At 41.3% G+C, this 127,354-nt stretch overlaps 4 protein-coding genes and 11 non-coding genes across 22 annotated transcripts; 11 read left to right on the top strand and 4 right to left on the bottom strand.

Annotated features, from left to right (window-relative positions):
- Positions 1 to 28,325: 28,325 nt before the first annotated feature.
- Positions 28,326 to 48,016, bottom strand: flvcr2b (FLVCR choline and putative heme transporter 2b). 4 transcript variants are annotated; one of them, XR_011038923.1, is made up of 11 exons: positions 42,009 to 42,951; positions 41,063 to 41,204; positions 37,846 to 37,986; positions 36,995 to 37,062; positions 36,297 to 36,400; positions 34,669 to 34,779; positions 33,158 to 33,263; positions 32,603 to 32,714; positions 31,371 to 31,426; positions 29,644 to 29,794; positions 28,326 to 28,880 (listed from the first exon to the last, which is right to left on the bottom strand). XR_011038923.1 is itself a non-coding variant. In XM_068342188.1 (10 exons), exons 1-10 carry the CDS (start codon positions 47,305 to 47,307, stop codon positions 29,708 to 29,710), a joined length of 1,515 nt encoding a protein of 504 aa, XP_068198289.1. In that variant the 5' UTR covers positions 47,308 to 48,016; the 3' UTR covers positions 28,326 to 29,707. The 4 variants fall into 4 exon arrangements, 3 of the variants coding, with proteins under 3 accessions (XP_068198289.1, XP_068198287.1, XP_068198288.1); XM_068342188.1 differs by lacking the exon at positions 42,009 to 42,951 and adding an exon at positions 46,720 to 48,016 and having other exon boundaries at positions 28,326 to 29,794; XM_068342186.1 differs by having other exon boundaries at positions 28,326 to 29,794; positions 42,009 to 42,953.
- A 310-nt stretch (positions 48,017 to 48,326) lies between these two features.
- batf (basic leucine zipper transcription factor, ATF-like) lies at positions 48,327 to 52,444 on the bottom strand. 2 transcript variants are annotated; one of them, XM_068342189.1, is made up of 3 exons: positions 52,207 to 52,444; positions 51,345 to 51,449; positions 48,327 to 49,080 (listed from the first exon to the last, which is right to left on the bottom strand). In XM_068342189.1, exons 1-3 carry the CDS (start codon positions 52,387 to 52,389, stop codon positions 48,874 to 48,876), a joined length of 495 nt encoding a protein of 164 aa, XP_068198290.1. In that variant the 5' UTR covers positions 52,390 to 52,444; the 3' UTR covers positions 48,327 to 48,873. The 2 variants fall into 2 exon arrangements, with proteins under 2 accessions (XP_068198290.1, XP_068198291.1); XM_068342190.1 differs by having other exon boundaries at positions 52,211 to 52,444.
- Positions 52,445 to 60,657: 8,213 nt separating this feature from the next.
- trnae-cuc (transfer RNA glutamic acid (anticodon CUC)) lies at positions 60,658 to 60,729 on the top strand. The gene has a single exon. It is a non-coding gene; the product is annotated as a tRNA-Glu (tRNA).
- Positions 60,730 to 64,241: 3,512 nt separating this feature from the next.
- On the top strand, positions 64,242 to 64,313 carry trnae-cuc (transfer RNA glutamic acid (anticodon CUC)). The gene has a single exon. It is a non-coding gene; the product is annotated as a tRNA-Glu (tRNA).
- A 6,463-nt stretch (positions 64,314 to 70,776) lies between these two features.
- Positions 70,777 to 70,848, top strand: trnae-cuc (transfer RNA glutamic acid (anticodon CUC)). The gene has a single exon. It is a non-coding gene; the product is annotated as a tRNA-Glu (tRNA).
- A 3,520-nt stretch (positions 70,849 to 74,368) lies between these two features.
- Positions 74,369 to 74,440, top strand: trnae-cuc (transfer RNA glutamic acid (anticodon CUC)). Its single transcript has one exon. It is a non-coding gene; the product is annotated as a tRNA-Glu (tRNA).
- A 3,953-nt stretch (positions 74,441 to 78,393) lies between these two features.
- Positions 78,394 to 78,465, top strand: trnae-cuc (transfer RNA glutamic acid (anticodon CUC)). Its single transcript has one exon. It is a non-coding gene; the product is annotated as a tRNA-Glu (tRNA).
- A 2,328-nt stretch (positions 78,466 to 80,793) lies between these two features.
- trnae-cuc (transfer RNA glutamic acid (anticodon CUC)) lies at positions 80,794 to 80,865 on the top strand. The gene has a single exon. It is a non-coding gene; the product is annotated as a tRNA-Glu (tRNA).
- A 2,341-nt stretch (positions 80,866 to 83,206) lies between these two features.
- On the top strand, positions 83,207 to 83,278 carry trnae-cuc (transfer RNA glutamic acid (anticodon CUC)). The gene has a single exon. It is a non-coding gene; the product is annotated as a tRNA-Glu (tRNA).
- Positions 83,279 to 86,335: 3,057 nt separating this feature from the next.
- On the top strand, positions 86,336 to 86,407 carry trnae-cuc (transfer RNA glutamic acid (anticodon CUC)). Its single transcript has one exon. It is a non-coding gene; the product is annotated as a tRNA-Glu (tRNA).
- Positions 86,408 to 89,972: 3,565 nt separating this feature from the next.
- trnae-cuc (transfer RNA glutamic acid (anticodon CUC)) lies at positions 89,973 to 90,044 on the top strand. The gene has a single exon. It is a non-coding gene; the product is annotated as a tRNA-Glu (tRNA).
- Positions 90,045 to 92,924: 2,880 nt separating this feature from the next.
- On the top strand, positions 92,925 to 92,996 carry trnae-cuc (transfer RNA glutamic acid (anticodon CUC)). Its single transcript has one exon. It is a non-coding gene; the product is annotated as a tRNA-Glu (tRNA).
- Positions 92,997 to 96,656: 3,660 nt separating this feature from the next.
- trnae-cuc (transfer RNA glutamic acid (anticodon CUC)) lies at positions 96,657 to 96,728 on the top strand. The gene has a single exon. It is a non-coding gene; the product is annotated as a tRNA-Glu (tRNA).
- Positions 96,729 to 98,804: 2,076 nt separating this feature from the next.
- LOC137613872 (fibrous sheath CABYR-binding protein-like) lies at positions 98,805 to 101,575 on the bottom strand. The gene is made up of 6 exons (XM_068343329.1): positions 101,430 to 101,575; positions 101,266 to 101,338; positions 100,881 to 100,950; positions 100,325 to 100,719; positions 98,917 to 98,985; positions 98,805 to 98,810 (listed from the first exon to the last, which is right to left on the bottom strand). The coding sequence occupies exons 1-6, from the start codon at positions 101,573 to 101,575 to the stop codon at positions 98,805 to 98,807; spliced, it is 759 nt and encodes a 252-aa protein (XP_068199430.1).
- Positions 101,576 to 103,821: 2,246 nt separating this feature from the next.
- Positions 103,822 to 110,253, bottom strand: zc3h14 (zinc finger CCCH-type containing 14). Of its 4 annotated transcripts, none has more exons than XM_068342084.1 (17): positions 110,114 to 110,253; positions 109,727 to 109,769; positions 109,522 to 109,636; positions 109,378 to 109,418; positions 107,969 to 108,131; positions 107,552 to 107,873; positions 107,278 to 107,441; positions 106,939 to 107,039; positions 106,702 to 106,860; positions 105,822 to 105,893; positions 105,505 to 105,661; positions 105,205 to 105,404; positions 104,775 to 104,916; positions 104,556 to 104,695; positions 104,388 to 104,470; positions 104,178 to 104,284; positions 103,822 to 104,027 (listed from the first exon to the last, which is right to left on the bottom strand). In XM_068342084.1, exons 1-17 carry the CDS (start codon positions 110,147 to 110,149, stop codon positions 104,024 to 104,026), a joined length of 2,049 nt encoding a protein of 682 aa, XP_068198185.1. In that variant the 5' UTR covers positions 110,150 to 110,253; the 3' UTR covers positions 103,822 to 104,023. The 4 variants fall into 4 exon arrangements, with proteins under 4 accessions (XP_068198185.1, XP_068198184.1, XP_068198187.1 ...); XM_068342083.1 differs by having other exon boundaries at positions 103,823 to 104,027; positions 104,775 to 104,913; positions 105,199 to 105,404; XM_068342086.1 differs by lacking the exon at positions 105,822 to 105,893 and having other exon boundaries at positions 103,823 to 104,027; positions 104,775 to 104,913; positions 105,199 to 105,404.
- Between the last annotated feature and the right edge of the window lie 17,101 nt (positions 110,254 to 127,354).

Here is a 127,354-nt window from a genome sequence, read left to right as displayed (position 1 = left end):
GGATAAAAACTTCCATCCTTAAAAGAGTCTATTGTTGGTCACAAAGACGAATCAGTGATTGTCTCACAGCTACCAGAGGTTTTTCCAAAGTCCACAGTTTTCCCGAATGACAAGATGTCCTTTATGTCTAGATTGCAGCCTTAATTTTAATGACATTAACAGGTGACTGGTTCTGGGGGAGTTGTTGGAGACATTTTCTGGACAGGTGAGGCGTGACTTCACTGCTGAAAGCTCTGTCCGTCTGTCTGTCTGTCCATCCATCCGTCCATCCATCCATCCATTGCTGGGTTCACTAAGAGCAGGTCTTTTCCTGATCTACATGGAAAGTGCATTGAGATAACTTTGTGTTTTGATCTATACATTGAAATGAAATGGATTGAAATGAATTGAGTTAATCTAATTCTGTCTAACTAGACCTCATGGCCATAGGAGACTGTTGGAACATGATCAACTGGTAAAATGAGAGATGGACTCTAAGGCCTTGTTCAGACTAAAAATCAGATATGGAAGGAAATCCGATATGCCTGCAGTCTGAACGGGGCCTAAAGGTCCTACATAATACTTCTTTTAATCAATTAGCTGCCAGCTCATTGTATTACATGTATTACATACACTACATTGTATTTGAAATGTCTTGTCCCAAATTGAACAGTGGTTATGAATGTCAACTATCATAAAGTTGCTGAAATGAACAGTCTTGAAAACGCTCTTTATCTGGGCTGAACATTAAATGTTAATGATGCACATAAGTGCGCGTGTGCTGCCCCAACTCTGGTCGCTTTTACTTTTTTAAACTTTGTGACTACTTATTTCTCTCTTATATTTCATTATAAGAGAACAGAGATACCATTTAAAGCTCCCAAAAGTGGACATTCTCACCACCTCGATTTGTAGGACCAACAACAAGAAACATTTACCCATGATGGAATGAACCTTTGGCACCCCATGTAGGATTTAGCATCTGTAAGTATTATACTTAAACAAACATTGCATAGTTTTCGAGAAACATTCTGCCATCACTGTCAACAAATACTAATGGGCAGACCCCTCTCACATTCCCTCTGCATGCTCCAATACATCACAATAAGATGTGGACTTGGCAAGCTGCCCTTTACAGTCACTGACGTCCTAGTGGAAACTATAACCCTTGTTCTGTCTTAGGAGGTGTTTCCAATGACAAACACATCTAAATACACTGTTGTTCCTTCAGTTCCTCTGTTGTTTAATGCCCAGCTAATTGAATTTGACCAGATTGTTAAATCGGATCAGTACTAAGATGCTTACTTCCCTTGTCACCGCCATTCACCCCTCATCTCTCGACCCCAAACCGATGTCCCTTTGTATCCACGTCCAAATATAATAGTGGTTTTGTTGTAAACTGAGCTGATCAGCTGTGTTTAGTTATATTTGCAAAAGGAAAATAACAAACGTCCTTGTAGTCAAGCTGCAGGCCGTCCAGCGGTCCACTTCTTCTGCCCGGTGACAAACATGTTTCTTTTATTACACGGAATAAAATGTACATTCAGTTTTATCTTTTCAGCACCACAAACATAATCAGTGTAATTGAAACCAGAAACACTCTCAGCATTAAAGACATCATTTTTGTTATAACATTTCCAACAATAAAAGAACGGATCATATTTAAGGGCCTGAAGAGCTTGAGTCTTAAATCAGTGGATTTATTGATTTCTAAAATTTAATTATTTAATAAATTTATTTCTTCACTAAAACACGGGCACATTCTCATAGCATCAATTACCCTCAAGGTCACACATCTGCACAATGTACACTATAAAAAACAAAGCTAAGTTCAATGTGACTTGTTTTAGCAGTAATACCAATAAATTGATCTGTGATGATAATGCAACTGGTCACAAACACACTGTAATTCCACAAATCCATTCTCCAAGGACATCCATCAGGTCACATACTAATGGATCTACTATCTGAATATTGTACATGCAAAGAAGTCTTATTTTTCAACAATATTATTTTATAGCTTTAGCTACTTTCTCATATGTGCATTTTATTTACAGTCACATTTTTATAAAACTTTTAACAACGTGTAAAACATGTGAACAAATCACAGCCATTTGCATAGCAGCTGTGTTTACTGACGACCGTCAGAGTCCTCCTGAGCCAACATAGTGACGTCCTTTATCATGTGTTGCACCAACCATTGAACCTCATCACCATCCTCGCACATGAACAACTGAAAAAATGACCTTGCAATGCAAATGGATTAGTCAGACCCATCTGGTGTATGATGTTACTGTATTACTACTGTACATCACTGTAAACGCAGGTAGCCCAGCAGTGAGAAAACAGAGCAGAAACCTGTCAGCTGTCATTGATACACTGCATGGAAAGAAAAAAAAAGGAAAAATAAGAAAACACAAACAACAAGAACCAGGAAGAAACTGCAAAGATCTTTTTGGGATGCTGCTGCTGCTTTTACACCACAGCATCTACCTGAAGAACAACAACTCGGGCTGTCGGTACAAACAGTCCTCCAGCTGCTAACCACAGTTACCGCAGAAGCTCATTGTGAAGGATTTGATGACAGATTTGCAGAGGATCTCAGTGACTGGGAACGCACTGTAGACAAGGACCGAGTACCTCAACTGAATGGGGGTCATTGTATGAAGAACAAACCACAACAATCTGGAAAATGATCATTATTGAAAGAATGCCTTGGCCATAAAAAGGATGCTGATGTACCAAAATTTGGTTGATATTGAGGAGCGTGTGAGGCTACACACACATCAGATACTGACAGCATGAGCAGTTCTTTCAAACACCATTTAAAATCAGCAAGCTTGGATGCATGCAATCCCTCTGAATTAATTTAATAATAATCAAATAGTAGTAGTTGAATTATGTATGCAATAATTCAGTATGTATAGAACAATTACATCATATTTTAATCCATCAAATACAGCACACACTTGCAAGTATAAAAAAAATACAGCCACTAAAATATGCAAGGCCCACGCAATTATGAAGTGGTTTCTCTGTGGTTTCCAAAAACGTCATGAAGTGTTCTGCGTGAGGGGATTCTGAAGATTGAACAGTAGTTTGATGTGTGAAAAAAAGAATGAAGTGAGCATTAGAGCATATTTCATCCACTTCACCAATCCACACAGTAGGTAGTTGGGATTAAATCAAGATAGGCTACAGTTAGAGGTTACAATAGAGTTCAAGCTCATTCCCAAACTCCATCCTCCACACCCCCACATACAAGAGACACACAAACACATGTACACACACACATTCATGGCAAACCCTATGGGAACTGATCCCCAGTAGAATTGTTACCCCATAAGAACCCCACCTGTTGGTAATTGTCAAAATCCTTTCAATGCAACTTTCTCACAGCTCTGGTGTAGGAATCCTTACTGAGGCTTTGTTGGCAGTTTGTTCTGTAGTCATCTCGAGGGCCAGCAGCCACTGGATCACATCTCTGACAACAACACTGATGAAGAGGAGAGACGCCAGGAAATTGACACTGAAGACACTTTAGTGAGAGAATGTTGAGGGAAACTGTATGATCCAGATGAAATAAAAGGATACAGATGAGGAATCCAGCGTTGACGAACAAACCTCCGCTGGTGTTACATAAGCAGGATCAAAAGTAAGATCCAAAGCCACCGGAAGAGGAAGAAACATGAGGAAGAGGAAGCAACCTGTGTGTTAAAACGAGAATGTCACAAATCCAATACGTGTTTTTGCTATGACCACATCACATTTTCCAAGATATGCAAGAGAACACACAAACAAACACTACACGACTGTCTGTCTTGTCTGTCTGTCTACCTATCTGTCTATCCAAGTTCATTGGGTTTTGCAGAGTGAGAAAATATATGTGACTCTACATAATTAATAACAAGACTTTGTGATGGTATGTCACACAGCAGATGGAGGATGTCTGCAATGAATTTAACTTTCAAGGAGTCCAAATATCCATATGCAGAAGCGACCCTGTTCCTGAATGTTTGCACACTTTGTGTTAATCCCAGTAATTATTTATTAAAATGTTCCAAGTACACTCAAATTTCTTCTGGATTTATGCTTCCATATGATAAATGTTCATTCAAGATGATCTCTAAGCTTCTTTAAGAACCCTGCACGACCTGCCGTTAACCCACCAAGACCTCACTACTTTTGTTCACTTGTTTCCTACCATTATGTCTAGCTAGTAGGAATTAGTGAATATACAATTTAACTACATCTAATAGTATTCTTTTGACAGTCTTGATATCTTCAGCTGCGACCAGGAAACATTTCTCTGAATGCACAGTTCAACTTTCATTCTCCAGCAGCCTTTGAGTGAAGAAACATTGCTCACACCAGACCAGAATGTTCTATTCAGTCCTGACAATTACACTTTGTCCCCCTTGATTACATCAAATCAGTCGTACAACTTTGGCCCTTTCATCAGTGCTGTAAATGTAGGCAGAAACCCCAGGAGTCTGACAATTTTAACCTCTCATAATCTCTACTCCTGGCTTAGATTTCACTCCATCTATTACAATCTGATAAGAATTCAGAGCTACTAAACAAAAGATGGAGATCTAAGAGCAATCCTCCCTTTTTCAGGAGATAAATCTACCCAGAGATACACTTAACAGGGACTTTATGGTGAAATGTTTCGGGGAAATTCCAGGAAATAATCCCACCACCCTTTAGTTTGTCCTTAAATAATTTGACCTTGACCAACAAATGCTTTTCTGCTAAGGTTTTTATTTATTTAAAAGGTCTTGCAATTGAACCATGTTGTTTCTTAGAATAACTTTTACATGATCAATGTCTGACTTTGAGCTGTTTGACAAGACTGTGTGCGTGCGTGCATGCATGTGTGTGTGTGTGTGTGTGTGTGTGTGTGTGTGTGTGTCAGCAAGGGGGCTGAACATCTGTTATCATTTTCTACTTTAAATGACATAATGTTATAATGTGGGCTTCAGGCTTCATCCATACCTCCACTCAGGAACAGTCACACTGCTCCAATTCACCGGCTCTGATGTAGGGAGCAGGTCGACCACCAAACACCAAGAAAATTATAAACCTACTGTAAGAAACTGGACCCTCTGAGCTCACTGCTGATCTTAAATCATTCTGTAGTTTCATGAATAGATCCCAGCTCCTGAAAGAAAACCAGTACATCTATAGATACCAAGCTGTGCCGTGAAGCTGAGGCAGCACCCGACCTCACACTCTGTGAGTCAGAAGGTAAACAGTATCTCCCATGAATTTCCCAGCAGCGGTAGGTGTCATACATGCTGGGTGGCTCATTCAGGCGTCTGCTGCTTCGCTGATAGTTTACTTATTGCTATCAAACAACATTTATCAGAATGGTTTGATGAATTAGTCCCAATGCACGACTCCTGTTCCAAAACGTTGGGCCTCACACAGAGAATTGCTGTGCTTGGAGGCAAGCAAATGCAAACATGATGTGGTTTTTGCTGAAGTGTTTGAGTCAAAAATGTGTCATCATGCTATTTCTAGCTAAAATATCAAAGAAAATAAAACGGCTAACTTACATAATCAGAGCTCTTCAGCATTGATCAATGACAGCTATTCAAACGCACTGGGACTGCGCCCTGAACAAAGTTTGTACAGATTTGAGGTATTTGAACATTTTCTTCTCTCAACACTTTCTACTCGCACTCCACTAAAACTCATAAGGTTCTTCCATAACATTTATGTGACATGTTTAGGCAACAGATAGAGCTTTTTAGATAAATGTACAAGTACAGCTGTCACCATTGACAATCACATCAACTGATGAGAAACAACCGCCAACTATTTGATGTTTTTACTTACAGATTTTTTTTCTTCAGTCAAAACAGTTCTTAGTTACTGCTTCAGAAACCTGAGGTTTTGCTTTTTGAATTGTTTTTATAAATCTAATTTATTTGTAATAGGTTTGGGGTTTGGACTGGACTTATAGCCGGACAAAACAAGCATTGTGAAAGTGTCACTTTTGGCTCTTGGTACCATGACAACATTTCTCTATCAGAACATTAATGAAAATAATCATTAGTTACAGTCCTATAAAAAAACAGTTAAAATTAACCTGTGCAATAAACTGATTTAACAATATCGTATGAATAAATGAATAATAAAAAAACAAAATAATAATAATAATCATGTAATGCAATATGGTGAAACAGGCAAGAAAGACAAATTTCTGCTTTGAGTACTTTGACTTTTAGTATTTTAAGAACATTTTCCTGATCTGAGTGACACATTTTTGCCTTAATGAAGTATTTTCACAGTATGGCATGAAGGTTTCCACACAGCTTCTATCTGCGAGCAGAGCTGTCTTACTTCATGGGTGCACAGCTCGTCATCTGGCTCTGGTTTACCAAGAATGAAGGTGGGAAAGTGTTTTATTTCATTTCGACACTCTTTCTCATTTCAGCGTCTCAATTAGCTTTTTTAGGCTGTCAGCGTTTTGGATGCTTTCACTTAAAAAGAGGTTGCATGAACTCAAGCATGCTATTGCCAATTTAATCACCGTGCCCTGCCAAGAATGTACAACAAAGAAAAGGGAAAAGAATTGGATTTCATGTGTCGCTTTCTTCTTCAAAAAAGATCTATTGCTGTATATAAAAGTAAACTGTACAGGATTACGTGACAGGACACAAGATTAATGCTTTGCTTAGGGGAACTGAGAATAACCCTTTGAGAAATTGCCCACTTTTTCTCCCTGTTTCTAGTTTTCATCATAATTTGAACTCATCACTCAGTATCTCATTCTTTAGAGATACTTATTTTTTCCTGTCTGAACACTGGACAAATAGTTGGAGCGTAAAGTTAGGAGTAAAATGTAATATTTTACTGTGACCATAGCCAAATTTCCTTTTGCAGTCCAATTTTAAAACTGGTGTTATGATCTCAAATGTAAATTGTACCATATGCTCCAAAAATTACTTTTTAAAAAAGCACATTCACAAACTTATAAATAGACACCAGGGACATTTGGAGGTTGTTCAGGTATGTTGTTGGTTAGCTCCACATGGCAAATCCATTGAAGTCTCTCTATTATGATCAAGTATATCTACAGATGTGGTTGGAGAACATACTTAAGACTTGTGCTGTGATTCTTTGCCTGAGATCAGATGAGATGTTCATCTTCAACTCAGCCTCTACAGCTAGAACTGCTCGTGCTCTCAAAAAAGTTTTGGTTTTTTTTAAATTGAAGATTGTGATCAGCTTCTTGAATCGAGGCCTGACATGACAAGTCAGAGAGGTTTTGTAAAGTTTTGGTAAAGTTTTAAATTCACATGGACAGTATATACTGGTGTTGGAATGAAGTAACAAATGAAATGACTTAATATTTTAAGAAAAGATCATTTAATTGGATTAACTATGAAGCTGTATTTGCTTGTCCTAACATAAAGTGAGCGCTGGCGTCCTTGGCTCTGTCTAAAAATGACCTTAAAATATCTCTACAAATATTTTATGTGTCATTCGAAATCTGCACGTAAATAGAAACATGAACAGTTTAAGAGATGTTGGGAAGGTGGATTTTTTTTAAAATGTGTCTTTAGCCAAGCAACACAATAAAAGCATACAGCTGAAAAAATAATCTGGCAAAGCATTTACCTCATTTTATATGAACATCAAGAAAAACTGCGTCCTTCCAGTTTTGACACACTGATATTTCACAACTGATATTACAACTACAAGTTCTTTTTTGACTTGTTTTAGTTTTTAAGTTAAATTCTGCTGGACCCATTTCTTTGAGTTATTTTAGTTGACATTTTATATTGGATTTACTGTATTATTGGATCTATCCTAATCCTGAGCAACTGATATCGTAATGCTGGTACTGACTTAATATTACCCACAAATACCAACCAAGGTCACATCTCATTTTTATTCTCGAAGCGAGTATCTGTTTTACATCTATTATGGGCACTATGATTTTAACGCATTACACTGCATGCTTTTTATTGCATGTAATGTGTTCCAATCTATAATTTTAAGCTTATTTTGCTCACTACAAACTGTGGCAGATAGAATAACCAGATAAATACCTCAGATTCTAACGTAAATATGGGTTCAGCGTCCAGATATTAAAGAAAAAAAAAAACTTTAGAGGGAAAGCTCATGAAAAATAACAAAACCAAGAAGCCTTGCAACATTTTAAAAACTTTCCATTTCCAATGAATATATAATTTTTTCCGCCCGCTAAAGACCCCTTTGAGACTATTACACTTACCTTTAAATTTTACTCACTGTGACCCAATATCATAAAGTAAGTGCCCGTAAAAATGCCACAGAAATTAAATAGGAGGAAAGTCAATCATCCCATTGTTAATTTTCAAGTTAAATGTTGCCGTCCCTGAGGGAGTATAGAGATCTCAGAAAAAGCTCACTGGGAGAGGTCATTATTGTAGCTGCGTCTATAAAGATACAGTTTCAAGCCAGGAAGCTACGGGGTTACGGCCATAACCACAAACACGCAGAGAAAACACACCAGTTCAACATTGTTCCACATGTAGGAGATAAAAGATGGAGACGCTTCCAGCTTTGATGTTCAGTCTGTCTCTTCTCAAGAATGAGTGCTGTTAAAGGACATAGAGATGCCTTCTGGTGTTTGACTACATTATTATTGGGTGAAGAGCAATTCCAGGTGATAAAGGTAACACTGACAACATTGGTGTGCACGTTTGTTGAATCCTATCTTATCACGGATGTTAGGCCAAGGACGGTTTTCATTTTGCAGTACAAGAGGAGCCTTTACTGCCACCACAGGACAGAAAAACAGATGACTTCAGTCCTAAAATACTGCTGTAGGTTGTAAGTCTGCTTTTCACATAGTTGGTTTTGGACCAACAGAATATCTTCATAGCTCATGAATGAATCCAAACAGGACATATAGCACTTTAAGAATGGCTGGATATTGTCGACTGAGAGAATAGGATTAGGAGACATGGTTCTTAAAACGTCTTACTACAGGCAGTCCTCCCTGACCAGCCATAAAATCGTCTTTGCATCTCTTTCTCTCTCTCTCTCTCTCTCTCTCTCTCTCTCTCTCTCTAACCCGATCTTCCCCATTGGCGACCACATTGAGTTTCCATGAGATCGCAGTGCCTTACTTGCTCTCAAGAGCCTCCAAGATACCACACAGTAAATGTAAAGCAATAATTCACTGGGGGAAAAAATGACTGCATGGCTAACTGGTAAAGACATGGTTGGCCTGGAGGACAATGAGAGGTAGATGACAGATTGATAATAGAAGAGACGGAGCATGTACTTCTGTTCTCTCCATTATCGTTTTACAGCGAATACACGCTGTAGTATATCTGAAGCCGTGCAGTATTTTGATAGGCATTAAATCGTCATCTTACTCCGAAGCTGTAGGACTTCAGCATCTCATTTGGATTTGTGGCACCACTGAGAATAAACAGCTCATAGTCAAGATGCGCTGAGAAAATATCAACAAAGACAATCATGCAGGTGGAATACGTAAACACTGTTTTGTGCAGATATTATTGTGGAAATGTACAGTAATTACTTTCACAGCATTGTCATGTCTGTCAGTGTTTAAAACAACACAGAAATCTTTCTCATCTCAGTTGGAAGTTGACTCTGATGCTCTCCAAGAATCTGACACCACAAGCTGCAAATAAAGAGGCAGCATTAAAAGTAAATACTGCTGCTGTTTTCAGCATCTGTCAGCAGTCACTATGATGGCAGGAAACTTTAATTTCTAACTTTGAAAAAATCCGTAGTCAGTTTCTTTTGTTGTTTTTTAACAATGTAGGGGGGAAAATGTAATGTACAATTTCGGTCTGAACTTAAAGATGCATCAAAGTTGTAACAGGATGCATGGCACAACTTTTCTTGGCTTGTAGCACGGTGACTGTAGTAAACGAAGCAAGAATGAAATCATTTTATATGATAAAAACCATTCCATTGAAGTGTACCACATGTACAAACGCCTGTCAGATTGTCACCTTGGAAATGAAGAAATCAAAATTTGTGTTACAGATTTTATGGGGATGCTACTGAGAAGTTTTTATGTAAGCATTGTTGGCATTATTCCTGCTGTTAGAAGCAACAATCTTAACTATCCTGATCCCACAATGAAAAAACAATGATGATAATCTGGATTACCACCAAAATCTAATGGACTGTTCATTGTGCCATACTTTACCTCACCAAGGAATTTCATAAAAAGGTGTTAACTTTTTACCTAACCCTGTTAAACAGAACACAAAGTAAACAGTGGCAAACCACAGCTCCACAGTGGAGGAAAAATAAATCCAAATAGAAATAATTATAGGTCACATCCAGAAATCCTCAACTTTTTTTCAAAGAACTGATACATATTGAAAAATCTCTTTCCTGATAAATCGGCTCCTCGGCCTGTGAAAGGGTGAATGGTGGGCGTCTCACAGGTGCAAGCAGTCATGTGGGAGGTGTCAGAGTAAAGGAATGCAAGGGAGGACACCAGCATGGCTCTCAGATGTGAAGGAACTAATGCTTCGAAATGAAACCCAATGTTAGTGAATCCTGTTTAATCCTCTGCTTTATATACCAGGATGTGAAGTAAGGTACCCTGTAACACCACGACAACTACCCAATGTTGATTTTTCTGGGGGTTTTTAGCAATTAATGCAAAATTTGCTTATTAATGTATGAATTTTAAACTGTAAAATTGGCCCTCATAGATCACAGACCCTCTGCTGACTCCCACATTCACTACTCCTACATAACAAACACCATCGGTCACTGCTGCGGCTGTAATGCTTCATTTCCTTCCAATGATTAAAGTTTTAAGTGAATTTTAACAAAAGTGGTGCATACATTATATTACAGGAAGAGCATTGTGGATCAAGTACATATTTTAAAATAAAAAGAAAATAGATGATTTCATAAGGGGTATACTTCTTTTCAGTCTCTGAAACCCTTGAAAAACAAGCGCATCCCAGCAAAGCGTTCACATGTAACAAGAGGAAGAGACGCAAACACAAAGTGGCACATCACCAGTGGAAGCTCACAAACATTGTGTCCATAGCTGCTGTGATGGAAACAAACACTCTTTGTGCATGTGTCTTCTGTCCAAAAAACAGTTCTTGCCATTTTTCAGCTTCAGTAGCTTGTTTTCCTCCTCATCCAATCAGAGCTCATCACGTGTTCTTATAGCCAATCATTTGTAAGCTGTCAAACTTGTACTTTCTTCTGTATAAGTTCCGGGACCTGAAACCAGCTTCCACTTCCTCTCACCTCATACTCATTCTTATATGTTCCTCTTGTGAGCATTTCCTTCTTGAAATACAAATCAATGACTGCAGCACACAAAAACACATTACAATTTAGAGCATGAGGAGCACCTAATCGTCTAAAAAAAAAAAAGAATAAAAAAAAAAAAAGGATAGGACACCATGAGAGACTCTCAAAATGAGAGGAGACAGATTTCCATTCTCTCAAAAAAAATAATCCTTTTAGCTGTAATCATACAAAACATTAAAGCCAGCTGGCTCTCATATGGCACCGTTTCAACGGTTTATAATCTGCATACTTGGAAGACGGATCCCTCCTCTGGTGCTCTCTCTGAGGTTTTTTTTCCATTTCATCCCCATTCATTTTTTTTTTTTTTTTTTTGGGAGGACTTTTTCCTCATCCCAATCGAGTGACAGTGGAAAACAGATTGTCACACGTTTTACATGCTGTAACATTTTTACCCTGTAACAGTATCGACGAATGCACCGGCAGCTCAGAGGAAAACACAGAGTTTCCTCAGTACGCTAGAGCTGAAATGTTTGAAAATGGTTAAAAACAGTTTAAAAAATAAAATAAAATAAATCAAACTTTTTGGAATACACTTATTAAAATCATCCAAAAGAAAATTCAACAGTAGCTCCCACATTTCATGTCCAACATGTTTGTGAAGGTATAACTCTTCCTATGAAAAAGACGTAGGCCTTGGAGAAGGTTATAACAGCAGGTCACATGACCCCCCCCCCCTTTTTTTGAGGGTAGTTATCCATAGCTAAACTTTTTGGTTAATTCAAGCATCTAGTCTTCAGACATAATTATGATCGTCATCCATAAACTGTATAACAGTTTGAAAGGTTAACCACCACTTCACTGGGATTCATTATCAGACATGCTTGCCAAGACATCTGTCAAACAGATCCCTATATGATCTGTTGGAGACGTGTCTGTTTACACTCCTGTCTTTCTGTTGGGGTGTCATTAACCAGCGGGGGTGTGTGTGTGTGTGTGTGTGTGTGTGTGACTGCTATAAGCTATATTCCACACCCCATCTATGCATCATGAGTTTCCCACCACCTTATCTATGACTGAAACTGAATAAACACAAAATGTGTGCCCCTCTGGACTGAGAGAGTCAGTGATTGTGTTATTTGGCATCACTAGCAGTAGCTAGGGAGCTATTATTGTGCTGACATTTTGCAGCGAGGGGACAATTATCAGGGCTTTTTAGCCTGTGAGTATGTTGTGATTAACTGGGGTTTTATCCTTGTTCAGGCTCTGCAGAAGTCTGCTGAAGCATTTGCGCTGTGGATCAGGGATGCATTGTGTATAAAGGCAAAGGGCACTTTAAAAAAAATCTTGGAAATAAAAAGGTAATTTTCGACAGATTACATGACCTTGAAAATTAAGAAGATACAGCCTCCCTGATGGTTGTGTTAAAGCAGAATTTATTCGTCAACTCTAAGGAAACAACACGTAAATCTTTGACAGAGATTGGATCAGAACTTGGTGTCTCAGTTGCGTACTTATGAAACTTGAAAAAACATTTTTAAAAAATCTGATGATAATTCACGACATTATATTCAAGCACAATTATTTTCAACAAGAAAATGAAGAATCTATGTTCAAATTTATAAAAAAAATTTTAAAAAAAGGAAAAGATTTACCTCAAAAAATGGTGTGGGTCTGAAAGTAATAGAAAAGAATACAAGTTTATCTTTTCCTCTATAAACTGCAGCAAATTAACAGTAAAACGCGTCTTCAAATTACATCCCGACCACTCTAAAATAAGGCTGTCACCGAGAACAACATCAACAGAAATAAACTCACGAGATTCCACTGCAGGTTGTCTTACGTAAAAAGAGCGAGTTGCTCGACTGATGTCCTACTCAGTAATTCATTATTTTTCTTGTGCCTGCGGCTCCAGTATTCAGCTGTCATCCCCAATATCTACAAAGATAAATTGTGCTTTGCAAACATGAACACCTGACAATGCGGGATCAAATAAAACAGCCTTCGCTGCAATCATCCAGCTGTTCTCTATTCTGAGGTTGGAATGCGGTGCCATGTGAAGCTCCAGAAGAAAAGATTCATTAAAGGATTTAGAACCCACACTTTGTGCTGACACAAGAGTGAGGGCAGCTGAAAGGAGATGAATGAATTGATCAAAATGATATTCAAGCACCATTTTGTGCATGAGAGGAGATGATGGTGGTGTAAGTAGCGACAATCAAAACAAAATGCAAAGATCCTGTGATTTCTGAAGCGGTACCATGCTGGCAAAGATGACGGCTGAGGTGGAATCTTACCGTAGCGAAGCCCTCTTAACGCACGTTTTCACGCCGCGTTCTGAGGTGTCAAAGAGGCTGACATCAAAGCAGGCGTGACTACTTTAGCAGTTCTTCAAAATGACCAGCAATCAACAGTTTCTTAGTTCGGTGTACCTCAAATCAGATTTCTTTCCTCATCCTGGACAGTTTGACTGAAGTTCATCTTTTTAACCCAAGGTGAATGCTACTCATTATTTGCCCTTAAAAACAGAATTAGGAGGAATAGTGTCTAAAGTCATTCATCTAGGAAATGGAATACCATCAGTTATGTCATCAGTAGATAAGTTACACTATAGTTTAAATAATTTTCACAGACAAAAGAAGATAACAGTCAGCTCAGTCAATCGCACAGGACTTTGGCAGAAGATTTCTTTTCTGTGAACTGAAGGAACTGATTTGTGAGTGGACTATTGGGACACAAATAACACGGTAAAGGACGTCTGCTACATGAGATGGAGCATTGGTTTCTTTTTCATGCACAGCAACAGCGAGACATTAAACGATGGATTCATGAAGTAATTTGGTTAGAGAGCAATTGAGTCAGATGCTGAGACTCTTTTAGGGCCTTCCAGTAAGAAAGCATATTTTTCAATTTTAATTTTCAAATGACTGCCCCACTTTGCTAAAATACTTGCATTGTCTGGTATCCTAAAAAAATGGTTTTAACGCATTTCAGCTGCAGTTCCAAACCGAATAAAGGCATCACATTTCTTTGCTTGTTTATGCAGAGTTTCAATAATAGGCAATTTGGCAGTGACAGTAGGAATCCTCTGCTGAAAACTATAAAATGGCAGTATGTGTGGTCTGGTGCTGCCATTGCAGTGAACTCCAAGGAAGCAGGAGGACCACAGCCAGTGTATTTCATGTAGCATAACGCGTGCCAACAGCAGGCAGACATGGCAAACTGGACTCTCCTTGTTCTCACACTCTGTGCCAAATTGGAGGAAATTCTTCCAGTGGCAAGTAGGCCTATCAATTACTGACTTTAAACAAACACCCGGGGCCTTTGAATATCAACATGGTGCATGCACGTCTCCCTATAGAACATCTGATACAGGGGGACCACACACGTGTTCACCTTTCAGTTTTCTTGTTGGGCTGGACCTTTTCCTGATTTTTTATGCTCCATACAGACCAAGTCTTTATCAACATGAATCAAGGAAGGAAAGAATATATCCTCTACTATCCTCTGAAAGCTAAGTGTTATAAAAATCGGGCCTGTAGAAAAGTCAAGAGTCTTCATGACGCTGTGGGGCTGAATGTCTTTTTTATTTTTTTTTATTTTTTTTTTCAAACAGTTGTGTCAAATTAAACATCCATGGGGAAAACACATCCATCATTTTTAGTCTTAAATGTCTCACTTGCAAATTGCATGTAAGCAAATTCGACAGCCACCGAGTCTCCATCGCCTGGCTCAGCCGCATCTGGTACAGATATATAGCCAACTTCAAATGGTCAGCGTCTGCCTTAACACATATCACGCAGCAACCACGCAGCCATGTGGTCTTTGTGAAGAGTTATACATATTGCATATTAAAGTGTGTAGTAGTTGCGGGTAGATCATGGTAAAGAAATTTCAACTCGGTATTGGACACGTACTGTAAAATCTGCTCAGGAAAGAGCAACTTGTGGCTACTGCAAAACCGCAAAATGACTATGTTTTATTGCATCATTGTGTGTGTGCGTGTGTGTGTGTGTGTGTGTGTGTGTGTGTGTGTGTGTGTGTGTGTGTGTGTGTGTGTGTGTGTGTGTGTGTGTGTTTGTGTGTGTGCGCATTCTATTGGATGACGGCATCCTGAAGTGCGTTACGTTCTGTGAGTCTTGGACTTTCATGAGACACAAAAGTGTTTTAAACAGTCTATCAGAGTGTGGGAAAAGGTAATACAGATAAGAAGAAGGTTAATAAACTTTTAAATTACCCTAAATAATAAGATAAATAGTTTGTCACTATATCGCGGAATTTGTTATTTGCGTGTGGTTCCTGAAACGCATTAACCGTGAGGAACGAGGGCACACTGTAAATCATATGTATAATGTTTTTAACTCTCAGACTCTATAGTCTGCATCAACACACAATAACCCTTCAGAAAGTCATTAATTACAACAATAAGATGTCAATCTTTTATTTATGCGTGTAGCCTAACATGCTGCCATGCATTTAGCATCTCTGCAGATGTCGACCCGGTTTCTGCAGCTGTTCACAAACGAGTTTTCTGTTTCTTTAGATCACATTTACGTCCTTAAAAATCCATTAAATATATCAGATAATAATGTGCATAGGTGCAGAACAATGACGCAAACAGGAAGATTACTCTTCTCAAAAATCACCTGCTATGCCTAAACTCAAACTAGAACAACTCAGCCATAACCTTAACATTTCACAAGGTCAGATTTTGCCCCATCTGACCTTGTCAGATGGGGCAAAAGCTTCAGTTCTTACTTCACACATATATTTCTATGAGTATGCATTTACATACACAATTATACAGCATGAGATTTGGTGACTCACTTGATGTGGACACTAAATTATTAGTTAATCATTTGTTGCTCTGACCTGTTAGTATTTTTGTGGACTGTCTAGAATTCTCAATAGGTAAGTTAGTGATTACAGTGGACAGACTAATGATTACTGTGGGCCATAAACTACTTATCCTTTAATAAGTATGGTAATCACTTTTCTTTACTTGCATAACTTGCATAGAATAAAACAGGGCTGTTCTCGATTATTTGTCTTTAATTGCAGGCGGATAACATACCACAGACATGTTCACCACAATGGTTGTTCACTCCTGTTTCTAAATAATCCCCAGTGATGCCAAGATGACGTCAGCTGTGTAAGCTAACAGGTTTTAAGGCACAGGCTTTAACACAGCTACATTAATTTCTTTTAGTGTCAAAACAGTCATAAGTCCGCCACTTGCAGGGATATTGAAAGTATGAGGGCGTTTTAAAACAGGAAGATATGAGGAGTGTTTGACTGGAGGTGTTGACAGGGAAGGACGCCCCATCCAAAAACCTCCCTCCCAGAGACTTTGGAAGAACTGCAGGTCATTCAGTTTAACGGAGGAACTATGAGAAATATTAGGTGATGGTATTCTGTAATTTAATTGAAAGTGGATTTTACGGTTGCTATCATAAACAAAACTATAACACATTTCACACTACACATTTTAACAGGATTTATCTAAATACCAGCAGTTATGCAGAAACACCCTATTGTAGATAAAAGAATAAAAGTCCTTTAGTGAAGCAACAAAGCAGTCAGAGACTGCAAACATCCCGCGACACCCCTGAATTTAAAATTTTACCCTGACCTACACATTTTTGTGCCTCTGGCTTCCTGAAAATGTTGCTTTTTGTTTTGTGATTATAACTCATCAGGATTCAGAGATGTGTACCTGAAAAGGTATAAAAGTGAAGATTTGACCTTGACCTAGTTTTTCAAGGTCAAGGTTGTGATCTAATTTTCATCCCCTTGCCTCCTTGAATGTGATGCCTTTTGTTTCGTCTTTCTATCTTATCCGGTTCCTGAGATATGTGCAAAAAAATGTGCAAAAATTAAAATTACTACAGATGGGAGGTTGAGAATTTACTTACGACTCTTGACCATTAGAATAAAGATGAAGCTATGTTTCATGGTTTCATATCAAACTAATAAGAGACATATGGAGAGGGGAAAAAAGGCACCAGTAGTCCACAGTGGGGATTGATGTGGTGAGCAGAGCGAGAGATTATGACAGTCTACTGTTTTCCTTCTGCTGTTGCAAAAACAGACACCAGGGCGAAGCAAGTAGCAGCCGTGGTTTCAGAGGCAAAAGAGAAATATAACCACTGGTGACTTTGAACACTGACACCACATAACAACTTATACCACAACAATCTGCTCTATATAAAAATATACGAGAGGCGGAAAGATGATTGGAGCCGCCATCAGATCAGTTTCCACTTAATAGGAATAGCTAGCCCAAAGACCCGGTAGGCTTCAAGCAAAACCCTAATTTCCTTGCAAATTCCCTTCAACAATATTAGTTTTAAACCAGCAAAGCATCATCTCGAGAGAGCAATGGTGGCCAAGACTATCGGAAATAAAGTCACGTAATGGATTTAATGCTCGTGGCATGGGACTGTGTGGACTATGTGAATTTAATTTTGCTCATATGACATGCAAAAAAAACATGAGTGAAAAAAGTGTTTGTTGTGAAATAACATGCTTGAAATTGTGACGTGCTGCTATCTTAAATATCTAAATATCTGACATCAAAAATATACAATAGCCCCATTATTCGTTATACTCTGACCCGATAAAATAATATTGCTCAGTATAATATTTGTTGTTTTTATTTTATAATTGTAAGGGTTGGTACATGTGAATCAATATGTTGTAAAAAAAAAAAATTCTCCTTATGCAACGTTTTTGACATCCTATATATATATATTTTTTTTTTCATTTAAATTATATATTTTCTAATTCAAACATAGTTTCTCTAAATCTACACACTGGGAGTAGTTAAACTGTACATCTATTAAAGTTTAATTTTTAATTGTAGCTGAGGAGCCTCCAACTCAACCTGTGCAAGACAATGACACTGACGTAGCCTTGACCTGATACAAAAGCGCCACTGAAGTTCACATGAACTTTTTCACTATCATACTCAATCGCTATTTGCTGATAAAGGAACTGAATTTCCCCTCATGTATCATTAAAGCTTCATGTGTGATTAACTATAGTTTTGCCTCCATCCATCTCAGCAGTGAGTTAGGGGAAAACCCCAATGGCCAACTACTGTATACGTGACGCATCGTCAGCCTGTGTTTCTCTGAGCAGGATATCTGTTGCATCATTCACATTTTTGTGTGGTGACTGATTCCTGGGGAAAAAATCCAAGTCAAAGCAAGGGCCACTTTCTCAGTGGGATTAAACTAATAACTTCACTAACTTCCACTCTGCTGATGTAAAGAGTAAACAAAGCTTAAAGACTCTAAAATGCATCTAACTGCTGGGATGCTTTTGTTAGCTTTTAACCTCCTATTGGCGGACCTAATAACTTTAAGCATACTGTATATGCAAACACATGCGTATTCCTACCCCAAAGGAAATTAATTCTCACTTGACCAAAGTATCAGTGGAACACTAATCCCACCCTGTCCACCAGCTACCTAGTACAATACTGGGTGTGTTAGAAATCTGTCGTTCTTCATAACCTCTCCTATTAAATCTGAGGCCAGAGAGATGGTGAGTTCGGTAGTTAACGCAGCGATGCCAAAGCCAGCTCTCGCTCTTGCTCCATATTCGCTGCGCTTGGACTGTGATCGATCATAACTCACTAACCTGTCTTATTGGAGGGTGATGTAACTTCCCTTTTCACTCTCAGTGATCACATTCACAGTTGAGCTCTTCCTGCCAAAGAATCATTTCCAGTGGAATGGCATTTTCTTACCTCACTATAATAGTTTACATGATATTCAACCAGAAGGGCAAAAAGGCAAACAGATGGACAGCTGATGCAGCAAATCTGCGTGGTGATTCATACAACTGCTTTGTCCAATAGTGAGACGAACAAATGGGAGCTAGCCAGAGGATCCTGGCTCTGGTTTAGCCTGAGGGGGCCAGACAATGACTCAACAGCAGGTTTCTGAAGGAGAGTAAATCAAATCGGACTGCACCGTGGACCACAAGAGCAGGTGATTTAAAATGTATTTCACTAAATGTGCTCTTTTTGATTTACATAGTTGTTATCCAAAAACAAAGTAAATTAATAAACCAGCCCCATAGTTACTGCAGTCAGTCCTACTGTAGATGCAGAGAGTGTTTTCGTTCACATTACGTTGTGATGATGAAATATTTGACTATCATAACCCCTTTTAACCGCACGGTAATAAAAAACATTGGTTACTTAGCGCCCCAGTAAATCTTCAAAGTCAGCCAGCCCGCTCAGCAGCTAATTAAACTTCAGCCATCATCGTGTTTACCCCTTTACATTCCTACTGCGACATGTTTGAGTGTTTGTCCTCTTGGGGTTAACGTCACAAACATGATCTTAGGAGGTGTGTTGCACAAACACAGAGCAACATTAGCAGTTCAGAATTATATTTCAGGCTAAAGAACAAATATTCGTCCACAATTCTCCGTTTGAGATACTTGAGTGTTTTAATGTTCCACTTGAACTCTGGCTGTAGGGGGCGCTAAAGAGGCAGATGGAGATTACTCTGAGATTTTCACTACAAGCTAAACCGTCACATTACTCGAGGTCATTTCTTACTGTCATCAATGGAAAACGGATTAACACAACTTTGGGATAAAGATGCGGAGGTGTTTTACTTTTAAAGCCTAAAATTACCAGATAAATTTCAGATAAAGGCGTTTTCAAGGATCTACTTAACTGTACTTTATAAAGGTTTTACAGCTGGAATGCTGCTGGGTGCTATTGGCCGGCAGCAGCTGTGCTTGTGTGGTGAATGACAAACAGGGTGTGTTGAGAATAGAACTCTATCAGGCTAACTTTCTAACATCTTCATCCAGATGATGATTGTCAGTTGAAGAATTCACGTTTTCCTGTGATCTCAGAACCTGTCAGGTGGATCAAAGAGGACGTGGAAGTGATGTGGCAAAGCGTTCCCTTTTAGCAGCAGGTGATTGATCTCAGGAGAGGTCATCGAATACGTTCTCTTCCAAACACATGTTGGTGGGCGTTGCTTTAGTGCGTTGGAACGGTGCAGCATGACATAGTTGTAGTGACAGGGAAAAGGAAAATGCTCATTGTGGTTCATAGACATCAAAAGCTCATGTGTAAGAGAGCACAATGATTTCTATGATCATCACATACACAAGTGAAAAAGTAAACCTGCACAGCATCACAGAGGAAGGCGTAGGATCTTATCTTTGACATTAGATGTGCAGCAGAAAATGAAATCTTTTTTTTTTTTAACCCCCGATTTTATTTTTGTTGGCTACTGATTCTACCGACTTTTGTTCAAGGTTATTTTATGCTGTGCAAGTTTGAAAAGTCAGATAATATTCAGATCTCTTGATTTAATCCTATATGTCTTTCATTCAAAAACACTTTAAACTTTTTTATTTTTTACCAACAAACATAGAGATTATGGTCAGAAACGTAGCTGTAACTACGTTTCCAACCTAAGATAAACTGCCTGAAGTCCGTATCGTGCTGATACTTGAGGGACTCATCTGTCTGTATTGATGTTGGTTTGAATATGATTTGGTTGAAATACAGACCCGTTACATCGTGACTGGTTCTACCACAGAGCAGGACACACACATTAGTAGCAGTGTGCACCTTCATTGTGTCAAAGGTCAGAGTGTGTCCTACTCCAGGGATACAAGCCTTCTAAGGTATATAAACTTAGATGATAACAGAATGTAAACATCATCAGGAGATGTGTATTTATGTAATGAGGGAGGGTGTGGCGTAAAACGATCAACACCCAATGTCAACATTGGCATAATTATTCAACAGCTTCTTTATCCCAGAGAAATTGTTCAATTTTTAGAGGATGTGTCGCTCTGGAAGTAATTCACAAACTGAGACATGATCTTGAATGATCAAACTTTTTTTTTGCAAATAGTTAACAGGGAAACATATGGACAAAAATAAAGAATACAATTACCTGCCAAAGACTTCAGAAGGAGAAACATGAAGCTAGCAGGAAGCCTTTAAACTCCAGTGCTGCCCTGTATCAGAAATGTAACACACCTGGAGTGTCAAGAAGTACAAAGAGTTCGGTGCTCATGGACTCATGTGCTGATGGAACAGATGGACGGGCCAGAGCCCGGATCACTAACGGACACACACATCCACATGGAGTCAGATGCCAGCAAGGTGGAGCTGGGGTGCTGGTATGGTCTGCTAGTATTAAGGATAAGTGAAATGGTCTTAATATCACCTCCTGAACTTACTGCCAGTTTGAAGACTCCTTTCTTCAAGCATTGATGCAGGAAAACGTCTGCATCATTAGAGAAAGCAATGAGTCTTATGCAGGGCAGAGTTCCATCTCATGCATCCAAGTACGCTACTGCACGGCTGGCCAGCAAAGGCATTAAAGATGATAGAATAATGACACGGCGCCTTCCTCACCTGACCTGAACCCCACTGACAACTTGTGGGCCCTTCTAGAATGTGAGATTTACAGCGAAGGAAGACAATGGAGTCTTTGAGCAGCTTTTGATGGACTGTGGTTGCTGCTGCACAAAACATTTGATCATCAACAGATTAAGAAAGAGATTGATGGAAGGCTCATGACTGTTAACAGAATATTTGTTGAAATGCTTGTGTTTAGTTGTAAATTTTGAGTTGTTTGTTTTTTACTCACATTGTAATAATTTACAATAAACAAGTGAAATGTGATTTTCTTCCATGCACCGTAGTTGCACAATAATTTTGCACAATAGAAGTTTCCTCACTATTGTGCACACAGATTCTCTCCTGACAAAACCAAAACGTTGCTGTCCTTTATTAAATACTCAGGTCTGAGGTTTATTAACATTGTGCATCGAGTGAGAGTACGAATTAAAAAAAAAAAAGTTAATTCTCAGAAATACAGCTTGCCACATAATTGTGCACACGGGGTATTTTTACATCCCGCTTCAAAGCGGTGATGTATTGTAATTGTCAGTGTTCGTGTCTTTGTTCGTTTGTTTGTCCACCAAATATCTTTGCAACCGTTGCAGATAGAAAGATGGAACAAAAAGCACATTACTCGGGCAGCAAAGGGGATGAAAATGAAATGATGACCTTGACCTTCCGAAAACTAGGTCAAGGTCAAATTTCAACTTTTGTACACTCAAAAGCCAGATAGGATAGAAAGACGAGGGAGAAGGCCAGTGTGAGTAAGATCAATGACAGTAGGACAGAGCACTAGCTTTGATCTTTGACCTATGAATCCAGGGGTGTCGCGGGATGTTGCAGTCTGTGACTGCATTGGTTCTAGTTGGGATTGCAGTTGTTGTGTACCACAGTAATGCAAACTTTCATGGCTTGGCTTTGAGTTTTTTGTGCAGTACAGTGTCTAAACTGACCAAATAGTATATAACCTAAAATGACCAAAAGATGACATGTGTCTTAAATCAGTTTAATTTAAATCAGTATAGCCTTGAGCACAATATAATCATCCAGAATGCTTAGGTATTAATATGTATTAATGCACCTCGACTAGTCACAGCTCACTGCATGCAGCTTTAGTAATGAACACAGCGCAATAAGCTTGAAAGCAAAGTAGGTGTTCCAGCTCCCAGGTGCAGCTCAGATCATGTTCATTCTCCTGCAGGCAAACTTGGAGGAATCAAACAACATTGGGTGTGTGGCACATTTGGAGAATTACACAACCGGACACGAGCTGGTCTTCATTAGGACTCAAACTTATTGTCTCTGGCTTATGGTCACGGAGGAAGGCATCCTTGTGTTTTCCGAGCAGGAGAAGTTCGTGGATGAGCCGAGGACGAGACTTGCCTGTAGGCAGGGTGTCGGACAAGATGCTAGAAAACAATTCAAAGAGCAGTCTGCTGATTTCCTCTGTCAGGCCTCACATTTGTCTTCATGTCGCTTTGCCAAGAAATGTTAACTCTTAAGTGATGATGTCATGAAACTTGGAAGATTCTGATTGTTGTGGTTAAAGGTACAGTTTGTGGACAGCGTTTGCTCAATGCTTGACTCGGTTGTTTTTTATGTTTGTCATGCGTATCGTTTGGCTTCCGCCATGTCTATTGGTGAGTTTAATAAGTTGTGAAAGTGGTTCTAAATTATAGATACTGTCTGTTTTGATGGTGTTGAAGTTCCGATCGCTACTAATAGCACAACAAGAGGAAACGCGACACACACAGAATGTCTGAAAGCTATTTATACATCCGTTGATGCTTTTATTACTGGACATAACAAGTTGTGTCACAACATATTCAAGGTCTCTTTAGAGTAATAGATTGACATGACCTTATATCTATGCAGGGTATTTTCAACATCCATTCAGGTTCAGTGGTTGCAGACCACAGTTAAAGGAAACTTCTGCTGTTTTTGTCCCTTCTGTATTCTTAGAAGGAAGGAACGTGTCAGCCACAATTGAGTGGAGAAGATGTATGAACTTTTATAGTGTCTGTCATTTCTATTTTGTAAGCATGATTCTTTTCATAGAGTACAGTAGGCGTTATGTCATTGAGATGCACATGGTTGTGAAGCTAGATGTAAAACGTTTCTGCTAGGAGTTATAGTTTGACAGTTTCTATTAAAAGACTTCAATCATTACTGAATATTGTGTCCAGAGTAAAATTGAGGGTTACTCAAACAATATAGAAAGTGTCTTTCTAATATAATTGCTGGTTGAGGGATAGAGGGTCACATTGATGTGGACTGATTGTAGCTTTCTTTCTTCAGTCTGAGGACAAATGCAGCGGTGGGTGATTAAATCCAGGCCCTTCGCTTGGACGCGTCTGGGGCGGATTTTCCAAGAGCAAGGGACTTGGCGCCGGGGATCCTGTGTATTTTCCACCCTGATCTCTGCTTGGCAGAGGCCTAAATAATAAAGCTCTTTTTACTGAGCTGCCCGGGGTTCCCTGTGTACAAATACAAGCCCCCACTCCCCCTCCACACCTCTGCTGTTTTAACATGACCTGCCGCCATGGGGGTTTACCTCACAGCTCACTAATCTCCTGTCCTGCAGTTATCTAGAGGTCAGCCTCCATCCTAACACACTGGTGTCGACCCAGTCTGGTCACAGGAAGCAGCTAACGTCTCACCAACTGGAAAACACAGACGTTTTAGTCATGGTGGGGTGTTATTTTACTATATGCGCATCTACACTTATATGCTACACTTCACTACCACTCCGCACATGTTTTTTTTTTGTGTTTCTACTGTTATTTTTATTTGCATCATGGAGAGCAGCGGGGTGTGAGTTCAGAATGATCACGTAAATGTGGCGAGGCAGCGATGAAACGTCCATTCATGTAGCCACGCATGGATGTATGTTTATTTAACTACTGTGCAGGTTAATCTGGGTCCTCAAAGCCTTGTGCTGTATGTTGTGCCAAGGCTCACAATCCTTCTGCGCTCTGATTAGCCTGCCAGCTTTGAAACCCGAGGCATCCAGAAAAAAACCTCCTCTGAAAAGCTACGGCCCAAGTCGCTCCTGGTTGGAGGAAAAGCGTAAAGGTAAATCAAAGTAAATAATAGTATTTCTTCTGTAAACTATTGCATGAATACCCCACTTGTCATTAGGAACCACGCTATAAAAAGATATTCCATATGTCCTACAGTGCTATCTGACATTGCAATTTGTCACTGACAGGATTTGGTAGCTCTGTTACTTCTACATGCCCATAAACATTTAAACCATTTAATGGAGATCCGGTCTCTCAGCAGCTGCGTAGGTGGAGGCGTATTCTCCAAAAGCCAAAACAGTAGCTCAGCAGTGGGGAAAAAATTAAGTGACTTTTTCCATTTTTACCAGCTGAGCCATTTTTGCCATGAACAATAAAATGAAAACAACATAAGCCTCGAGGAACAGTGTAAGAAATTAGTCCCCAGAGGCAGTAGCTAATCAGCACACACTCCAATGGCATTTTGGTGCGATCCAACTGGAGTCAATTGTTTGTGTGGCGCCTAAAGAGTTCATGATGTAATGACAGCCAACCACATTAAGCTCAAATAGAAAGATATTTATGATTTAAGTAAATCACAGATGAATGAAAACGCAGACTTTGACTGATGTCCAGAAAAGAAAACCAAACACAATAATTCTCCGTGTGGTATTTCAAGTATTCATAATACAGGATGAGGCCTCACACACACACACACATGCACACACAGACACACACATATATGTTAAAAAAAAAAAGTGTGAGTTTAACTATAAGAAAAAGCTTTTATCTGCTCCCTGCAGTGAGACGCTGGTACCAAGCACAGCTCCTCTGGCACCCAGCCAGTGTTTAAAATCAAGACTCAGTTTACAGTTGGACTTCGGAGCAGCGCCTCCCTTCTCTGCACTCCATCTGTGAGCGAGATATTCTCCTCCAGAATGTGCGTGGACGAGGTGTCCGCTCAGCAGGATCTCTAAAATACAACAGAGTGTCCGTCTGTATGACAGTCTCTTCACCACACCTTCTATTTCACTTTCAGCCCCACTAAAGACTTGAGTTCTCTGCAGTCGTTGTGATGTCCTCCATGTCAGCTAGACTTTTCCTTTTTTTTTCTCTCTCTCTCTCTGTTTGGTTTATCTGTATAAAATGCTTGAGTTTGTGTTTCTCTAAATCGCCCCCATGTGTGTGTGTGGTTGCTCCTCTTCTCTACTGTGTTCTGCATGTGGCCAGCTCCATCAATCTGCTGGAACAGTCAACACAAACAGCAGGCGTTGCATCACACCGGCCGCCTCCCTCCACATCGCCCTCTCCAGCTCACGCTTTATGACCATGATGGCTATCAGCACTCTTAAACTATCCTAGTGTTATTTTAAATTAATCATCTATCACTGGGCATTGATAAGTTGTGAAGCACCTCAAATTGACAGCAGATGACCCCATACTTGACCCCCTCCGCGCAGACCGTTTGTAAGTTGAGATATGGTGTTTGAGGTTTTGGGTTTGTGTTAGCGCGATGTGGATGGTGATAATATCAGCGAGGCACCAGCAGGCAGATACCATCAGCCGCTGTCAGGGCAATGACGTCCACGACCATCATGCCACAGAAAAGCAGGGTGTATAAGTCATCATGCGGTGAATCCTCACAGAGAAGCTTTCTCCTTCTGTCCTCACCGTCGACGTGACACGAGAGTTACACCAACATGTGTGTGGCGGTGCTGGCGATGACATCACGCCATAGATACAGTATGTTAGACAAGAAATAGACGCTCAAAATAACTTCATTTAAAATTTAGATTTTAAAAAAAAAAAAAGTTTTATTCTTAGTATTGGTAACAAAGCAGAATGTAAAATTCTATTACTTATTATCTGTTTATCTGTAAAGCGCTTTGAAATGTCTTCAGATGTGATTAAGCCCTATATAAATAAAAGTTGATTATTTGCGCTCCAAAATCAAAATGCATTATGATACATATGAATATAATATAAATTATAATATATTCATGGGAATTAGTTGTGGGTAAATTGTGTGTTAAACTACTTTCTTTTGTATCAGCTCTTTAATTTCCAGCTGGTCAGCATTTAATTCTGACTTTTGCTGTGTCTTTATATACTGTATACACATATGACGAATGCCATGGCCACATATGATTTGTTTTCATCTCCTACAGAGCAGAAAGTTTTCTGAATCCCACCTCTATGTGACCAAACTGTCTATTTAAAGAAGCGTTAGGATGGTTCGGTCCTCCTTCACACCTTAAGAGGCGTTTGTTGGGTTTCAAAGCAGAAAAAAAAAATCAAGGAAATGACAGCAGACAAGCAGAAGCTCTTTGTGAAAACCCACTGACTTAACAGCTTTCTTGTATAATAAGTGGTTGCAGCTCAAAGTGTCACAGCCTGTGTGTACAAGGAGCCTTTTTCAAACATCCATCGCTTCTTTTTGCTGAGTGGGCTGTCAGCACGCGTGAGGTCACACCTCACCCTGCCCATCCTCGCTCCTCTGGGACCTTCCTGTCCACAGTTCATATATTACACATGACCATAAAAAGAAGGACATTGTGCTGTTGTCTTTTTTTTTTTTTTTTTTGTTTGGACCAAGAGCTTTACAACAATAAAACAGAGTTTGATGATAGTTCAACTGGTGACTGGCAGCAGCTGTTAGTAAAACTGTTGAAGGAAGTGAATTAGATAAGAGAACAGTAAATGTTATGTCATCCGCTCAGCTGGATTTTGAATTGCTGTAAAGTATTTCCACAGATCTATGTGCTAATGAACCTGCAGCACCAGAAAAACCTCATGACAGATAACAAACCAGTGTTTGCCAGGGATCAATCATTAGCTAACTAGAGTGCAATGAGATCATCAGAGAATCAGTCAAATAGGAGCTGCTCTCCGAGTTCTGGCCTAAAGTCAGGATGATCTCATAACCGAACCGCTCGGAGGAGACTCTCTTTATTTATGCCAATGAGATTTAATGTGGTCATTTACACTTGAAATCAGCAGATCTGAACCTCATTTGGGGCAAAGTTGATTCAATCACAATCACTCAGACACCGAGAGCGCAAACCTCAACAGTATATTTGAGTGTTTCTTTATTTCTGTTACACTTCTCACTTGATTCCTCTTGGGCCATGAAGTCACAACGCTTTGTGTGAAACAACACTACCCCAGTGTGGCCGAAAGCGGAACACAATCCAGCATTCAAGCTATAATTTAAAGTAGAAATAGGAAGATCATTTAAAACCTTAGTGTATGAAGCCTTTGGGTTCTCATTCTGCTTCCTGGGTGATGTTTGGAGCGTGGTGGTGATGTTATTCTAAAAAGTGTCACCTGCACATTCTTGATAAATTTGGACAAGAAAACTGATCATCTCAAATACAGGTGAAACAGACCAACAATCCCATTCATACATGTTGTGGATGTTTGAATTTGTTACAGGATGAAAAAGCATATGAATGTATGTAAAATACCAACATGAAAACACAATAAAAACAAAATATATATATATAAAAAAATCAAAACTGATCCTCATCATGTGAAGCCATGAGCTTGGCTGAATGTACTTCTCCCAATTATTCTGTTCACATCCCATTACAATAATAACACACATTATTGACTAATGGCTTTAATAATGATAACACTTTATCTCTGTTGGTTCACCGTGAATAATAACTCCAAAATGAAAAAGAGAAGCCTTTACAAAACATTTTATTTCACATAAATGATGTTATACATGATGGCAATTGTGCTGCATTGGTCTTTTACAACTTCCCATGGATAGCCTTTGATGACAAACCCTTTATTGTGCTGTTTTATTAATTTAGTCTCATAATTAAAGATTCATTCATAAAAATGTGAAAAGGATATTTACATCTTTAACAGTCGCAATATAAAATAACTGCAATGTAAAAACACAGTCATCCATTCATACTATCCATAATCAATGTCACACCTTTCTTAACTTTAAGATTTAAAGATTTAAGTTACACCGACTTAAATATAGAAAACAAATTAAGATTTGGGCTTAAAATTGTGCAATCAATCACATTGAAATAGACACTTATTTTTATAAATAATTAAGGCAACATTATAGTACTCCTCGTAAGAGAACCCTACAGGCTCTGGTTCAGTCAGTTACAGCGTTAACGCGGTCACAGTCATTGTGTGTTTGTCTAAAGCTTGGCTTGTCTGATGATGGGGGTGTCCAGGCTCCCGGCGGGGCAGTCAGAAGGTCCCTGTCAGGAAAAAACACAACTTTAACAGCACATCTAGAGATTGTAATGTTCAATTTAAAAAAGAAACCCTTTCTAGATCTCCCCAACACAAGAAATCAGTCTGCACAGATCAGACTGGACCTCATGATGATCTTGGGTCAGAAGGGAACACATTTTAATGTGATGCAGATCTGGATTTACATTCCCCACGTACTGACATTAGATGTTTTCACTCTTTCTTTACTTTCTCAAAGAACAATGTAAAAATCTTGATCTTCGAGCTAAAAGGTCTTCCTCTCCTGCAGTTGAGTGCCCAACAACTTGAAATGATCTTCTCTTAAGACTCTCAATCTGTTTTCTACGCTCAGAAATATCAATATCAACATCATGAACCCGAATCAGCTTTAATTATTTAGAACTGTGATTGACGTGTCGGACTGCCTTGATTGTGAAAGACCTGTAGAGTTTGGGTCGGTGAATAGTCCAAACGGAATGACAGTCACCCGTTTACCACCGTCAAATAAATATCAGGTATGTAGGCTGTGATGGGATCGACTGTTTGTGAGTCCATTTTGTTTGGATAGTCAAACTGGAGCTCGTAGCTGGAATTGAAATAGGTGCAGTTGAATAAATTACCATCACTGCTTCCATATTTGTCTGAATTTATGGATGTTATTTGGCAAGACCGTAAGGAACAGAGACAGAACATGCAGGTTTTACTGAAACAGGTGAAGGCATGCAGCCGCTGGTGATCACGGATGTGCTGATTGCTCTGTGCTCCTACCTTTGTTCAGCTACACGTGGAGCTAAGATTTGAGCAGATTTTTTTTTTGTGGAAACAGAAATGTTTATTGATCAGGCTTGAGAGCAGCGGTCTGCGGCTCGGAGATTAGCGCCGTGGCTCCATAGTCCTGTTCCGACATCTTCTCCTGCGCCTAAAACAACAGCTACTGATCACTACTCATTCAGGGTTTGTGGTGTGAGTCTCCAGTGTGGGATGAAATTGCTGTAGCAGAATCTGATTCAAAAAAGATTTTTTTCTCATTTCCCCAAATCTAAACTTTTGTACATTTTTTTGCACATATCTCTGGAACTGGATAAGATAGAAAGACGAAAATAAGGCGTTTTATTCAGGGAGACAAGGGGAAGAAAATTAGATCACAACCTTGACAAATTTTCACTTCTATATTTTTTATGTTGCAGCCTCTGACTGCCTTGTTTTTTGCTTATATCCTAAAAGGTGATGAAAATTACTTAAATTATTTTAAAAGTTAAAAAAGAAGCTAGTTAACATTGAGTATTGGTATCAAATAAGTAACAAAGCTGAACATTGAATGCTACGGTTTGTCTTGTGGATGTTTCCTGCATGGAAATATGAGAAAACAATCACTCTGATATTTTTGGCCAGTAATAATATCGTTCTTTTGTTCGTCTGTTTTATATGTCTATTGCCAGAGTCTAGTTACCTCATCATAGCTCAGCTCTCAATAAAAGGTTTGGCTCTTAACATGAAAGAAAAACTGAACGTTACACTTCAGTATTTGAACAGATTAAACAAGAAAAGACAATAGTGTAAACTTTATCGATTCCCACAACTTTTTTCCACTATTTACAGGCATAATATGTGGTTAAACCAGTTTCTCCTGACCTAACAAACAGATGTGAGAGCGGCATCGTTCTTCTCATCTTACTCTCCACCAGAAAACCATTCCACGCTCCGATCTGTTCTCCCACAAGTCTTTGTGTCAGATGTGAGGTATTTGACTGCTAATATCTTGACAGCAACTCTGCAAACATTTCACCCCAGAACTTGGAGACCCACCCAGGCATAAAAAAAGATTTAAAAAATTTTTTTTTTTTGTATGAGCCATCTGCGGTTGAAGATAAGATCTGGTTAAAAACAAGGAAGATCAGAGTCCCGAGAGATCGACTGTTACCATCCAGAGCAATTCAATAAGAAGCTCTTGGAAATGGCGTCATAGTGGGCATATGCAAGAAGGATTTTACAACACACACACACACACACACACACACACACACACACACACACACACAAACACACACCTGAGAAAGATAACAGCTAGACATACAGCCAAGACAGCGTCAGGTCAAAGTCAGCTACATGTAACAGTAACCTGGACAGACATGCAGATAAGTTCAAGGCAAAAGCAAAAACACACACAGATTAATTGATCTCTGGATTAGCACGACACACACATGGGACTTTAACTGCATTATCTCCATGCAAATTTAGGATGATCCAACAAACATACAGGCCTTTTTCACAGACATTTTGACTTTTCATATAGCAGGGAAAACACATCAATATGTTTGTCAAAGCGGCGCCGAAGAAGCACCAGAACACCGACGCTCAGTGTAGATAAGATTCATCCTGCTGTGACATGTCAGAACATCGACTGTGAAAAAGGCCTCTCTCGTAATTAAGTATGACCATCATTCCCCTGCAAACACAGAAAGCATGACTGGGTTTGGTTGATCATCATGACTTACTGTTGCTTTGACTGATTGGTTTGCGTTTTGTCTCCGCAGGTCAGATTTGATAAAAGCTGGAGGGGAATAAAAACACAGACCGGATAAAGAACATTAGAAAATCTATTTTAGTTTCATCTTTCTATTGTAAATTCATATACAAACACAAAATTAACAAATAACTGACAGAAATGTGTGAACAATGCAATGGACGTGATTGTCCACCAGATGGCTCCTATGAGCAGATTCTGTCCATCCTTCTATTCATTTATCCATTTTCTGGTAGATGAGACAAACATTTCCACTTAAGCCGTTTTTCTGCCTTGCGGGTCACGGGTCTGCTGGAGCACATTCTAGCTGACTGACAGGTGAGAGGTGGGGTACACCCTGGATGAGACGCCAGCTCACTGCGGAGCCACACGCTCACACTCACACCTACGGACAATTTAGGAGTGACCAATTCATTTAAACTTTATATTTTCGGAGGTGGGAGGAAGATGGAGAACCCAGAGAGAACCCACGCAGAAAAACTCCACACAGATACATGCATGAACAGCAGTGGGCAGTGAGGAGAGTCAAGGACACGTCATCACGTCACATACTGTAGACTCAGAATTAAGAAAACAGCAGCAACCTAATCCTGACCCTGGAATGTCATGTCGGGACAACAGTGAATGGAGCACGGTGCTGAGAGATTATCCTGACTGTGCATTCTAATGGAAGAGCCAGTCTGCTGACCTCTGGGAGCACTAATGTGTCATTACCGCAGTGATTTTCTAAAGGTTTAGCGCTTCAGTGGCTAAAACAGCTTTAAAAAGTTACACATTGTTCCTAAACACCTCAAAGGGGCAATTAAAATGAACCCAAATGACTTTATATTAACTGAAGCAGAGAGTCTCCCATTTAATGCAGTGGGTCAATATTCACATGCAGTGTTTCTCCTGACTTTTTTTAATAGAAAGGATCGTTTGCTTTTGAATGAGGAGAATGGAATGATAGTTACCTTGGCTACGGATAAACACTGTATTTAGTTTTCATTTAACCCATTGAAGGAAATGAGATTTCGAGCTCAAATCAAAGGAAGGAGTCCGACACTTGAAATATACTGAATTTATAATTATAAAAAAAAAAAAAAAAGCAATTGCCTTTGTGTTGGAATTATTCTCCCCTTTTTTTTACAAACACACGACATAGAAATCTGGAGCTTTCTGTTACTTTACGTAACATATGCTTCACAGTCAGAAAGATCTCACCTGTTATTATTGTGCCGATTAGAAGAAAGACGCAGAGGAAGATGTTTCCTGCCAGCGTGCTGAAGTGGTCGATGATCTTACCCTGGCAGATGGTGAATATAATGCCAAACACCTGTGTGTGTGTGTGTAAAACAACAGATTCAACAGATAGAAACAAAGCTGCACACCCACGCATGCACAGGAATAAAGAAGTTCAACAAATGAGCTTATCTACGCTTTCAAACGTTGGGTTCTCGGTCCAGCCGCCTGCAGTCAGCTGCCTAGGGGGGGGGGGGGGTTTGATCCAATACACTCTTATGTAACCATGGCTTGGTTGTAAAAAGGTGAATGCCTTACAGTTCTATCACACAATCTGCATGTTTTCAAATGCAAAGTCAACGGATCGATGCGTTGATGACTGGATGGGTGCCTCAGATTATTGCTGCATTAATCGTCTATTGACTAAAAGAGGAATTATTTTTTTGTCAAGCAGTTAAAGGAAAACCATCTGTTCTCATGTGTTTCTCTCCTGTCTACACGGTCCTTTGGGGATGAGCTCACATCCCTGACTTGTACCTGGGCTGAACAGTTGAGGAGACCCGAGGATGTTCCTTCTGACTCCGGGTATGTCAGCTCTACCGCAAACTCAAAGCCCAGGGGGAGGTAGCCAGTCATGAAGAACCTGGAGACAAACAGAACACACTGAACAGTTTGACTAACAACATGATTACCTGTAACTCACAAACACACACCTCTGTCACAGATTCCTTCTACTGACGCTTTTATAACATTAAAACTCAATACCCTCTTTTCTCCACACAGGAAAAAGTGGGTACAGTAACTTTTTCATGTTATATTGACAACAACTAAACCGGCTCAATAACAATCAGGAGACAGCAGCAGATTCCAAACTTTACATCCAGATTCATTTCATTTACATATTCATGAGCCTTTTTTCCCCAGGTTGAATCTGAAGCGACTGGCTGTCCGTTCAGGATGTTTCACCCCCTCACCCAAGAGGCTATTTCAGTTCTATCAGGTCCCATGTTAACAACTCGGTTAAGTGTTAACATGTTACCTTGACACTGTCATTGTGTCAGCAACTTAAGAAAAACTTTTAACTCTACTTCACGTCAGTCACTGGTCAAACTCCAGTATTAAAAGGATGACAACAGGGTATTACAACAAACACTGTGTTGGTCTCTTTGTAAACTGCTTTTCTGTTTATTCATAAGAAACATAATGACAACAGCTTGTAAGACAGACAGTATTTTCTGATGAGGCCTTGTATTTCACGTCCCATTGTCTCCAAGAATGTCGACAACTTGCACCAGGGTCAACCACTCCTTACGCAGAGAAAGGCTTCTGTCGCTTCTTGCTCTGAGTTGATCCCAGTAGTTTGTTTAACTAATCCTGAGCAGCAAATGATGGAAATCTTTAGACCAAGTTCAAATAAGATAAAATGAGAAATAAACGTGGGCACATCTACCTTCAAGTCATCTGTGTGAGATGGACTACACAAAGCTGTGGCCTCGGTGGGGGCGTTTTATCTTTGCTTAGGTTGTGTTAAACTCAGGGTCATTGTGCACAAAGGCAACACTTTACCTTCGGTATGCGGGGGTGGGGTGGGGGTGGTACAGGCGGAGATTCTAAAGCTACATAAACAGCTGCGAAAATACACTCTCCCGTGAGAAATTAAAAGGATCTGATGTACAGTAGTTCAAGAGAGTTTAAACTGTGGCATGAGTGATCCCAATAAAGGTGGCAAAAAGGAAACATTTCCAATTGTCTGATCTGCTCCTTTTTCCAGATGTACTTTCTGTAGGAGGTTCATGGGAAAAAGCTCCATGTTGTGATCAAACAACAGAGGGAAGCAATATTCTGGATCTCCCTGTTGGTGTGAATTGACTCCTGGAGGACTTGGCTCTTCACTGTCACCGCGTTTATAATGAATGATTATCAAGCAGATTTAGTGTAATCTCACTAACAGACAAATAGGCAAATCAATGGATTAGTTAACAAATTACTATATAATCACATCAATTTTATTCATATGTAAATGAAGCTATAAAAGAATTGCAGTCTACCCCAGGGCTCCAGCGGTGATGAAGACAACCCAGAGGTGTCCCAGCGACAGCGTAGCAGCGTAGACGATCATCCCCACCAGAGACATGAAGTAAACCACCAGCGTCGTTTGTCTGGAAAAAACACACAAATAGACAACAGTTGAAAAACAGGAGAAAACATTTTAGGCAGCCTCAAATTGCAAAGGAAGTTGTGAGTTTCTGACCATAATTACTGCGATATTTACATCTATTTTTAGTTTTATGTTTTGTGCATGAGCAAAATAAAACAGGCATTCCTGACATTGATCAAACGCCACTCCACTGATTCACACGTGGCAGCAATGTGTCTGGAGACACAGCAACATGTCGACGAAGACGTCAGCTATATAAATGCATTAAAATTGAACTGCAATGTTTTTGAGAATTAATGTCATTAGAGCATCTCTAACAAATGCAAACACGCAAAGAGCTCTGTAAATACAGGTGGGGGGAGGGGAGTGGTGACAGTCTGGGGACGTCACTGCTGTCACGACGCAATCCCAGGGGCCCCCCCGAGGAAAGGGGCAGCGGGTCAGAGGGCACATCTGAATCAACAGACCCAGAACCCCCCCAGGAGCCGAAACTGGAACACCAAACATGAGATGACAGCCAGCGGACTCACGTTCAAAACGAGTTCAAATAAAGTCGAGGCAGAGATACTGGACTGTCAGGCAGTCTAACCCAATAGATATATCACTAATAAAGTTTATGGTACAAACACATCACACATGGTAACACGTGATCCATGTAGGAAATCCAAATACGACCCCCCTGGTGTTCTCAGAGGTCACATTCATAAAGCTGGCTTTTTTATTTGACAATTTATTTTGCAAGGATTTCCCCTTTCAACTTTATATATAGTAACAGTCGCTTCTTAAGCGGATAGGAAGATGAGAAAATGAAGAAGAGGAGGAAGAGGAGGTAGACACCTCAAACAAACATTCATGTTGGATCTCCTGACGCTCACATAACCCCCCATCACACAACGAGTCCGTAAGAAAAGAAAAGAATGTGATCACACGAGTAACACAAGTATTAGAAGCCCGGCTGTCTGGGAGGAGGCTTCCGCGCTGATCAACAATTTATTCGTTCATTGAACCTGTAGTGATGTATGCGTTGGAGGTCCAACACTATGGACAGACCTCTGAATTTCTCTTTCCACACAATGGCATTTATCACCACCAGTGTATTACTACTTACTGTTTAGATGAACTAATCACAGCATTTCAAAATACGCATCATTCTTTCTTTGCTCAGAGGATCTCTGACAAGTTTCCTGTCAAACCTTGGGGTCATAATCCCCCCTGGAATTTGTTACGTTCCAGGTGTTAAAAGATCTCAGGGCATTTCCTGGCTAGTTTTCCAGTCTCACAATACTACAGGTCCCACAAAACGCCAGTTTCAGGAAACAAGACACGTAAGGACACATTCATAATTTTATATTATTTGGATATTACACGTAGGGTATGATGGGTATCTGTATTTGTTTACTAATCAACTCATTTTTTTAAAGGACTAGCGCCTCATGATTCCCGACATGACCCCTTTCTTTTAACAAATAACGTGTCACCGTCAAGTCGCTGCGCATTTTCTCCAGAGGTCACACTTACTTGTATGTCTTAGTTTTGTCCAACCATAAGCCACAGATTAGGGAGCCAACCATGCCTGCGATGACAATAGTGAGACCGATCCTTCCAGCGTTTACCTCTTCTCCCTAAAAGATTAAGGAAAGGACTGAGCAGTGGACATGGCAGCTGTAATTATGTTTAATTATGTAATTATGTTGAATTATGTTGTTTAATTATGATGCATGAATGCCGTGATCAAGGTGATTTTTAAAAAAATTTTAATCTTAATTTTATATATTTGAATGATACCCTAGGGGAATTTAGTTGCACACTCTAGTGTTAGTAATTTACAAATGCATATATAGTGTACAGGCCTTGAACACACACACACACACACACACAAGTGGGGCCTGTACGCACGCAGGGAGGTAGAGTGGCGGGCAGCCTCTTTGTGGAGCGCCCAAATGAGCATTTTGTAAGGGGGGATGGCGCCTTGCTCAAGGTCGCCATTGACAACTTTACTATTGTTAGTCCAATTACAGTGTGATTAAGTCATGTCATGCTGCTTACATTCAAGCTGTCGTTATGCGTCAGTGTGCATTAATGTGCAGCAGCAGCAAAGTGAAATAAAATGTGGAAATGGGTAACAGATGACTGGAGGTCACCAGAGAGGAAGCATCAGAGTAGATCAGTTTCACACAGTCTTTACATCCCTGCAGACGCAGCGTGTTGAAACTCACAGGGTAATGCTCGATGATCATGCGGTTCAGCAGGGTGCTGACGGCGTAGAAACAACCCACGTTCAAACCTGCCAGTGGGGAAATATTGTCAAAATGATACCCAAAAAAAAATGGATGAAAACTATCTCCCATCTTTAACTTTTAATAATTTTTCATAAAAATAAATATTGCTTTATTAGACATTTCAATGTTAGCAGCTGAAGGGATTCGTTTGATATAATGTCACTATCTTAGACATTAAATACTTAAAAATATATACACTTACATTAAACTGAATTTTAAAATGTGCAAAGAAAACATATTTGAGGATGCACACTGGGGGGAAAAAATGACGTATGTTTGAATTTAAATAAAACGATCCCGTTTCTTGAATAGAAACAGGATCTGTCAGTTTAAGGAACGACTTAAACAGGCAGACACGGACACTAATACTAATCACATGACCAGTGTCACGTGATGAAACTGGATCACGTAGGGTGAAAGCGTTTCTTTTAACGGCTCACAGATGGTTCTGACTCTGTCTTCACACACTTGGCTAAGCTAGCCGTAAATAAAACAACGTAATATCCGAGACCGTTTTCATTTGTGAGCTTCACAGCGGGTCGTAAACATTTGTTACTCATTGTCAAACCACAGAACCTCTGCAGCACTACATCACCATAGTCTTGAAATTTTTAACTTCTTTTTGTAAAAGATTAAAGAAAATGACCCTTTGAAGGAAGAGAATTGAGGCTTTCTGGGAAATTCTGGAAGTTTTTGAACTTATCATGACAACAAAAAACAAGTATTTTTTTTCCAACCACAAAAAAAATATTACAAAAAATACAGAAACAATAGTGAAAATGAACAACCATAAGTGATGATGAGGAGGACGAAGGCCCTGTTGCGCAGCAGCCTGAGAATGGAGGCGCTGTAGGAATACTGCTCTGGTGGGATGGTCCGGGCTATGGCCTGGGCCTGGGTCGGGGGCAGCTTGGGACGCTCCTGGAAGACTGGTGTGTGGAGAGAGGAAAGAAATTCCACATGATGACACAATTCAAAACCACACAATGAAAACCAAAACTCAGAGCATGAATGTAAAACATCATGTGGAAGATGATGTCTGTGCATTGATAATCCACAGTTCAGGCTTTGTTAACACCCACAGCCTCCTGCAGGCTTCTGGTAGCTTCATTATCAAAACCCGAATCAAATACCGCTGATGTCCTCTTCAGGCTCCTCTGGCACCGTCAAACAGATGTTCTTGTGGTTCTTGGAGGCGATCCAGCCTTCCCTCTGCCCAGAGGCTGATCTGAGAGTTTTCACTAATCCTCTGACACAAAAACTTGCTCTTTTAGACCTCTCAGACAATATGTACAAAGTGTGAAGGATAGTTTACCACACTCATCTGTATGCAAAGGAAAACATTTAAAGCAAACACTTCCATGAACGACTTTGTTTGAACCGTTTCCTCATGTAAATCTGCTCTGATGGCCGCAGGAATTCCACCATTCAGTTGAGCAGATCCACCTGCGTCAGGTTTCGGCGCCTTCTCTCTCTGCCATTAACTCTGGTTGACAATTTGTTCAGTTGAAAGCAGCGGCTAAATCTGTTCTGGCACCTCGGTTGACTCACACGCCGGTTGCAGGGCCGCAGGTGGCACGGCCATCAGGACAGGCCTCACACATGGCATCTAGCATGCATGTGTGATGGTGTGTGTGTAATGTGTGTTTGTGTGTCACAAACCTGCTGATGCCAAATGGTCTCAGTTATTCCAGCGAAACTCAGTCACATCTAATATTTCATCTCATCAGTGATATGAATGGATGTGGATAATGTGGGCTCACGATCTGAGTTATAATCAATAGGATTTTTGTGTTCATGGACATGAATGTGTGGGTTTTTTTTTTAATGAGAATCTCAGATCAACCAGATGAATGAAACAGCGCATTCATAAACCGTGCTGAATTTGCAAGGATGTGGTTGAGCAACATGGCAGGCCAGTAAAAGTCCGTGACTCGCACCGTAATCATCTAGTGATCAGTTCCGATCTGTGGTTTTGTTTGAGGCAATAAAAAAAATAAAAAAAAGACTTTACTTATGGTTACAAAAGATTAATAAATAGATACTGTTTTCATATTGGCTACGCTTTGTGCTTCAAGGCAAGAAGGTTTTTGGCTTCAAATCCTCCTCAGTACTTTGTATGTTCTCCCTCGATCGTGGTTCTCCAGATTGCTCACCATTGTTAAACGTGTGGTAGTGGTGAATTAGTGAGTCTAAACTGACCAAAGGCAATAATGTGGCAGCTCATCCAGGCTGTATTCTGCCTCCTACATAGGCTCTAGCCGCTCGTGAAACTACACAGGATGAGGGGTTTAAAAAAATGAATAATCTGCCTTTAACACATCGTAAAACGACCTCCTATCACACAGGGGCTGGTTTGTCTAATGAAGGAACATTCTAAACACGGAGAAATCAGTTTCTACATGAAACTGAAGGTCGAGAAGTTTCATTATTAATACCTAATGCGCCCCCCCTACTTGTCTAATTCACTATATTTCCCAATAAGTAGTCCTGCTATGTGTCACGAGCCAAGACTGATGGAAACCACTGCAGTGAGGAGTCAGGCTCATAAAAGTACATGTCACGGTTCTGGGATTTATTTTCGTCAGCTCAAGTTTTGCAACTTCTCTCCCTCCGTTGCCTCACATTTATTGCTCATTTTCCTGCCTCTTGTTTTACATACTGTATTTCTAATAAGCCACTGGGTGATTCCGTTTAACACTCCCTCTTTCATTTTCTTGTTTTGTTTTGGTTTTTCAATCTGAATTTGCCAACTCCTTGCTGGATTTGTAAACTTTTGGGATAATTTCTTGGTTTTCACTACTTCCTGGAGGCTTTTCATCTCTAATTCTTATGAAAATTTCAGCTCATTTACACGTGGGAATCCTTTGGGATTCCAGTTTTGTGTAAGTACAACAGCGACAAAACATTTCAGCTTTCTAAACTCCACATGGGCAGAGAATTCGCTGAGTTGTGCATTTTTAGGCACAAGTCTCGCCACACTGTCAGTTTATTCAGTCTCAGTGTTGCACTTGGTGCTGAACAAGACTCTTTTTGTATTTTTGAATGCACAAACTTTATTGAGTGCCCACAACCTCCCCCATCCCTGAATAAAGCAGCTTTTTCATTCAACTTGTTCCTCCTGTCGGACAACTCAACAGTTCAGTCTTTATCTTTATGGAGGAGTACAACATTCTTAAATCATTACCCAGTACTGCATTCTGACCATGTACATAGTTAGTCTGCCACCCCTTCTACTTACCATATGACTCAACTTTTCTAAGTCAGATGTGACTGCTCCACAGTGACATCTGAGCTAAACATGCAATCAATCATTTCAGCTCTGAGATCAACTTAGCATGAACAAGAGGAAAATGGTAAAGAAAAGTCAAAATGAATGGACAGAAACAGGAAGCAGACTAGAGCGGAGTTTTTTCCTGACAACTCACATCCTGTTTGGCAATGATGAGTCATGCCACTTCCTTCAAACAGAAACTATTCAGTGCTTACAGGTGTTCTAGTACCATTATCTGTTAGTATATTTGCTAATTTTCCATTTTGTAATTGATTGAGTTTTAATCTGTATATCCATCTATGCCGATAGATGAGATTTTGCAGTCAGTGCCATGATATTTGTTTTGGCTCCACCGTGGCGATCCTTGTTAATCTTTAGTTCACAGTTGGTTGTGTTGGCAGGAACATCCAACCTGGCACTTTTATTGCTTGCTGATAGGTCAGGGTGGACCTGTGTTGTACATTAAATCACCAGGCACTACCACTGAAGGAGAAAATCTTATTTTCCAGACTGAAATATACTGATACACATAAACTTTTCTTAATATTTTAACTAGCAGAGTTTAGTGACTGACCTGGTTTTGAAATAAACCCTCATGGTGGTGACAACAGGTCATGCAGAACGTTTGTTTTTTTTCTGCAGAGGATTTCTGAACGCCGATCCACGCAGCTTTAGAGTTTAACATGAACTGTTCACACGGGACATCACCATGACTGCATGACAAGACTTACCGAAGACCACCAGGATGAAGAGTAAAGTAGCCACTCCTGCTGTGATGTAGAACATGATGCTAATGTGGTGAGCCAGCTCGTCCATGTCGTCCACATTGGGCACCAGGATGGGGGGCACCAGGAAGCCGATAGCGATACCCAGCTGCAAAGACAAGCATCAAATGAAGAAAACACTGATCAGATGTGAATGCACCACAGGCTTTGAAAAAAATCACAGAGTTCATCAAAACTAGAAGTTTCAACTCATGTACAGTATTTTCTGGACTATAAGGTGCACCTTCAATGAATGGCCTATTTTTAAACTTTTTTCATTTATAAAGCACACTGGATTATAAGGTTCATTGTTGGTTTTTGAGAAAATTAAAAGCTTTTAGGTGTGTATTATAGTGCAGAAAATACTATAAATACAATAGTAAGTCAATACCATACAAGTCTTTAGAGGTTATTATTCCTTTTGTCACATCACAAACTATATCACAGTAATTTATTACTATATTTCAAATTGTGAATGGCAACAATTTTAGACCAGTTGTAATTCTGCTTGTAAAAGTGATGATGAGAGAGCAGGTACAGTTATATTTTAATTCTGTCACGAGAGATACTTGATAGTCCGGAAAAGAAAATGAAAATAAGACATACTGGCACAAATTAGAAGACACAACTGTGTCAGGCTCTGTTTGTTAAAGTGTAACCTTTAAAACTAAAAAGATTTATTAAATATAGTCTCAATCTTATTAAAAAGTGCTACAGTTGCGCTGATGTTTTCAAGCAATTAAACACAAAATCATGTTGCTGCATGAATATAATCTTTAAAAATCTGTCATCTGACAAATTCAAAAAAATACTTTCAAACTGGTGGAGTGTATTTAAATTAGCAGTCACCCAAAGTGTGAAATAACCTACAGATAGCTGTCAGACTGGTGCAGAAGAACAAATTCAGACAAACCTCAAATCCCAAAACTCCGATGGAACAGGCAGAGGAAACCTCTCTCTCTCCAAACCACACTGACGCCAGGTAAGACGACATCCCCAGGGTGAACACAGAGGCGGATGAGCAAACAAACTGGCCAAAAAAAGTGACTGCGAACATATTGGGACTGGCACTACCAGTCTTTACCCAAGCACCAATACAGTTAAAGGCTGACCCAACCAGCATTACATCCCGGATCCCCCTGTTGTCCAGGAGCCACAGCACGGGTAGAATAAATGGAATGTACGGGGCAAAGTAGATCATGGACAACCAGTCAATGGCCACATAGTCAATGTCATAGAAGCGCATGAATATGTTGCTGATAATGCTATACTGAAGCCAGATGAAGGCATTCCAGCATGAGATGGAAAAGAAGAGGAACAGCATGACCCAGCGCCGACGGTAAAGTTTGGTCTCTGCCTTTTGGAGCAGCTGTGCCGGCTGTCCGTGCGAAGCCTCGGCGCCTACGGGTGAACCGACGGAGACGGAGCCACCCGAAGATCCTGGGCTCCACTGAACTGAAGCAGGGCCCACAAAGGGATTTGTTAAAGCCTCGGCACACGGCCATCCATTACCCTGGATTTCAGAAATTTGATGGCCACTGTTCATGGAGTAGTTTTGTTGCATTTTAACTCTCCTGGAATGTAGAAGGTCTCAAAATTTCAGAGCTCGTGTCCTTATCAGCTTGTCCTTGTTGCAAACTGCCAGCAATTGGAAGATGCTTGCCTCAGACAAGCCAGAGAACAAGCTCAGCTGAAGTAGTTGGAGTCTATTCACAACTCGCTGCATATATATGTGATGGCCATGTGACGGTAATACAGGAATCTTCATTCCTGTTACGTTTCAAGGCAGTTTTGTGTGCAGGGCCCAGGGGCAGACCCGGGTCAGACACAGGGGAGGGGCAGTTCAGCAATCTAATAACAAAACTAGGTTTGATTTCAAGCCAACAATGTCCATGAATGAATAACAAAAACCAAAGTTCAAAAAGAGGATATGGAAGAGCAAATAGAAAAACTTAAATACCTTAAAGATCATTGGGGGACACTAGGAACAGACCCTAACCCTGACCCCTATCCCAGCTCCCAGTGATGGCCTGACACTGACCAGGAGTCAAACAGACTAAATACAATGAGTGAACTCATTATAGCACCATTCACACAGTGTTCATTCAAGGACTGTTGTGTCTTTGTGTCAATGACAGAAAGGCAAACCAGGGCTTCAGTTCCTCCCACCCCTGTGACACCCTGTTTCAGCATCGAAACAGACACATGTGTGAATGGAGTGTCCTCGTGTTGCAGAACAGGTATGACATTGTCGTAATATATTCAGTGTGTAACCTACCTCAGGGGACTTGACTTTTGAAGCTACAACTCAAGTCTGCTAGTAACACGTCAGCCCTCACCGCATTGTGGGATCGGATAGCAACAGTTCCCCCTGTCTACATGCCTGGGCTTGCACCAGGAGCTAGTATGGCTAAGCCACTGTGGCTCAGTGTAAACAAATTGAGTAAGCCACAAAAAGCCACATTCTGTGTCCAAGACAGCGGCTTGCTATAATAGCAAGTAAAACTTACAAGTAAACATTGAGTAATATTTTGTATGACTGTATGCAAGTTTTCAATTGTTGGGTGGTGTAAAACCACACCTGTCGTGGAGTGTGTGTGTAGACACTTTGATTTTAATCAATTTGATTCCTGGTATTATCGCAGTGCACTGGCATCATGCCCAGAGTGTCCCCCTGCCTCACGCCCTATGCCGCCGAGATAGGCTCCGGATCCCCGTGACCCGCTGCGGCGGATATAGCGGTGGTAACCTGAAGATGACTGATTGACTGATTCCTGGTATTACTCAATGTTTACTTATAAGTTTTACTTGCTATTATAGCAAGCGAGGTGAATACACATTTACATGCATCGCTGGTTATTCCTGCCGGTCATAGGGATCAAAAGTCTAATACTAAAAAAAAGTATTAGTAATATCTTTCATTTAGCTTCTGATCGGTCTGTCACCACTCCTACCCCCTCTCAGCACTATTCACTGATTAGTATTTTTACACAAACTCTACTGTATGACACTGGATTCTTAATTATTTAGATCGATCGTCCACGCCTTGTCGTACACCGATTCACGGGTTGAGCTTGTAAAAAAAAGAATCTTTTTGTTTTTCATTGGACTTGAGGAGGTCATGACCCGAGTGCATATTTAATGATCGGGAGCGTTCGGGTCACTTGGGCCATTTCCGTCGGCATGCGGAAATAGCGGCACCAGCGGAAATAGCGGCGCTAGCGAGCGAAAAAGTTACAAGTTTTAGCCTTTTTTCCTTAAAAATAAGAACGCCACTGTGGCTACACATTCTAAAAACCTTGTAGCCAATCTGGAATTTACTTGGCCTCTGGCGAAGTGGCGAATGGCTAGCGCAAGCCCAGCATGCTGATGTATCCTTGAGTAAGATACTTAACCCCAACTTGCCCACTGCTCCTTGGGATGGGGCAAATTTTCTGACATTGTAGTGGATATAATTATATGTGACAACAAAGGTTACTTCTTCCTCTCCGTTTGTTTGTTGAGTCACGGTTCAAGTGCAGAGGGTTGGTTTACACCGAAGGCACACAGAGGGTCTGGGTTGAACACATGGAAGTGGTCACACAAATGGGAAGTTATTTGGTGATGTTACACAACGTTGTCTGGAAATGGCCAACAACAAACAGGTGGCAAAGGGAAGAGCAGACAATCGTGCTCACACATGGAAACGATCAGAAACTCACAGTGGGGGGGGGAAACCAAGAGGGAAAATTTAAACGGGAAGACACAAGGACAACTCATCAATAAGCAAATATTGACAATGAACACATGAAGTCAGGGAGAGAACACATTTATCCGCACCATAAGGCACAACTAAAAGCCTTTAATTTACTCAAAAACTGACGGTGTGCCTTATAATCCAGTGTGCCTTATATATGAAAAAAGTTTTAATAGACCATTCATTGAAGATGAGTTCTCGTTTAATAATCCAGTGCACTTTATAATCCAGTATACTTTATAATCCAGTGTGCCTTATTTATGAATTCTTTTTTTAAAATAGGCCATTCATTGAAGGTGCGCCTTATAATCCAGTGCGCCTTATAGTGCGGAAAATACAATCACCAGAATTGAAAACAGATGTACAAACAGACAGGGGAACCAACGGGACAAAATAGACATGAATAAATATTATACAAGTGAAAATCACAATATTACGAGATAACCGTGACTTAAAATAAAACGGGGAATGGACTTAATTAACCCTCTTAATTTAAAATAATTTCCCCAAGGGGATAATAACATGATGTTTCTTCTTCTTCTTTCTTCAAAACTCAAACCCTGTGGTGTTTGTTCACCTGGAACCCAGCTTAGTCACACACTTCAGTTCCAAATACCACAACAAACTGGTATAAAATAAATAAGAGTAGTGCCGCACAGTAGTAAGTAGGTAGAACTGTGGCCTCACATCAAGAAGGTCCTGGGTTTGATTCAACCAGGGGCCTTTTTATGCTGCATTTGTATGTTCTCTCAGTGTGTGTGTTTGTGTGTGTGTGTGTGTGTGGGGGGGGGGGTCTCTCTGGGTTCCCCAGCTTCCTAACACCTCCAAAAACATGCAGCTTAGGTGTGAGTCCTTAGGTGTGGGTGTGAGCATGAGTGGGTGTCTTTTGAAAAACTGGCCATTTGTCCAGGGCGTCTCCCACCCCTCACCCATCGTCAGCTGGGAGAGGCTTCAGCATAACCCGTGACCCAGATTTGGATAAGTGGCTGAAGACGAGAGGATTACGGTCATGTTGTGTTCAAGAGATGAATGAAGGAATGATAACTAAGCACTGATTGGTCATTCTCTGCGTACTGTCAATTATTATAAGACAAGTTTAAAGCAGAGCTTGTTCATGATTAAATTAAATATGAGCATTGTATGAATACAGATTATTTTATCCATATGTCTCATGGTGATGATTTCAATCATTCACCTTTAAAAAAAAAAAAAAAAAAGCTAAAGGAAAACCTCCTTGCAAATTTACCCTGACCTTACCAACAGCAGTGTAACACCCCCGAGCGCGTAACTTTTAAACAGCGTTCAGGCTTTACACAGGCCACACTGACATGTGTCACTGTCAGATAAGCTTTTGGCATTATAAACCTGTCCTGTCATTCCACAGTATGGGTGTGTGTGTGTGTTAAACTACAAAATCATTGTGGTGGACTTCATGATGATTTCACAGTCTAGTGTGCAGTTGTGCATAATATTCATTAAAACAACTGACAAGACAAAGTGTTCAGTGCTATGGTCACAATGCAGAAATGAGACATCAACACTGACCTAGACCATGTGCTGAAGTGATTTTTTTTTTCACCTCTCATATTTATTGGTATCTGTGCTTTCTTCACTGATATGGTTATTACATTGGATTTTCTTGGTGAATCAAATGAATCTGTGTGTATAACAGGGAGAGAAAAGGGTGGAGAGAGGACAAAGGTCTGTAAAATGTTGATGGAAAAACTGTGCAGACAAGAATGTGTGGCAAAAACAAGAACATTACAATAAAAATTAACTTCAGGAGGTCTTGTGCTCCATTAATGTTAAGGACAGCATAGGTCTCGTTCAAATTCAGTGGTCAATTTGCCTAACAGCCGCCTGATCATTGACAGGAGGGCAGTCTCACCTGATTCCCAAACACCCCGATGGAGCAGGCGGTGGACACTTCCTCTGAACCGAACCACACCGACGCGATCCTGGACGGCATCCCCAGGATGAAGAGCTGGGCGAACGAGCAGCAGAACTGTCCCAGAAAGGTGACGGCGAACAGGTTGGGTCTGACGCTGGCCACCTTGATCCACGTCCCGGCGCAGTTGAGCGCGGTGGCCACCAGCGCGATGACCCGGAGCCCCTTCTTGTCCAGCAGCCAGGTCACCGGGAAGATGAAGGGAATGTATGTCAGCATGTAGATCATGGACATCCAGTCTATGGTGAAGGCGTCCACGTTGTAGAACTTCATAAAGATGTTGTTGATGATGCCGTACTGTATCCATTGGAAGGAGTTGCACAGGGAATAGGAGCTGAACAGCAGGACGATCATCCAGCGCCTCTTGTACAGCCGGGTGGGTGTCCGCGCCTCCACGCCGTTCGGGTGACTCTGGTTGTCGGCGCACGCCGTCGCGTCCTCCGCGTTCGGATTGACGTGGTTCCCCAAATCCACCTTGATTTCATCCTCGTTTAGTTTTGCGCCTTCCGAAGCTTCTTTGTCGGTCATGTTAAAGTCACTGCGCACATGGGCGACCAACTTTCTCGGCTCAAACGACAACAAACTTGACAGAACGGCGGTCTGGAACTCGTCGTCTTTTGCGGGGGTAATTTACTAGATATCGAGCGATCCGAGCAAACAGGACGACAAAGTCATGGTTTATCCAAAAAGTCGGAATCAAATTGGAACACGTGTTGAGGTCCAGTTATCTACACACAAACGCTGGTAATCTTCAAATAGTGGCTGCTGTACACGTCCGGAGTTGTCCGGAACGCGCGGTTGGGTTAAGTCTTCCACTGCAGGTCGAAGTTGAGCGAACAAAACACACAAATATGGCACGGATTCAACGTGTTTTGATCATTTTTTTTAAGAATCCTTTTTTTTTTTTTTTTAAACCCAATGGCTGTTTCCGGACCGGTACACGTGTTGGAGCGCCTCCGTGGCGGTCTACCCGGCCTGAGATCCGCAGTCCTTGAAGCGCCGGGCAGACAAACTGGGGCGGAGTTTAGTACATAGGTCTTTGTTATCTTACCGGCTTGTAAAGATGTCATCACACAACTTTGTTGGAGCCGGTGACTTCATTATACATCTACGATTTATTTTGCAATATACAAATTGCTGTGTGAGTGTGGTCGAATATGATGAGTGCAATCAATTTATTTAATTACAAGTTCTTCTTTGAATCTAACTCAACCGTGGCTGATCATGTCAGTTTGTAATTATATAGTATTTACTCATGAGGCCACAGGAGACGATGGCCCCACGCCAGTTCAGGTTGATCTGTGCCACCGAGTGGCCTAAAGTAATTTGCATTACGGTTTAGCAGTAAATACGCACCAAACCAGTTCATCCGCTGAGGGCGCGCAGCGCCATCTAGAGGCGTCCTTGCTTGAAGAGTGGGGGTGTTGTAGCACCCCCATCAGCACACACCAAGAACTGAGTCCCCTGGAGGTCAGACACCATCACATCAACTTTTTTTTTTCACATTTAATAAATATCATTGCTGGATTTTGTTTTTCACACTCCAGAATTATATCCAGTACACAAGTCAAGACACTTTGAATGCCACTCGCCACTACCAGCTGTTTCTTTGTCCTTGTCCTTTTTTTTTTTGGTATATACCAAAGCCCTGTTTTACAATCTTGACTTTACATTCTTATTTGTCCACAATCAAATCTATCAAAAGCACCTGAGCAAAAGAACACATTCATAAACACGAGAAACTCTAAATGTCAAGTTGACAGGTGCTCACCATGACACTAGAACAAAGCGATTTTATAATAATACTGAGTCGCCTGAATGCCTTTTCTCCCAGTGTAAACATAGACTGGTCAATCAGATTATTGAGTGCACGTACAGATCGTTGATTTCATCAGAGAAAAGCAAAGATATGAGCAGAAGCGGCAGAAATTGTTTGGAATACTGCATGTCAGGTCGTTGTTTGGCAGACGTGACCGGCATGTCACCCCCCTGATCAGCTTTGAACATTTACACAAACATCTCAATTCAGTCTCTTTTTTTTTTTTTCCCGCTGAGGTCAGTCGTGTTCACAGCACATCCCAGTGGTGGTCCTGGTCAGTGCTGGTAGTGTGGTACGGTGATGTGCTGGTGGTGGTAGCTGATGTGATGAGGAGGGTAGAGGAGGTCGGGGGTCTGAGGCGTCAGGCCGGTGCAGAGGGGTTCATGGCTGCTCAGCACAGACGACAGGTACTTAGCCTCCTCGGTCAGCTGCTTCACCTCCTTCCTCAGGGCTGCGTTCTCCTTCTCCAGGTTCTCGCTCTCCTGGAAAACATACAAAGAGGCAGGAGGTGGTTTTAATCAGATTGGATTATGTGAAAGAGACATCCTTCACCTATTAGAACAATCAATTTGCTCTGTAGTTTGTTCAGCATGTGCTTCAACAGGATATAATTGTTAGCCTCAGAGGTTGAACCCTACATTTTTGAATAATTAGTTTGTCATAAGTGTGAAGCTGTGTGTTGTGGTGTTAGATTGTGTGGTTTCACAGGTATTTGTCATGATGTCATCTTTGAACTTTTCTTGTGATGCAATTGTCAGGTAAAAATGATGCTGTACCAATAATTTGGTTTATGACGAAACACCCACAGATCTGATAGGATACTTTATATTCACTGCTTATTAGTAGACACTGACACTAAGGCAAGATTGTGAAATTAATAATCTCATGTCTGATTAGAATTAGCACGGCATACCCATTAGTGTTGGTGTGAGACGTCTGCAGTACCCTACTGAAGTATCTAGCATGGCTGTAGGCTGACAGATAGTAGTTTCCATTCAGTTTAGTCATCTTTACCATCAACGTGCGGGAAGTTCATGGGATAGCTGTGGTAGCTGGTCTCTAAAGGTTGTTTTTTTTAAACGAATACAAGTTAAAATAGAAAAATGTCCTTTTAAAAAGTGTTATTCTTACGCTGTTGTCGGATCATAGTGATGAGGACTGAATGCTGTTTTCACAATTAGCAAAACACATAAAAAGCTTAAAAAAAAAATCTACTGAACGCCTCAACTGCTGTTGTAAAAGCCACGTATTGCTATTTCATTTCAAGTGTACTAAATTGTGATTCAGATTTAAAAAATGGCAGCCTGATCCATTCATGCTATAATCTGGCAAGTTTTAAGTCTTACATTTTTTGAATATGTAAGTCATTTTTCCAAAGAATGTTGTTGTTGTTTTTTTACATTGAACATCAACTTTAAGATCATAGAAGTAGAACATAGTGTGCATCAAAAGTTTTTCTCTTATGTGTGGGAACACCAGGGGAGAAACCTTCCACTTTGATGAAAAGGTTATCATACTTTGTCTTGTTGATCATAACACTGAGCTGTGGGTCATTACTGTCACAGAACCTTTGGGCAAACCCCTGCTCTTACGTCATTTATCCAAATACAGCCCACTGCTATCACCGCTTTACAAGAAGTGACTACATTTTCCTTCTCTCCTGCCCACGACGTACAATTTCAAGCTCCTTTACACGGAACCAAAAAAATACTACTGAAGAAGCAGGAAATAAGCCACGTGTCGTCAAGAGGGAAAAGTCATCTTCCTGTTTATCTAGCGAGACGATGAAAGTAAAACCACAGAGCAGCTCTGTGATCCCCTGGTGTTCTCTGTGACAGGGCTGACAGACATTGATAACATGCCATCATTCACAAGAAATGATGGGCCTGCAGCCACACGGTGTGGCTTTTTCTTGAGGTCATCTAGAAAGTTCACAGAAACGAGGCCTTGTGGTGACAGCAGCAGATGTAGAAGGTGTGGGACTAACTGTCACAGCAGATCGTAATGTCTGATTAGTTGAGTGACATCAAGTCTTTCATCCGTGTAAGTTTCCACTCTCCACTTCTGATATTTTATGTGTTTTTGAATCCGTATCCTCAAGTGAAATGATTAAAAACTGAGGAGACAGACTCTGACGCTGATGACCAACCATTGCGTGAACAATGGTGTCACTGGACAAAGCAGCTGGCCTGCGTTTTATTCAGCCCTGCACTCTCTGGTGCTGGATTCTGCTATAAAAAAGGAGTGATTGCCCACACGTGCTAATTTATTCATCCAAGTGTGCAGCCCAACAGAAGCCATGACAAATTTACCACATGGTCAGGTAGTTGTTGTTTTTTTTTTTTTAAAAACAAAGTTTAAACTCATTCAGATCGGCTAGACTCTGACTTGGGATAAGATAACAGCACAATGAAGCTACAGTAGTTTTCGCACTATAAGGCGCACATAAAAGCCTTTAATTTTCTCAAAAACCGACAGTTTGCCTCATAATCCAGTGCACCTTATGTATGAAAAAAGTTTTGAAATAGGTCATTCATTGAAGGTGCCCCTTATAATCAGATGCACCTTATAGTCCAGTGTGCCTTATGGTGCGAAAACTACTGTATTGATACGGTTTGACTTTGTATCAAGTAGTTAACACCATTGGTTGCATCTATTTGGTAAATATCTTAATCAGCGGGAGTCGGTGTTGTTCATGATGCACAGATATGAGAAAGGTGTGTGTAGCAGATAGAAGAGTCCTCACCAAGTGCAGGCTGTCAGCTTTCTGAGTTTGTCTCATCCTGCTCTTCTGAGCAGCGATTCGGTTTTTTTCCCGCCGCATCACCTTCTTTGCATCATCTGAGGAGCTCTGAGAAGATACAAACGTTTGAGAATTAGTGTGCAAACAGATAGGAGTTTCCTCTAACGGACAAAAGATGTGAAATGTAAGTGTCATCTGTTTTCATTGTAATCTGGCGTTAGACCGTCTGATGTGAAGGGCAGGACCAGGGAGTGGCTGAGCCACTGGTTAGGTAGACCACACACCCTGTTTCATGTCCTGAACATCAGCTTTCTTAGTATCAGTATAACTAATCACATTTCAAAATGCTGAGTCAGTTACACACCATAGAGAGCAAACCATTTATCTTAAATTTAATTATGGAACACCTAAGACAACCATTATCACTGATATTATCAACTTAAAGTAAGTTTTGGGGGGGAAACCACCAGAATCGCTCAGCACCAATGTGCCAGACGACTGTCACACGTGAAACCATTCATCAGTGCACAGAAACAGTACAGAACATTTCTATTCACCACTCCGTCTTTTCCCAGCTGCTCTCAAATCATTCCGTTGGAAGACTAGATTAAATGAGTGATTTGTGCTGCTTGGAAACCAAAATCATATCACAAGTCAGAGTCAAGCTAACACTTGAGCGAGTCATGCCTACAGCCCATGTGTGCATGTGAACACCCTGAGAAGAGCCAGCAAACACAGCATCTCATCACACAGTTTACTTCAACTGAAAGCAATGCATTTTGAAGCGATTGAAAATAGGTGATCGATTGAAAACCTGAGCACACAAAGTGGGTGCATTGCTAAGAAAGTGGATGGAAGTACATACACACCGGTCTGCTTCCAGGAGATGGAGACTTGTAGCTTGTATCATTGCTGTCAGAGCCCTGAGCCATAGCCAGCCGCACAACTGAAACCAAGTGTCTTTGTCCACTGGCGCTTTGTGTTGCTGAGTATCTGTGCGGTGTGTGTGTGTGTGTGTGAGAGAGAGAGTGAGAGAGAAAGAAAGCATGAAAGGGAACGTCCGTGAAGCAGTACGAGAACAATTTGGATTAATGAGTGTCTTTCTTCCCCCTTTTCTTTCCCTTTCTGTCACTCCTCCTTCTCGTTCACTTGCTCGTGCTCTCCTCACTTCTCTTAGCCCCCCCTCCCTCCCACTCTCTCTCTCTGACACACACACACACACACACACACACACACACACACACACACGCAGTGAGACTTGCTATCTGCCTAATTAGCTGTATCTGATGTGGTTTCTGGTAAGAATCTAACTGGGTAAGTTGCATTAAACTGGAAGTCACATGTCTGATGGAAAGTTAAAGCTCATGCGAAAACTCCAGAAAAATAACACACATAAAAATTTGAGATACAGATGACACGTGCAAGTTAAAAATTGTATAAGTGAGAATGATATCAAATGTCATAGAAAACAGAAGTGACCTAAATCCAATCGATTATAGATATTTATCATTTTTAGAATTGTCTGCTTATTATGAATTAAATGTGTGAAATATGTTCATGTTTGTTTTAAATCCCCTCTTCACACTGTGTTTGGGAAGAGAGGAAGCAGCAGCACAACTCTTCATGTTCTTGTCTAAGAAAGGACTTTTCCACTTCATATTGTGTTTGTTTTGTCTGACTTCTAAATATTAAAACTGTGGTGAAGCTTTGGTGTTGTCTGTCCGGAATAGACAGGGCTATTCCCCAGAAATGTGTTGTCTGGATGGAAGCACGCGTAAGTATGTACCGTTCGGCAGTTGCACATGCCATGGGTTCTAACACACCACCCACCATCACAGATGCTGGCTTTTGAACGATGTGATGTGGCAACAATCTGAAATTTTTTTTATTTATTTTTTCCTCTTCAGGTCAGAAGACACAACGTTCATGATTTACAAACACCGTTTGAGTCATCAGACCAAACTTTCCCATTTTGTGGAAGTCCGTCCCAGACGAGCCCAGGTCCAGAGACGATGGTGATCTTGTGATCTTGATAAATGTCATGTTCCTCGCATGGTGTAGCTCTTACTTTACCATTTCACCATTTCTAGATGATGCAACAAACAGTGTTTACTGAACAGCTGTCAAAGAGCTCCTATAAAAAGTCTCACATTCAAATGGACTTCTTCTATTTCTCTGAATCTTTTTCATGATATTTCTGACTGGAGATGATGATGTAATTAAATTCTTTGCGATTGCACTGTGACAAAGCATTGTTCTTAACCTCTTTTTTTTCTGTGATTCCATAACCAGTGAACTTCTTTACCAGCATTCATCAAGCTTCCCAGTCCCAACTTTAATGAGAGGTGCTGCTTGCATAAAGTAACAAATGTTTTCATTAATTTGCATAAGCAAAGGCAACCCATCAGATATAGTGTTTTTGCCAAATGATCTGAATATCAAAAAGCATTAGAAAATCGTTTACAGATATGGTAAATGTGGTTCTACATTTGAAAAAACAACTTTATACATACTTAATAGCAGCTTTATATATAAATGAGAATATGGCAACAAATTAATGAATTTTTTTGTTGATTTTGAATTTTTAAAAACATTTTTTTTTAGCTTTTATCTCTTTACTCCTTTATTTTTGAAATAATTTCTTCCAGTGCCACACCTTCTGTTATCTACTCTGTTTTAAGTCAGTTTATTCTTTGTTCCCAGACTGTCATGCTGCTTGTGCTCAAAAACATGTTTTGTGAGTACGGTATTCTTCTCTGTTTATGTATTCTGCATAATATGTATTGTTTGTCAAGTCTTGCTCACGTAGTTGGTAACGTGTGTGCCTTACTGCCTACACTTTGGGATCTTGACCACTTACACTGACTTTATTATTTATATAAGTTAATAAAAGGTCGAAACCTTTTTGAGTCCATGTTTGAATGTGAACTTGTGCATGTGCGTGTGTGTGTGTGTGTGTGTGTGTGTGTGTGTGTGTGTGTGTGTGTGTGTGTGTGTGTGTGTGTGCCTGCGTGCGTGTGTATCTGTAGGTAGGTGGGAGTACGTTTCTTGCTGCAACTATGTCAGGCATCACTGGCCTTGCCTCTTCCTCTTTTCGCTTTAGCAGCCCCGTACAGTAGATCGAATGTTTCGACTCAGTCCTCGAGAGACACGCATCCTAAAACTCCACATGGATGACTGGTTTGTGAATATTCACCCCTACTTCATGGTAATTTCCAGATTGTGCTGCACTCACAGTCTCACCAGCTGCAATAAGATGAGGCAAAGGTGAGAGCATTTGGCAATGACAAATGCTCATGGGGCTCCCCAAATGTCACCTAGAATTCCCTCTTCAAAAGTTTAAATAATTCTTTGAATTTGCAGAGAACACATCAGAAAGCAATACAATAGAGGGTATTAGATTCAATTAACACAGATAGTAGTTTTACATTATGTACTGGAGATACAGTATAGGAGGCATTTAGATTTATAAAACACAAAATGACGAACTTTTGCTATTTTACATTCTAAAGTGATCCGGAAAAATAATTTATGATTACAGCACCTAGAAAGAGGACAGTTTTTCTCAGGGATTTATTATTTACCTAACTGCAGAGAGCAGAGCATTATGGGAAGGTAACTAAAGTTGTAAAATGACACAGACGCTGCAACCTCCTCAACTTTTTTTCACAGATGTCCAGAGCTGAGTTCATAAGGCGACCTCCGTTTAGTTTGTATTCTCCTTTGGAGTGTCAGAACAGAAGACAGCATACTGTTATCCTGGTCCAAGTGTTTAGTTTAGTTTTTAAATTTTTTATTTATAACTTGCAAGATGTGACCTACAAGCAGTACAGGTATTTTTTTTTTAAAATTTATTTATTTATTTATTTATTTATTTATTTATTGTTGTTCTTGGTTTTGTTGCTATTTTTATTATTTAATGCTGGTAATACACACATGCTGATTGGTCAGCAGCAGTGATAATTTGGACAACAATGAGCCCCACATTGTTAAAGATGGTGTGTTCTTGCTGTTAGTTGTCATTCCCGATGAGGAGGCCTGTTGGCTGCCAGCCTCTGACGCTACCATTTAAATGCGTGTGTGTGTGTGTGTGTGTGTGTGTGTGTGTGTGTGTGTGTGTGTGTGTGTGTGTGTGTGTGTGTGTGTGTGTGTGTGTGTGTGTGTGAATGCTGGATTGTGTTGTAAAGCGCTATGAATGATTTGTCAGGCTAGAAAGGCACTACAAAGTCAGTTGACTATTTTAGTAGTAGTATTACAATAGTAATTATCATTGTACACATGGTATATACTATAAATTAAATTCTAAAATACTGTAGTCTTACTGCTGTGAATTAACAATACAGTAATGAGCTGTAAATTTATTTTTAGTAATATAAAGTACATCAGAAATTCAGTAAGTAACCGTTATGAATACTTTGCAGGAGAATTCTTATGGAGATAATTAATGTATATTTTAAAAAGTTTATCAATGTGATAAAACTGGGGGTTTATGCTCAAGCATGAAAACATTACATCCACATATGTGAACTCTTATTTTCTTGCTTGCCCCCATCACGAGGTGACATTTGGTGATGCAACAACAAGATTTTCTTGTGAAAAAAAAAAGAAAAAAAGAAAAGAATCAGGACTAAGACAGCTTTGCTTGGCAGAACAACCCTCCCACACAAAAACATGTTCCACCATCACAGGAATTTTGAAGAGCTTAGGCAAGGGCAGACATTTCTAATGCTTGGCATTTAACGGCATCCAAAAGAGTTGAGACTGTAAAAAGAGAGAGAGAGAACGGAGGAAAGCTGATTAGTCACATTCTGCTTTAATGAGACACAAATACAATACAGTGCAAATATAGACAAACAGAACAAGGCTGAAGCTTTGATTTAGAACAGCCTTATTTCTGAAAACTCAATGACCCCTGAGGCGTGTGAGGTACAGTACAAACACTGACTGGGCTGAGAGCAGTTATGTATACTGTAGTAGACATGCATTTTATTTTTATAAATATATTTATGTCTTTCTTGTATGGACTGTGGCTGGATTCACATTCTGTTGCAGACAATAATAAAAACAGTGAGAAACATTTACCGTATTTTAGCGCATTCAGGTGGTCAAACTGGTGCCTAGAAGCAGTGACAACTTCCAAAACAAGCATGAAACAGAATTAATTAACAACATGGCTTCTGAATTATCAGAAGTGACTAGTTTTAATGAATTCTTCCTTTGCTCCCCAACAGGAGTCACTCCTCTTCGTAAGGAAAAACCCCCCTCAAGACTGTTTCAGTGGCAAACAGAGACGTCAAGATTCTGGGTCTTTTTTCCTCCCAAATAGTTATGGGAGATTTTTAATAAGTACAAAATTATGAAGGGAAGAGCAGAATATGTAGATGCTGATGACACTAATACACCAAAGATAAATATTCACCTCAAAGCAAAAGGTCATTCATAAGTCATCGCAGAACGGTGTAAAGTCCAGTTCACAATGATAGGAGGAGGGTTTAACCCTTCAGAAACCGTTTGGTTAACAGTTGCTCTTGACCAACATTCAGTCATTTGTGGTTTACCTTAAATGTCAGCTGTTTGACACCAAAAAAAGAGCATTGCTCACTGCGAATGTGGGAAACAGCTTGGTGGTAAATTCCCAAACTCAGTTTCATGTTTGATCTAGAAGTCAGCTTTTCTATTTTCTGTCTATGAAATTATTTAAAATAATTAATATTTCTTGGTGTTTTTTCAAAGTGCTGTATTGTTTGCACATTGCATCACTCCAGATGTCAGGTAGTAGTTCCTCATCGAGTACAAAGGTTTCACGTGACAAATGACAACTGTACTGGTGCACCTTCTGCACCAGTGAATGAAACCATGAAAACACAACGTATAAGAATCTGTTGGCTGTGATCATCCAGCTAACACGTTTCTGATCCTTGTCCCACTGATATGAAATACGGAGACTTTATGTAGGAGGTGTTGTCAACAGATAGGAGTCATGTTTCAGTGCAATGACCCATCATCACCGAAATCACTAGAGAGTATCCATGTAGATATTTTACATAAAAATGCTTCACGTCATGAGACATACTGAATATAGAGGGTGCATTCATGGTCAACCTCAACCATTTTTGCTACATGCACACCATGGGCAGTGGAAACCAACTGATAATAAATTAATTATCCAGCTTGATGAGTCATGGCTAAATTTGTGCACGAGGAAGTGTGAAAAGGCATCATAATCGAAGCTCCCATACTATTCACCATAGCAACCAATGAAAAACACAAGTCTGCCATGTTTCACCTCAGGTGAGTTCGAAATTTTAATATATTTACCTGGTGATGAGCATATAGTTATAAAAAAAAAAAGCTTTAGCAGAAGTGAATGCATAACCTTGACTTATACAGCAGTCTCACTTCATATTATAGGTGAAAAGGTGATGGAATGTTGTGAAAAGAACGTCTGTTTTTTTTTAGGTGCAATCCAATAGGCAAATGGAGGCAGTTGAAAAAAAAAATCATATCACTGATGGCCAACACTGATCAGGAAATGGGACATATGAGGGGAGATACGAATGAAGGAACGAATGAATGCTTTATTATTTTGTACATGTGGTAGTAAAACAACGAAAATAAACTGAGGAGAAAAGCAAACAAGATCATTGAAAGTAGACAAAACGACAATAACAATAGTCCAAGCAATGAATCCCACATGTCCAAAAAGGAGTAGGGTGAAGCACAGTGACGTGTAATGAGGTTCATGTTTGGTGAGGGACTGACTTCATCATTATCAGATTTACAAACATGAACCTACAGTGTAGCTTATTCACCATTTAATGATCAACAGTGACTGAGTTATTTTTAAAGTCTCATAGCAGAATTATTTATACGTACACAAATAATATGTAATACACAAATAAGCACATCTGATTAAAAAAAAGTTATGTTGTTACCTACACTTTTGTTTATGTTATGTTTACTTATAAATGACGTCCATGCGCAGCTCCTTCTGAACAAAAGCATTGAAAATTTTTTGAGTTGAGATACGTAATCCTCCATTTTTGTATTAAGGCAAGGCAAGCGGACAAAAATGAATGGACTTGTAATTTGCTGTCACTTAGGCTGCGTTCAGACTGCAGGAATATCGGATTTCCTTCCATATCTTATTTTAAGGACGACTGTTCACATTGTTTTGAGCAAGAGTCCAAATGCGATCTTGCTCTGTTCAGACTGGGCTATATTATTGGCCGATCTGACAGGTTGCCGTAACAATGACATCGGGGTGGAGACGTCGTTTAGTGCACGTAATGTGTGAGGTCATATAATTGCGACGGCGGCAACAACAACAATGACGACAAACATGAAGTTTTGTTACCTTAGCGTATTGGCAATATCACTGTCTGATAGAGGGGGAGGAAATCTCTCACACACCAGACATTGTCAACTTCTTCCGTTTTTTACTACTCCGTAATTCGCGACGCTCTTCCTTCTGACGCCTTGCTCTCCCATCGTGGATATGACGTCATGGTCCGCCACAAAACTACCTCCCAAAAATCGGATATCATGTGGTATGGTACTGTTCAGACTACAAACGCGACATCTGACATCAATCTGGATGGGCTAAAAATCGGATATACATAGGTGACCAGTTTGAACAAGGTCTTATTTTGTGGCCGAGGAGTCCCAAGAAGAATCCCTGGGATCAGCAGCGCCCTCTACCATGAGGCAAGAGAACTGCGTGCCTCAGTTAATGCTTCCCAGGCATTTTAGGATCGCTCATCTCAAGAAAGACGTTACACACATACAGTTCTTGACAAAAAAAAAAGTACATTATATACATTACCTAAACTATGGAAGTTTAGTTCATATAGCAAACGTGTTTGAACATGTTAACAGCGACATATAGACAGATAGCATTACGGGCTTACTGTTTAGATACCAGCACAGCTAGCCGAGTCATTGCGCAATCCAGCTGGCTGCTGCCTTACCAGGGGTCACTTCTCAGTATTTCAGAGGTAAATTTGAAAATTTGGCGATTTTGAGTTAAATAATCTAAAACTGGTGACTTTAACTTGGTAGTTTTATAATACACGTCACTGGATTAATATAACCATTTAAATTATTTCTTCCATTTTCCCTTGTTTTTGTTTCATGATGGCAGGTGAGGCCATGACTCCCCTGACCGCTTTAGAAGCATCCCAAAACATGTTCAATATACACAGATGATGTTAAACCAGGTTTAAAACAGGCAAGGATTTTAAAACCTGAACCATTAGTAGATCCATGAGTTTAATATTATTTTGCCTCCACCTACAGGACGTCACTGGAGGGGTTCGGTGTGGTTGGTGTAGTTACAGGGATGGTCCAGATGGAGGCGGTGTGGAGCCAGCAGAGCAGCGGGTTCATGCAGGTTCAACGTGAGAAGAAGAAGATGAAGAAGCAGCAGAGATGAAGCTGCTGTGTGTTGTAAAGACATAACGTTAATGTTGTTGGTGCGACGTTCATGTTGTGTGGAGTCCAAAAAGACTGTGTTTCGCTGTATTACTCAGGCTGCACTACAGCGTCTATTCACAGGCGCGATCCCACTACTGAGCGGCACGGGGGCTTTGACCTGCTCCGTTTCCGACCTGGGCCGGTGCACCCCTCCTTAGACGACCTGGTGGTCCCGAGCTCCCCCAGGAGCACCATATCGATACCGAACTTAGTGCGGACACCCGATCGGCATAGTCCGCTGCAGCTCAGAGCTCCTGAGCTCAAGCGATCCTCCAGCCTCAGCCTCCCGGTAGCTTGGATTACAGGCGCTCGCCACCGCACCCGGCGAGGATAGGTAGGACTCATCGGAGTTTTAATCCGACTAGTATGACGTCACAGAGACGCAGTGCTGTGGATTCTGATGGTGAAAATACAAAGTGGAGTTACGAAGTCTGATAACACGATGGAAACGTGCTAATAGTTAACATTAAATAGCAAAACATTCAGTGTTCAAAAAACTACTAATGCTTCCGGCTGAAACTTATCCCGGTCAACATTGGTTCCCACCTGTGCCTGAGCACCGGTTATCCCCAGGATATCTGGCTTCCTCCTACCTGTGAAAACACGCAACTTGGTGAATTGTTCACACCAAATTGTCAAAGAGGTATTATTATTGTTATTAAAATATGTAATGTTAACGGACTATTACTACAAAAAAGAACTCACCTCATAACACTGAATTGTTTTATTTTAAGTAACAAAAGCTTCGACCAAGTGGGCTTATATCAACTTGATTAAATGTACTACAAACTTTAAATTGTTTTGTACGAGGACGGAAATATATAGCTGTTTGAGAAGTGAGTCCCTGGTGGTCTAGTGGTTAGGATTCGGCGCTCTCACCGCCGCGGCCCGGGTTCGATTCCCGGTCAGGGAAACTCAGTTTTCTCTCCTCTTTCAGGGATTTTTGAACCAGAATTATTTGCCAATTGTTTCGTTCCGAACAGAAACGGAATTATAACGTTTCCGGTTTTGCGTTCCACCCATAAACTGACGTTCCTGAACCGGTTAGAACAAAAAAATTAAGTTCCTGAGCCGGTTAATAACGTTCCTTGTAAATATAAATATGTAGGTGCCGTATTTTGCGCACCGCAAGACGCGCTTAAAAGCCTTAAAATTTCGGTGTAAACAGAGCCTTTAAAGTTAAACTGCGTGCATCGTGGAGCGATGGATGAGAGACGTGAACACATGTTTACCAGGACTGGGGGGCAGTACAGAGGGAGAGACACCCCCACAATATGTGGTGGATTGCGGATCCTGGACTAACGTGTCTGCTTTGACTTTTGTCCGATGTTTCGCTAAAGCCGGCATCATGACCGGACAGACACCCGGAAACCAGACAGTCAGCGATAGTGAAACTACCGAGATATTCAATGCAGACCGAAGATAAAGACTTCGAAGGATTTAGCACAGATTAATCAAAAAATAAGGAAATAAAAACATATTTAAAAAATAATTTCGGTGTATTTTTTGATATTTAAATACGTAGTACAACACAGTTCAACCACAGACAGCTTTTTGCTTCCGTTGACAAGCATGAACCGAACAATAATGTGCGCTGTGTGTCCGGTTAAAGTACAGAAATAAACTGTTATTTAGACTGCGCCTCTTTGTACAATGAGCCAAATGGTGCGCAAAATACGGTAACTTAAGGACTTTTGGATTGGCAACTAAAGCAATTAGTTTATGTACTATAGACTATTATAGATATATCCCTACCCTACAGTAAACAGTACCACAGCACTACACCACTGCTTTATAGATAGATAGATAGATAGATAGATAGATAGATAGATAGATAGATAGATAGATAGATAGATAGATAGATACTTTATTAATCCCGGAGGAAATTGTATTATTATGTATTATGTATTATGTATGTATTATGTATGTATTATGACAGTTATATCACTGTAGTTAAGAATTATGCCCCCTACTTAGACACTACATAACCGCTTTTGATCGCTGATACTTCTCTCTGCTCTCATCCGGCGTCCAGTGAATGACAGGAAGTGAAACATGAGGTCAAATTTTTTTTTAAACTCGAAAAAAAAACCCCGGTATTAACCGGTTTACAAATATTTTGTGTTCAGGAACATTAAAAAATATAAATTTTTCGGATTTCGTTTTCGTTCCATGAACCGGTTCAAAGCCCTGCTTTAAATTGAATAACAGCTGACTAAGCGCGGAGCAGCGGGTACCGCCATCGCTACACGGCAAAGCAGTTCCCGGATCTGTGAGGACTTTTTATGTTCTCCCCACATTTGCGTGGATTCTCTGGGTTTTCTGGCTTCCTCCTACTTCCAAAAACAATTAGCCAGTCTCAAAATGTCCGTAGGTGTGAGTATCTGACTGTCATATACTGTATGTGGCTCTGGGTTGCACTGGCTTCATGCCCGCAGTATCACCCGCCTCACACCCCCAGTCGGATGGGATGGGCTAGTTCGACTAGTATGACGTCACAGGAGCACATTGACAACAATTTTGATTGTGGAAAAAGTTGAGGAGCAGTTGCAAACACTTCTAACACAATGGAAGCATTTTAATGTGACGTGTCCACGTCTTTACGTCACGTTTTCACAAAGTTTCGTTATACAGTACCCCTCGTTCCTCACGGTTAATGCCTTCCAGGAACCACATGCAAATAACAAATTCCGCGATATAGCAACAAACTATTATTGTTTACGGTAATTTTAACGTTTATGAACCTTCCCTATACTGATACTAAACCATCTGTATTACCTTTCCCCACACTTTTATGGACTGTTTAAAGCACTTTCTGTCTCACAAAAGTCCGAGACTGACAGAACGGAGCGCACTTCCGGATGCCATTAGCCAATAGAATGCACATACAGGATCACGTGACTGCCTACTAACAATCCGCGACTTCTACCAGAAAGTAGAAGAGCTCACCCATAACTTTAATGGCGTTTCTGGTAAATGATGATGTGATATGAAATGATATGATATGAGAGCCAACACTGAGTCAACTTGTCCTTATTCATCATTGGCATAGACAAGTTCGTTGAAAAAAGATTATTTGTACTCTAACTGACCTCGAACACACCTCCAAAAACACAACATTAGCCTCTGCTTGTTGATTACAACCAGAAGAGAAAAATACAACTAAAATGTTATGAGAATCAAATATCATGTCTTGACAGCTAACCGGGAATTTGTCAAAAATATTATCCTGGTACTGTATTATCTTAAAAAATCTGTATCAATGTGGAGCAAAGAAAGAGAGAAAAATAGAATGTTATACAACAATATCAATGTTATGACAGCACAACTGAGACAGATTCAGAAGAAGTCTAGGAGTCTAGACCTGCTTAAATATATGAAGAAGCACCAATAAATTAAGATTATTACACCTGGGCCATGGTGACAATATTTCAAACATTTGTTTATGCCTTATATTGTTGCCTCTTGAAAGCCATTAAACATGAATAGAATATTATTAAATTGTGTTTAAGACTAGATTCCTCACTGAATCCAGTACAATCTGACCAAACCAGACCCCATGTGTTTAGAAGTATCTCAAAACATGCCCAATATTTACAGATGATGTAAAAGTGGTTGGTGTAGTTACAGGGATGGTCCAGATGGAGGCGGTGTGGAGCCAGCAGAACAGCGGGTTCATGCAGGTTCAACGTGAGAAGAAGAAGATGAAGAAGCAGCGATGAAGCTGCTGTGTGTTGTAAAGACATAACGTTAATGTTGTTGGTGCGACGTTCATGTTGTGTGGAGTCCAAAAAGACTGTGTTTCGCTGTATTACTCAGGCTGCACTACAGCGTCTATTCACAGGCGCGATCCCACTACTGAGCGGCACGGGGGCTTTGACCTGCTCCGTTTCCGACCTGGGCCGGTGCACCCCTCCTTAGGCGACCTGGTGGTCCCGAGCTCCCCCAGGAGCACCATATCGATACCGAACTTAGTGCGGACACCCGATCGGCATAGTCCGCTGCAGCTCAGAGCTCCTGAGCTCAAGCGATCCTCCAGCCTCAGCCTCCCGGTAGCTTGGATTACAGGCGCGCGCCACCGCACCCGGCGAGGATTGGCTGGAGTCATCGGAGTTTTAATCCGACTAGTATGACGTCATAGAGACGCAGCGCTGTCGATTCTGATGGCGGGAAATGCAAAGCGGAGTCGCAGTTACGAAGTCCGATCACACGATGGTAACGTGCTAATAGTTACCATTAAATAGCAAAACATTCAGTGTTCAAAAAACTTTAAATGCTTCCGGTAGAAACTTATCCCGGTCAACATTGGTTCCCACCTGTGCCTGAGCACCGGTTATCCCCAGGATATCTGGCTTGATTAAAGGTACTACAAACTTTAAATTGTTTTGTACGAGGACGGAAATATATTGCTGTTTGAGAAGTGAGTCCCTGGTGGTCTAGTGGTTAGGATTCGGCGCTCTCACCGCCGCGGCCCGGGTTCGATTCCCGGTCAGGGAAACTCAGTTTTCTCTCCTCTTTCAGGGATTTTTGAACCACAATTATTTGCCAATTGTTTCGTTCCGAACAGAAACGGAATTATAACGTTTCCGGTTTTGTGTACCACCCATAAACTGACGTTCCTGAACCGGTTAGAACAAAAAAATAAAGTTCCTGAGCCGGTTAATAACGTTCCTTGTAAATATAAATATGTAGGTTATGTAGGTGCCGTATTTTGCGTACCGCAAGACGCGCTTAAAAGCCTTAAAATTTCGGTGTAAACAGAGCCTTTAAAGTTAAACTGCGTGCATCGTGGAGCGATGGATGAGAGACGTGAACACATGTTTACCAGGACTGGGGGGCAGTACAGAGGGAGAGACACCCCCACAATATGTGGTGGATTGCGGATCCTGGACTAACGTGTCTGCTTTGACTTTTGTCCGATGTTTCGCTAAAGCCGGCATCATGACCGGACAGACACCCGGAAACCAGACAGTCAGCGATAGTGAAACTACCGAGATATTCAATGCAGACCGAAGATAAAGACTTCGAAGGATTTAGCACAGATTAATCAAAAAATAAGGAAATAAAAACATATTTAAAAAATAATTTCGGTGTATTTTTTGACATTTAAATACGTAGTACAACACAGTTCAACCACAGTCAGCTTTTCGCTTCCGTTGACAAGCATGAACCGAACAATAATGTGCGCCGTGTGTCCGGTTAAAGTACAGAAATAAACTGTGTTATTTAGACTGCGCCTCTTTGTACAATGAGCCAAATGGTGCGCAAAATACGGTAACTTAAGGACTTTTGGATTGGCAACTAAAGCAATTAGTTTATATACTATAGACTATTATAGATATATCCCTACCCTACAGTAAACAGTACCACAGCACTACACCACTGCTTTATGACAGTTATATCACTGTAGTTAAGGCTTATGCCCCCTACTTAGACACTACATAACCGCTGCTGATCGCCGATACTTCTATCTGCTCTCATCCGTCGTCCAGTGAATGACAGGAAGTGAAACGTGAGGTCAAATATTTTTTTCAAGAACGAAGAAAAAACCCCGGTATTAACCGGTTTACAAATATTTTGTGTTCAGGAACATTAAAAAATATAAATTTTTCGGATTTCGTTTTCGTTCCATGAACCAGTTCAAAGCCCTGCTTTAAATTGAATAACAGCTGACTAAGCGCGGAGCAGCGGGTACTGCCATCGCTACACGGCAAAGCAGTTCCCGGATCTGTGAGGACTTTTTATGTTCTCCCGACGTTTGCGTGGATTCTTTGGGTTTTCTGGCTTCCTCCTACTTCCAAAAACAATTAGCCAGTCTCAAAATGTCCGTAGGTGTGAGTATCTGACTGTCATATACTGTATGTGGCTCCGGGTTGCACTGGCTTCATGCCTGCAGTATCACCCGCCTCACACCCCCAGTCGGATGGGATGGGCTAGTTCGACTAGAATGACGTCACAGGAGCACATTGACAACAATTTTGATTGTGGAAAAAGTTGAGGAGCAGTTGCAAATACTTCTAACACAATGGAAGCATTTTAATGTGACGTGTCCACGTCTTTACGTCACGTTTTCACAAAGTTTCGTTATACAGTACCCCTCGTTCCTCACGGTTAATGCCTTCCAGGAACCACATGCAAATAACAAATTCCGCGATATAGCGACAAACTATTATTGTTTACGGTAATTTTAACGTTTATGAACCTTCCCTATACTGATATTAAACCATCTGTATTACCTTTTCCCACACTTTTATGGACTGTTTAAAGCACTTTCTGTCTCACAAAAGTCCGAGACTGACAGAACGGAGCGCACTTCCGGATGCCATTAGCCAATAGAATGCACATACAGGATCACGTGACTGCCTACTAACAATCCGCGACTTCTACCAGAAAGTAGAAGAGCTCACCCATAACTTTAATGGCGTTTCTGGTAAATGATGATGTGATATGAAATGATATGATATGAGAGCCAACACTGAGTCAACTTGTCCTTATTCATCATTGGCATAGACAAGTTCGTTGAAAAAAGATTATTTGTACTCTAACTGACCTCGAACACACCTCCAAAAACACAACATTAGCCTCTGCTTGTTGATTACAACCAGAAGAGAAAAATACAACTAAAATGTTATGAGAATCAAATATCATGTCTTGACAGCTAACCGGGAATTTGTCAAAAATATTATCCTGGTACTGTATTATCTTAGAAAATCTGTATCAATGTGGAGCAAAGAAAGAGAGAAAAATAGAATGTTATACAACAATATCAATGTTGTGACAGCACAACTGAGACAGATTCAGAAGGAGTCTAGGAGTCTAGATCTGCTAAATATATGAAGAAGCACCAAAGGAAAGTGCGCACAATGAATGTCAGGCAAAACATTTTGTCTGGCATAGGTTTGAGAAGGATTTTAACAAATTAAGATTATTACACCTGGTCCATGGTGACAATATTTCAAACATTTGTTTATCCCTTATATTGTTGCCTCTTGAAAGCCATTAAATATGAATAGAATATTATTAATTGTGTTTAAGACTACAGATTCCTCACTGAAACCAGTACAATCTGACCAAACCAAACTTCATGTGTTTATAAGTATACTTAAACATGCTCAATATTTAAAGATGATGTAAAACCAGGTTTAAAACAGTGAAGGATTTTAAAACCTGATCGATTACTACATCCAATATTTTGCCTCCACCCGCAGGACGTCACTGGAGGGGTTCGGTGTGGTTGGTGTAGTTACAGGGATGGTCCAGATGGAGGCGGTGTGGAGCCAGCAGAACAGCGGGTTTATGCAGGTTCAACGTGAGAAGAAGAAGATGAAGAAGCAGCGATGAAGCTGCTGTGTGTTGTAAAGACATAACGTTAAAGTTGTTGCTGCGACGTTCATGTTGTGTGGAGTCCAAAAAGACTGTGTTTCGCTGTATTACTCAGGCTGCACTACAGCGTCTATTCACAGGCGCGATCCCACTACTGAGCGGCACGGGGGCTTTGACCTGCTCCGTTTCCGACCTGGGCCGGTGCACCCCTCCTTAGGCGACCTGGTGGTCCCGAGCTCCCCCAGGAGCACCATATCGATACCGAACTTAGTGCGGACACCCGATCGGCATAGTCCGCTGCAGCTCAGAGCTCCTGAGCTCAAGCGATCCTCCAGCCTCAGCCTCCCGGTAGCTTGGATTACAGGCGCGCGCCACCGCACCCGGCGAGGATTGGCTGGAGTCATCGGAGTTTTAATCCGACTAGTATGACGTCATAGAGACGCAGCGCTGTCGATTCTGATGGCGGGAAATGCAAAGCGGAGTCGCAGTTACGAAGTCCGATCACACGATGGTAACGTGCTAATAGTTACCATTAAATAGCAAAACATTCAGTGTTCAAAAAACTTTAAATGCTTCCGGTAGAAACTTATCCCGGTCAACATTGGTTCCCACCTGTGCCTGAGCACCGGTTATCCCCAGGATATCTGGCTTGATTAACCCTTAGGTACCGATTAAAATGGCTCTACACCTTAGCCAAAGAGACAAAAAATTGACATTTCATAAAAGTGTTAAAAAAAATTGTAATACAGAAATATATTTTTTTCTTTCAATGCACCAATCTTTTACATTACTTCAGCCCTATCCATAGATATAAAGTTGTATTTATTATTTTATATGTCTATATGGAATTTGCCATTATAACCTTTTTTTCTTCCAATGGGAAAAACACAAAATGTGGAATATTTCCAGAAGTTAGTGCACAGTTAAATACTTCTGCTAAAGATATTACAACCTTGACCATACCAATAATTGGTAGGATTATTAACTTTAATGCATCATTAGTTTTTGGTACAATGAGAATTTTAACTTTTCTGAACACTTTAACCAAAGAGACAAAAAATTGACATTTCATAAAAGTCTTCAAAAAAATTGTAATACAGACATATATTTTTTTCTTTCAACGCACCAATCTTTTCCATTACTCCAGCCCTATCCATAGATATAAAGTTTTTCCATTATTATATATGTCTATATGGAATTTGCCATTACAACCCTCTTTTTCTTCCAATGGGAAAAACACAAAATGTGGAATATTTCCAAAAGTTAGTGGACAGTTAAATACTTCTGATAAAGATATTACAACCTTGACCATACCAACAATTGGTAGGATTATTAACTTTAATGCATTATTAGTTTTTGGTACAATGAGAATTTTGGCTTTTCTAAACACTTTAACCAAAAGAGACAAAAAATTGACATTTCATAAAAGTCTAAAAAAAACATGCCATACAGAAATATTTTTTTCTTTCAGTGCATCTGATCTTTTCCATTACTTCAGCCCTATTCATAGATATAAAGTTTTTTTTATTATTATATATGTCTATATGGAATTTGCCATGACAACCCTCTTTTTCTTCCAATGGGAAAAACACAAAATATGGAATATTTAGAAAAATTTGCATATGGTTAAATATTTCTGATAAAGATATTACAACCTTGACCATGCCAGTAATTGGTAACAATATTAACTTTAATGCATAATTAGTTTTTGGTACAAAGAGAATTTTAAAGTTAATGAACACATTGGCTAATGGTCCAAAACGGATCATGTCATGAAATTGTATGCGCCTCGCCATGGCAACGTGTCCGGTGCAGACAAACAAAAATGAGACCTTCGTACAACTACATATTTTATTATACATATAAACATTTCAACATTCATTAAATTTCAAACATAAGAACAATATTTGTGCAGTGTATGCCGTGGTATGGTATGTTTTGTTGTTGTTGTTGTGTGTGTGTGTGTGTGTGTGTGTGTGTGTGTGTGTGTGTGTGTGTGTGTGTGTGTGTGTGTGTGTGTGTGTGCGTGCGTGCGTGTGTGAGAATGAATGTTTACTGGCACTTGAAACACGACTCACAGATAATCCTGTAGTGCCTCTTGCATGCATGTGCGTGACACTTTGCGCACTGGCTCCACACTCCCTTCTGATCAGCGCACAGCATATGCAAGTCTTACGTGATTTGGCCGGGACCGGCTGTGGCTCCTCCCCTCCCCATCTCCCTCTTGATTGGCCCGGCCCTGGACTTCACGGACCAGGCTCGCCGAAAACGGTGCTCTAGGCATCTGCGGTCGGTTCTCCATTGCTGGGGTGACGAGCGCTGCGCCGAGCTGCTCCAAAAAAAGGTGGCGTTTCGTGGACCGAGAGCTGTTCCAGCCGGGGTACACAGACAAGAAAAGACGGAAGGCGTTGTAGCAGGAAACATGGACCATGTGATAAAAAAGACACATGGGCCAGCGGCGCGTTTGCCGCGGCAGGAGTAGGTGCCACAAGCCTGCGGAAGAAAAACAAATTACACGAATGATATGCATACAATTTCACACATCCCTCTTGATAAATAGAAAAATATTCAACGAAATAAAGTGCATAGGCTATTGCTATATCGCACAATCAAACGTAGTGAGTAACAGTAAATAAATACCAGTAAGTGAAATAAATAAGTGATGCGTAAATACCTGGTCCAGGTGGTCGACGGCTCCTTTGCAGCGATTATAGTCCATTATTATTTGTGGGGGTTTTTTCCCCGATTCCTGGACCTCTGGTTCCCGGTGTTTTGTGCTCAGGAGAAGCACGTTTGTTTTGTTTTGGTTTTTTTGGGGGGGGGACGACATATGACACGATCGCTGTCTTCATGCGTGAATCCGAACAACGATGACTGCACTTGCCGCTGTTTACTGTCTAAGAGCTGCGGGGGGAGCACAGCCAGCCCCCCCAGCCAGCAAATTTTGCTGGATCAAAAGAAGCCTCCGCTCACCTATTGGATGAATGGAAATACATATTTTTGCAGGTGTGTAAACACAGACCTGCAAAACAAATCATGTCCTTTTTCATGTCCTTCTGTCACACCCACTACCTTTCATGAAGGTAGTTGTTGTGAATGAAGGAACGAAAATAAGAACAGGAGGAGTAAACAGGAGGAGTAAACACAGACGGTGGGTCTGTGTCTGGGCTGTGGGGTCAATGTGGGGACAGTGGCTTGCTGCAGACAATGAAGATCATGTTGCATTATAACATGGCAGCATTATTGTATATAGTAATATATATAATATGCATATATAATATATTAATATATTATATATATATATATGCCTATAGCATATGAAAAATATGTGGTTATAATGGGAGTCAATGAGACCATTTTTGTACCAATTGGTTCCTGTGTGTACACGGTGACAATCTACTATTCTATACACTTCCAATGACAGGCATTAAGGAATTTAGAAAATAAAGTTGAAAGAAAATGACTGGCAAAATTTAATATATTTAGCCTTTTAATTGACTGATTTATTGGGAAAGAAAAACATAAAAACAACAAAAATGTCACTTTTGGTACCAATCAGTCCCCAAGGGTTAAAGGTACTACAAACTTTAAATTGTTTTGTACGAGGACGGAAATATATTGCTGTTTGAGAAGTGAGTCCCTGGTGGTCTAGTGGTTAGGATTCGGCGCTCTCACCGCCGCGGCCCGGGTTCGATTCCCGGTCAGGGAAACTCAGTTTTCTCTCCTCTTTCAGGGATTTTTGAACCACAATTATTTGCCAATTGTTTCGTTCCGAACAGAAACTGAATTATAACATTTTCGGTTTTGCGTTCCACCCATAAACTGACGTTCCTGAACCGGTTAGAACAAAAAAATTAAGTTCCTAAGCCGGTTAATAACGTTCCTTGTAAATATAAATATGTAGATTATGTTGGTGCCGTATTTTGCGCACCGCAAGACGCGCTTAAAAGCCTTAAAATTTCGGTGTAAACAGAGCCTTTAAAGTTAAACTGCGTGCATCGTGGAGCGATGGATGAGAGACGTGAACACATGTTTACCAGGACTGGGGGGCAGTACAGAGGGAGAGACACCCCCACAATATGTGGTGGATTGCGGATCCTGGACTAACGTGTCTGCTTTGACTTTTGTCCGATGTTTCGCTAAAGCCGGCATCATGACCGGACAGACACCCGGAAACCAGACAGTCAGCGATAGTGAAACTACCGAGATATTCAATGCAGACCGAAGATAAATCCCCACAGATTTATCAAAAAATAAGGAAATAAAAACATATTTAAAAAATAATTTCGGTGTATTTTTTGACATTTAAATACGTAGTACAACACAGTTCCACCACAGTCAGCTTTTTGCTTCCGTTGACAAGCATGAACCGAACAATAATGTGCGCCGTGTGTCCGGTTAAAGTACAGAAATAAACTGTTATTTAGACTGCACCTCTTTGTACAATGAGCCAAATGGTGCGCAAAATACGGTAACTTAAGGACTTTTAGATTGGCAACTAAAGCAATTAGTTTATATACTATAGACTATTATAGATATATCCCTACCCTACAGTAAACAGTACCACAGCACTACACCACTGCTTTATGACAGTTATATCACTGTAGTTAAGGCTTATGCCTCCTACTTAGACACTACATAACCGCTGCTGATCGCCGCTACTTCTCTCTGCTCTCATCCGTCGTCCAGTGAAACATGAGGTCAAATATTTTTTTCAAGAACGAAAAAAAAAAAACCCGGTATTAACCGGTTTACAATTATTTTCTGTTCCGGAACATTAAAAAATATAAATTTTTCGGTTTTCGTTTTCGTTCCATGAACCAGTTCAAAGCCCTGCTTTAAATTGAATAACAGCTGACTAAGCGCGGAGCAGCGGGTACCGCCATCGCTACACGGCAAAGCAGTTCCCGGATCTGTGAGGACTTTTTATGTTCTCCCCACGTTTGCGTGGATTCTCTGGGTTTTCTGGCTTCCTCCTACTTCCAAAAACAATTAGCCAGTCTCAAAATGTCCGTAGGTGTGAGTATCTGACTGTCATATACTGTATGTGGCTCTGGGTTGCACTGGCTTCATGCCCGCAGTATCACCCGCCTCACACCCCCAGTCGGATGGGATGGGCTAGTTCGACTAGTATGACGTCACAGGAGCACATTGACAACAATTTTGATTGTGGAAAAAGTCGAGGCGCAGTTGCAAATACTTCTAACACAATGGAAGCATTTTAATGTGACGTGTCCACGTCTTTACGTCACGTTTTCACAAAGTTTCGTTATACAGTACCCCTCGTTCCTCACGGTTAATGCCTTCCAGGAACCACATGCAAATAATAAATTCCACGATATAGCGACAAACTATTATTGTTTACGGTAATTTTAACGTTTATGAACCTTCCCTATACTGATATTAAACCATCTGTATTACCTTTCCCCACACTTTTATGGACTGTTTAAAGCACTTTCTGTCTCACAAAAGTCCGAGACTGACAGAACGGAGCGCACTTCCGGATGCCGTTAGCCAATAGAATGCACGTACAGGATCACGTGACTGCCTACTAACAATCCGCGACTTCTACCAGAAAGTAGAAGAGCTCACCCATAACTTTAATGGAGTTTCTGGTAAATGATGATGTGATATGAAATGATATGATATGAGAGCCAACACTGAGTCAACTTGTCCTTATTCATCATTGGCATAGACAAGTTCGTTGAAAAAAGATTATTTGTACTCTAACTGACCTCGAACACACCTCCAAAAACACAACATTAGCCTCTGCTTGTTGATTACAACCAGAAGAGAAAAATAAAACTAAAATGTTATGAGAATCAAATATCATGTCTTGACAGCTAACCGGGCATTTGTCAAAAATATTATCCTGGTATTGAATTATCTTAAAAAATCTGTATCAATGTGGAGCAAAGAAAGAGAGAAAAATAGAATGTTATACAACAATATCAATGTTGTGACAGCACAACTGAGACAGATTCAGAAGGAGTCTAGGAGTCTAGATCTGCTAAATATATGAAGAAGCACCAAAGGAAAGTGCGCACAATGAATGTCAGGCAAAACATTTTGTCTGGCATAGGTTTGAGAAGGATTTTAACAAATTAAGATTATTACACCTGGTCCATGGTGACAATATTTCAAACATTTGTTTATCCCTTATATTGTTGCCTCTTGAAAGCCATTAAATATGAATAGAATATTATTAATTGTGTTTAAGACTACAGATTCCTCACTGAAACCAGTACAATCTGACCAAACCAAACTTCATGTGTTTATAAGTATACTTAAACATGCTCAATATTTAAAGATGATGTAAAACCAGGTTTAAAACAGTGAAGGATTTTAAAACCTGATCGATTACTACATCCAATATTTTGCCTCCACCCGCAGGACGTCACTGGAGGGGTTCGGTGTGGTTGGTGTAGTTACAGGGATGGTCCAGATGGAGGCGGTGTGGAGCCAGCAGAACAGCGGGTTTATGCAGGTTCAACGTGAGAAGAAGAAGATGAAGAAGCAGCGATGAAGCTGCTGTGTGTTGTAAAGACATAACGTTAAAGTTGTTGCTGCGACGTTCATGTTGTGTGGAGTCCAAAAAGACTGTGTTTCGCTGTATTACTCAGGCTGCACTACAGCGTCTATTCACAGGCGCGATCCCACTACTGAGCGGCACGGGGGCTTTGACCTGCTCCGTTTCCGACCTGGGCCGGTGCACCCCTCCTTAGGCGACCTGGTGGTCCCGAGCTCCCCCAGGAGCACCATATCGATACCGAACTTAGTGCGGACACCCGATCGGCATAGTCCGCTGCAGCTCAGAGCTCCTGAGCTCAAGCGATCCTCCAGCCTCAGCCTCCCGGTAGCTTGGATTACAGGCGCGCGCCACCGCACCCGGCGAGGATTGGCTGGAGTCATCGGAGTTTTAATCCGACTAGTATGACGTCATAGAGACGCAGCGCTGTCGATTCTGATGGCGGGAAATGCAAAGCGGAGTCGCAGTTACGAAGTCCGATCACACGATGGTAACGTGCTAATAGTTACCATTAAATAGCAAAACATTCAGTGTTCAAAAAACTTTAAATGCTTCCGGTAGAAACTTATCCCGGTCAACATTGGTTCCCACCTGTGCCTGAGCACCGGTTATCCCCAGGATATCTGGCTTGATTAAAGGTACTACAAACTTTAAATTGTTTTGTACGAGGACGGAAATATATTGCTGTTTGAGAAGTGAGTCCCTGGTGGTCTAGTGGTTAGGATTCGGCGCTCTCACCGCCGCGGCCCGGGTTCGATTCCCGGTCAGGGAAACTCAGTTTTCTCTCCTCTTTCAGGGATTTTTGAACCACAATTATTTGCCAATTGTTTCGTTCCGAACAGAAACTGAATTATAACATTTTCGGTTTTGCGTTCCACCCATAAACTGACGTTCCTGAACCGGTTAGAACAAAAAAATTAAGTTCCTAAGCCGGTTAATAACGTTCCTTGTAAATATAAATATGTAGATTATGTTGGTGCCGTATTTTGCGCACCGCAAGACGCGCTTAAAAGCCTTAAAATTTCGGTGTAAACAGAGCCTTTAAAGTTAAACTGCGTGCATCGTGGAGCGATGGATGAGAGACGTGAACACATGTTTACCAGGACTGGGGGGCAGTACAGAGGGAGAGACACCCCCACAATATGTGGTGGATTGCGGATCCTGGACTAACGTGTCTGCTTTGACTTTTGTCCGATGTTTCGCTAAAGCCGGCATCATGACCGGACAGACACCCGGAAACCAGACAGTCAGCGATAGTGAAACTACCGAGATATTCAATGCAGACCGAAGATAAAGACTTCGAAGGATTTAGCACAGATTAATCAAAAAATAAGGAAATAAAAACATATTTAAAAAATAATTTCGGGGTATTTTTTGACATTTAAATACGTAGTACAACACAGTTCAACCACAGCCAGCTTTTTGCTTCCGTTGACAAGCATGAACCGAACAATAATGTGCGCCGTGTGTCCGGTTAAAGTACAGAAATAAACTGTGTTATTTAGACTGCGCCTCTTTGTACAATGAGCCAAATGGTGCGCAAAATACGGTAACTTAAGGACTTTTGGATTGGCAACTAAAGCAATTAGTTTATGTACTATAGACTATTATAGATATATCCCTACCCTACAGTAAACAGTACCACAGCACTACACCACTGCTTTTTAGATAGATAGATAGATAGATAGATAGATAGATAGATAGATAGATAGATAGATAGATAGATAGATAGATAGATAGATAGATAGATAGATAGATAGATAGATAGATAGATAGATAGATAGATAGATAGATAGATAGATAGATAGATAGATAGATCCTTTATTAATCCCGGAGGAAATTGTATTATTATGTATTATGTATGTATTATGTATGTATTATGACAGTTATATCACTGTAGTCAAGAATTATGCCCCCTACTTAGACACTACATAACCGCTGCTGATCGCCGCTACTTCTCTCTGCTCTCATCCGTCGTCCAGTAAATGACAGGAAATGAAACATGAGGTCAAATATTTTTTTCAAGAACGAAAAAAAAAACCCCGGTATTAACCGGTTTACAATTATTTTCTGTTCCGGAACATTAAAAAATGTAAATTTTTCGGTTTTCGTTTTCGTTCCATGAACCGGTTCAAAGCCCTGCTTTAAATTGAATAACAGCTGACTAAGCGCGGAGCAGCGGGTACCGCCATCGCTACACGGCAAAGCAGTTCCCGGATCTGTGAGGACTTTTTATGTTCTCCCCACGTTTGCGTGGATTCTCTGGGTTTTCTGGCTTCCTCCTACTTCCAAAAACAATTAGCCAGTCTCAAAATGTCCGTAGGTGTGAGTATCTGACTGTCATATACTGTATGTGGCTCCGGGTTGTACTGGCTTCATGCCCGCAGTATCACCCGCCTCACACCCCCAGTCGGATGGGATGGGCTAGTTCGACTAGTATGACGTCACAGGAGCACATTGACAACAATTTTGATTGTGGAAAAAGTTGAGGAGCAGTTGCAAATACTTATAACACAATGGAAGCATTTTAATGTGACGTGTCCACGTCTTTACGTCACGTTTTCACAAAGTTTCGTTATACAGTACCCCTCGTTCCTCACGGTTAATGCCTTCCAGGAACCACATGCAAATAATAAATTCCACGATATAGCGACAAACTATTATTGTTTACGGTAATTTTAACGTTTATGAACCTTCCCTATACTGATATTAAACCATCTGTATTACCTTTTCCCACACTTTTATGGACTGTTTAAAGCACTTTCTGTCTCACAAAAGTCCAAGACTGACAGAACGGAGCGCACTTCCGGATGCCGTTAGCCAATAGAATGCACATACAGGATCACGTGACTGCCTACTAACAATCCGCGACTTCTACCAGAAAGTAGAAGAGCTCACCCATAACTTTAATTAATGGAGTTTCTGGTAAATGATGATGTGATATGAAATGATATGATATGAGAGCCAACACTGAGTCAACTTGTCCTTATTCATCATTGGCATTGATGCCAAGTTCATTGAAAAAAGATTATTTGTACTCTAACTGACCTCGAACACACCTCCAAAAACACAACATTAGCCTCTGCTTGTTGATTACAACCAGAAGAGAAAAATACAACTAAAATGTTATTCGAATCAAATATCATGTCTTGACAGCTAACCGGGCATTTGTCAAAAATATTATCCTGGTACTGTATTATCTTAAAAAATCCGTATCAATGTGGAGCAAAGAAAGAGAGAAAAATAGAATGTTATACAACAATATCAATGTTGTGACAGCACAACTGAGACAGATTCAGAAGAAGTCTAGGAGTCTAGATCTGCTTAAATATATGAAGAAGCACCAAAGGAAAGTGCGCACAATGAATGTCAGGCAAAACATTTTATCTGGCATAGGTTTGAGAAGGATGTTAACAAATTAAGATTATTACACCTGGGCCATGGTGACGATATTTCAAACATTTGTTTATCCCTTATAATGTTGCCTCTTGAAAGCCATTAAACATGAATAGAATATTACTAAATTGTGTTTAAGACTACAGATTCCTCACTGAAACCAGTACAATGTGACCAAACCAAACTTCATGTGTTTAGAAGTATACTTAAACATGTTCAATATTTAAAGATGATGTAAAACCAGGTTTAAAACAGTGAAGGATTTTAAAACCTGATCGATTACTACATCCAATATTTTGCCTCCACCCGCAGGACGTCACTGGAGTTGTTCGGTGTGGTTGGTGTAGTTACAGGGATGGTCCAGATGGAGGCGGTGTGGAGCCAGCAGAACAGCGGGTTCATGCAGGTTCAACGTGAGAAGAAGAAGATGAAGAAGCAGCGATGAAGCTGCTGTGTGTTGTAAAGACATAACGTTAATGTTGTTGCTGCGACGTTCATGTTGTGTGGAGTCCAAAAAGACTGTGTTTCGCTGTATTACTCAGGCTGCACTACAGCGTCTATTCACAGGCGCGATCCCACTACTGAGCGGCACGGGGGCTTTGACCTGCTCCGTTTCCGACCTGGGCCGGTGCACCCCTCCTTAGACGACCTGGTGGTCCCGAGCTCCCCCAGGAGCACCATATCGATACCGAACTTAGTGCGGACACCCGATCGGCATAGTCCGCTGCAGCTCAGAGCTCCTGAGCTCAAGCGATCCTCCAGCCTCAGCCTCCCGGTAGCTTGGATTACAGGCGCTCGCCACCGCACCCGGCGAGGATTGGCTGGAGTCATCGGAGTTTTAATCCGGCTAGTATGACGTCACAGAGACGCAGCGCTGACGATTGTGATGGCGGGAAATGCAAAACGGAGTTACGAAGTCTGATAACACGATGGAAACGTGCTAATAGTTACCATTAAATAGCAAAACATTCAGTGTTCAAAAAACTACTAATGCTTCCGGCAGAAACTTATCCCGGTCAACATTGGTTCCCACCTGTGCCTGAGCACCGGTTATCCCCAGGATATCTGGCTTCCTCCTACCTGTGAAAACACGCAACTTGGTGAATTGTTCACACCAAATTGTCAAAGACGTATTATTATTGTTATTAAAATATGTAATGTTAACGGACTATTACTACAAAAAAAGAACTCACCTCATAACAGTGAATTGTTTTATTTTAAGTAACAAAAGCTTCGACCGAGTGGGTTTATGTCAACTTGATTAAATGTACTACAAACTTTAAATCATTTTGTACGAGCAGGGAAATATATTGCTGTTTGAGAAGTGAGTCCCTGGTGGTCTAGTGGTTAGGATTCGGCGCTCTCACCGCCGCGGCCCGGGTTCGATTCCCGGTCAGGGAAACTCAATTTTTAGTCCTTATTTAAATTCTTGAATAAAAGCTGACTAAGTGCGGAGCAGTGGGTACCACCATCGCCTCATGGCAAGGTTGTTCCCAGCTCTGTGAGGAGTTTGTATGTTCTCCCTTTGTTTGTGTGGATTCTTTCTGGCTTCCTCCAAAAACATTCACTTCATGTGAATTGGCCGGTCTCAAAATGCCCGTAGGTATGAGTGTCTGTCTGTCATATATGTGACTCCGCGGTGCTCTGGCGTCATGCCCGAGGTGTCCCCAGTCGGCTGGGATAGGCTCCACCACCCTGCAACCCGCCACAGAGGAAGAAGCGGTATTGGAAATGGATGGCAATGATATGAGATGATATGCTATGATATGGTATTATATGATATGGTATGACATGGGGCGCTCTGGCCTCACAGAAAGAAGCATATGAAATAGTGCATGAGAGGAGATAGATAAGAAAGACTTGTTCAGATTGAGTTACTTGACCATCAGTTAGAGGTGGATTACAGGTGAATTTGTGTATTATTGGAGCAACTTAAAATAATGACAGTTGCATTTATGTAGAGTAGGTAAAATAGAAATCCTGAAAACACGTCTTCAGTTTTTCCAGTGGTCTCCCCTCGTACCTGGAACATCACTGTGATTATATCTTCTATGGTAGGGGCTCAGGTGCAGATGAAAAGACAGAACTAGGAAATCTCCAGATTTCTGTGGCCACCCCTGAAGATATCACCTGCCCCATCTTGTTTGCTGAAATGTGTGACATGTCCACCTGAAATTTCTGTTCCTGTTTAGACCGGGGGGGAGGGGGTGTTTTTGGAGGTTTTCTATGTTTCTGTTGCTTTGGTTTTGATATTGAACATGACATAATCACAGAGTGTGTAGCAGCGCCAGAATAGAACAGGAAATTAACAAGGGGGAGGACAGCTAGTACTGAACTAAACATCACTCCTAAGACTGAACTAATTTGATGTGATCTGATCACAAAATAGTTGTGCTGAAATTCCACAGTGATTTAACTTGACATAACTGTTGTGTCATCAGGAAGTCGTGGGTTCTATTATAAAGGAAAGGGTCAAATTAGATTGTTTGGATAAAGCCACTGAAGATGAATAGAAATAGACTATGCTGATTCCTCACTGAAACCAGTACAATCTGACCAAACCAAACTTTATGTCTTTAGAAGCATCCCAAAACATGTTCAATATACACCGTTGATGTAAAACCAGGTTTAAAACAGGCAAGGATTTTAAAACCTGAACCATTCGTAGATCCATGAGTTAAATATTATTTTGCCTCCACCCGCAGGACGTCACTGGAGGGGTTCGGGTGTGGTTGGTGTAGTTACAGGGATGGTCCAGATGGAGGCGGTGTGGAGCCAGCAGAACAGCGGGTTTATGCAGGTTCAACGTGAGAAGAAGAAGATGAAGAAGCAGCGATGAAGCTGCTGTGTGTTGTAAAGATATAACGTTAATGTTGTTGCTGCGACGTTCATGTTGTGTGGAGTCCAAAAAGACTGTGTTTCGCTGTATTACTCAGGCTGCACTACAGCGTCTATTCACAGGCGCGATCCCACTACTGAGCGGCACGGGGGCTTTGACCTGCTCCGTTTCCGACCTGGGCCGGTGCACCCCTCCTTAGACGACCTGGTGGTCCCGAGCTCCCCCAGGAGCACCATATCGATACCGAACTTAGTGCGGACACCCGATCGGCATAGTCCGCTGCAGCTCAGAGCTCCTGAGCTCAAGCGATCCTCCAGCCTCAGCCTCCCGGTAGCTTGGATTACAGGCGCTCGCCACCGCACCCGGCGAGGATTGGCTGGAGTCATCGGAGTTTTAATCCGACTAGTATGACGTCACAGAGACGCAGCGCTGACGATTGTAATGGCGGGAAATGCAAAGCGGAGTCGCAGTTACGAAGTCCGATCACACGGTGGAAACGTGCTAATAGTTACCATTAAATAGCAAAACATTCAGTGTTCAAAAAACTACTAATGCTTCCGGTAGAAACTTAACCCGGTCAACATTGGTTCCCACCTGTGCCTGAGCACCGGTTATCCCCAGGATATCTGGCTTCCTCCTACCTGTGAAAACACGCAACTTGGTGAATTGTTCACACCAAATTGTCAAAGAGGTATTATTATTGTTATTAAAATATGTAATGTTAACGGACTATTACTACAAAAAAAAGAACTCACCTCATAACAGTGAATTTTTTATTTTAAGTAACAAAAGCTTCGACCGAGTGGGCTTATATCAACTTGATTAAATGTACTGCAAACTTTAAATTGTTTTGTACGAGGACGGAAATATATTGCTGTTTGAGAAGTGAGTCCCTGGTGGTCTAGTGGTTAGGATTCGGCGCTCTCACCGCCGCGGCCCGGGTTCGATTCCCGGTCAGGGAAACTAAAATTTTAGTCCTTATTTAAATTCTTGAATAAAAGCTGACTAAGAGCGGAGCAGTGGGTACCACCATCGCCTCATGGCAAGGTTGTTCCCAGCTCTGTGAGGAGTTTGTATGTTCTCCCTTTGTTTGTGTGGATTCTTTCTGGCTTCCTCCAAAAACATTCACTTCATGTGAATTGGCCGGTCTCAAAATGCCCGTAGGTATGAGTGTCTGTCTGTCATATATGTGACTCCGCGGTGCTGTGGCGTCATGCCCGAGGTGTCCCCAGTCGGCTGGGATAGGCTCCACCACCCTGCAACCCGCCACAGAGGAAGAAGCGGTATTGGAAATGGATGGCAATGATATGAGATGATATGCTATGATATGGTATTATATGATATGATATGACATGGGGCGCTCTGGCCTCACAGAAAGAAGCATATGAAATAGTGCATGAGAGGAGATAGATAAGAAAGACTTGTTCAGATTGAGTTACTTGACCATCAGTTAGAGGTGGATTACAGGTGAATTTGTGTATTATTGGAGCAACTTAAAATAATGACAGTTGCATTTATGTAGAGTAGGTAAAATAGAAATCCTGAAAACACGTCTTCAGTTTTTCCAGTGGTCTCCCCTCGTACCTGGAACATCACTGTGATTATATCTTCTATGGTAGGGGCTCAGGTGCAGATGAAAAGACAGAACTAGGAAATCTAGGAAATCTCCAGATTTCTGTGGCCACCCCTGAAGATATCACCTGCCCCATCTTGTTTGCTGAAATGTGTGACATGTCCACCTGAAATTTCTGTTCCTGTTTAGACCGGGGGGGGGGGGGTGTTTTTGGAGGTTTTCTATGTTTCTGTTGCTTTGGTTTTGATATTGAACATGACATAATCACAGAGTGTGTAGCAGCGCCAGAATAGAACAGGAAATTAACAAGGGGGAGGACAGCTAGTACTGAACTAAACATCACTCCTAAGACTGAACTAATTTGATGTGATCTGATCACAAAATAGTTGTGCTGAAATTCCACAGTGATTTAACTTGACATAACTGTTGTGTCATCAGGAAGTCGTGGGTTCTATTATAAAGGAAAGGGTCAAATTAGATTGTTTGGATAAAGCCACTGAAGATGAATAGAAACAGACTACAGTATACTGATTCCTCACTGAAACCAGTACAATCTGACCAAACCAAATTTTATGTCTTTAGAAGTATCCCAAAACATGCCTAATATTTATAGTTGATGTAAAACCAGGTTTAAAACAGGCAAGGATTTCAAAACCTGATCCATTAGTAGATCCATGAGTTTAATATTATTTTGCCTCCACCCGCAGGGCGTCACTGGAGGGGTTCGGTGTGGTTGGTGTAGTTACAGGGATGGTCCAGATGGAGGCGGTGTGGAGCCAGCAGAACAGCGGGTTTATGCAGGTTCAACGTGAGAAGAAGAAGATGAAGAAGCAGCGATGAAGCTGCTGTGTGTTGTAAAGACATAACGTTAATGTTGTTGCTGCGACGTTCATGTTGTGTGGAGTCCAAAAAGACTGTGTTTCGCTGTATTACTCAGGCTGCACTACAGCGTCTATTCACAGGCGCGATCCCACTACTGAGCGGCACGGGGGCTTTGACCTGCTCCGTTTCCGACCTGGGCCGGTGCACCCCTCCTTAGACGACCTGGTGGTCCCGAGCTCCCCCAGGAGCACCATATCGATACCGAACTTAGTGCGGACACCCGATCGGCATAGTCCGCTGCAGCTCAGAGCTCCTGAGCTCAAGCGATCCTCCAGCCTCAGCCTCCCGGTAGCTTGGATTACAGGCGCTCGCCACCGCACCCGGCGAGGATTGGCTGGAGTCATCGGAGTTTTAATCCGGCTAGTATGACGTCACAGAGACGCATCGCTGACGAATGTGATGGCGGGAAATGCAAAGCGGAGTCGCAGTTACGAAGTCCGATCACACGATGGTAACGTGCTAATAGTTACCATTAAATAGCAAAACATTCAGTGTTCAAAAAACTACTAATGCTTCCGGTAGAAATTTAACCCGGTCAACATTGGTTCCCACCTGTGCCTGAGCACCGGTTATCCCCAGGATATCTGGCTTCCTCCTACCTGTGAAAACACGCAACTTGGTGAATTGTTCACACCAAATTGTCAAAGAGGTATTATTATTGTAATTAAAATATGTAATGTTAACGGACTATTACTACAAAAAAAGAACTCACCTCATAACAGTGAATTGTTTTATTTTAAGTAACAAAAGCTTCGACCGAGTGGGCTTATATCAACTTGATTAAATGTACTACAAACTTTAAATTGTTTTGTAGCACGAGAAAAATATATTGCTGTTTGAGAAGTGAGTCCCTGGTGGTCTAGTGGTTAGGATTCGGCGCTCTCACCGCCGCGGCCCGGGTTCGATTCCCGGTCAGGGAAACTCAGTTTTCTCTCCTCTTTCAGGGATTTTTGAACCAGAATTATTTGCCAATTGTTTCGTTCCCAACCGAAAGGGAATTATAACGTTTCCGGTTTTGCGTTCCACCCATAAACTGACGTTCCTGAACCGGTTAGAACAAAAAAATTAAGTTCCTGAGCCGGTTAATAACGTTCCTTGTAAATATAATGCCTTGTATTAACTTTAGTTTTCTGTGCTCATTTAATATCTTTAAGTTGAACAATATCTCATAAGGGCATCGCAGATGATATTGCAGCGCAGCAAGGCAGTTCCTGTCTCTGTCCGGAGTTTGTATGTTCTCCGCTTGTCTGCGTGCATTCTCCATCTTCCTCCCACCTCCAAAAACACTCACCTCAGGTGAATTAGCCAGTCACAAATTACCAGTAGGTGTGAGTATGTGTGCACCTGGGTGTTTGTCTATATGTGGCTCTGTGGTGCGTTGGCGTTGGGCCTGGAGTGTACCTTGCCTCTCGTCCCCAGTTGGCTGGGATGGGCTCTGTCACCCCGCAACCTGCGACTGTGGAAGAACTGGGTATTGCAAATGAATGAATGAACGACCTATTAGTACATCATTTGTCTCCTACAGGAGAACCCTATCAATAAATTAAAAAAAAGAACTAAAAGGCAGGTTGTGACAGAGTTTTCTCACAGGTAGTCCATAGTCTACGTACTGTATATCGCCAGCACCAACTTTGAACCTGACCTGAATTGTCTTCAGTGTCAATGTTGGTGAACGTCCCCATGAACATAAGTACATTATGGGTTTGTTTCCTGCTCAGAAGTTCACAGATATGTGGATAAAGGGACAAATGCTGCAGATGACGTCAACAGAAAATACGAAAAGATCACAGGAAGTCTGACATCAGGGCAAACTGTTCACTCAGTCTGAATTTACTGAGTTATTTTCATATGACAGTGAAATCTGAATCTGTGGTGTTAATGTTACGTTTTACAGACTGTTAGCATTAAGCTAAATCCTCTAGCCATGGTAATCGGCCCTTATCCATGGTCCTGAAGACTATTTAGGTCATCTTCATCATCTTCATCGTCCACATTGTGGCAGGCACAGAAAATTTGATGTTTCATGTCCTGTCAAGTTTGTATTAAATGTGACTGTTCAACTGATCAGAATTTAGGTTCATTAACCTAAAAAGAATTACGCCTATTTATTGCTTATTTTACATAATTGACTTCTACCAGAAAGTAGAAGAGCTCACCCATAGCTTTAATGGAGTTTCTGGTAAATGATGATGTGATATGAAATGATATGATATGAGAGCCAACACTGAGTCAACTTGTCCTTATTCATCATTGGCATAGACAAGTTCATTGAAAAAAGATTATTTGTACTCTAACTGACCTCGAACACACCTCCGAAAACACAACATTAGCCTCTGCTTGTTGAGTACAACCAGAAGAGAAAAATAAAACTAAAATGTTATGAGAATCAAATATCATGTCTTGAAGGCTAACCGGGAATTTGTCAAAAATATTATCCTGGTACTGTATTATCTTAAAAAATCTGTATCAATGTGGAGCAAAGAAAGAGAGAAAAATAGAATGTTATACAACAATATCAATGTTGTGACAGCACAACTGAGACAGATTCAGAAGAAGTCTAGGAGTCTAGACCTGCTTAAATATATGAAGAAGCACCAAAGGAAAGTGCGCACAATGAATGTCAGGCAAAACATTTTGTCTGGCATAGGTTTGAGAAGGATGTTAACAAATTAAGATGATTACACCTGGGCCATGGTGACGATATTTCAAACATTTGTTTATCCATTATATTGTTGCCTCTTGAAAGCCATTAAACATGAATAGAATATTATTAAATTGTGTTTAAGACTACAGATTCCTCACTGAAACCAGTACAATCTGACCAAACCAAACTTCGTGTGTTTAGAAGTATACTTAAACATGCTCAATATTTAAAGATGATGTAAAACCAGGTTTAAAACAGTGAAGGATTTTAAAACCTGATCGATTACTACATCCAATATTTTGCCTCCACCCGCAGGAGGTCACTGGAGGGGTTCGGTGTGGTTGGTGTAGTTACAGGGATGTTCCAGATGGAGGCGGTGTGGAGCCAGCAGAGCAGCGGGTTCATGCAGGTTCAACGTGAGAACAAGAAGATGAAGAAGCAGCGATGAAGCTGCTGTGTGTTGTAAAGACATAACGTTAATGTTGTTGGTGCGACGTTCATGTTGTGTGGAGTCCAAAAAGACTGTGTTTCGCTGTATTACTCAGGCTGCACTACAGCGTCTATTCACAGGCGCGATCCCACTACTGAGCGGCACGGGGGCTTTGACCTGCTCCGTTTCCGACCTGGGCCGGTGCACCCCTCCTTAGACGACCTGGTGGTCCCGAGCTCCCCCAGGAGCACCATATCGATACCGAACTTAGTGCGGACACCCGATCGGCATAGTCCGCTGCAGCTCAGAGCTCCTGAGCTCAAGCGATCCTCCAGCCTCAGCCTCCCGGTAGCTTGGATTACAGGCGCTCGCCACCGCACCCGGCGAGGATTGGCTGGAGTCATCGGAGTTTTAATCCGGCTAGTATGACGTCACAGAGACGCAGAGCTGACGATTGTGATGGCGGGAAATGCAAAGTGGAGTTACGAAGTCTGATAACACGATGGAAAGGTGCTAATAGTTACCATTAAATAGCAAAACATTCAGTGTTCAAAAAACTTTAAATGCTTCCGGTAGAAACTTAACCCGGTCAACATTGGTTCCCACCTGTGCCTGAGCACCGGTTATCCCCAGGATATCTGGCTTCCTCCTACCTGTGAAAACACGCAACTTGGTGAATTGTTCACACCAAATTGTCAAAGAGGTATTATTATTGTTATTAAAATATGTAATGTTAACGGACTATTACTACAAAAAAAAGAACTCACCTCATAACAGTGAATTGTTTTATTTTAAGTAACAAAAGCTTCGACCGAGTGGGCTTATGTCAACTTGATTAAATGTACTACAAACTTTAAATTGTTTTGTACGAGGAGTCAAATATATTGCTGTTTGAGAAGTGAGTCCCTGGTGGTCTAGTGGTTAGGATTCGGCGCTCTCACCGCCGCGGCCCGGGTTCGATTCCCGGTCAGGGAAACTCAGTTTTCTCTCCTCTTTCAGGGATTTTTGAACCACAATTATTTGCCAATTGTTTCGTTCCGAACAGAAACGGAATTATAACGTTTCCGGTTTTGCGTTCCACCCATAAACTGACGTTCCTGAACCGGTTAGAACAAAAAAATTAAGTTCCTGAGCCGGTTAATAACGTTCCTTGTAAATATAAATATGTAGGTGCCGCATTTTGCGCACCGCAAGACGCGCTTAAAAGCCTTAAAATTTCGGTGTAAACCTAGCCTTTAAAGTTAAACTGCGTGCATCGTGGAGCGATGGATGAGAGACGTGAACACATGTTTACCAGGACTGGGGGGCAGTACAGAGGGAGAGACACCCCCACAATATGTGGTGGATTGCGGATCCTGGACTAACGTGTCTGCTTTGACTTTTGTCCGATGTTTCGCTAAAGCCGGCATCATGACCGGACAGACACCCGGAAACCAGACAGTCAGCGATAGTGAAACTACCGAGATATTCAATGCAGACCGAAGATAAAGACTTCGAAGGATTTAGCACAGATTAATCAAAAAATAAGGAAATAAAAACATATTTAAAAAATAATTTCGGTGTATTTTTTGACATTTAAATACGTAGTACAACACAGTTCAACCACAGTCAGCTTTTTGCTTCCGTTGACAAGCATGAACCGAACAATAATGTGCGCCGTGTGTCCGGTTAAAGTACAGAAATAAACTGTGTTATTTAGACTGCACCTCTTTGTACAATGAGCCAAATGGTGCGCAAAATACGGTAACTTAAGGACTTTTAGATTGGCAACTAAAGCAATTAGTTTATATACTATAGACTATTATAGATATATCCCTACCCTACAGTAAACAGTACCACAGCACTACACCACTGCTTTATGACAGTTATATCACTGTAGTTAAGGCTTATGCCTCCTACTTAGACACTACATAACCGCTGCTGATCGCCGCTACTTCCCTCTGCTCTCATCCGTCGTCCAGTGAATGACAGGAAGTGAAACATGAGGTCAAATATTTTTTTTCAAGAACGAAAAAAAAAAACCCCGGTATTAAGCGGTTTACAATTATTTTCTGTTCCGGAACATTAAAAATTGTAAATTTTTCGGTTTTCGTTTTCGTTCCATGAACCGGTTCAAAGCCCTGCTTTAAATTGAATAACAGCTGACTAAGCGCGGAGCAGCGGGTACTGCCATCGCTACACGGCAAAGCAGTTCCCGGATCTGTGAGGACTTTTTATGTTCTCCCCACGTTTGCGTGGATTCTCTGGGTTTTCTGGCTTCCTCCTACTTCCAAAAACAATTAGCCAGTCTCAAAATGTCCGTAGGTGTGAGTATCTGACTGTCATATACTGTATGTGGCTCCGGGTTGCACTGGCTTCATGCCTGCAGTATCACCCGCCTCACACCCCCAGTCGGATGGGATGGGCTAGTTCGACTAGAATGACGTCACAGGAGCACATTGACAACAATTTTGATTGTGGAAAAAGTTGAGGAGCAGTTGCAAATACTTCTAACACAATGGAAGCATTTTAATGTGACGTGTCCACGTCTTTACGTCACGTTTTCACAAAGTTTCGTTATACAGTACCCCTCGTTCCTCACGGTTAATGCCTTCAGGAACCACATGCAAATAACAGATTCCGCGATATAGCGACAAACTATTATTGTTTACGGTAATTTTAAGGTTTATGAACCTTCCCTATACTGATATTAAACCATCTGTATTACCTTTCCCCACACTTTTATGGACTGTTTAAAGCACTTTCTGTCTCACAAAAGTCCGAGACTGACAGAACGGAGCGCACTTCCGGATGCCATTAGCCAATAGAATGCACATACAGGATCACGTGACTGCCTACTAACAATCCGCGACTTCTACCAGAAAGTAGAAGAGCTCACCCATAACTTTAATGGCGTTTCTGGTAAATGATGATGTGATATGAAATGATATGATATGAGAGCCAACACTGAGTCAACTTGTCCTTATTCATCATTGGCATAGACAAGTTCGTTGAAAAAAGATTATTTGTACTCTAACTGACCTCGAACACACCTCCAAAAACACAACATTAGCCTCTGCTTGTTGATTACAACCAGAGGAGAAAAATAAAACTAAAATGTTATGAGAATCAAATATCATGTCTTGACAGCTAACCGGGAATTTGTCAAAAATATTATCCTGGTACTGTATTATCTTAAAAAATCTGCATCAATGTGGAGCAAAGAAAGAGAGAAAAATAGAATGTTATACAACAATATCAATGTTGTGACAGCACAACTGAGACAGATTCAGAAGAAGTCTAAGAGTCTAGATCTGCTTAAATATATGAAGAAGCACCAACAAATTAACATTATTACACCTGGGCCATGGTGACAATATTTCAAACATTTGTTTATCCCTTATATTGTTGCCTCTTGAAAGCCATTAAACATGAATAGAATATTATTAAATTGTGTTTAAGACTACAGATTCCTCACTGAAACCAGTACAATCTGACCAAACCAGACCCCATGTGTTTAGAAGTATCTCAAAACATGCCCAATATTTACAGATGATGTAAAAGTGGTTGGTGTAGTTACAGAGATGGTCCAGATGGAGGCGGTGTGGAGCCAGCAGAACAGCGGGTTCATGCAGGTTCAACGTGAGAAGAAGATGAAGAAGCAGCGATGAAGCTGCTGTGTGTTGTAAAGACATAACGTTAATGTTGTTGGTGCGACGTTCATGTTGTGTGGAGTCCAAAAAGACTGTGTTTCGCTGTATTACTCAGGCTGCACTACAGCGTCTATTCACAGGCGCGATCCCACTACTGAGCGGCACGGGGGCTTTGACCTGCTCCGTTTCCGACCTGGGCCGGTGCACCCCTCCTTAGACGACCTGGTGGTCCCGAGCTCCCCCAGGAGCACCATATCGATACCGAACTTAGTGCGGACACCCGATCGGCATAGTCCGCTGCAGCTCAGAGCTCCTGAGCTCAAGCGATCCTCCAGCCTCAGCCTCCCGGTAGCTTGGATTACAGGCGCTCGCCACCGCACCCGGCGAGGATTGGCTGGAGTCATGGAGTTTTAATCCGGCTAGTATGACGTCACAGAGACGCATCGCTGACGATTGTGATGGCGGGAAATGCAAAGCGGAGTCGCAGTTACGAAGTCCGATCACACGGTGGTAACGTGCTAATAGTTACCATTAAATAGCAAAACATTCAGTGTTCAAAAAACTACTAATGCTTCCGGTAGAAACTTATCCCGGTCAACATTGGTTCCCACCTGTGCCTGAGCACCGGTTATCCCCAGGATATCTGGCTTCCTCCTACCTGTGAAAACACGCATCTTGGTGAATTGTTCACACCAAATTGTCAAAGAGGTATTATTATTGTTATTAAAATATGTAATGTTAACGGACTATTACTACAAAAAAAAGAACTCACCTCATAACAGTGAATTGTTTTATTTTAAGTAACAAAAGCTTCGACCAAGTGGGCTTATGTCAACTTGATTAAATGTACTACAAACTTTAAATTATTTTGTACGAGGAGGCAAATATATTGCTGTTTGAGAAGTGAGTCCCTGGTGGTCTAGTGGTTAGGATTCGGCGCTCTCACCGCCGCGGCCCGGGTTCGATTCCCGGTCAGGGAATCTCAGTTTTCTCTCCTCTTTCTGGGATTGTTGAACCAGAATTATTTGCCAATTGTTTCATTCCCAACCGAAAGGGAATTATAACGTTTCCGGTTTTGCGTTCCACCCATAAACTCACGTTCCTGAACCGGTTAGAACAAAAAAATAAAGTTCCTGAGCCGGTTAATAACGTTCCTTGTAAATATAATGCCTTGTATTAACTTTAGTTTTCTGTGCTCATTTAATATCTTTAAGTTGAACAATATCTCATAAGGGCATCGCAGATGATATTGCAGCGCAGCAAGGCAGTTCCTGTCTCTGTCCGGAGTTTGTATGTTCTCCGCTTGTCTGCGTGCATTCTCCATCTTCCTCCCACCTCCAAAAACACTCACCTCAGGTGAATTAGCCAGTCACAAATTACCAGTAGGTGTGAGTGTGTGTGCACCTGGGTGTTTGTCTATATGTGGCTCTGTGGTGCGTTGGCGTTGGGCCTGGAGTGTACCTTGCCTCTCGTCCCCAGTTGGCTGGGATGGGCTCTTTCACCCCGCAACCTGCGACTGTGGAAGAACTGGGAATTGCAAATGAATGAATGAACGACCTATTAGTACATCATTTGTCTCCTACAGGAGAACCCCATCAATAACTAAAAAAAAAAAGAACTAAAAGGCAGGTTGTGACAGAGTTTTCTCACAGGTAGTCCATAGTCTACGTACTGTATATCGCCAGCACCAACTTTGAACCTGACCTGAATTGTCTTCAGTGTCAATGTTGGTGAACGTCCCCATGAACATAAGTACATTATGGGTTTGTTTCCTGCTCAGAAGTTCACAGATATGTGGATAAAGGGACAAATGCTGCAGATGACGTCAACAGAAAATACGAAAAGATCACAGGAAGTCTGACATCAGGGCAAACTGTTCACTTAGTCTGAATTTACTGAGTTATTTTCATATGACAGTGAAATCTGAATCTGTGGTGTTAATGTTACGTTTTACAGACTGTTAGCATTAAGCTAAATCCTCTAGCCATGGTAATCGGCCCTTATCCATGGTCCTGAAGACTATTTAGGTCATCTTCATCATCTTCATCGTCCACATTGTGGCAGGCACAGAAAATTTGATGTTTCATGTCCTGTCAAGTTTGTATTAAATGTGACTGTTCAACTGATCAGAATTTAGGTTCATTAACCTAAAAAGAATTACGCCTATTTATTGCTTATTTTACATAATTGACTTCTACCAGAAAGTAGAAGAGCTCACCCATAGCTTTAATGGAGTTTCTGGTAAATGATGATGTGATATGAAATGATATGATATGAGAGCCAACACTGAGTCAACTTGTCCTTATTCATCATTGGCATTGATGCCAAGTTCATTGAAAAAAGATTATTTGTACTCTAACTGACCTCGAACACACCTCCAAAAACACAACATTAGCCTCTGCTTGTTGATTACAACCAGAAGAGAAAAATACAACTAAAATGTTATGAGAATCAAATATCATGTCTTGACAGCTAACCGGGAATTTGTCAAAAATATTATCCTGGTACTGTATTATCTTAAAAAATCCGTATCAATGTGGAGCAAAGAAAGAAAGAAAAATAGAATGTTACACAACAATATCAATGTTGTGACAGCACAACTGAGACAGATTCAGAAGAAGTCTAGGAGTCTAGATCTGCTTAAATATATGAAGAAGCACCAAAGGAAAGTGCGCACAATGAATGTCAGGCAAACCATTTTGTCTGGCATAGGTTTGAGAAGGATGTTAACAAATTAAGATGATTACACCTGGACCATGGTGACAATATTTCAAACATTTGTTTATCCATTATATTGTTGCCTCTTGAAAGCCATTAAACATGAATAGAATATTACTAAATTGTGTTTAAGACTACAGATTCCTCACTGAAACCAGTACAATCTGACCAAACCAAACTTCGTGTGTTTAGAAGTATACTTAAACATGCTCAATATTTAAAGATGATGTAAAACCAGGTTTAAAACAGTGAAGGATTTTAAAACCTGATCGATTACTACATCCAATATTTTGCCTCCACCCGCAGGAGGTCACTGGAGGGGTTCGGTGTGGTTGGTGTAGTTACAGGGATGTTCCAGATGGAGGCGGTGTGGAGCCAGCAGAGCAGCGGGTTCATGCAGGTTCAACGTGAGAACAAGAAGATGAAGAAGCAGCGATGAAGCTGCTGTGTGTTGTAAAGACATAACGTTAATGTTGTTGGTGCGACGTTCATGTTGTGTGGAGTCCAAAAAGACTGTGTTTCGCTGTATTACTCAGGCTGCACTACAGCGTCTATTCACAGGCGCGATCCCACTACTGAGCGGCACGGGGGCTTTGACCTGCTCCGTTTCCGACCTGGGCCGGTGCACCCCTCCTTAGACGACCTGGTGGTCCCGAGCTCCCCCAGGAGCACCATATCGATACCGAACTTAGTGCGGACACCCGATCGGCATAGTCCGCTGCAGCTCAGAGCTCCTGAGCTCAAGCGATCCTCCAGCCTCAGCCTCCCGGTAGCTTGGATTACAGGCGCTCGCCACCGCACCCGGCGAGGATTGGCTGGAGTCATCGGAGTTTTAATCCGGCTAGTATGACGTCACAGAGACGCAGCGCTGTCGATTGTGATGGCGGGAAATGCAAAGCGGAGTCGCAGTTACGAAGTCCGATCACACGATGGTAACGTGCTAATAGTTACCATTAAATAGCAAAACATTCAGTGTTCAAAAAACTTTAAATGCTTCCGGTAGAAACTTATCCCGGTCAACATTGGTTCCCACCTGTGCCTGAGCACCGGTTATCCCCAGGATATCTGGCTTGATTAAAGGTACTACAAACTTTAAATTGTTTTGTACGAGGACGGAAATATATTGCTGTTTGAGAAGTGAGTCCCTGGTGGTCTAGTGGTTAGGATTCGGCGCTCTCACCGCCGCGGCCCGGGTTCGATTCCCGGTCAGGGAAACTCAATTTTCTCTCCTCTTTCAGGGATTTTTGAACCAGAATTATTTGCCAATTGTTTCGTTCCGAACAGAAACGGAATTATAACGTTTCCGGTTTTGCGTTCCACCCATAAACTGACGTTCCTGAACCGGTTAGAACAAAAAAATTAAGTTCCTGAGCCGGTTAATAACGTTCCTTGTAAATATAAATATGTAGGTTATGTAGGTGCCGTATTTTGCGCACCGCAAGACGCGCTTAAAAGCCTTAAAATTTCGGTGTAAACAGAGCCTTTAAAGTTAAACTGCGTGCATCGTGGAGCGATGGATGAGAGACGTGAACACATGTTTACCAGGACTGGGGGGCAGTACAGAGGGAGAGACACCCCCACAATATGTGGTGGATTGCGGATCCTGGACTAACGTGTCTGCTTTGACTTTTGTCCGATGTTTCGCTAAAGCCGGCATCATGACCGGACAGACACCCGGAAACCAGACAGTCAGCGATAGTGAAACTACCGAGATATTCAATGCAGACCGAAGATAAAGACTTCGAAGGATTTAGCACAGATTAATCAAAAAATAAGGAAATAAAAACATATTTAAAAAATAATTTCGGTGTATTTTTTGATATTTAAATACGTAGTACAACACAGTTCAACCACAGACAGCTTTTTGCTTCCGTTGACAAGCATGAACCGAACAATAATGTGCGCCGTGTGTCCGGTTAAAGTACAGAAATAAACTGTTATTTAGACTGCGCCTCTTTGTACAATGAGCCAAATGGTGCGCAAAATACGGTAACTTAAGGACTTTTGGATTGGCAACTAAAGCAATTAGTTTATGTACTATAGACTATTATAGATATATCCCTACCCTACAGTAAACAGTACCACAGCACTACACCACTGCTTTATAGATAGATAGATAGATAGATAGATACTTTATTAATCCCGGAGGAAATTGTATTATTATGTATTATGTATTATGTATGTATTATGTATGTATTATGACAGTTATATCACTGTAGTTAAGAATTATGCCCCCTACTTAGACACTACATAACCGCTTTTGATCGCTGATACTTCTCTCTGCTCTCATCCGGCGTCCAGTGAATGACAGGAAGTGAAACATGAGGTCAAATTTTTTTTTAAACTCGAAAAAAAAACCCCGGTATTAACCGGTTTACAAATATTTTGTGTTCAGGAACATTAAAAAATATAAATTTTTCGGATTTCGTTTTCGTTCCATGAACCGGTTCAAAGCCCTGCTTTAAATTGAATAACAGCTGACTAAGCGCGGAGCAGCGGGTACCGCCATCGCTACACGGCAAAGCAGTTCCCGGATCTGTGAGGACTTTTTATGTTCTCCCCACGTTTGCGTGGATTCTCTGGGTTTTCTGGCTTCCTCCTACTTCCAAAAACAATTAGCCAGTCTCAAAATGTCCGTAGGTGTGAGTATCTGACTGTCATATACTGTATGTGGCTCTGGGTTGCACTGGCTTCATGCCCGCAGTATCACCCGCCTCACACCCCCAGTCGGATGGGATGGGCTAGTTCGACTAGTATGACTTCACAGGAGCACATTGACAACAATTTTGATTGTGGAAAAAGTTGAGGAGCAGTTGCAAACACTTCTAACACAATGGAAGCATTTTAATGTGACGTGTCCACGTCTTTACGTCACGTTTTCACAAAGTTTCGTTATACAGTACCCCTCGTTCCTCACGGTTAATGCCTTCCAGGAACCACATGCAAATAACAAATTCCGCGATATAGCGACAAACTATTATTGTTTACGGTAATTTTAACGTTTATGAACCTTCCCTATACTGATACTAAACCATCTGTATTACCTTTCCCCACACTTTTATGGACTGTTTAAAGCACTTTCTGTCTCACAAAAGTCCGAGACTGACAGAACGGAGCGCACTTCCGGATGCCATTAGCCAATAGAATGCACATACAGGATCACGTGACTGCCTACTAACAATCCGCGACTTCTACCAGAAAGTAGAAGAGCTCACCCATAACTTTAATGGCGTTTCTGGTAAATGATGATGTGATATGAAATGATATGATATGAGAGCCAACACTGAGTCAACTTGTCCTTATTCATCATTGGCATAGACAAGTTCGTTGAAAAAAGATTATTTGTACTCTAACTGACCTCGAACACACCTCCAAAAACACAACATTAGCCTCTGCTTGTTGATTACAACCAGAAGAGAAAAATAAAACTAGAATGTTATGAGAATCAAATATCATGTCTTGACAGCTAACCGGGAATTTGTCAAAAATATTATCCTGGTACTGTATTATCTTAAAAAATCTGTATCAATGTGGAGCAAAGAAAGAGAGAAAAATAGAATGTTATACAACAATATCAATGTTGTGACAGCACAACTGAGACAGTTTCAGAAGAAGTCTAGGAGTCTAGATCTGCTTAAATATATGAAGAAGCACCAACAAATTAACATTATTACACCTGGGCCATGGTGACAATATTTCAAACATTTGTTTATCCCTTATATTGTTGCCTCTTGAAAGCCATTAAACATGAATAGAATATTATTAAATTGTGTTTAAGACTACAGATTCCTCACTGAAACCAGTACAATCTGACCAAACCAGACCCCATGTGTTTAGAAGTATCTCAAAACATGCCCAATATTTACAGATGATGTAAAAGTGGTTGGTGTAGTTACAGGGATGGTCCAGATGGAGGCGGTGTGGAGCCAGCAGAGCAGCGGGTTTATGCAGGTTCAACGTGAGAAGAAGAAGATGAAGAAGCAGCGATGAAGCTGCTGTGTGTTGTAAAGACATAACGTTAATGTTGTTGGTGCGACGTTCATGTTGTGTGGAGTCCAAAAAGACTGTGTTTCGCTGTATTACTCAGGCTGCACTACAGCGTCTATTCACAGGCGCGATCCCACTACTGAGCGGCACGGGGGCTTTGACCTGCTCCGTTTCCGACCTGGGCCGGTGCACCCCTCCTTAGACGACCTGGTGGTCCCGAGCTCCCCCAGGAGCACCATATCGATACCGAACTTAGTGCGGACACCCGATCGGCATAGTCCGCTGCAGCTCAGAGCTCCTGGGCTCAAGCGATCCTCCAGCCTCAGCCTCCCGGTAGCTTGGATTACAGGCGCTCGCCACCGCACCCGGCGAGGATTGGCTGGAGTCATCGGAGTTTTAATCCGACTAGTATGACGTCACAGAGACGCAGTGCTGTGGATTCTGATGGTGAAAATACAAAGTGGAGTTACGAAGTCTGATAACACGATGGAAACGTGCTAATAGTTACCATTAAATAGCAAAACATTCAGTGTTCAAAAAACTTTAAATGCTTCCGGTAGAAACTTAACCCGGTCAACATTGGTTCCCACCTGTGCCTGAGCACCGGTTATCCCCAGGATATCTGGCTTCCTCCTACCTGTGACAACACGCAACTTGGTGAATTGTTCACACCAAATTGTCAAAGAGGTATTATTATTGTTATTAAAATATGTAATGTTAACGGACTATTACTACAAAAAAAAGAACTCACCTCATAACAGTGAATTGTTTTATTTTAAGTAACAAAAGCTTCGACCGAGTGGGCTTATATCAACTTGATTAAATGTACTGCAAACTTTAAATTGTTTTGTACGAGGACGGAAATATATTGCTGTTTGAGAAGGGAGTCCCTGGTGGTCTAGTGGTTAGGATTCGGCGCTCTCACCGCCGCGGCCCGGGTTCGATTCCCGGTCAGGGAAACTACTATTTTAGTCCTTATTTAAATTCTTGAATAAAAGCTGACTAAGTGCGGAGCAGTGGGTATCACCATCGCCTCATGGCAAGGTTGTTCCCAGCTCTGTGAGGAGTTTGTATGTTCTCCCTTTGTTTGTGTGGATTCTTTCTGGCTTCCTCCAAAAACATTCACTTCATGTGAATTGGCCGGTCTCAAAATGCCCGTAGGTATGAGTGTCTGTCTGTCATATATGTGACTCCGCGGTGCTCTGGCGTCATGCCCGAGGTGTCCCCAGTCGGCTGGGATAGGCTCCACCACCCTGCAACCCGCCACAGAGGAAGAAGCGGTATTGGAAATGGATGGCAATGATATGAGATGATATGCTATGATATGGTATTATATGATATGATATGACATGGGGCGCTCTGGCCTCACAGAAAGAAGCATATGAAATAGTGCATGAGAGGAGATAGATAAGAAAGACTTGTTCAGATTGAGTTACTTGACCATCAGTTAGAGGTGGATTACAGGTGAATTTGTGTATTATTGGAGCAACTTAAAATAATGACAGTTGCATTTATGTAGAGTAGGTAAAATAGAAATCCTGAAAACACGTCTTCAGTTTTTCCAGTGGTCTCCCCTCGTACCTGGAACATCACTGTGATTATATCTTCTATGGTAGGGGCTCAGGTGCAGATGAAAAGACAGAACTAGGAAATCTCCAGATTTCTGTGGCCACCCCTGAAGATATCACCTGCCCCATCTTGTTTGCTGAAATGTGTGACATGTCCACCTGAAATTTCTGTTCCTGTTTAGACAGGGGGGGGGGGTGTTTTTGGAGGTTTTCTATGTTTCTGTTGCTTTGGTTTTGATATTGAACATGACATAATCACAGAGTGTGTAGCAGCGCCAGAATAGAACAGGAAATTAACAAGGGGGAGGACAGCTAGTACTGAACTAATCATCACTCCTAAGACTGAACTAATTTGATGTGATCTGATCACAAAATAGTTGTGCTGAAATTCCACAGTGATTTAACTTGACATAACTGTTGTGTCATCAGGAAGTCGTGGGTTCTGTAAAGGAAAGGGTCAAATTAGATTGTTTGGATAAAGCCACTGAAGATGAATAGAAACAGACTACAGTATACTGATTCCTCACTGAAACCAGTACAATCTGACCAAACCAAATTTTATGTCTTTAGAAGTATCCCAAAACATGCCTAATATTTATAGTTGATGTAAAACCAGGTTTAAAACAGGCAAGGATTTCAAAACCTGATCCATTAGTAGATCCATGAGTTTAATATTATTTTGCCTCCACCCGCAGGACGTCACTGGAGGGGTTCGGTGTGGTTGGTGTAGTTACAGGGATGGTCCAGATGGAGGCGGTGTGGAGCCAGCAGAACAGCGGGTTCATGCAGGTTCAACGTGAGAAGAAGAAGATGAAGAAGCAGCGATGAAGCTGCTGTGTGTTGTAAAGACATAACGTTAATGTTGTTGGTGCGACGTTCATGTTGTGTGGAGTCCAAAAAGACTGTGTTTCGCTGTATTACTCAGGCTGCACTACAGCGTCTATTCACAGGCGCGATCCCACTACTGAGCGGCACGGGGGCTTTGACCTGCTCCGTTTCCGACCTGGGCCGGTGCACCCCTCCTTAGACGACCTGGTGGTCCCGAGCTCCCCCAGGAGCACCATATCGATACCGAACTTAGTGCGGACACCCGATCGGCATAGTCCGCTGCAGCTCAGAGCTCCTGAGCTCAAGCGATCCTCCAGCCTCAGCCTCCCGGTAGCTTGGATTACAGGCGCTCGCCACCGCACCCGGCGAGGATTGGCTGGAGTCATCGGAGTTTTAATCCGACTAGTATGACGTCACAGAGACGCAGCGCTGACGATTGTGATGGCGGGAAATGCAAAGCGGAGTCGCAGTTACGAAGTCCGATCACACGATGGTAACGTGCTAATAGTAAACATCAAATACCAAAACATTCAGTGTTCAAAAAACTTTAAATGCTTCCGGTAGAAACTTATCCCGGTCAACATTGGTTCCTACTTATACCTGAGCACCGGTTATCCCCAGGAAACCCAAGACATCATTTCACTCCTACAGGAGAACAACCCCATCAATAATTTAAAAACAATGAAATAACAGGTCGTTTGTGACAGAGTTTTCTCACAGGTAGCCCATAGTCTACACTGCTAGCACTAACCTTCAACCTGACCTGATTGTCATTGATCTTGATGTTGATGAACGTCTCCAGACTTTGTGGGTTCGTTTCCTGCCCAGTTCGCACAGATAAAAGGCAGATAAAAGGACAAAGACTGCAGATGACGTCAACAGGAAACACGAAAAGATCACAGGAAGTCTGACATCAAAGCAGATTGTTCACTTAGTCTGACATTATTTTATCAGACTTATTTTAAAGTGACATGAAATCTGAATCTGTGATGTTAATGTTACTTTTTTACAGACCGTTAGCATTAAGCTAAACCCTCTAGCCACGTTCACGTGATCAGCCTTTATCCATGGTCCTGAGGACTATTTAGGTCATCTCCATCATCTTCATCGTCCACATCGTGGCCGGCACAGAAAATTCACTGTTTCATGTCTTTTAAACTTTGTATTAAATGTGATCAGAATTTAGGCTCATTACCCTAAAAAGAATTAGGCCTGTTTATTGCTTAGTTTCTCATGATTGACTTCTCCCAGAAAGTTGTAGAACTCACCCACAGATTTAATGGGATTTCTAGAAAATGGTATGTGATGTGATATATGATATACATATACATGATGTGATATGATATATATCATATGGGGAGCTGCCCCCTCACAGCAGGACGGGTCCAAGTTCGAGTCCTTCTCCGTGCAGAGGTTCTATGTTCTCTCGTGTCCAGGCTGGTTCTTTCTGGGATCTTTGGTTTCCTCCCCATGGAACCTGAATCAGCGCTAGCTTACCTGCCCCATACTAGCCAGAGTCTCACCTGCCGTTTACGTAGACGTCGACACTACCTGAATCCTCGTACTCAATGTGGGGGCCGGTACGACATACATCTGGTTCGTATCAAATCAAATCAACTTTATTTATAGAACACCTTTCATTCAGAATGTAACACATTTTGCTTTACAGAATTAAAAAAACAGGCAATCTCCTCCCCTTCGTTCAAGGGAGTTTTGAAGACTCTTTATGTGATGCTAACAGGGGGCGCCACCGCGGTGGCTGGGTCAGGATAATAGCAGCTGCAGCACACAGTCCTGACTTGACCAAAGAATCCACGAATCCTCTCCATCATCCTATTGAACCAACCAGAGGAGCAGAGCACATCAGGGGTATCTCCAGTGTCTTCAAGAATCTCTGCTGGAAGAGTCGCTTCCTCAGCTGGAGGAGCCTCTTCCTCTGCTGGAGGAGCCTCTTCCTCAGCTGGAGGAGCCTCTTCCTCAGCTGGAGGAGCCTCTTCCTCAGCTGGAGGAGCCTCTTCCTCTGCTGGAGGAGCCTCTTCCTCTGCTGGAGGAGCCTCTTCCTCAGCTGGAGGAGCCTCTTCCTCAGCTGGAGGAGCCTCTTCCTCAGCTGGAGGAGCCTCTTCCTCTGCTGGAGGAGCCTCTTCCTCAGCTGGAGGAGCCTCTTCCTCTGCTGGAGGAGCCTCTTCCTCTGCTGGAGGGGCCTCTTCCTCTGCTGGAGGAGCCTCTTCCTCAGCTGGAGGGGTCTCTTCCTCAGCTGGAGGAGGGGCTTCTTCTGCTGGAGGAGCCTCCTCCTCTGCTGGAGGAGCCCCTTCCTCAGCTGGAGGAGCCTCTTCCCCTGCTGGAGGAGGTGCTTCCTCTGCTGGAGGAGGTGCTTCCTCTGCTGGAGGAGGCACTTCCTCTGTTTGAGGAATTGCTTCCTCTGCTGGAGGAGGTGCGTCCTCTGCTGGAGGAACCACTTCTTCTGCTGGAGGAACCCATGCCTCTGGTGGAGGAGAGACAGTGAAAAGAGACTCTATGAAGGGAGACTCTGGGTCAGTCCTTTTATCACCTTCCCCTACAGAAAGAAGATCGGAGTCAGTAAGTTGACAGACTAGAATTAAAAGCCATGCATGAAAACACATCAATCATCTGGTATTCTAGATCAAACTGCGAGAGGAGCCCTCTGTTGCTCCAGAAGTTAAGAGTAGTTTTGTCTAACTCGGCAGAAAAACTCACCCTTGTGCAGCTGGTACATGGCCTGTTTCAGGATGACAGACACCTGTGTTTCTCCTGGACGGGTCACTGCCTGCAGGAAGCACAGAGAGATTTCACCAAGAGCTGATGATCAAACCACAGCGCTAGCTCAACTAACCTTCCATTTGGTCAACGAGCCATGTTTTGGAATCATTTTCTGTTTCACGACTTAGTTCGTTTTTGTTTTTTTAAAAATTATTTACAGAAAAGAAATGTCACCAAAAATTGTCTACAAGTTGGGCCAGCGTTACCATGGTGACATCAGAACATCATTCCAACAGTTTCTCTGATAACAAAACCGTTGGTGACGGTAGAGGACAATCACACAAATGACAGTTAGATGGTTGGAGCAAACTTAAAAACTCACCTGTCCAAAGAATGAGTGGTAAAAGCTGCACTGCCTTGTCCACTCACTCATGCAGTCCGCTGCTGTTTTTAGGCTACAGATGAACGGGACACAAACAAAATGTTACCTGTGATGAATGGAAAAAATAACAATGTTCAAAAAGACAGAAACCAAAAATCACTCACTGTGATTTTTCACATCCATTGTTCTGTATGAGGATGGGGGCCTCTGCTGCCATTTCCTCCTTGTCCGCCGCCGGCCTCTCGTCCACCTCACCCTCTAGGGCAGGGATGTAGGGATGAAGCGGATTGGGTTTTTGGCGACGTCCCATCTTCAACAATAACTGTTGACGGCTCTGCGGTGCACTGGCGTCACGTCTGGAGTTTCCCCTTCCTCACGCCCTAACCCAGCGGGGAGAGGCTCTAGCTCCCCGTGACTTGCGATGAAGCGGTTGTGAAAATGAATGAATGAATGAATAACTGTAGATAATAATTTATGCTCCCGTATTTTAAAAACATCAAAGTTAAAAGAAATATCAAAGCTCAACATCAAAGGGTCAGATTGATGATCGATCCATCAATCCATCCATCATCCATCCATCCATCCACCCAAGATTACTCTAATCCTATATGGTCTTTATGTGCCTCCAAAGCAATCTTTCTTCTGGGTGTGTTCATTTTAAACTGGAATATCACAATTATGAATTAATTGATGTCTATCTATGTACGTATGTATGTATGTATGTATGTATGTATGTATGTATGTATGTATGTATGTATGTATGTATGTATGTATGTATGTATGTATGTATGTATGTATGTATGTATGTATGTATGCTGAGCCGGCGAGCATCTTACACCCTGCTACCATATGCTGGACTGTCTCTGGGGCTTCTTTACATAGCCTGCACCTTGGGTCAGATCTACTGTGGTAGATACTGGCCTCTGTTGCTCTTGTACTTAGGGCCTGTTCTTGGGCTGCCACAATCAGTGCCTCTGTGCTGTCTGTCAGTCCAGCTTTACACAGCCATTGTTAGGTCTTCTTGATATCAGCCACTTCCTCTATCCGATGGTACATGCCGTGTAGGGGCTTGTCCCTCCATGTTGTCTCCTCCTCCGGTTTCTGGTTTCTGCTGTCTAAGGCATTCACTGAGCACTTCATCTGTTGGGGCCATCTTCCTGATGTACTCTTGGATTTCCGATGTTTCATCCTGGACAGTGGCCCTGATGCTCACTAGTCCTCGGCCTCCCTCTTTCTGCTTAGTGTAAAGCCTCATGGTGCTGGACTTTGGGTGAAACCCTCCATGCATGGTGAGGAGCTTTCTAGTCTTAACATCTGTGGCTTCTATCTCCTCCTTTGGCCAGCTTATGATCCCAGCGGGGTATCTAATGACTGGCAGTGCATACATGTTGATGGCTCGGACCTTGTTCTTACTATTCAGCTGACTTCTGAGGACTTGCCTTACTCTCTGGAGGTATTTGACTGGAGTTGACTTCCTTGCGGCCTCCTCCTGTGGGATTCCAAGGTATTCCAAGACTTTGCTTCAGTAGCTGTCCTTGATGTCTTCTATCCTGCCCCCTGGTAGGTCAACCCCTTCAATTCTGCCTCTTCTCGATACCATCCAGCCACATTTGTCCAATCCGAATGACATCCCAATGTCGTCGCTGTAGATCCTGGTGATGTGGATCAGTGGGTCGATTTCTCGCTCATTTGTGGCATACAGCTCTGGCCTTGCTTCTCCCTCACAGCATTGTAACTGGTCGTCACATTTAAATTGGAAAGCTATAACAAGTACAAAACTTGTCTTCTGCAGATGATCACAGCACTGATAGCTCTGATGTCCATTGGAGTGATCCGTGGACATGTATCACCCAAAAAAATTATTATGGAAGACCAAAGAACATGTCCTCTTGGAGTCAAGATGGGAAACTTAAGTTCGGCCCAGCTGAGATCGGGTGACAGGGAGGCTCCAGAGATTCGATCAGACGAGTTCACTTAAGGATTAAACAGTGATTACAACTTCCAACAAGGATAGGCTGTCGTCTATCACTAACCACTGGAAGGTTGCTCATGTTAGAATTCAGTGTTTTAGCATTAAATGGTGAACACGTTCCTTTGAACCTCTCAGATTGAGTTCATAATTGATACTCTTCCTGACCCTTTCCACTGAGCGTGCTTCAACAAACTTTCAGATATTTCTCACATACTATACAAGGAAGCATTGCAGTTTAGCATCAGTTTATTGGTGAACAAAAAAATCATCTATTATAATTAAGCTTGTCATTTCATCAGTCAGCAAGCATGTCAGTGTGTAACTTTGAGTGTAAGTACGTGTAAGTGTAAATATATAAGTGTAAGTGAATTTAAGTAAGTGTAAGTTTCCAAGTGTAATGAAGTGTAAGTAACCAAGCCTAAGGAAGTACTTCCCTAAAAAAAGTTTTCACTTTTAATATATTTCTTTGGTTTTCAAAATCTCCATTAAAGAGGCAAGAAAATTCTAAGTGACTCATTCTTTATTCTGTGTTAGTATAATAATCAAGAAGAACAACCAACAGGGTTAAAAACATCAGAGAAATTATAACATGAGAATGATTTGAGGTTCACTGTGTTTATTTTTTAATTTTCTGAGAGCATCGGCAATAACTTGAATGTATCAAAATACATCTCTTAAAAATGAATCCAAATAACACAATTCAACATAATGAAACAACAGTTTAAACTCAGAATTAACAGATAATGATCATCTTGTATGGTTTTCCATTGGACTCTCTGGACACAATTAGCTGTAAAAAAGGGAAAACAGCATTTAGTGGTTCCAAATGCATTCCAGCTTTAAAGTATTATTGAAAATCAGATCAGGACCAACAGGTTTAAAAAAAATTACACTCAATGTAATCAGTACATGAAATTAACTTTTTTGAAATCCATCTCACCTGCTCTGAGATTTTGTCCACTTCAAGGCATGTCTTGGTGGGACAGATGTGTTAGGGTGGTAGAAGGTACATCCAGCACGTTTACACAGGGCTGCAAAGCGACAACGCTAAAAAAAAAAAAAAAAAGGGAACTCGTTAGAAATTCAGAATCCTTTATACACTAAAAATGACAACTGCAGAATCAAAGCTAATTCTTGTGAACATTTTTACCTTGGGATGATAAAATGGACAATCCATTTTCTTGCAGTCTGGGAAAAAGCGACACACACTTGTGGTTTGCACTGGCTGCACTGCTGCAGACACAGAGAGATCAGAGCAGCATTGTTGGCAGAGAGGCTTAACAGTTTGAGTTGACTTGTAAAGATAGTGAAAGGATACCTGGCCTGGGTGGAGGACCGACGGAGCTCCTGCGGCTGGCGTGGGTGAAGGGGCAGTCAGCCTTTGTGCACCTGGCATCGTATTTACAATTGGGATGAACAAAAAGGCATTTATCCCCAAACTTGCAGCTGGGAAAAGTCCTGAAAAGGCACAAAAATGGTTAGAGCACAACAATTTATATCCCACAACCCATTTCTTGAATTTACGAACAACACTCACTTGCACTGTGCTGTGGGGTGATGGTACAAACAATCGTCTCCACTTTTACACACTGGCCAGAACTTGCATCTCTCCATCACTTTCTGTTTCTTTACAGGGACTTCATCATCATCCATCATGGTGATGTCCATCACGTCCTCTGTCAAAAGAGCACATGATGTATGTTTCGATGACAACTTTCTTGTGTGATGGTCTGTATGCAAAACATGTAACCGCCTCTTTTAATTGTTCAATAAAAGACTGCAAGAAACGCCAGTGACTTGCAGAACTGAGCACACTGCTCTGGTTCTGCTGGCATCTATTCTATCGTATAAAAAGTCAACTTGTGTCTGCCTGAGTCTGTGTGTGTGTCTGGCTGTTTCTCACGGGGTGTTTAGAGAATAACTCTCACAGCAGCAGCATCTGAAATGATAAGACTCCTCACCTGGTGGTGATGCGACTCCTCCCTGCAGTCTATGAAGCATGCCAACTTTGGGCTCCCTGTTGATGGGTAAGGGTGCATCCGTGACCTTTGAGGGGGGTCTCACCTCATCCAAATCCATCTCACAGTCTGCAAAATTTCCCAATGGGCTCGGTACCCCATCTAATGTCACTATGAACTTTGGGCTGGCTGAGTCACCCTTGTCCTTACTAGCAAGAAGGGAAATCAAGAAATCATTTCTCATTTTTACTGCTTTGACAAATTTGGCCTGTCTTGGAGCACACACTCATGCAATATTTGCGTGTGTACCTGGCTTGGACGGTGCGTGATAAAGCAGACTGGACCTGCTCTTTGGCTTGGAGAGATCGCTGACTTCCTGCTGAAGCCTCTTGCGGTTGCCGCGGACTCACTATGAAGGAGCGGGTATCAAAAGCCTTTCCATCACTGCCGGCTGTGACCTCAACAGCTACATGAACATCACAAACATCACAAACATCACATCAATGCATCGCTGAACACAATCCGTTCAGCACCTTCTGGGACTTTATTTGCTCCTTCCTGTATCAATATCTTAAGCACCTGAAAAACGAAGCTTTATAAAGTCACCTGAGAGAAAAAAGACTCACCATAGTCACTCTGCTGCCCAGCAGCACTTCCTCCTGCTAAGTCTAGCTGGAGACGTGAAGCTAAAGATCTCACTGGAGCAGGGGAAGAAAATATAACACATCAAACAAGAAACTAAATCAAACGCATTTTATGAGAGGGAATGTGAACTGACCAGAAAAACCATCTAAAACAGTGGTTCTCAAGCACTGGGTCGCAACCCAGTACTGGGTCGAGGACCATTAGGACGCACAGAACGTCGATTCTTTTAAAAAATTGATTATCAGTCTAAAGATGTTTTATTTTGAAAAGTGACTTCTGCGTGGAATGACGCACAGACGAATGCATGCGTCTGTGCCTCTTTGACAGGTCTCGGTCACGTGACAGGTTAGAAGCTGTTACCCCCAAAATTAAGCCCACAAGCAAAAATGAGTAAAAAAAAACAAACTTTGGGGAGATTCTTTGGAAAGGGGAAAAGGCCCAATGAGGAGACATAAGAGCCTACGACTTCAAAGAACACAAAACCTGCTTTTAAAAGACAACATTAGGAGTCCTACTTACAATACAGGTTTATCCCTACAGGTGATTCTAATGCGCCGGGCCCGCTCTGTGTAATATGTGGCGACAAGATGACAAATGTGGCAACAAGCTGACAAATGAGCTTCTTTCAAATAAGAAAATCCTTTCTTATTAAAGAGGATTTTCATTCTAAAATGAATGTTGATGTCTGCAGTTGACATCAGACCACTGCATTGTTTTATTATTAGACTACAACCGTCCCGGCGTCATTAACGTTTATTGAGCATATAAACCGGTCTGTGAAAATATTTCCTTAGAGGAAACCGGTCCGTGGTGCAAAACAGGTTGGGGACGGCTGATCTAAAACATCTACCCTTGACATACCAGGTGCTCTGGAGGGAAGGAGCTCGCTGGAGGTGTAGGTCTGACCCCTGGGGGCCAGGCTGTGGAGGTGCTCCTGGACCAGCTGGATGGCCGCAGTCATTTCCTCGCTGCTGGCCAAACGAGTCCGAGGCGCCACTGGAACGGTCTGTCTCTGTGGTACTAGGGGGGGAAAAGCAGTGTTAAAAGAAATAAAAATTACAGAAAGTGCAATGTTCATGGCAAAGACGGAAAACATACATGTGGGAAAGGACGTAGTTTTGGTGATTGAGTCCTGAGCCTCGGAGATAGCCTTCAGAATCAGATTCCTGTTGGCTTGCTTGGCTGGAGGAAGCGTAGGTCTGAAAAAAACAGACTCCAGTGTTAAAGCTCCTCAGAGAACAGCATCATATAATGTATGGTATTCTTTTATAATTTAATAGAAAATGTTAGATTCAGTTTTACTTGATTGCTACTGAAATAAAAAACGTGTCTAATGTCCTAGCTTAGTGCAAAAACTGAAGACATGACGTTTGCTACACACAACTGTTTTTTTGCTTTGTTTTTAGGAAGTGAGACGGTTAACACTGTAACACTGACTTGCGTTCTGGTTTGGATGGTAGGGACACTCGACTGGACAGTCCCCTTCCTCCGTAGCCTTCATCCTCCTCTTCGAATTCGTCGCTGTCCTCATCGGCCGTCCGGCTCACTCGGACCACTGAGCTTGCTACAGGCGCCTTACGCTTCCGTGACGACTCCTCCAGCTGAAAAAAGATGGCAGGAAATCATAAATGTTGTTTAATTTAAACCGTTTGACACTTTCACGACAGATAACTAGCAAGTCAAGTTTACTTGTCTGTTCACTGAATCGTACCCGACTGGATCCGGATCTGGAGGATCTGCTGGCTCTGCTGTCCTGATGCCGGCTGTGAAAGGATCCTTCTGTGGGACGGGAGTGGTCAGCAGAGCTGCCTGAGGTGAACCTGCTCTGTCCTGGTCTGTAGATTTCAGCAGTGGGTCGACTGCTACCCCTTCTTGTTCGAATGTAGCTGGTGCCCATTTCTACAGAGTCCTCGGCAATGAGGTCATCATCCAACTCTGGTTTGATATCGATAACAGCCTCTGAGGGGAGCAGCTCCATGAGGGGCTTAACGGTGGACGTTAGTCTGGAGGAAGTCTTCTCCAAGGCTCCTCTCCTGAACACAAAGAAAGTCTCTTAGCATTGGGGAGTTCTGGTGTATGTGACGTTCAAGACGATAGCATCCAATGACAACAACAACACATCTGGTACCTGCTTTCATTAGCGGAACTGGACACGCGTGCTTCTGACCTATCAACGCGTGAGCTGGACATTGTTAGCACCTTCAGCTCGTCTGCTGTGATGTCTTCACTCAGAGACGATCGTCTCCTCCCACCACCGTCAGACTGGGGCTGACGCTTCAGGGAGTCAGATTCTGTAGCCATCATGTCGATAAGTGGAGAATGAAATCATGACAATGTGTGAGACACTGAAGTGATGGATGAAGCCTGTGTAAATGACATCCCTTCAGCTGGTCAAATGAAAAAACATATATGCCTTTTAAGTCTTCAAATCAAACACAAGTTATCTTGCTGGGCCTGTCATGTACCATCAAGAGGAATAATGCTACCAAAACTACAAAAAGTGTGAAACCTTTCCATGCCATCATCTCCGCTGTAACTGAAATCCACATGATATAATGTCTGTCACTTGACTATAGAAGATAAACTAAAGTATAATACTCTAACTGTCTCTGCAACAAATCCTACTGTTAGAAATTTCCATTTAAACAATGGAAATGGCCACAAACCGCATCTGCTAACACAAACATAGATAGCACAACACTACCCATGTGTTTCACATAATGTTCTAAACACCAAAGTACACAGATAACAACTGATGCACATTAGTCTGAGTCAGGCCGACATGTCACCATCCAAGAGGCTTCAGTTCTGCTAGTGGTTGGTCTTGACTCAGCTTCTAACCTCTGTGAGGTGTGGTCAGTGCTATTCAAATTCCAACGAACGTCACCAAGACCCACCTGGCTAACAATGATGGTCGTTGGGAGTGCCAGGGAGATCAATGGAGGTTGCCAAATTACAGACTTCATAGACATCACTAAACTTTGTATGTTTAATGTGGTCAATAGCATGAGCCACTTCACCTGAGTAAATCTTTTGAGTGGTTAATTTGGAGAGTTTTGACTGGACCTGACTGTAAAAAGGCAACAGATGATGAAGTTGTTTCTATAAGTCCAGTGGATTAGTTTAAACAGTTTTGGATAACCATGAGCTGGATGAATGAAAACCTTCACAGATCTTGTTGAGTGCTTGTTTGGTCTTTGGTTATTTTTATCTCGACTGAGAGGTGTATCTTCAATGATGAGACAATCTGTAGCATGAACAAAGTTTACTGAAGAAGTTCAGCAGTTAGCAGCACAAAGTTGGTAAGGATACAGTGGATTCTTAAACGGCAACAGAACACTGCAGAATGTTCATGAGCCGCGATCTTTATACTTAGAGTAATCAGTTGTTAACTGTGCCGTTCCCTTTAGTGGTTAGAACGTTATGTGATAGACAAGGAACTGAATGTTGTGCTATGTGTAAGCAGATGCAGTTTTTGGTAATTTCCATTTCTGGAATGGAAATTTCCAAAACCAGTTCATCCAACATCCGACTTACCGACTGAAACAGATCTCAACTTCTCTAGCACACCCTGCAACCTACAATAAAAGAAATATAGCCATGTTATAACGAGAACTGATCAGAGTGTTGTAAATAACCTTTGCAGGAGATGTAAAACATTTTGTTTGCTTTTGAATATACCAGGCTGTGAATTTGATGGTGTTGCTTCCCAGGAAAAGGGACAGATCGTCAGACATCTGCTGAGAGGTTTTCTTGTTTGCCACCATCACCATAATATAGTCGGGGAGTTCTTCATCTACATGGGCACAGACAGAAAATAACAAGGCAACATGATATTTGAGTCAAGTTTACAAGTTACACCGGTGTCTACTTGATATTCACTCACCGATATAGGCACCGAGCTCCTGAAGCTTTCCTTTAATTGCAGCCTGAAAAGATTACAAGTACGTACTAGATGACATTTTCAAAGTAGACATATCATGCGCCGCGAACAGCGGATGCGTCAATACAATTATATTCGGAAATTAGCAACAAAACATTTACAGTCGTAAGAGATTAACTGAACACATATTGTAACGTAACTGCTGGACACCCGGTCAGACGCGAACACAAACCCACTGATCGTCGGGTAAATAAAAACCTAGACACCATTCTGCAGGCTAACCAATAGCACTAGCATTAGCACGCTAGCGAACGTCGCACACAACAGCCGTCAACAAGGTTTTCGGCGAGGAGCAAATCATATTTTAAAATTCAGCTTCGTGTTACTCACTCTTATTTTCTTGCTGATCTCGGCTCCAATCTCCATGGTGACCGTTTAATTCAAGTAAAGGGGTTTAAAAAAAATACGCTAATATTTCTCGAGCTGCTCAGCTTCTCAGGAAGAAGAAATGTGACGTAGTGTCACGTGATCGACCTCAAACGCAGTGACGTCATTCCGCTTTTCTTCTTCTGCAGTTTTTATTTGCAGACCAGTCACAGTGTCACAGTGTGGTGTTCTGGTCATGAGGTGTGACGCCCTTACGTCTCCACTTTAACAATGTTTTTCTCAATGATAGTGTGTGGGTCGAAATATTAACAATATTGTTTTCATTTTTCTGCTATTTGCAAACAACATGATAATATTGGATTAACTCATGCTAAGATTAAATTAGACTAAATTGCAGCCTTTTTTTAAAATTTAAAATCTGAAATTTTAATCAAAATTGTAAATTTTTCAACTTTAGGTTTTTGAAACCCCTCTGTGTGCATTTGAAGAAAGAGCTATACTTATAATACCAATAATAGTATACATTGTGTGCTTATACTTTTGCCAAAGAGGATATGCCTAATAGTGTTAATTTGGTTTTCCATTTGGTAGTCTAGTATTATGCAAAGCCTCCTCACAGTGATTTAGCGGTTATATGGTGGTAGAGATAGGTTTAAAGTAAAGAAGAGCCTATTTCGTTTTGATCAAGACTACAGGGTGGAACCAGGAAGGATGGGACACACCATTACATCTTCATTAATCATGCAAAAATGACAAAACACACTTCCATGAAATTTTGCAGAAAGGTGGGGTATGAAGTAGGCATCCAAACAGGATTGCTCAGTAGGTTTATTTGAGTACTATGTTAGTTTTGATGGCCTGATTTTCAGTAGACTGTCTCAACAATTGTTCAAGTTAAACTGGAATTAGAATGAAACTGATGGCCCTATAATGTATTCTACATGCCTTTAACATCTAATCTTGCCTATGCAACCACTGATCTTTAATCGTTAATTGTTTATTGTGGCCAGCATCCCATTTACGTACTGAGAAGGACCACATCACATGTTACCATTCACAAGATCACAATGCAGGCTCGTCCATGTTAGCATTTTATCGGAGTACACTCCCACAGCCTAGTTTCTCTGATTGTATTTTTTTTTTAAATATCCGATATTATAACAAACTTGATTGCTGGCAAGCTTTCATCATTACAGGACTGTCTGTGATTTTTTTTTTATTATAAGCCAATATTAAGGACGACATCCACAAAGTATAAAAACATTTCACCACATGTTTTGTTTTACTTTATTAATGTAGTGAAAGATGACATGAAGGTAGTTGGTGTGAGAGAGGAGGATGCTGAAGACGGGGTTAGATGGAGGCAACTGATTCGCTGTGGCAACCCCTGAAGGGAGAAGCCGAAAGGAAAAGACGAAGAATCAATAGGTGAATTTCAAAATGATCAGACAACAATGATCAACACAAAGCTTTAACAAGTTGGATGTGTGAAATTTTGTCTAACCAGGGTAAAGATTTTCACTACAAACACTAAAACATGTTGTAACAATCATGTAGTTCCTCTATCAGCTGCACAGAGATGACACACTACATCTGTTGAGAATCTGGTTTCTTTATATTACATAAACAACATCTGTTGGCTTGTCTTCATTGGCAGGGATTAAAACAAAGCCACTGGTTTCTGAAACGTGACTGCTTTTTCCACCAGATGGTGCAGGAGACCATGAGCAGTTCACCTCCTACCAGGAGGAAATTACATCTAGACCATTAATGGGTGACTTACTCCAGAGACAATAAACCAGATACAGTTCAAAAACTTAAATCTGGGATGCAGGACATTCATCTTCAGTTTGAAAGAGAGATTGGTAAACAAAACACATACATAGGATTAAAGACTCACTATCCATCCATCCACATGGAACTTCCCTGTGCAGGGTTGTGAGGGGGCTGGAGGGACAATGGAGCATTTCTAAATTCCAACCTAGGGATACTTCAGCATCAGGTCACTTCTGTTACCCGTGTTTGGACTCTTGATTCTTAATTCTGATAAGTAAACAAAATTATAGTTATTCTGTTTATTTTGTTTCAATTGGTCCCATTACCGGCGGCACGGTGGCGCAGTGGTTAGCGCTGCTGCCTCACATCACGGCGGACCCGGGTTCGAGTCCCGCTCTGTGCGGAGTTCGCATGCTCTCCCCGTGTCTGCGTGGGTTCTCTCCGGGTTCTCCGGCTTCCTCCCACCTCCATGCGCTTCAGGTTAATTGGCCGGTTCCAAATTGACCATGGGAGTGAGTGTGTGTGTGAATGCTTGTTTGTTTCTGTGTGGCTCCGCGGTACACTGGCGTCGTGCCCGGAGTGTCCCCCGCCTCGCGCCCTGATAGGCACTGGATAGGCAGGATAGGCACTGGCTACCCCGCGACCTGCGTTAGCGGATTAAGCGGGTTAGAAGATGAATGAATGAATGGTCCCATTACAGTGGCCAGTAGAGCGAGTCATCCAATGTTTCAAGATTGGCGGTCTGCCCAGTCACTTTGGAGTGTGAGCTGACGGGGAGGGGTCAGCTCACCTCCCGAGCACTGCTGAGGCACCTTTGAGCAAGGCACCGTCCCGTTTACAAGTTGCTCACTGGAGACGCACCAAGAAGGAGCTGACTGCCTCTCTACCTCCCCCTCACCTGTATGCCCACAGGCCCCTTGTGTGTGTGTGTGTGTGTGTGTGTGTGTGTGTGCGTGTGTGTTACGGGCCTGTACACACTACAGTATATATTCATATACCCACTAATCTGTGTGAAGAGTGGATTCATAATTTCCCTGTGGGGAAAACAGTTCATAAAAATAAAAAAAAAAGTTTAAATTTAAAAAAATAAAGTGGACCTCGTAACATATCTGAAGTTATACTGAAAGGATCTGAGGATTACGACCCACTTTAGAGTGTTCCTTTGCATTATTCCGCAGCTTCTTTGTTTAACTTTCTAGTGTTTATCATTGTACGTTTTCAGTCAAAGATTGTTTCCTGTTTTGCAGCTCCTTAAAGCCAGAACAACAATGATGGGAAGGATCTGGCTCGCCGTCTAGACAAGCATCACACGCTCTCAGCCGCCACCGTCCGCTTTGTTCACTCTGTCAATGCTGATGCAAAATAGTTCAACTCTACAAACCTTTGTCTCTTTTCATACATTATGACACTTTATATTGTCTAAAATCCATTTTTTTTGGATGTGATGCGTATCCCATTTATCTTCAGCAGGAGTGGATTTGTTTGATGCTATGAAGAGGGAAACATGTTCTAATTTCAAAAGGAACGAAAGCGAATATTAAATGGCCCCAATACAGCCTCTGAATTGTGGAAAAGACAAATTCAACTCAGGGCAGCGAGGTGCTCTGTCTCTCTGTGGCTCGATGCACTACTGCTAATTGGATCAAAGGAGAGGAAAGACCTCTGCAGTGGCCCCCGCAACAATAGTACAGCAATAACATCCATCAACAGTGTTTGTGCTGCTCCATCAAACACAACTCATCTGCCCTGCTGCGTGTGGAGTGGTGGTGGTGCACAGTTCTCATCCAATGTGTGCACTCTCTATTGTTCAGCATCACTGTGCAATTTTGTCACGTTCCAACCAGGTGCATCCTGTATGTAACATATACATCACAAAATAGACCACAAATATATATCATCAGCTGATGTTACTGTAAGGCAGCAGGGTGACTGCCACCTCCAGAAAACCACCTGCTTTGTGGTTTGTCTACACAGAAAGTGAATCATTTTTCAGTTCTCAGGAAAAGATTTGATTTTTTTTTTTTTTAAATCGAAGTGATCATAAAAGGTACAAAATTGCTTGTGGTGCACCCAAAGTGTATTTCTGATGTGGTGATGGCTGCTAATTCTGATAATCTGATAACTCCTGTGGCTGCACCTTGTAACTCCAACATAACCCAGGTTCCATCGGCGTTGGTTTGTATGTGTAACAATAACACATTTTCATTCACCACAGTCTGCTTAGCAAACTTAATGATTATCTAATAATGGGAGTGGATAATTGTGCAACGCTTCGCAGCACAGACTAAACACCATCAGTCTGCCTTGAAATGAGTCTGCTCATTTCACCAAACACCATGTCTCAGTTTGTGTGCCATGTTATTCCTGGCAGCACATCATTACCTCCACTAAGGAAGTCATGTTGTTGGTTTCTGTATGTCTATTAGCAGGAAGACTCAAGATTTATTCAATAAGTAAATTTTTTTTTCTGGTGATCTCCATCATCATTTGGATGCAGAATCTTTTTCTTTACATTTTAAATAATCATTTCCGAGTATAGTAGTAGTGATTGAGACATGTTTTCTTGACTACAGATAATATCTGCAATGATTGGATGAAAATAATCAAATTGCATGATTAAAAAATTATCTATATCTAAGTAAGACTCAGGGTCTGTTCTTCCGAAAGTTGGACAGTCATCCAGCTGGTGGATGGTCGGTGGTTCAATCCCCTGACCCTGCAGGTTTACTTGTCATAGTATACTTGATTAAGACGCTGAAGCCATTGATGGAAGCCCACTACTCCCAGGGATAGGTTCAATATAGAGAAATACACCCTTTCGCAATTAATCTAAAATCTAGAGGAAAAAAAACCAAACACCATAAGACCTTTTCTTTTAGCTGTGTTGACATACCAAGGAAAACAGACAGGGTTTGTACTCAATTATATCTAAGTTGTTTATTTTTCAGAAATATAAGGGACTTCTCCTGCATTGTTTGGGAGAAGTCTTTGCTGTTACGTTGGTTGAAATGCTCCAGGTAACACCATTATAATGTGTTTGCATGGACATCATACCACATTAACTAGCAGTGTGAGAAATATTTCTGAGAAATGTGATGTTATTTCCAATTGCCATTTCTTCCAATAAATACCTGTAAACTATGTATCTGAGTGCAAATCTGCCAACCTGCAGCTGACTCTTTTCTCTGTGGTGATATTGACTTCCCCTTTCCCAGAAATATAAATTAAAAGACTTCAGTTGTGAATCAGCTCAACAACTTCCACAAATTCTTCCAACACGTGCTGCAATGACGTTAGTTCTGCCACAAGAACGCCTGACCGAAAGACACAGTGAAATCGTGCTCTTTCCTGCCTCTGAAGCCTGTCAACCATTAAGGAAAGTAATTCTCAGTGTCATTTTGCAGTCATGATCTGCCTAGAGGCTGGAAAGAGAGGGGAAAAAAAGGAAAGGTAGATTACTCCATAGAAAAAAGGGCTGGAACAAAGGCTTGCACAGGAAGGATAATTCATTGTTCCTGCTCTGACAGTGTCCAGAAACCTAATACTCCCTTTCCTGGACGTGATGACATTTTTCTGACCAGAGCTGCTGCAGTTGGGTGTCGACACACATTCACGTTTCATATCGCACCAAAGGAATGAGACTTGCATATATGAGGAGTCACAGCAGAACAGCTGCTCAGATGTTGTGCACAAACACTTGACAGATGCCATAAAACTCCAGTGAAATTACTGGTTCGTCAAAACATGCAATCAGTTACAAGTGCAATCAGAGCTGCAGAAGACTGTATTCTTCATCGACCAAGAGAGAAACAATATGTATTTTGTCTTGAATTGTCTTCTCTGTGTAGTCGGAAAATTCTAAATGGCTAATTGAGCAAAATGTTGGACTGTGACCTGATGCTGAAGCCAGTTTTCATTCACAATGTTTGGAGTGGTCAAGCATGTCCTTATTAGACTACTGGATTTGCAGATGGTGTATTCACTTTCCAAACCTGCTGGAAGTTTAGTAGAGGGAACGGATGGGTCACTGGATGAGTCTGGGTTGTACAGCTGGCAACATTTTTATGTATCAGTCTCTTAGGAGAGCAGGTCAAAGTCTAATTTTTGTATTTAACACCACTTTCAGAGTCGTACCGATGGGAAAGATGACTTGAAACAACTTTGTGAACTCTGAACTGAAGTTCGTGCTGTGAAATGTAATATTAATTTTTTCATCTGAAAGCAACTTAATTTACTAGGACTGAACATTTTGCTTTGTCTTTATGAAACCACACAGATTCAGATAACCCGACAAGGTAATATAGACCTTGAAAACAATGAGTCAACGTATGATGGCATATCTCACAAACATATTCATGGAATGGTTGGATAGTGGATAATTTCCTCACAACAGTCCAGGTCCTGGGTTAAAATCCACATCTTTGTGGATTCCCTCAGAACGTGCTCTGTGGGTGAACTGGTGACTCTAAGTTGCCTGCCCTGCCCGATGAATCTGACAGCGAATGGCTACTCATCTTTTGACATATTGAAACTGTCTCACCCCAATCTGGGCTATGCTACAGCCCCCTGGAGCCCCGCAGAGAAAAAGTGGTTCCAGAAGACAAGATAAACAGTTGCAGCAGAGTTACAGCAGTGTAGCGACAGCCAAAGATAAGCTAGTTCAATCACATGGTTATAAAATAAAAGTGCAACTGGGGGGAATGGATGGAAATTTATGGGATATGATGGGAAACCACACAGAGTAGAACACATTTTGCTTTTCACATGTAATCCACATGTACCTTTACAGCAGTCTTTCTGTCTACTGGTTGCTCCCACTTGCTGAAATGAGTTCCAGTCAGGTTGTAATTCGCTATATATCTCTTGGTAATAAGGTCTAATCATGGCTGGTGACAGAGCTATCAATAAAGAACAAGACTCTCTGCAGATGGTGTGGGCCAAAGCACACCATCTGTCTTCCTCAGTTATCGCTGCCTCTGTGAAAATACATTTAATTAAGTAAATTAACCAATATCTACCCTGCAATCAGTTTAAGCTTAAACATGTGCCAATCTAGAACTCGACTTTGACATTATGACTTACTATCATTGCAGGACATAAACACAAACACAAACGACCCAGCTGCAACAGCCACCAAAATCTCTCATCACTAATTCACTTTTTAATCTTATCAACACATAACTACTCTTATTTCAAACCATTTTCAGAGGAGTCCAGATCGATGGCAGTGGAAGGTTTAGCGTGCAGCTACTTGGGACACTGTTCAGCTGACGGCTGTTAAAAATATTGAAATCTTGGCATGCCTCACCGAGTCATGTAACAACCTCTGCTGATTGCATTTGCAGCTGGTTGTTTTCAACAAGTGATTTCTCCCACTGGAACAGAAAACATATACCGAGAGTCTTTGTGTGCAGAGAGGTTCGACCCCAGTTATTCTATTTATTTTCCAAAAGCACTTTCCTACTAATCCAAGGTTCTGGTACTCAGTCAGATGTTCCTGTGTTAAAGATAAAAGTTTTGAGTGAGCACTTACCTAGAGATTTGATTTGACCTTCCTGATGAGAGCACCTCCACCCCCCCACCCCCCATGAGAAGGCACATCACGTCCAGGCTATTTCAACTGATAATCTTCTTATAAAGACAGAATAGGGGAGATAATGCATGCCATTATGAAAACAAATGCTGATGAAGGGTTAGCTGATTATGTGGTGGAGCAAGCTGTGCAGCTGTTTGGCTTTAATTAGAGTATTAGCAGGATGCCGAGCCGTGCTTTTCAAGGAGAAGTTTCACAATGTGTTGCCCTGCAGAGCTGCTTTATCACTGATGCTGATAAGACTAATCTCTACCTTGAATGTAGAGATATCACATCCAAACTATAGTAATGAAAATATTATTTTCCAACATGTGTTACATTATAAAGCTGAAAACACAGTAATAAAAGTTATTTTTAGGTTCATGATGAATTCATTGGTCTCATTATTTTTGGCTGTCGTTAAAGTTCGAGCTGACCTCTGTTTCTGGTAACTTGTGAGTTACTTGCAGTTGATCTTGATCATTGTGACCTGTTAAAATGAATATTAAATCACTTTTATGCATGTCAAGGACTTTTTCCTGCCAGAGGAAAGACTCATTTAGACAGATCGTCTTGTGTGATGTTTCTCACTACAAATGAGTCATTGTGAATACCCACAGACTTTCTGCAAAACTTCAAAACCACTGAGTCAGAGGCGTTTATCACTCATTTTCTAGCACTATATGTGTAATGAACAGTATGTCTTTGTAGGGAAATCCATGTTCAACCAAATATAACTATTTGCTTCTCTTTTGTCTGGTAAGCACATTTTCTGCACATTTATACTGCATTGTATCATTTAATTTATACTTTAATAACAGCAGATTTAAAAAAAAAATCTCTTCATTCAAAACTCTGAGGAACCATTCTCTTTAAAAAACAAATAAACACTTATAGCCATGTTTGTATGTTACAGTGTTATAGTAATGTATCCATAGGGGTGAATAAAGAAGTACTGATTTGTCGTGGATCTAATGTTCTGGGCACATTTCAGAAAGAACAAACCTTGTGCTTGCTTGTTCCAAAAATAAATACACAATAAGCCCGCATGTGATCAACAAATAGGAGAATGTAAAACAAAATGCAGCATGTTTGACAAACCCAATAAATGTAATGAGGCTCATTTTTTCTCCCCTGCATTGGAGAATCTTGGACTAATGAAAAACATTTGACATAACAGCTACAAGTAAGCACATGATGATGGTGGAAATACCCATGATGCAGTTTAACCAGCTTCTCTTCTCACCTACTGGTACAACTGGGAGATGCATGGGATGAGCTCATTGCATAGTTATTGATAGTTATTATAGCCTTGCAGCCCTGCAGTGGCTGTGTGTGTGTGTGTGTGTGTGTATATACATACACACACGCACGACCGCACGCACACACACACACACACACACACACACACAATAGCGGGAACCCATGGAGATTTCCACGATGAAACAATAATACAGTGTGTCCTCACACTAACGCTTGCAACGTCACCTCATCGCGGATTTTTGGTAGGCAGTCACGTGATACCGTACGCACATTTTATTGGCTGATGGCATCCAGAAGTGCGCTCGGTTCCATGTGTCTCAGACTTACACAAAACAAAAGTGCTTTAAACACTTGATAAGAGTATGGGAAAAGGTACTACAGATAGAAGCTGGTTTAATATCAGTATAAGGGGTTCATAAACGTTTAAATTACAGTAAATAATAATATAAATAGTTTGTCTCTTGATAGCGGAATGGTTTATCACGTTTGGTTCCTGGAATGCATTGACCGCAAAGAACGAGGGCGCACTGTATCAGACTTCATACCGAACGTATGAAAACAAATGTATTGGTTTTAGAAACCAAGCACACCCAAGGTAATCAAAAATCAACGTGGTGACGTAACGACTTTGTGTTGGTAAGTCATGGATTGCGCTGGGAAGGCATTGCGAAGCCGTAGATGAATGTCAGCAGGCTAAATGGAGAAATCAACTTTTTGATGTTTTAGTAGAGACTGTATCTGAAAATATATAGAAAGAGTAAAAACAAACATAGATAATCATTAATTTGATCAATTAATTTAGCTTTCAGCTGCCACCAGAGATAAGCAATATCTAGGTTGACATTCAAACTAAACCTTGTTAACTAGCATTTTGATACTGGGATTTTAAGTCCTTTATTCTACCTCTTCTTCTTTTTCAACATTGTCTTTATTAATTATGATTATGTACATTTAAAGCAAAATCATTTCTTGGTGCAATCTGAGACAACCTTTTCTCCGTTTAAAATCTGGTTGTACATGTTTATTTAGAGCAGGTTTTGTTAATTGTCATCTAGAGCATTTGGTGACGTTACAATGCCTTATTTGTGAGTAGTGTTATGTATAAAAACACTACGTTTAGAGGTACAGCTATGACTTCTTTGTCGAATTAAACCCAAAAGATGTACTTGAAGAAAATGGCATGATGTTCACCCACACACGGATCATTTGTGTGCCCATTTTCTGGAGGAAAAATGTTTTACAGCTCTGGACTGACCCGCCATACCAGCAACTACCCAGTGACAGGCAATTCTAACTGGATAGTGGGCTGGCAACCCACAGGATGACATTTGCAGGTTTTTCCAGACCATGGGGAGGAGGATTACTGCATTACTCACTGATCACACATGATAGAAAAATAGTGTGTTCATTTTTTATTCTTACTCTCCTTCTTTTTGTTACTAATTAAATTAAATTAAATTATTAAATGTTGATTAGCGACTACACATATATGCTCTCTCTCGCTCACACTCTCTCTATATACATATACAGTGTATATATATATATGTATATACAGTGTGTGTGTATATATATACAGTGCATATACTGTATATATATATATATATATATATATACTGTGTGTATATGTATATATGTATATATATATATAACGTGTATATACACAAACACACACACACATATATATATAATTAAACATATATATATGATTTAAAAAATATAATTCTTCCGTTGAAACAGGCACAATTTAAAACCCACATTTAGTGAATTCTTTTTAAATCCAATTTTCACAGCTTGAAGATTCCCATTCCCCAGCAGGCACTGGTTAAAGGACCTCAGCCTGTCATTTGGGCATGTCTTTCAGCGCTTTCATTGCTCTTGTACCCTCAAAGACCTGTAGAGATAATTATCTAGCAAGTGCGCTGTGAATGGAGAGCAGCCTTAGGTTACCAGATTAATTACCTCTGCGTGAACTTCACTGCTGGCATTACTACATAAATAAAGCTGACACACTACACCTGACGGCTGGGAAAGGGAAGCTCACACTGAGGAGCAGGACTTATCTCAGGGGGACAAGCCTTCAGAGATTACAGGTGTTAAATGATAAGGAGCAGAGTCTGATGACAGAAGTTTTCCTTTTCTATGTTGCATGGGGGTGGGGTGGGGGTTTAATAAATTTATTTAGTTTGATTTCTTAGACCGCTAAAATAATGATCGCTGTGAACAGCAGAACTTACGGTGTCAGACGGAGTAGCATGAATGCAACTGCATGAAATTGACGCAACCTTATAACTGGCCTCACATTGCCTCTTCACAATGAATATGCAATGAATCACTTATATTTTTCTGCCTCATTTTTGATTGGTCTGACATGTTCTTAATGTGATGACATATTTAAACAGCATGATCTGAGAAATTTTGCTGCCAAATCTACCTCCTTCCTTTGTCCTGTGTTCAGAAAGAGATCCCCCGCAGGGACAGTCCGGGAAATCTTTCTAGTTTAATCAGTTTGATGGGGCTTCAGTGGGGAATTTCTTCATTAGCTTGTCACAAGTAATCCAAACCTAAATCAAGTTCAACTTGCAACAATCGCGCCTCGGACAAACCACATAGACTACGATACTGCCACCGCTGTATACCTGCTCTGGTTGAGCAATGGTAGCCCAAAGAAGTACGTATATCAGTATATTATTAAAACACTAGATTACACTTGTTTTTTGTTCCTGTCATTTTCACATTAGTTGTACCTCATTTACATGTTTCACTATTGATTCTCGTTTAAAATCATCTCTGATAATATAAGTGATAATTAGGTTCAAGTGTTCCTTAAAAGAAATGAATGGAAAAGCATTTATGTGTTGAGCTTCAGGTCTTAAAGTAAGGAATATCCCCGCCAGTGTCACGAAAAGGAACACAAGCTAACAAACTTGTGCGGCCTGCATTCACATCCTGCATATTATTGCATTAAAATTCTCTGATGAGAGGGTTAAACTGGTTCTGCTGCCTCTCTTCATATTTGTCCAATGCTAACAACGGTTCCAGAGGTTGGTTTCTGAATTAGCAGAAAATATTTCACTTTTTAAAAGGGGGCGAAAATGTGTCCCTCAATCAGAAAATTGGCTTATACATGCATTGTTAAAGGCTTAAAAGCAGCTGTCCACTTTATCAAATCATGACTATGTTGTGGCTTTGTGGTACTCCAATTAGACTTCAGTCAGACACTATGTGTACCGACTGTTGAATCAGTCCGTAACAACAGCCATTCAGCCGTGTGAGTTCATTTAAAACATTTTGGTGTTAAAGATTTGTAGATAAATACATAGGTTTTATGATGTTCTTACAATTAGATGAGACAAGAGAATGACATGAAGATAATAGTTTATTACAGCAGATAACAGGTGATAATTAGTCTGTCAGAAAGGTTCACTCGTCACGGAGATCGTGTGTGAAGTGCATCTTTCCTGAGCAGCAACACAATAAATCCCCTCACAGAGTCCAGACAATGGTGGTGGCGGCCGATGGCCCTCTTGGGGCTGACTGGTGACATTGAAGTTAGTTTATCTTTGAAGACCAAATGTTGATGTTTTCTGTCTTGCTATAACGACCGGGTGTAATTAGACTTCATTGTGCTTTGAGAGTTATCCAGAAATCACAGTATTGGGTGAATGAAAATCCTAGCCATTGCTGCATAATGTTCTTCAAGAGCTCCCATTGGAGCTAATAATAATTAAAAATGCCTAAAAAAGTTCTAAGTGGTTTCTTTTTAATTTCTTACATGCTCATTTACTGTTTGTTCAAACCAATGCCCTACCAGGCTATATTAGATTTATCTTGAGTTGTAGTTGAAGCTACCGTTTAATGTAATGGTCTCATTAGGGCTGGCATCACTGAATTTCAGAGGCATTGAAGCTGAGAAAATAGTTAAACAGGAAATGGTGATCTTTGAAACTAATGCATGTGTCCAGAGTCCTTAAGGACTTGAATTCGAAGACTGGCTGCATCAAAGAAGCACAACAAGACCAGTCTGTTCTGTCGAAGATGTCTTCAAATGCAAGCGAAAGGTGAAACCAAAAAGGTCACACATTAAATCCGTCACAACCTGAGTTCTTTCACGTCGAAGAAGAGGATATCAGCATAACAGACACCTCGCAGGAGCTTCAGAGTGATGGAGACGCTTCTCAACTTCTTGTACTAATAGGTTACACACAAAAACATCTCGGTTGGGGGGTGCTCCAACTCCTAGTTCTGCGTCTGTAGTTTTAACGGCAACACATTTTGCTATTACTTATATTATCACTACAACTACAAATTACACTGCAACCAACTTTAGAGCTATTACTACAATACTACTCACCATACTACATGTTTTAGTACTACTACTGCTGCTGCTATTACTACTACTACTACTACTACTACTACTACTACAACAACAACTACTACTACTACTACTACTACTACTGCTACTATTCCTACTACTAAAACTAATAGTACTACTACTACTATTATTACTACTACCAATACCTATACTACTACTGTTATTATTATTACAACTACAAATTACACTGCAACCAACTTTAGAACTATTATGACTGTACTACTATCACCACACTACATGTTTTAGTACTACTACTGCTCCTGCTACTACTACTACTACTACTACTACTACTGCTACTATTCCTACTACTAATACTAATAGTACTACTACTATTATTACTACTACCAATACTACTATTATCCTACATTGTCCTACTACTACTGCTACTATTACTGCTACTATTACAATTACTGCTACTACTATTACAACTAATAGTACTACCACTACTACTATTATTACTAGTACTACCACTACTACTATTATTACTAGTACTATTACTACTACTATTATTACTAGTACTATTACTACTACTACTTTTACTACTACTATTACTACTACTACTACTACTACTACTATTCCTACTACTAATACTAATAGTACTACTACTACTATTATTACTACTACTACCACTACTACTATTACTACTATTACTACTACTATTACTACTACTATTACTACTACTACTACTACTACTACTACTACTACTACTACTACTACTACTACTACTACTACTACTACTACTATGACTACTATAATTACTACTACTGCTATGACCTACCCTTTTGTAGTATCCGCTGACAGTTACAGCCCCTGGTTTTCAGAACCAGTAATGATGCATTCAGAATTTATATTTGTGGTCTCTGTGGCCAGAGTAGTTTACTGCCAGTAATTGTCAATACTATCATTATCATTTCTGAGTTTTTGAGCACATTGGCTTGTGAGTCTTTGTGAATGCTATTTTTGTGTGTGTGTGTGTGTGTGTGTGTGTGTGTGTGTGTGTGTGTGTGTGTGTGTGTGTGTGTGTGTGTGTGTGTGTGTGTGTGTGTGTGTGTGTGTGTGTGTGTCTGTGTTTATAATTTTGTATGTGGTCATTATCCTTTGTTACACTGATGTGAGTGGAGAGATCTGCCTGAATGCAGTGTGAAAGCACCTCAGGCCATTCCCTGCAGAATCTAACAATCATCAGGGGGTCACAGCTCTGTCTAATTCGTGACACATTAGCAGGTAATTACAGGCCTCATACGCTGCAGCTGTATGAAACATGTCTGTGCATGCACTGTAGATAAAAACAGGCAATCAAAGTGAATTTATCACACAGACCATGAATATTGTTGAAATAACATTTGTTGAATGTGTGCATATCAAAAAAAGGACTGTATGGGTCAAAAAGCTGGACATGGGCACTCTTTGCCGACAGGGATTTGGTCTGATTCCTTGTTAGGGCACATGTAATTCATGAACTTTGATAATGATGTTTGATAAAGCGTTCATTGCATATTCAGATTTTGTCATGTGTGGTTGTGTGTACCCAGCCAGTGCTGGTTTAGTCTCCTCACTACGTGACCATATTTATAGACAGCTTTGGTTTTCTTTGTCTTCAACAAATCTTAAAAGCAGCATGAATTCATGAATTTAAAATAGTTGATAACAGATAACCTGACAGTGACTTCACCCTGCTGAAAACAGATGCATGGGGTCGGGATCAGCATGCCAACAAAAGTGAGTCAGGGGAGCGATAGGAAGTTGTTCAATCTGGACCCGTTCTGGGAACAACAGCATCAGAGGACTCATTGTATGTCTTCTTCCTACGAGGGAAACAACTGTCAGTGGTTATTCACTGTATGTTAACCTCATCTCTCAACACAGTGCCACAAGGCAATAACAAATGAGGCTGGGATGACTAACAATGGCATTGGAAGTAGATTCACATCTGCACAGCTTCCTACTGTAACGCCAGTGAAAGCATAAAGAACATATCTGTGATGAACTGTTGACAAAGAGAATGCTGGGATTGGCACAAAAACTCTGTAATCCTAAACTGGGAATGTAGGTAAGAAAAGTGGAAGATGGGAAACAGCGATTCAAATAGTTATTTTTTATAGTAGAAAATGTCAAGTCTGCTGGTGATGGTATTTAAACCACTGGATGCCGTTTACCAGGGTGTTATAGGATTAATACTTAAAAGAGAGCTTTTGTGATCAATGTTGTGTGTTCTATGAAAAACACATCCTCATTGAAATCTAGGTGATCGTCATTCACGACGTATTCTGACTGGGTAAAGTTCAGTTTAGTTTTTATTATGACACCATAAATCATAGGTCTGATAAAAAAATGTCACGCCATCACCAAACCAGAGAAGACTGGCAACTGCTCCCATCTCAATACCAGCAATCAGCAGTCGATTGTCTGACTTTATATTCATATTGAAGGCTTTGTGCAGGAAGATGTTTTGTTATAGTTTGCTCTTAGAAATCAACAGGTACGCAACGTACAACAAGTGCATGTGGGAAGTGGATGCTTTGAGCTGCATTAGAAACATTTTTATATCCACAATGAGCTAAAGGACCACATGTGATGAGAAAAGTTGCACTTGTCAGGACAAATTCACAGTGTTTTCTCTTGTTAGTCTGTCGTTGTATTCTACTCTTTGGAATGCATTGAGATATTCTAAAAGGTCATTTTGGTTTTCTTTTCCTGCATCTATTCTGCTTTGGTTCAGTCTCACCACTGTCATCACACCAAACCACAACAGGCAGCTGTTCTCTGTGAAAAAGCTCTCATGAATGTCATGTACGTCATTGTCACAGAACCGAACAACAGACAAAAAGCCCCTTTTACGCTGCCTGTTCTAGGATGGAAAGCTATTCTTTCTTCCAATTCTGTATCTATGAACAAATGGATAATTGGAGGGCATTGTTGTTTCATCATTATAGAATCAACCACCGAGGTGGTAGGGCAGGTGGGTGAGGTTTGATCCATGTTTTCTACACCACTTTTCAGGAGCTTGTTTTCCTCCAGAGTGTAGTACCACAGAGTAGCAGCTCACTGGAGCAATGCTTCCCAAAACGACTGTAGCGTCATGTGCAGTGCAACAAACTCCCCTATTCCACCTCTTCTGATATACAGGTATATATATATATATATATATATATATATATACACACACACACACACACACACACACACACACACACACACACACACACACACACACACACACACACACACACACACACACACACACACACACACACACACACATATATATATATATTAATATATATATATATATATATATAAGCTCAGGTCCTCTACCAGAGGCCTGGGAGTCTGAGGGTTCTGCGCAGTATCTTAGCTGTTCCTAGGACTGCGCTCTTCTGGACTATGGCTTCAGATGTTGTTCCAGGAATCTGCTGGAGCCACTCTTCCAGTTTGGGGGTCACTGCCCCAAGTGCTCCTACTACCACAGGGACCACATTAACCTTGACCTTCCACATCTGTTCCAGCTGTTCTTTCAACCCTTGATATTTCTCAATCTTTTCATGTTCCTTCTTCCTGATGTTGGCGTCAGCTGGAATCGCCACATCTATCACCACTGCTCTCTTCTGCTCTTTGACCATCACCACTATGTCCGGTTTGTTAGCCAGTAGCTGTTTGTCGGTCTGGAAGCTGAAGTCCCACAGGATCTTAGCCTTGCCGTTCTCAACCACCTTTGGTGGTATGTCCCATTGGGATTTGGGTACTTCTAGTCTATACTGGGTACAGATGTTCCTGTACACTATCACAGCTACTTGGTTGTGCCTCTCCATGTATGCTGAGCTGGCAAGCATCTTACACCCTGCTACCACATGCTGGACTGACTCTGGGGCTTCTTTACATAGCCTGCACCTTGGGTGAGATCTACTGTGGTAGATATTGGCCTCTATAGCTCTTGTACTTAGGGCCTGTTCTTGTGCTGCCATGATCAGTGCCTCTGTGCTGTCTGTCGGTCCAGCTTTATTCAGCCATTGGTAGGTCTTCTTGATATCAGCCACTTCCTCTATCTGACGGTGGTACATGCTGTGTAGGGGCTTGTCCCTCCATGTGTCTCCTCCTCCTCCTCTTCCTCCTCAGGTTTCTGCTGTCTAAGGCATTCACTGAGCAGTTCATCTGTTGGGGCCATCTTCCTGATGTACTCTTGGATTTTTGATGTCTCATCCTGGACAGTGGCCCTGATGCTCACTAGTCCTCAGTCTCCCTCTTTCCACTTAGTGTACAGCCT

The sequence above is a fragment of the Antennarius striatus genome, chromosome 19, assembly GCF_040054535.1.
Source record: "Antennarius striatus isolate MH-2024 chromosome 19, ASM4005453v1, whole genome shotgun sequence".
NCBI lineage: Eukaryota > Metazoa > Chordata > Actinopteri > Lophiiformes > Antennariidae > Antennarius > Antennarius striatus.
This window is presented reverse-complemented; position numbering and strand designations above follow the sequence as displayed.

Coding starts and splice junctions, on each gene's coding strand:
- flvcr2b (XM_068342186.1), bottom strand. CDS start 42,659: ATGCAACAAAACTACTCCATGAACAGTGGCCATCAAATTTCTGAAATC. Junction 41,205..42,008: donor TCGGAGTTTTGGGATTTGAG/GTTTGTCTGAAT, acceptor TTGTCTTTGCAG/CTGGGTATCGCTATCGGCTT. Junction 33,264..34,668: donor ATCACCGCTGGAGCCCTGGG/GTAGACTGCAAT, acceptor GTTTGTCTCCAG/GTTCTTCATGACTGGCTACC.
- batf (XM_068342189.1), bottom strand. CDS start 52,389: ATGCTTTCTTTCTCTCTCACTCTCTCTCTCACACACACACACACACAC. Junction 51,450..52,206: donor TCCTGGAAGCAGACCGGTGT/GTATGTACTTCC, acceptor GTATCTTCTCAG/AGCTCCTCAGATGATGCAAA. Junction 49,081..51,344: donor AAGCTGACAGCCTGCACTTG/GTGAGGACTCTT, acceptor TATGTTTTCCAG/GAGAGCGAGAACCTGGAGAA.
- LOC137613872 (XM_068343329.1), bottom strand. CDS start 101,575: ATGGGACGTCGCCAAAAACCCAATCCGCTTCATCCCTACATCCCTGCC. Junction 100,951..101,265: donor ACCACTCATTCTTTGGACAG/GTGAGTTTTTAA, acceptor TGCTTCCTGCAG/GCAGTGACCCGTCCAGGAGA. Junction 100,720..100,880: donor CATGTACCAGCTGCACAAGG/GTGAGTTTTTCT, acceptor TTCTTTCTGTAG/GGGAAGGTGATAAAAGGACT.
- zc3h14 (XM_068342083.1), bottom strand. CDS start 110,149: ATGGAGATTGGAGCCGAGATCAGCAAGAAAATAAGA. Junction 108,132..109,377: donor GTTGAGATCTGTTTCAGTCG/GTAAGTCGGATG, acceptor TGATGGCTACAG/AATCTGACTCCCTGAAGCGT. Junction 107,040..107,277: donor CCATCCAAACCAGAACGCAA/GTCAGTGTTACA, acceptor TGTTTTTTTCAG/ACCTACGCTTCCTCCAGCCA.